This window comes from Nuphar pumila, chromosome 7, assembly GCF_984573655.1.
Source record: "Nuphar pumila chromosome 7, dmNupPumi1.hap1.1, whole genome shotgun sequence".
Classification (NCBI taxonomy): domain Eukaryota; kingdom Viridiplantae; phylum Streptophyta; class Magnoliopsida; order Nymphaeales; family Nymphaeaceae; genus Nuphar; species Nuphar pumila.
Genome location: NC_143255.1, coordinates 22787961 through 22932139, shown reverse-complemented (window position 1 = coordinate 22932139; position 144179 = coordinate 22787961). Strand labels below are relative to the sequence as shown.

Genomic DNA, 144179 nt, shown 5'->3' with positions numbered 1-144179 from the left:
AAAGTCTCGGTTTATCCCGCTTTTTTTCTGGATAAGCCGCTCTATCCGAACCCCTCCATTGAGCTGGCAATCTGGAACCGGGTCAGGTTTGTTAGATTTCAGAATCACAGGAGTGCGCACGGACAGCCTGACTGCCTCTTATTTTGGATCCAGGCAACAGTCCAGACCCGAGACACTGGTCTGAACTCCAACTTTAGCCGAATTAAATCCAGTGTAGTCGAATTGAATCTGGATTAAAATTCAGATCCAGCATATTGTGGTAAGCCGAATCATAAGGGATGGGAAACAAGCCGAGCCCCTCATGGCTAGGCTCATGTTTGTCTCGTAAAGAGCTCGATCAAACACGTAAGAGAGTAGGGGTGGCAATTTCTGACATGACCCGCCAACCCGCCTCTTAGGCGGGTTCGGGTTGGGCTTAAGCCAACCCGTTTAATAAACGGGTCGACCCGTGTAACCCGTTTATTAAACATGTCGGGTTCGGGTTGGGGGTATGCCAACCCGGCTGACCCGTTTAATAAACGGGTTAGGCGGGTGGGTCAACCCGTCTGCCCGACCCGGCAACCCGCCAACCCGACCCGTCAACCCGTCTGCCCGACCCGGCAACCCGCCAACCCGACCCGTCAACCTGCCAACCCGATCCGTCAACCCGCCAACCTGACCCGCAAACCTGAAAACCCATTTACCCGACCCAACCCATTTATTAAATGGGTTGGCGGGTCGTGTCGGGTTACCCGTTTATTAAACGGGTCGGGTTCGTGTTTGCCACAGCTGACCCGTTTAATAAACGGGTCGGTTCGGGTTGAGGTATGCTGACCCGCCAACCCGACCCGATTGCCACCCCTAAAGAGAGGCTGGTCAAGCTGAATATAAACAATAGATACTTGGGTCGGCTCAGCTAGGCGGAAGCCTCCATGCCTTTTGGGACATAAAGTTTAAAAATATTATAAAATTTGTAAAATTCTAAGCACTTTTACTATGAAACAGAAATAAATTTTAAAAATTACTAAAACAATGCTAAACTCCCATTTCTTATTGTTTCTAAAACAGAATATTGAATTCCAAATTTGGAGAAGACCACATGGCACATTGACCCATTATTAGTAAGTTGTTATAAGTTGCAATCAATCATGCGAGTGTGAGGTGTATAGTCTAATAGCTCGGAGGAAACTTTTTTAGTTATTAATTTACTTTTGCCGTTTTCATTTTTTAATTTATTTTTAAGTTTTTAATTTAAAAAGTCATACATACAGCTAGATGGTACAAAATTCTATAATCATGTGGAATGTTAAGAAAATGAAATCAATATTTATTGAGATTACCTTTTAGTTATTGCTCTTTCACTCAGTGTAGTCTACCCGTGTAGACTGGTTTCTTATTGAATGAAAGTTATTGAAGATTTGACGGGTTATCTACTTTAATAAAGTGTGTATCTATTTTTTTTAAATTTAATCTGCATAAATTTTTTATCATCACAAAGTTACACTTAAAACTTGATTTATTTATTTTTATTTTTTGTACGACTTCATTTTAAGTGGAAAGAAATCTTTGAGGGTAACTAGAATGAGAAAACCATTTTTATAAGTCGCAAGGCTCTTTAAGAGACTTCTACAGCAGGTAATTAAAGGCTCAAGTTTTTTTTTTTTCGATAGAAAAAGATAATCGGATCCTATAAAATGCTGGGTGAGATTAGAAATTTCATCTAGCTATTACAACCACAAAACCCACCCGGACTGTGGGTCCGACTTGTACTGAGCTAAACGTTGAGCATTTTACAGGATCGGCTCTCCAGAGAAAGCTGGGGTTAGGCAGACCCCTAGCAGTTATATGATAGCACCATCATACGGATTCGAACTTGCAACATCCCAAACACAAGGTGACGTGCACTAATTGCTCCTGCCAGACAAGTGAATCCCTCATTAGTATTAAAGGCGTAAGCTTGTAAAGCCCAACTATAGTTGGATCTCTCTCTCTCTCTCTCAAGATGTGCCCCACCCCCACCTCTCAGACTCTCTCTCTCTCTCACCCATCTCCTTCCTCCCTTGACGTTCTGCCTCCTCCCGGCCACCTGAGTGAAAACCACCAGCACCATCTCCCTCCTTCGCACAACCTTCCTCCACAGCTGTGTTGCCACTGCTTTGCCCGGAAGATGCATTCTCACTAACAAGCTTCCGGAAGATTACCCTTTTCTTCTGTCTCTCTCTCTCTCTCCATCTTGCCAACTACCCTTTCTCCCCTGCTCTCTCTTCCTTCATCATCTACCAGAAGCCATCGTGTATTTTCATATGAGGGCTGCCGTAAACCACTGATCTAAGTGAAACCCTCACCCGACACCACTTCCCCCCCTCCCCCTCTCATCTGGTTCCTCCTCCGGCCACCGGTGCGTTCCGGCCGGTGACACCCCACTTCCCCATCATCCTCCACCAAGCCAGCAGCTCCCTAAATCTCTCGGTGTTGATTCCCCTCTGTTTCCCGTGTCACCCCACCCCCCCTCTTTCGATTGGGTCGCCGTGCAATCCATCCGACCACCCCCAGTCCACACCAACATTCCGATGACTTCTCCAACCGGTGCATTTCTCCGTACCGCACTCTTTCTCTATGAAAAACCCTAGCAGTCACGCCTAGTTTCCCCTTTTGAATTAGAGCACCTCACGCCCTTACACCGCGTCATCCTCAGCCAGGAGAGCGTTCAGCCTCGACTGCACCTCCAACCCCACCGTCTCGACGCTGCGTCCCTCGGTGCCCAAAGAGCTCTGGTGGATTCCCTGTTCCTGTTCGAGAGAAAAAGTTTCTCGTCTACCGCCTTCATATCCTTCTGCGCCTTCATCACGAAGGCATCCTTGTCGAAGCAGCAGGGTAACTCTCTCTCTCTCTCTTTGCTGATGATGAGAGGCAAGTTGCGGGGGTCGGATCGATTTTGGAGTCTCTCGTGTAGTCGGTCAATTTTACACAACAAAAAAGCTCTCTTGGAGTTAGCGAAGGGTATTAATGCTTGGGCCTTCGCGGTGTCGCTCCAGAAGTGGGGAGTTTCGGTTAGGGTCTCGTTTAGGCTATCTCAGGGATTCTTCGCATCATTATCTGGGTTCTTGGTCCGCGGTTTGTGTCGACGAGCGCTTGATATAAGGGATGTTTGGTGGTTTGTCAAGTCTCTTCACAGGGAAGCTTTGGAAGAAAATGAGATTCAAGGGTCGCTCAATGCTCCTTTCTTTCGGCCCTACTCTAACAAGGATATACTAGAGGGGTGGAATCTGGTTTGGCCGACGTGGCAACCTTCTTTCTGCAGCCTTAGGCGATGGGCGGATACGTGTCGGGCGAAGCCGGGAGACTGGTGGTGTACTGTTTGTTTCAATCACAACTTCCGTTCAAGAGTTTTCTGTCACAGGTGTGGCTCAGATCGTTCAAAAATTCGTCATATTATTTGCCTCTCCGGCAAGTCTCGTATGTCGGAACCTTCATCACACGCCAGGCACCGGGTCCATGACCCTCGTCGACCTGTTGTATCTTTCAGTGATGTGGCGCAGGTGTGTACCATGGAGGCAGGTACCTCTTCATTTTTGGCGGTTAAGATAGGTTCGCTTTGGGTACCGTTGATGGCATCCAGTGTCGTCTGTCCATCCCATGATGTCGGTCGTTCGTCAGAGTTATACCGCTCGTATCCTAAAGCGTCCTTCCAAGCCGACAATCTGTCTCATCCGCCCTGATGAATTAATGAGTAAAACTGCTTTCGAGATGGAGTGTGGGTCCACTTGCGTTGAGAATTCTTCGGGCTATATATGTTCATCCGGTTTGCCTCTTCAACTATTGGGCCGCCAGCACGATCTTGCTTCTGGGAGTTGTGCTGCATCTGTCGCCCATGATGGATCCTGGGCCCGTTCATTTTTCGATCATCATGGGAGCTTGTGTTCAGTCGATTCGATAATTCGTATTCTGACGATATTTCTACCATGCAAAGGTGTCCTGGTGTGCATGGGGTCTGCCCCAACGTGTGTTTTGGGATTTACCTACGTGGTCTTGTTGTCACCTTGCATGCTGCACCCAACTCACTTTTTGAGTTCGGCGGACTGCTTGCCCGATCAAGACGGGGGTTGTCCCATGAAGGGTATCAGAGCATCGGTTCAAGGGAACTCGGGGGCCTCCTGCTTGCAACCAGTGCATCCACAATCTTGCCCAGATTCGTCAAGTTCGGGGGGTGAGTCGCAGGGGGTCGATGACTTGTTTGACATATGGGGTATGTCATTCGGCGAGGTTGTGCAGGCACTAGGAGTGCAGATTTCAATCAGGCAGCTTTCTTCGATCCAACAACAAATTGTTCCTCGAGCATGATCGGCGGTCAGGGTTACAAATAGTCTTCGTAGAGCTAAATCATTGGCCCGTTCGCAAGCCCAGATTCAGGCAGATGGCTCCAGCTCAGTTCGACGCTCAGCCAGGCAAAGGCGTACTAGGGTGTTGTTTGATTATTTATCATGAAGATGTGTATTTGGAATATTAGAGGCATGAATTACCCCCGTAAGCGGTTGTTTTTAGCTAATTGGATTAGGTATGAAAGTCCGGATGTCGTTGCAATTTGTGAAACCAAAATGGAGGATATTCCATTAACAATGGTATCTTTCTTATGGAGAGGTGCGGCATATGCTTTTAAGTCGTCCGTTGGGTTTGCTGGGGGAATCCTGGTTCTTTGGAAAGCTTCTCTTAAGGTGACGATAGTAGATATTGGTCTTTATTCAATCTCCCTTTCTGCAAACTTGTTGTCGTCGCTGCAAGATGTTGTTCTCACCTTTGTGTATGGTCCTGTCGTGTCTACTTCGCGATCAATGTTTTGGGCTGATTTGGATCGAGTTCTGGTTACATTTGGAGCTCTTCAGTGTTTAGGAGGGAATTTCAATTGCCTGTTGTCCACGCAGGATTCTAGTTTATCGGTTCTTCTCAACCCCTCCATTAGGGGGTTTCAGGAGTTTGTTCAGCGGAACCAACTTTACTCGGTACCTCATGTGGGGGAGCAATTCTCGTGGTCAAATATGAGGTCTCGCTCTTGCTTGCGGATACTTGATCGCGTTTTTCTTTCCCCAGAACTATTTCACGCAGTTCTGAATGTCACTGCTTGTCTGCTGCCACGAACCATGTCCGATCATGAACAAATGACTGTTTCGTGGGGCGCAGGCTTCAAGGCATGTCGTAGGTTCTTCTTTGAGGAATGGTGGCTTCGTGTGCCAGACTTTCAGCAGTTGGTAGGTCAATCGTGGGCTCAACCTGCTACGGGATCTTGGGTGGCCATCTGCATCCATGTTAAGCTTCTTCGTCTTCGGAAACGTATTAAGGAATGACTAAGTTTTAATAACCTGAACAAGTTTAGGTTCATCGGCCAGTGGGAAGCCGAGCTCTCCGATTTGGCCCAACGTCAGGTCGATCTTGTTTGTGTACCAGAGGGTCAAGTGCTTCAGTTGCAGGAGCGTATCGTCGTACTCTATGCTCTTGTTGCAGAATGGAGAGCACGAGATGAGCTTAGATGGAAGTTGAGGGCTAGAGTTGCATGGTTGGCTAATGGCGATGATAATACACGATTTTTTCATATGAACGCATCAAATAAATACAGTAAGAACCGGATACTCTCGATCGAGATCGATGGATGTCAGTTTGGTCCGCACAATTGCCTGCCAGCTATTACTTCTTATTTCTCCAGGTTGTATTCGGCCGACTTAGGCGTCGGGGGTGTCATCGGCGATATGGGTTATAAGCGGTTGGCGGCAAACCAATCTGTTTCTTTGCAGGTTAGATTCACTGAAGTGGAGATTTCGAATGCTATTAGCGAACTATCGGGATGGAAGGCACCAGGCCTTGATGGTTTTCACATCGACTTCTTTAAAGCATTTTGGTCAAGTGTTAAAACTGACCTGCTCCACTTGTTTGATGAATTCTATCGTAATGCGAGGTTGCCTAAACCATATCATGTGGCAGTCATCTCTTTGATTCCTAAGAGGCAAGGGGCGTCAGACATATCCAACTTCAGGCCGATTTCGGTGATGGGTGCTCTGTATTGCATTATATCTAAGGTGTTGGCTAATCGATTGTGCGCTGTCATTGATCAACTTGTTTCTCCGAACCAATGTGCTTTTATTCCAGGTCGAAGTTTGCAAGGATCTTTTATTTGTGCAACTGAGCTTCTTCACTCTTTACAGTCGACTGGCTCACCGCACTTCATGCTAAAATTGGATTTTCACAAGGCTTATGACAGTCTGACATGGGATTTTCTGATTGAATCTCTAACAAATATGGGGTTTGGCAGCCGGTTTATAGCATGGGTTAAGGAGTTGGTCAAAAAATTTGTATCATCATTTTGCATCAATGGAATGAGAGGGGAAGAATTCAAGTTGGCTAGAGGTGTACGACAGGGTTGTCCTCTAGCACCTATCCTTTTTAATATCGTGGTAGATGGTTTACCTATTCTCATGAAAAGGGCAGAAGAAACAGGCTTCTTGGAATCCTTGGGCATTCCTGGTTTTGTTGGTCACACAATTCAATATGTAGACGATACTTTAATATTTGGACATGCGAATGTTAATCAAATGTCTAGGTTGTGCTTCATTATTAAAGTCTTCGCTGCAATTTCAGGCCTTCGCCTGAACGAGAGTAAGTGCGCTCTGGTCTTACTCAATGCTGACCCTCTTCTCCAATCGGCTGCTGCAAGGATCTTCAACTGCCCAATATCCGACCTTCCTGTCAATTTCTTGGGTCTATCGTTGCACTCTCTGCAGCCAGCAGAAACTTCCACTTGGATGTCTACCATAGAGCGGGTGCAAGGGAGATTGCAGGCTTGGAAGGCTCGATATTTATCTTTTGCGGGACGAGTGACGCTCATTCACCATGTTTTAGCCAGATTACCAGAGTTTCGAATGAGCATGTCTATTATACCGACGATAGTAGAGCAGACGATTAACCGTTTGCTTTCGCACTTCCTTTGGTCTGGGAATGTGTCGCACAAAAAGTACCCGCTTGTTTCTTGGCAACAGATCGTTCTCCCGAGGCAGCGAGGCGGCTTGGAGATTCCAGCTCTGAGAAAGAGGAGCATCGTTTTAGTCTTGAAGTGGACTTGGGAAGCTTTCACATCTCAATCTTCTTGGGCTACGTTTGTTAGGCAAAAATATGGTAGTCTACATGAATCCCTTCTTTCCACACCCAGTTTAGTGTGTCACTCGTCCCTCTGGCTGGAGTGGCGGAAGACACTTCGATCCTTCAGTGGCAGAGATCTTAGGCCGGTCCATGGCCTGCCGTGGTTTCACTGGGCCATGGCGAGCGGAGATAGGTTCTCCATTAAGCAAGTTTACCATTCCTTGTTGTCGTCCGGGATGGACTGGTTTCCCAGTGATTGTATATGGGGTAAGGGGCCAGCTCCAAGAGCAAAAGCTTTGGCGTGGCTTGTGGCTCTGGATCGTGTTCAAACCCAAATTAATGTCAGGAAACGAGGAGATTCAATTTCCAAGCATGTGCGTTCTTTGCGAGAAGGTTGTAGAGGACACGACTCACCTATTTTGGCTCTGCCCGATCGTTCTAGACTTATTTTTTCAAACTTGGGGTGCGCCACCTGTTCAAACTCGTCAGTGCTCCGTTATTCGGGACCTCTTGCTTGGTCCCAGGATTGTACGACACAAAAAAAATGGAGATTATTGTGGCGGGTTTGGTTGCTTTCAGCATGGTGGGTCATATGGACCGAAAGAAACGACATCTTTTTCAGGGGCATCAAATTCGATTTCGGAAGGCTTCGGCAACGGGTCTTGTCTGATGTGTATCTGGCTCTTAAGTTACATAGTAGGGGGGAGGGGCTGATCGGCTTGTACTCTGATCTATGCACAATCACCATCTAGATTGTGGTTGTTTTGCTCTTATGTTTCTCTTTTGTCTCTCCCATCCAATATTCTGTTGGATGTATTTTGGTAATGTTGAATGGTGAATGTTCTCTCTCTCTTGCTTGAGTCTTGACTTGGATCAATAGAAGTGGGCTTAATAAGAGTGAAGTCCAATGTTGATGTACCTGAGAGCAAATGAGTTTTATGGCCTGGAAGTTGGAACTGATGTCCTAACAAGCAGCAGTTACAAAATCTAAAAAGAAAATCTTTTCTAAGAAATATCAAACACATTATAACTTATTTTTAAAATAAGCAACTAAATAACCAAAAGAAATAAGTACATATAGACATGGCCTAGATTATGTTATTTTTTTTATGATAAATAAGATGAATAAACACAGAAAAAATATATGCATTTCCAACACATTTTGTTGAGAACATTACACATGAGCCTGGTGCAAAGGCTTTTTTTTATAGTCAATGAGAAAGGAGAAAGAATTCATTTGTAAAAATATTTTAGGAGATAGAGAGGTTTTTTTTATAAGGAGTGAATCAATTATAAGAGAGCCATATATGGTGGGATAACATTTGATACTCTACTTAGTTGAAAGTCATAGGGTAAAGATCTTTTGACCAAATCTGACGTCATGGATGTATTCAACATGGTCAAAATAGTAGAAATTGACCCTTGGATCACAATTTTTTCAATAAAAATACTTTTTTTAAGGTTTAGAAAAAATGATCTAAAAGTCAGTTACATCTAAACTCAATATGTAGATCGCATCTTGAGGGTTAGATGTGCAAAAAAACTGAAAAACATAAAAACTTCAAATCATTTAAGGGTTAGATCACATTTTGAGGGTTAGGGGGATCCTTACTCGAGGTTTTGAAGGGTGAGCCGAGGGGGAACAATGTCAGTGAGCGAATGTGTGTAAACCCAGTCAAACATGACTGCTCTAGGATGTCAAGTTGTGCCTTCGAAACACCAACTCCATAGATTCAACACCCCCCTTCCAATGGTGTTGATCCCTAGGACCTACACGAGGCCATTTAGTAAGATTTTTCTTTTGGAAAACTGTATAAAGAAATGCAAACAAAATTTTAATGACATTGTCTGAAAACATGACAGGATGTCGATTTAGAAAACACCTATTACCCTTATTTCTGCTTTTATAATATTTAGAATTTAGAATAGGATTTAGGATTTTCATTAAGATTTAGGATTAGGATTTAGAATGGGATTAGGAAAAGGAAACTAAATTATACCAAACCAAAAAATTCTAAAAAATCAAAACCTGAAGAAATTTGTGCTTAAAATTTGTATCTATTTAAAAGAAGAAAGGAAATTTAATAGTTTGCAAGTTCTAAGTGATATTGTGATATAACATTCACTTTGCTAGAGAATTGAAAATATAAAATAACTAGGTGTGCTATTTCAATTTTTTCATGAAATCATCCAATAATTAAAAATTTTACCAAATGACATTAAATCACTTTCTTAGGAGGGATTGATCAGGTGTAATGTGATTGAACACTTTCAGTGTGCTGCTCACCCCATCACACTGAGTGTGCAATCACATTGCACCTGATCTCAAATCCTTTCTTATGTAGGATGATTGGTTTGCTCTCAACCAATTATTGTTTGTTATATATATGCTCTTCTTCTTCTTCTTCTTCTTCTTCTTCTTCTGAGGGCAAGTGATTGTGCCAACAAAAATGCATTGATGAAAACGAAGCAAACCATACTAATGGGGCTCCGCTTGTCTGGCAGAAGCAGTTAGTGCACGTCACCTTGTGTTGGGACGTTGCAAATTCGAATCCCAATGATATGGTTATATTACTTGTAGGGGTCTGCCTAACCCCAACTTTTTTTATCAAAGAAAGAAGGAAAACAAACAGATTAAGTAGAGTTGAGGTGAACTAAAGATGCTGAATCTAAACACCAATAGAAGAAGAAAAACCAACATCGACATCTGAACTATTTCCAGCCTTTCTTTACAAATATGGATAAAAATGCTATTGTCAATTATTAGGCCAATCATTTGCCTTTTTAACTTGAAGAAAATGGTGGCAAGCTAGCCGTACTTATTTCAAGATCATCATATTTCTCCAACCATCTACTAGCTAGAAATGAATAGATGAGTGCAAATTGGTGAACATGCATGGTGTCAGCTTTTCCTTTGATAAGTTAGCAAGGTTAGGTTTTATTTTGGAAATCAAGCCAGGTGGTTACGTCTATTACCTTGGTGTGTTAGCCCATGTCTTAATGCTTAGGTAGATGGATGATGCAAACTAAGAAGTAATAACAAGGTTGATAATAATGGAAACTCATCTTTGAAGGAAGTTGGGTTTATATTTTACCATTAAACATAAATAATTATAAACCTTCAAGTTAAATGGAACAACGCTTGATGGTGATGATGATAATTCTTACTGGTAACATGAAGTCATATAATGTCAGCTTTTTAGCATGTAATATCATGTTTGACAGCAGATTCAGATCATATTTTATATGACTAATCACCGGTCTTATTCAAACCCCTACTGCACATCTCACTTAGGAACTGTGAGAGTTGAGGTCACTCACATCTCCAAACAAAAACAAAGCCTGTCTAGGGATGGCAGTGGACAGGGGAAACGGGTATATGTCCGAACCTGCCCCATTTGAAGTAGGGATGAAGGGCATGAAACGGGGAATGGACCGGGGATGGAGGTGAAAGTCAAGACCCGTGCAGGAATGGAGGCAGGGATGGACTTACACTTTCCCCTGCCCCACCCCCGATCCCGTTAATAAAATGATTAAAATACTCATTTATTTTATAAAATAACATATAAATCTTATATATATATATGAGAACTGAACATATTAGGGCCCATTTTTCATTCTGCCCCACAGTTTTGAAGTGTTCTATGATAGATCTGAACCATTAGATGTGTTTAGCATGCTCGATTTAGTGGGAATGGATGATTGGATCATGTTTTTTTTTATGAGAAACATATTTTTATGAGCCAGAAAAAACTGGTAGCTTCATAGCCATTGATTTTGGATCACGAAAAAAACCTGTATACAGGTCAAATTTCGATGATCCAAAAGTCGGTTCCCACTAAACAAAACCTATAGATCACATCTATGGTGTTAAATGTGAGAAAAAAATGCCAAAAACAATGATTTTTGAGGGGGCAGAACGAGAAGGTAAGCAGAAGCACATTACTCCCTCTTTTTCTACATATATATATATATATATATATATATATATATATATATATATATAGAGAGAGAGAGAGAGAGAGAGAGAGATAACTGAACATATTAGGCCCCATTTCTTGTTTTGCCTCATAGGTTTTAAGTGTTTTATGTTAGATCTGAACCATTAGATGTGTTTAGCATACTCAATTTAGTGAGAATAGACTCTTGGATCATGTTTTTTTTATGAAAAAACATATTTTTATGAGCGAGAAAAAACTGGTACCATCATAGCCATTGATTTTGGATCACCGAGAAGACCTGTTTACAGGTATGATTCCGGTGATCTAAACGCCCGTTCCCACTAAACAAAACCTATAGATCGCATTTACATTGTTAGACGTAACAAAAAATACTTAAATCTATGATTTGTGAATGGGCCTAACGAGTCCTAAACTAAAAAGAGGGCCTAAGAAACACATTACTCATATATATATATATATATATATATATATATAGATAGAGAGAGAGAGAGAGAGAGAGAGAGAGAGAGATTCAAGGCAAGGGCGAGGACAAGACGGAGGTGGAGATCCAAAGTTCCTTCCACCACCGCCCTGGTCCACAGCCTTCCCTAAGCCTGGCCTGACAAGCGGTTATGGTGTCCTAGTGATGGTCGTTTTATGTTTGAACGTCTTGGAGAGATGTAGTACTGTCTCCCTTTAAGTTCATGTCTCGTGATAAAAGACTTTTCAGTGAAGCAGACATGAGATCTAAAAATGAGAAAAGGGGCTCAGCGCTTGGCTAGGGTTTTCTGTTTTCCTTTTTATGACGTGGAACCCTCACTGAAGTGAGGGAAAACTCCAGGTGGGGCCCGACAGCCACCCTGTCATATGTGGCCCCACCTCTGAAAGCTACAGACACACCCGTGCACTATAGTGCTCCCCTGGTATGGAGTTAAAACTGTGATAATCGGTTCCGTTATGGATTCGTCTACCTATTCTTTCCGCTGAATTGTGGACGTTAGATTTTTTTTTTCTTTTTGTAGTGGCCGAATATCTGAAGGGATAACTATCATCTCCTATGGATCATTGATAGGGATGGGAGTGGACCGGGGAAAGCGGGGCCCCGCCTCGCCCCGTTTGGACCGGGGATGAAGGGTATGAAACCGGGATGGAGGCGGGGATGGACGTGCACTTTTCCCCGCCCCGCCCCGATCCCCGCCTCATCTCCGCCCCGACCACTTTTCCCCGCAATATCCCTGCCCTGCCCCGCCTCATCCCCGTTTGAACCGGGGATGGAGGACATGAAGCGGGGATGGAGGATAAAATTCATTCCCCGCCAGGGATGGAGGCGGGGGTGGAGGATAAAATCTTGAGGCGGGGCAGGGGTGGAGACCTTGTCCCCCGCCCCGCCCCGCCCCACTGCCATCCCTAATCATTGATAGGGTAAAAACAATGCAATCTCATTAGAGGCTCTCTAGTTAATAGAGTTCTCAAGACCTCGAAAGACCACAGTATCCTTCCTAGTAGATATATTCTTCCAAATATCTCCTATGGGTCATGGACCCTTTCTTTTATTACAATTAGACCCAACTCTCATATAAAAGTAAACCCAATTCGAACCCATTTTTCAATCCCTTTCGAAGGACTCCCATGGACTGTCCCTCTAGAATACCTTCGAGGTGTGGGTATGCTATCAGTATCAATCCTGCCCCGAATTTGCCTTGTCCTCAAGGCAACGTATAGAGTTGGCTGAGGTTGTGCGGGCATTCATTATTCTCCACTGAGAGAAACCACGAAAGGTGCATGAATACAGTTCCTTCATGTTTTCGATTGGTTCCTTGGTTTCCGCAACTCTCAAGCTGACTAGTTATCCTTTGTTGGACCATTGATTTAACCTAAGCCTTTTGGCTCTACATTGGGGTTACTTTTTCCCATAAAAGGTTTAACCTAAGCCTTTGGGTTCATTGATTTGCTTAACATGATTAAAGAGCATTCACTTGTGAATTCACTTTTAAGAGTGTGCCTTCCTCTAAAAGGATTAGACTTAAATGGTTTGCATCCCTAACTACAGATTCCACTTATCCTTTCTCAATCATTTTCTAACCTTTCAAACTTCTTACCCAACCAACTCAATCTAGCCTCTCTCTCTCTCTCTCTCTCTCCAAGCTAACGACTCCCCTATTCTCTCTCTCTTCCTCCATTGAACCAACACCCATCTTCTTTCCTAATTTCCTTGAAGAACCTGCACCTTCATTATATTATTACGTGAATGTAATATTTGGTATTAAAGTAGCAAAATCCAGTGCTATCAGTGAAGCAATTTACACCAATAACCCAAGGAGCTGTATTTAGCTAGGGAGGAGCTCACCCGATTGAACTCTTGGAGGAATCCTATCATCAAGAAGCCAAGATCTTGTTCCAAGACACCAAGAACATGAAGAATTGATGAAGAGAGACCAGAAAATTGGTGAGTAGCAGATCCAACTCACCTTTGGTGGTGAATTTTGAAATGCCAATTTGATTCTTGTTGAGTTCAAGTGTGACTCTCTATCACACTATAGAGCTCCAAGACTTGGATCACTCGAACGTTTTTTTGTGGAAACTTGGGTTGTGATTTCAAATCACATCTTGGGCCTAAGAAATGTTAAAAAGCATCAGATAAGGAGTAGGAGCATGTTACATAACTATTGGGTGGGATTCTTGATTGAACAAGCATTGCGTGGCCACCTTAGTGATGTGATTTTCGGAGGGTGATTTTCTTGAAAAAATTTTAAGTACTTGTTTGAATGCAAGTTTGGGTCTGATATATATATATATATATATATATATATATATATATATATATATATATATATATATATATATTAAAGTATAATAGCTAAGGAGTTGAATGATGCCAAGAATTGCTATGTGTGAGTTTTCTTAAGAAATTGGGTGTGTGCATGCAATGCACTACTTGGAGCTCCCACTAGTTGCCGATTTTTTGAGGATTATTTTAGATATTGTTTGAGTTTTAATTTGGGTCAAATATACATTGAAATATGAAGTGTTAGAAATTGATTGATGCATGATTCATGAATCTTGGAGGTTTGATTGAAAATTGGATCGAATCTTGATTGAATTAATGTGGTATTCTCAAACTCACGTAGTTCTCAAGATCTTGATCTTGTTTGCTTAATATCTAGAGTTTTGGTGAATTTTCTGTTGTAGTTTGGAGTACGTGTTCGAGTGTTTGGAGGTCTAGAGACCAAGTTCTTAATCTTGGAGGGTGACAAATTCTGTTCAAGACAACCAATCCAGACCGAGAAAATGTGATCCTATTCCAAAAATCATAACTCCCAAAACCCCTAGAATTTGAGACCCAATTTTTTATTGTAGCTTTATACTTGCTACTGTCCAATTTTTAGACATTTGTGCTCTCAGATAAAATAATTCTGTTGTAAAACCTGTTTTACCACCTCTATAATACCTTGAACCTGTCCAACCCAGAAATTAGCCAAATTCAAAAAATTGCATCTCCCAAACGACTTGAAATCTAAGGCCAATTTTTTTACTGTAGCTACACGTGTTGACTCAATATCCACCAAATTCCGTGGTGCAAGTTATTTTACCACCCTTGAGAAATCTTAAAACTTATGAAACCAGACCTGTTTCCATTTTAAACCCACTTAACCTAACTTAAACCCAGCCAATTGACCTCAAATTTTGACTGTAGACCCTCAAGATACCTTACTTGAAGACCAAACTGAGCCTTGGCTTGAACCTATTAAAAACTGAACCCATTTCACCCTTACAGAACCAGAACCAGAATCTAGTTGACTGTTATTTCCTGAACCTGTGAGATCCTGCCTTGTTTCACTTTGTACCCAATTTCCTTGACCTGAGCAGAACCATTTGACCTAAAACCCAACACCCTACATTAAGATCATTCCCTTCCCAAGCATGAAGACCATACCTATACTAACCAATTTTCTTATACAAAACCCAGTATAGTTAAATGCTAAAAAAGTCAGTTCTAGAGTTGATTCCGGGCGATGAAAAATCCAAGGTAGTTGTACAAGTTACTTTGGAAATTAAATGTGCAATCATTTCTAGAAATATTGTCAAATAGAAATGAGGGTACCTCATTTAAGAACCTCCTGGAGTTAAGTGGATCAAAAGAATTTGCCAAATCATGGGCACTCGATTTACTATTGGAGTTAAAGAGCAAGTAGTGAGAGCAAGAGAGGGTGTTGCTTGTTCTCACCGGAACACGCACTGTAGTTCCGGGGTTCCGACTGAGCGTCGTGTGGTCCCGACTGGCATGACCGTACATCCGACTGTGCGCCACGCGGTGCTCAGTTGGAACCCCAAAACACGCATTGTAGCTATTGTGCCTGTTCCGGGGGGAACATATAACCTGCCCCTGCAAGAAGTGATAAGACTAAAAAAAAATGGCATGTAGCATTAAGACAACTTAGGATCTACGAATGAAGCATTAGACCAAGCGTTCTTATCGTTCCAGGATCAAAGCCTATATGAAATTGGAAAAGGAGATAATGATATATGATATGAATGTGGTTAGTGTTGGACTATGGATCAGATTCAATCTGATGTGACCTTTATAGACTAAGACACATCAAGGAAGACATAAGGTTTTTCAGTTTTGAAGGTTATAAAACAATTATCAGAATGTGAAAAGGTCACATAACTGTCCATGAATGTAATTATAACCTATAACCTACATGATCTTCCACTACATAAATCACCACATCAAAGAAGATAAGGTTTTTCAGTTTCAGGTTATATTTTTCACGGTTGCGGTCATCGACGGACGATCAAGACCGACGACAGCTGACTACCAAAGGTCAGCCATCATCGATGGCAGCAATGGCCGACCGCGAGTGGCAGCTGCTAGCGGTAGAGGTGGTAAAGGTAAGTGAGAGGGTGTAACCCTCTCTGTTATCCTGGTGGGGGTCGGGATTCAATGTAGCCAACAGATGATCGAGACCAATGGCAGCTGGCCGCCGAAGGGAAATCATCGCCGACGAGAGCAGTGGCCAGCCGCAGGTAGCGGTTGTTGGCGACAGAGGTGATAAAGTTAAGTGGAAGGCAAAAGTAACACCCTCCATTATCCCGGTGGGGTTTGGGATTCACTATAGCATTGTAGCTACAGTGAATCGCTTAATTGATGGGACTCGGTCTAGGACCCAAACCCAGTATAGGGGTTTTGGGTGGATCGGGTCTGACGGTGAACCGATCAATGAACTGAACCCAGTATGGGACTTTTGGGTGGACCGGGTCTAAGCCCGACCCAGTGGGACTCATACTTAGTACTTGGGTTTCAGGTGGATCAAGTCTGATCCTAACCCAGTGGGACCCGGATCCTGTATAGGGGTTTTGGGTAGACTGGGTCTGAGGCAGACTCGGAGGACCTGCTCCAAGACCCGGCCAGTACTTGGGTTCCAAGTGGACCGGGCCTGACCCGATGTGGAGGACCCGAACCTAATACTTGGGTTCTGGGTAGACCAGGTCTGACCTGACCCAGTGGACTTGGTCCAAGACCCAAACCCAGTATTGGGGTTTCAAGTGGACCGGGTATGAGCCTGACCTAGGGGAACCCGGTCTCAAACCCAGACCCAATACTGGAGTTTCAGGTGGACCAGGTCTGTGTTCGACATGCCCGAACACCATCCAGGACTTGGATCCCAGACCAAGTATCCAGTTGGCAGACCAAGACTCCGATATGAGTGCCTGGTTCCTAGGTGGATCAGGTCTGGATCTTTTGATCCAACCTAGGTTCAAGGTCCTTTTTGTCGAGTTGGGTCTAGATCCATGGGAGGGTCAGATCAGGTCTGGAACCGGGCCCTGTTAACTCTTTAAAAGTGCAAAATCGGTTTAGGATTTACCAGGACCGGTTCAGGGTGTTCCCAAATCAGTTCAAGGTTTCTTGGACTGGTTCAGGGTCTTTAAGGACCTGTTTAAGGTTTTTTTAAGACCTGTTCAAGGTTGTTTTTAGGTTAGTTTTAGATGTTATCCCTAATATCATGCTTGTATCATTTCTTTCATACTCTTATATGGTATTTTCATTATGGATGTGTGACTTTAGCACGATATTATGTGCACCATATATATACATATATATATATATATATATATATATATATATATATATATATATATATATATATATATATATATATATATATAAAGCATGAGATTATGACTGAATTCAAAGTATATGTATTGTGGCATGCTTTGCAATATAAATATACATACGGTAATAGATTTTTATCAACTCACTCTTACAATCACCAAAGTGATCTGAAGGTTCTTTGGACCATGTGGATATTGAAATTTGGTATTGTGATTATGTATCTTTATGTATCAATGAATATATCTAAAGGCCAATCATTGTGTTGCAAATTCATAGAGGGCATAATAGTAGGTGTGAACACTAGCCCATGAAGCATGTTCATACCTAAAGGTAAAGTGTTAAATTACCTTTGATTACATGATCTACTAGTTTTACCAATTGAGTGACAATTTTTTGAGAATTGAAAGAAAAAGCATCTCTGAGTATTATCATTTTTATAAAAGTGAAATCATAATGACCTTATTATGCTTACCTTAGAAAATGTGAATAATAAAAGGTTTCATGTTTACCTTTTTTATATGAATCTTGTATGAGCATTTAGTTAGTTTTTTGTTATTCTTGAAATATTAGGTTCCTTGATTATTAATGATTTTAGAAATATTCCTATTTTAGACAAATCAAATTTTTATGATTGAAAAGAAATTATGTGGTTCACTTTGGGATAAATAGACTTATATTTAGATTTAAGGATTGATGAACCTCTTATAGAGCAAAACACATTCGTTCAGAAGGTTGTCTATGAGAAGTAGGAGCACTCAAATAGGTTAAGCTTGTTCTTTTTGCAAACATGAGTGGCTAAAAATGTGTTGAAAGAAAAGAAATATAGAAGGGTGAGAAAGTGCAAAATGCATATATAGCTTCTCATCATGCAAAGTATAAGCCTAAGGCAAAAGAAAAAAAAATTAAAAGAAAAAGCAAGAAGAAAACCTCTGGAAAGAGTTTTAACTTTCTGGTACATATCGAATCCCTGACTAATGGTTCTTGTATAAAGTACTTCTTCTGTAAGAAGAAGGGATATAAGAAGGTATATTAGTGCAGATGCTCTCAGTCATAAGGCTAGATGTTCTTTGGCCAATCTCGTACAAAAAAAGTTGGAGGTTCGTGAAGATTTTGTCAACTAGAGACCATTCATTACAAAGCAAGGAAGGATTCAATTGACTAGATCAATAGTTCAATCAGAGATTCATACCAAGATAGTCGTCGAGCAGAGTAAAGACCCTCAATAAGTAAAGTTGAAAGTGAAGGCTCAACAAAGAGGCACACAAAAACAAATATAACATTCACCTTGGAGGCACAAAAATGTTCAAAGATTTGCAAAAGAATTATTGGTAGAACAATATGAAAGGGGACGTAGTAAGTTATGTCTCAAAGTGTTTGACTTGTCATCAAATAAAGATAAAGCATCAAAGACCTGTAGAAAACTGAAATACCATAGTGAAAATGGGAAGATATCACTATAGATTTCATGATAGGATTACCCATGATTCAGAAGCTGCACGGTATTATCTGGGTGATTATCAATCGTTTGACCACATCTGCTCATTTTCTGCCAATCTGAACTAAACAATCATTAGAGTCTGGTAGATCTGTATGTCTGAGAGATTGTTAGACTTCACAAGGTTTCGATCTCGATCATTTCTTATCATGACCCCAGATTTACGTCTCGATTTTAGGATAATTTTTAGAAAGCTTTGGGGACAAAATTGAATCTTAATATGACATTTCATCCCTAAATCGATGGTCAATCTGAATGCACTATATAAACTCTTGAAGATACGTTGAGGCCTTTTATTTTAGAATGAAAAGGAGATTGAGATGCACACTTAGGTATCGTCGGATTCACGTATAATAATAATTTTTATGTTAGTATTAGGATGGCTTCGTACGAAGCTCTGTACAAAAGGCCTTGTTGATCGCCGATTCAATGAGATGAAGTTAGAGAGCACACTACGAATTCACTGGCTCAACAGATTCAGATGATTTGAGATAGATTGTAGACTACCTAAAGCCAACAAAAGTGTTACGTAGATCAAAGGCATAGGGAGCTCATCTTCGCTATAGGAGATAAGGTTCTCGTTAAGGTATCTCTGACCAAGAGCGTGTTTTGTTTTGATAAGAAAGGAAAGCTTAATCTCAGGTTTGATGGCCCATTTTACATCCTTGAGTGAGCTGGTGAAACAACATATCATGTGGCACTACCTCCTTAATATGCACAAATTCATAAGGTTTTTTATATCTTAATGTTAAGAAAGTATGTGAACGATCAATCACACATTATCCAATACAAAAACATAAAAATCCGAGAAGATATGACCATAAAAAGAAAACCTATAGAGATCGATCATTGATTGAAAGGATCATATTTTAAGAACAAAATCATTCCTTTTGTCAAGGTGAAATGGTAATATCATGGAATAGAGGAATGCACATGAGAGCCTTAATCAAGTATATGAGGTACTCTCAACTGTTCATCTAGACCTAGTATGGTAAATTTTGAGGACAAATTTTTTTAGTAGAGAGGTAGGTTATAATAACTGAGAATTTTTTGGTATTTCTAATCAACTCTAATATCTATGTTGTAGATATTTTTGGTAACTTATTTTATGATTTTCAAATGCACGGTTGCATTCACATCGAATTTCTAAGAAAATGAAGTGATTTTGATGAAATCGGAGTTTGTACAACCACATAACAAGATCATCAATTTTGATGGGTAAAATAATAATTTCCATGGTTTGTAACGAACCTGGGGTCATGATCATCCATGCCCTTGTTGACCAAGCTTAGTCAACTGTATAATCTTTTTTGTTAAATTCCTTCTTTTATAATTAAATTTTGTATTTGTTGTTAATTAGAATTTAGAAAAAAACATTAGATCTAGTTAGTAAGAATTACAACATAACCAGACTCTAAATGAAAACCTAACCAAACTCAACCAAATTAGGTCTGGTTGGATCTAATGGACTAGATCTAGACTTTACCCAAGATCCAAACCTACACCCCCTTGCAGCCCATGGTTTGCATGGGGTTTGCCAAGTGTAAGCACTAAGCCACTGCTTTGCAAGCCCCTTGAGTCTCTCCTCCCCTATACATAGAGGACTTTCCCTCCCCCATAGACTCATTTTTAACCCCTTCTCTCTCCCTTCTCCCCTCCTCCACCACCACCTTGGTCATTCGGTTCCCTAGCCGGTTTGGTCCCCCCTTACCCTGGTCCAACCCCTAGTGACCCATCTCCCTTAGGCGATTCACCTAGAGGCATGGTTTCCTTGACCTGGTTCCCTAGGTGACCCATTTTCCTTCTCGTGCCAACTCGGTTCGCGTGAGTCAACTTAGCCTTTGTTCACCTCGATAATCAACTCCATGGATCAGTCTCACTCATTCACCACACTGCACTTCGTGTATTATTTTAGAGAAAATTTTCTCTGGGGATATCCTAAGAAACTTTGTCTCTTTGATTCAACATGCTTTTTGAGGTAAGGTTTGTATACCAAATGCTCATAATTTTTTATATTAAAATATCGCATGTACTAGTTTACGGTTGATCTATGTTTTGATAAAATTTTGCATACCATGTTTTACGTATAAAATAATATTCAATTCACATACATCATTTAAAAAAAACAATATTCAATTCACATGTATCGCTTTACAAGAAAAATATTCAAATCACATGCATCGCTTTATAAAGAAAATAAAATTCAAATTGCATACATTATTTTATGTTCAAACCCTAATTTTACATGTGTTTTGTTCTGTATAAAAATAATAACATATTCACACACATTGTTTTACATGCAAACCCTAAATTTGCATGTATTTTGCTTTGCATAAAACTAATATTATATTTATATACATCATGTTGCGGAAAAAATATATTTTAATATAACTTGTATTCATTGCACATAAAATGATATTGGTATGCCTCATTTTATGTATATGATGCACCGAATCATATCAAAACTTTGAAGTTAAGCATACTTGGATGAGAGTAGTGTTGGGATGGGTGACCTTCTGAGAAATCCTCATATTGTATTCTTTTTTATGCCTCATTTTACATACATGATGCACTGAATCTCATCAAAACTCCAAAGTTAAACGTGTTTAGGCGAGAGTAGTATTGGAATGGGTGACCTCCCGGAAAATCCTTCTATTGCACTATTTTTCATGTCTCATTTTATGTACATGATGTTGAATCTCATCAAAACTCCAAAGTTAAGTGTGGATGGGAGAGAGTAGGATTGGGATGGATGACCTCCAAGAAAGTCCTCATGTTGTACTCTTTTAACACTTGTGGCTCGAAAGAGGCCAAGGTTTATAGTAGTGTGTGGGGCATATATTTGTGATGGGTTAAGCTCGTGTGCGAGCTCAGAATAACTTGAAACCTTGAGGTGCGGAAAAAGGCACTAAATGATCAGTGAAATATGCCTATACACACACCTAAAATTAGGATTCGCCTTATCGATGAAGTGATCAAATATACAAAGCAGTCACTGAATTGGTTGGGTACACAGGACTATGGTTATTACCCTCTATAGGTACTTAGGTTACTTAACCCTGTTTTGGCCTACAAGAGTGAGACACACAAAATAATGATCCTTGTAATAAAAATAACCCTTCAGACTCATTTAAGAATGATATCTACCCTGAAAAAGCTAGATGGTACAACCTTGAGTGATTCAGTTTTATTTTGAGAGCAAGGCATCCTAGTGGTCTCCATTCACTCGTAGGTTTTGGAGACTGAGGCTATCCATATATCTTAGGTGATAGATCTCCAACTACTGCAGTTAGTCTATAATGCATCATATTTATGTTTTGCCTTAGCAGTGACTTCTCTGGTCACAGATCGCCCGCTTTGGGTTTGTTTCAGTCAAGCATCTGAGTTAAAATATCCGAGATTAATACACCCTCAGGATGTTTTGGTTATCTGCAATGGTCATCCCCCATGTACTAGGGCGAATGGTTAAATATCGAAACAAAACCCTTTAAATTATGAGGTTTGAGGTAAAAATATGCCCTGATAGTACAAAATAAACAAGTATGTTCATTTTTATGTTTTTGTTCATACTTTTTTATAGAATGACTCTAGTCATAGCTATGGATGAACTGTGACATCTGAGTTGCATCGATAGAACTAAATTGTGGTACTTGAATGTGTTTTAATATTCTGAATTACTTGGAATTGGTATAGACTTATCAGACTGTCAGAAGTCTGACCCTTTAATAAAGTTTTGTTTAGGTTCAGAATAATCAATGTAATAAGACAGGAGTGGCACCGAGGACTAGCACTCTCCGAATGATCCAGGGTCCAGCTTGGGATTTTGTTCATAATATTTTGTTTTCCTAAACTTTTTATTTTGAACAATATATTTTGACAATGACTGTAAATAATATTTTGGTTTTACTCTGATAATGCTTGATGTTGATACAACTATGTTACCCACCCAAAATTATGGAACCTAGTAGCAATAACAAAAACATCATTTTCTGCTATCTTGATTTAAAAAGAAATTTTTTATAAAATTTTGGGTTTTAAATTTAAAGTCATGGCAAATAATTTTTTTGGCTTGTGACCCATCCATCATCACTCTTTTAAGTATGTTTCAACTTAGTTGTTTGATATTGATGTATATGTCGTGTTGTTACTCTATGAAAACTTTTTTATAAATGACAACCTAGAGAAAAAAATGTGCTAGGGACATTACACAATAGGCTTAAGTATATTGAATATTTAAGATAGATTTATAGATGACTCATCATGCTAATGAGTAGGAGCAACAAAGAGGTTTCTTGGTGAATGCCCTTAATAACTTAGCCCAAGTCATGAACACACAAATACAAACCATAATGCCCAACCCGTAGGTGAAAACCATAACCCTGATGTGGTTACTTACAAGAAGTTTTTAAAGCTCGACCCTCCCATTTATTCGAGAAAAGCTGACCCTGAGGTTACTAAGAGCTGGATCAAGGAGATTGAGCAAGCATTTTATGTGTTGTCAGTGCCTGAGGAAAGATAGATGAATTTTGGCACATACCAGCTAAATGGTGATACCAGAAAATAGTGGAATATAGTTAAAGAGATTTGATTCATCGAGAAAGACTACATTCTTAGGGTGTTTTCCATGAGACATTCTTGTAGACCTGCTTTTCTTAGCATGCTCCTGATAGGAAACAACTGGAATTCTTAGAATTGACTAAGGAGAGTATGAGTTTGGTAGATTATACCACTAAATTTAAGAGTCTTGAGCATTATTGTCTAAACTTGTTCGCCAATTATAAGGCTAGGAAAACTAAGTACATTCAAGGATTGAAAAACGGATTGAAATATTAAGTAATGACAAATCGATTGATGACCTTTAATGATGTGATCAAGGCAACTTCTACTCTGAATAAAGAGAGAGAGATCCAAGGAAGATCAATCCAAGAAGTCAGTTGATAATAGTGGATTCTGCAAGCAATAGTTTTCACATGAAAATAAGCTCACACCTTCTTTTAAGTAGCAGAAGCAGTAGAAAGGAATGGAGCCACAACAAATGTCGAATCAACATTGCATGAAGTTCAATCGTTCCCATGATGGACAATTGTATCCATGTGACACATGCACCTAGAAAGACAAAAGGAGGCTGATGAGTAGAAGTGGGTAGTTGGGAAAGCTCAGCACGAGAAACAACAACCATAACAGATACCTCTTCAACAGTAGTCATAAAGGAAAACTGACAGGCAAGTATATGCTATCATGGTCGCAAAACTGAACAACCAAGGCATGTTGATTTTGGTGCTAAGCATTCCTTTATTTCTACTTTATTCACTAGATTGCTCAATGTATCATCGTCTAGTTTAGATATTGGACTAGAAGTCATGTCTTCTTGAGGAGTATCTTCTCCAGATTCAGTTATTGTGGATTTGGTTTCAACATTTTTCATCAGATTTGATTTGAACCTAGATTCAAACTTAGAGCTAATTTTTGCCTTTTGAATTCGGATTTGGATATGAGATGATTCAGCTCACATCTCATCAGTTTGCAACCCTTGTGTACAATTATGTTGGAAAAACTTAAAATGAATAGCGTTGAGTGAAAAAATATTGGCCATCCTCGTAGTTGGAACTCTTAGAGGTAGGTTATTTGACCAAATCCGACCCTATGAATGTGTTCATGGACATAGTAGTAGGAGCTCCTACTACTACAAAATTTTGGTCATTTTCCAAGAGGCTTTGGTAATATTCCTTTTGTTTTCTCGCTGCTCTTTCCAAGCTAGAGGGTGTGTTTTAGATATATCGTTCTTGTAACACATAAAATTATGAAAATCATATTGTTCAATGAAATGTTTATATTTACTAATAATTTCAAAATATATCATTGTCATAACAAGTTAAAAAAAATGGGAGGGGGATTGGTTTCTCATGATCAAGTGCATACTTGGGTCTAATGACACTTTTTCTTTTCAGTTCATACCCCAATCTCTCTCTCTCTCTCTCTCTCTCTCGGGCAGGAGCAAAACTGTCAAATTCTAGAAGGATAAATGTAGTCTATGATAAACTCAAGTACTCTGGTAATTATCGATTGTTAGTATACAATTTGAATTATATAAACAGTACATGTATGCTTTTGAGACACCCTGCAAAACGTGAAATTTATATCTATGTTAAGGATGGGCCTAGACCGTTTGACAGGCAGTACAGGTTCAAATCCCACGGGTGTCACCCCTTGCTTAAGCGAAGGGAGATAGAGACCATAAGTACGGTAGGCTGAGCCAACACAGTTAGGTCTCCACGCCGGGGGCAGTTTCCTTGAGTGAAAAAAAATGAGCCGAAAACCATGTGTTTTTTTTTTAGTTAGGTTAAGAAAAACCTTCAATCACTCACCTCACATTGACAAGCCTATTATTGTTGGAAGAACCCTTGAGGTCTCCTTTACCCACCAAAATTACACTCAGTTCAACGAGTTTTGAGCTCATGATGATCCATCAACTTGGTGACATTTATAAGTTACATTCTTTTTTTTAATGACAAGGAACACTTGTTGAGAACCGAGTTACTTAATGGGCTCGCGACTCCTAAATTGTGGCTCAATTTGTGAAAGAGGGTAATTTTTTATGCAGCGCCGCTGCCACTGTTGACAGCCACCCATCTCAACATTTCTCGAGATGGAGGCCAAGCTCATCTCGAGAAATGCCAAGATAGGTGGCTATCAGCGGCGCTGCATATAACGTGAAAATTTTTCGGAAATTAATACTGTACGGGCTCCTTGTAAACCTTTTTCTTTTTTTGACGGTTATTATGCCACCACGACCACCCAACCACCACCATTCGTACTCGAGTTTGAGCAAAGTAAAACCATACGCATCAAGATACGAAATCCACGTGGAAGGTGTTGATTTGCCTAAGCCACGACATAGAGAGATTCTGGATTACATTTGCCACCCGAAAATCTGAAATCTGTACCAAATAAATATCTGCCTTCTTTGTGGTTCAAAGATCTGCCAAGTGTATGGCTATGACGTGCCTTCTATTTTTGTGGTAGCCAATAAAGAGATTTAGATTTTGTAGGGATACTCTCCCCTCTATAAGAATAAACCAAACCATCTCCTCCTCTCACTCACTCCCTTGCCCACACAAGAGAAGATAAGAGACTAAGAGATCAAGTATGGCAACCATGGCTCTGTCTTCACCCACCTTGGCTGGGCAGGCGGTCAAGCTCGCACCCTCGGTCTCCGAGCTGCTCGGTGAGGGCCGTGTCACCATGAGGAAGACAGTTGCCAAGCCCAAGCCAGTCTCCTCCGGCAGCCCCTGGTACGGCCCTGACCGAGTCAAGTACCTCGGCCCATTCTCCGGTGAGCCCCCCTCCTACCTCACCGGTGAATTTCCCGGCGACTATGGCTGGGACACTGCCGGGCTGTCGGCTGACCCCGAGACCTTTGCCAAGAACAGGGAGCTTGAGGTGATCCACTCCCGGTGGGCTATGTTGGGTGCACTTGGCTGCGTCTTCCCCGAGCTGCTTGCCAGGAACGGAGTCAAGTTCGGCGAGGCGGTCTGGTTCAAGGCTGGAGCTCAGATCTTCAGCGAGGGTGGGCTCGACTACTTGGGCAATCCGAGCTTGATTCATGCTCAGAGCATCTTAGCCATCTGGGCCACCCAGGTCATACTCATGGGTGCGGTCGAGGGGTACCGCATTGCCGGCGGTCCGCTCGGTGAGGTGATCGACCCTCTCTACCCTGGTGGGAGCTTCGACCCATTGGGTCTGGCCGACGACCCGGAGGCGTTCTCGGAGCTGAAGGTGAAGGAGATCAAGAACGGCAGGCTTGCCATGTTCTCCATGTTCGGGTTCTTCGTGCAAGCCATCGTTACCGGCAAGGGTCCCCTTGAGAACCTGGCCGACCACCTTGCTGACCCTGTCAACAACAACGCTTGGGCCTACGCCACCAACTTCGTCCCCGGAAAGTGAATATTTTTAGGATGATGGGAGGAGTTGTGAGTTAGCAGCCACTTCTGTAGGGTTGTGAAGGTAGTGGTGGTGGTTCTGTACATGAGCGGGAACGATCAAGAGTGGTTTTCTTAATTAGTGTAAGAGACCCTTTTCCAATTTTAAGGAAATTCATTATGCAACTCTCTTATATATATATATATATATATATATATATATATATATATATATATATATATATATATATATATATATATATATATAGTGTAGGTGCCGGAACATTACGTGTTTGTGATAAGTGTTTGATGGGTTTTTTTGCTTATTTTGGTATTTTTTTAGTAGTTCTTATCTCATAAATGTATTGGGCATGGTCAATTTACGAGGAATCCACACTTGAATCATGTGTTTTTCATAAAAAAAAATAAATGATATTTGGAGCTCATAAAAAAATGATATTAGGAGCCTCAAAAATTTACAAAGATTTTGGACTGTTGATTTTTTGGTAACTTATAAAACCCCACCCATGCGTCAAAAAATCAAGTAGATCACATCTTTGCTGTCAGAATTTAAAAATAAAATAAAATAACCTAAAAACCCCATTGAGCACGTACACTCTATTATATATATATATATATATATATATATTATGTGTGTGTGAGAGAAAGAGCTTTTGGGGTACAAACAAATCAGACATAGGCCAGATCTGGGTCCAAATCTCAAAGGGTCCAAATCTCAAATACAAACAATAATTCTATTTCAAATCCAGAGCCAAAGAGGTAGGGTTGAATTCAGATCCTATATACAAGATCTGGTATGATCCAGATCATTACAGATCTGAATCCAAATTTCAAATGCAGCCAGTAGATTTGAATTCAGATCCAAAGATATAGTGTTGAATTTGGATCTGAAATATATGTGATATTATTGGATCCAGTAAAAACAGATTAAAAAACAAGTTCTTTACATGTAAAAAAAAAATACAACTGAATCTGTTTCTTTTATCAAAGTCCGAATCAGGTGCCACCTGATCTGAATCTGATGTATCAGATCCAAATCTGATTTGAATTTACATTTAGATCTTGTTTTAAAATTCCAAAACTGAAAATAACAGATATCAGATCCGATCTATTTGAACCTCTAGGCCAGCTCATTGGCTACAATGGAACACTAAAAAAAGAGTAACCATGAAAACACCTCATCGTTGCCTACTAAATATTGAAATTAAATAACGATAATGAAGACAAATGAGAGAAGAAATCCTTGGCAGTAGCAAATTTCAAAACAATTAGCTGGGCTCTGTTTGGGAGCAGTGATGAAATCTATGGAATTGGTAAGAATGTTTTTGATATTCACCCGCTTATAACACCATCTCTCCCCCCAACGCGGCTCCCATCTTCATCTCTCCTCCCAGAACGGCGATCGAATCAATGGAGATACTTGAGATTTGGTAAATCTCCTGTCAGTTTGAATCATTGGACAATCAAAAGGAGAGGAGATCATGGAGCACCTTTCAAGGTAGGGGTGTGGGCCGGGTTTACATGAACCAAACCCTATAGGGTTGGGGTATATATGGTGACAAATAAGATAACCGGATTAAGACCTGGGTTTAGACCCGAAGGTCCGATTAGTATATGAACCCGGGTATAGTTTGTAAAATTTTATATCAGACCCAGGCTTGACTAAAGTTCCCAATAAGACCCACAATTTTGATAAAAAATATTATTTTACTGGGTATGGTCCAGTCATGCAGTTCTTATCGGTTCGGGTATGGTTTCTCTTATAACATACTTGATTATACTAAGGTCCAGATCCGATACCATACCCAAAAATCTGATTCAAGTCGGGTGCCACCTGAGTCCGAACCAAACCAGACCCGTTGACACCCCTATTTCAAGGTACTCAGTGCGATCACCAATCAATAGAGGGCGAGAAGAAACAGGGATGCGTGGCAACCGGTCATTGGGCTCGCAAGGTACTCCGCTGATCTCCATCAGAAGAGAAAACTAAAAACAAACGATCACGTCAACAGAGAGCAAATCAAGTGATCTAAACCACTTTTAGAAAAGTGATTTGGCATCCTCACCAAACGAAGCAATGGACGGTGAAGATCTTAAAGTGATTTGACAGATCACCTGATCTGCTCTAGGACAAGGAGCAGATCAGGTCACATATCATGCAACCCGGCCCACTCTCCAGTTATATATTTCATCTCCATCTTAAAACCTTTCTACCTTTCGGACTGACCTGATGGTGCAGCTTATTGGAGCATTTCCCTAATTTAGGTCTGGTTGATAAACGATTAAATGACTTTCACTAATTACAATTGAAATACACGAGAAAACATTTTCAAATGTCTTAACAAAATTGAAGGGCATTTTTGTCAATAATAATTGCTCAAACACGAATTGAAATGGTTTCCCTTCATTAATAAACAGGTCAAAATGGATTTTTTATATAAATGAATTCAGATACTCCTTCATTAGTAAACAGGTCAAAATAGATTTTTTATATAAATGAATTCAGATACTAATCTGTCTCAGATTTGGATTCCTATGTAAAATTATCAAGTGAATCCAAATCTGGTTAACAATTAGATGCTGCCATTTTTAGTGTTTACAAAAGCCAACGGATCCAACCCAAATCTGGTTGCCAGACATTCTAGTGAGGTCTTCATTAATCCATCTTTCTTGTGCATAGATAACATGTACTTAACTCAATTACACCCTTCGTGTCCCTTAATGTAATTTTCAGATTGGCACCTAATATTCAAGCATAATTTCAAAATATACTTGTGCTTTTTAAATTTTGAAAATACACCTAATCTTTGCTATGGTTATTCCTAATTGTATAGTTAACCTTGATCTACAGAAAAAACATGAAAATGTCTTCTTTTGTAGTAAAAGGCTAAACCCCCACAACGAGATCCACACCTCATTGCCTCTTCTCACAGACATGTTTGGATGGTTTTGGCATCATAACTTAGGGCTGATAAATTAGCCGAAAGAACCAAACATAAGCTTAGTTTTGTGGTGTGTCGAGCCAAGCTCGATCTCTTGATGTTTTTATTTTGTGGTGAGTAGAGTCAAGCTCGAGCTCATGATGCCAAGTTCTACCTAGCTCATTTACAACAATTAGACTAATCTAGTTTTGGTATTATATATATATTATATATGGGTGGTTCCACGATGTTACCATAACGCCATACCTTATGGTGGTACACACTTGATTTACATAGATCTTGACTCCAAATACAAAATCTAATATTTGGATCACGTTTAAATATTTTCATGTGTTAAAATTGACTGAATTATGATATTTTATGCTATTTTTAGACCACCCTTATTTTTATGAATTGTGAACCATTGACAAAAATAGGATCGTATGATGTATTAGACATGATAAAACCTTCTAACATAATAAATAAATAAAGCATGTTAAAGACATTTGTACGATTATATATATCATCATTTTATAGCTAGACCCATATAAACAAGAGTGTATACCACACAAGGTATCATGATACAAAACCACCAACTCTCTCTCTCTCTCTCTATATATATATATATATCATCAATGACGATATTTAGATTATGAATTATATTCAATTCAATAGTCTGAATTGAATTTTAAAATTCAAATCCTGAAAATCTACTTCATGAAATAAATAAATATATAAATATATATAGAATATGTCAAACAAAAATAAAATAAATGTCATGCAAAACACACTCAAGTATGAAGCAAACCATAAGATGGAAAGAAGAAAAAAACAAGTGAAGATACGAGATTTACATGGCTCTACACACACAGGCCTACTTTTACAGGTGAAAGAAAAGCAAAATATCCAGTAGCAAGAAGTGAGGAAATATAAAGGCTGATACATACCTCTCAAAACCCTAATCCCCAATACACCCAAAATTTAGTATCCAACTCTCAAAAGTTGACGGTTATATATATATATATATGAGGAAGCATCATCGGAGGGGTTTGTAGCGAGCTCCGGTTTTGGGCCTATCAGCTTAGTCACTCTCTGCTACCACCATAAATGTCATTGAAAATTTTTATTATACGGTCAACAAAATATTTTTGGATCGGGTCATGAATGGAAGAGGTACAGAATTGGACATCCGTAACAGATAAAATTGATATAAGGCCAAAATTTAAGAGATGGGATGATGCTTCGAGGGCTGCACCCTTTTGGCTAAGCGTGACTCTGGTTTGTCATTTGAGATAGAATGCCACAGTGTGAAACTTATAGGATACATCATTTGACAGATGGTCCAAACTGGGTGCGTTGCCCCACAAGGGTTACCGAAGGTGGCTTGCCATTGTGTAAGCTTAAAGGGAAAAGTAAAAAAAAAAAAAAAACGTTTTGGGTATTGGGTTAATGTTTGCTATACTTGTGCATAAGGAACCCTCAAGTAAAAAAATAATAATACTTTTAATGTTTTCTGATGCGATTTACATGTTTGGATTAGTAGAAATATATGTGCTTGAATCATGTTATTCCAACGTGCAGATTTTGCCGGGTTGAAAAAATCAATGACCTACAATGTACCAAATTTTCAACCCAAATTTGTATTTTTATGTAAAAAAAAATTAGGAACCAAGAGCCGTTTCCTACAATTTTGACCGTGCTGAGTTCCAAATACTTTCCATAGGCCCAGGATATGTATTATGCAAATTACAACTAGTAAGAAAGAATAGTAATTAAAACATACGGCAAGAATCACGGCGATGGAGCTCAACTTTTTTAGGCAGGAGTCTGGATGCAATCACATGGCACAAAATTTGTGCATTAAGCACCTTATTGCTCTCCATCAAGCCTTGAGCCCCACAACTGACAGACCCTGTCCTCAAGATGGAGGGTGATCAACTGCTTAATGTAATGCACAAATATTTGTGCAATTATATTGCACGTGATTTTTCACGGTTAAGCAAAACCTACCAGTTATACAACTATACCATAGGAATTAGAACTTGCAACGTCAAAACACAAGGTGACGTGCACTAACTGCTCCTGCCTGCCACACAAGGGGACCCCCCATTGGTACGATGCAGCTCAACTTTGGTTAAACGCGAATGGATCAGGTGATAAGGCCAAATCACCGTCATGTTGGTGTTTCGGCATCACTACCGTCCGTCGTATCCACGGCACCGTTGATTTGGGAAAGTGGCGGGCCGCACTACAATGACAAGCTATCCAAACAAACGCCGAAGGGGATTTGATTTTAAACCTCTGATTTCCAAATAGAGAAGGCACAGGCCAGAGGAAGCGAGGAGGAGGAGGTCATGCACTGCGTAGCATGCAGCAGGCTCGTCGCTGCTGCGTCAGCGGAAGCGGCCACCGACAGAAGCAGAAGCCGTCCTCCTCCTCCTCCTCCTCCTGCTGCTGCTGCCCCAGCTCTCAATTGGCGGTGGCACCAGCCGCTCGCCCTCCGCTGCGTGGCCGGTGTGCTCTCCCTCAGCCTTTTCAACACGCACTCCCTTTCCCTTGCCTTCGCCCGGGAGTCCCCTGTCCAACAGCAACAGATAGGGCTGGAACGTGAGGCTGCGGAGAGCTGCGAGGACCAGCGCCCGGCGGAATCGGCCCCGGAGCTCGTGGCGGCCTCTAACGAAGAGATCGTGGACGAAGCTTGGAACATTGTTAACGGTAGCTTCATGGATTCGGGAAGGAGCAACTGGAACCCCGAGCGATGGAGGGTAATCTCTAATCTGGCTTTCTTTCTCGTTCTGGCTTTGGGTGTCATGGGGACAATTGGGATTGTTGGTTGCGTTTATCCACTGCTTACGGGCGCGTCGCTATCAAATTCGCTCCGATTTCGCTGAATCGTCGAAGACGCCATGAAAATGGCGTGTGTGGATCGGATTATTTGCATTGATTTAATCTTTCTTTGGCTTTCAGCAAAAGAGGGAAGAGGTTCTTGCGGGCTCCATCCGCACAAGGTCTAAAGCCCATGATAAAATCAAGAGAATGCTTGCAAGCTTGGGGGACCCTTACACTCGGTTTTTGACGCCATCTGAGGTACGTGCATCCTATTCGTGTGTGATGAATGAGTCTGTAATAAAAAAAGTTATGCAAATTTTATTAATTGGGATAATGAATATTTTTTTTTTGGACATGAAATTTAGCAGAACACTGTATGCATTACAGAACTGTGTGTAGAAGACCTAAATTCCCTTGAGGAACCAAAAAACTATCAGACTGTAAAACTGGGTACACCTGGCCCGATTCATTTTGACCAGTTTATGGTCCGATCAACATATGATCAATATACGGGATCAAAGGTGTCTAATATTAACTATATACTTGTTCTTTATAAATCGGTATTTAACTGTATATCTTTGCCGTGTTTTACACTTTTAGTTAATGACTGACAATGTATAACTTCATATGTTGAGGATTTTGCGAAACATAGCATATATATATATATATATATATATATATATATATATATATATATATAGAGAGAGAGAGAGAGAGAGAGAGAGAGAGAGAGAGAGAGAGAGAGAGAGAGAGAACTGAACATATTAGCCCCATTTCTTGTTCTCCCACATAGTTTTTAAGTGTTTTATGATATATCTGAACTGTTAGATGTGTTTATGATGCAGAGCACGTCCCATACCCAACAGCCCACAGACGTGTTTTGGGTCTGGGACCGGACCCGAGACCCGGATCCGATTGAAGCTTTTAAATAAACTTCTTAGGGTTGCGTGCAGGGGGATGGAAAAATTTCAGCGCAGCCTTTTGTTTCATCCTTTTGTTTTTTTTTTCTGCTTTAGTTTTCCCTGTTATGGTTTTCTTTTCAGCCGCACGTCCTTTGCAGTTTTACTTCTATTATTCCTCTGTCACGTTCAGCTTTTTGCAGCAGCTTTCACTGTTATTCCTCTTGTTTTCTTTTTCCTAATTGTTATTGCATTCAACTATTGATTGCGTGGTTAATGAAAATAAACAGTCAGCGTGTATTTTCACGGTGACCTTCATTCTTCTCCTTCATACTGTTCATCTGGTTGTTCTATTGAAGTCTCATTAGTTGTTCGATTGACGTTCACTGAAATACAGTTCTGCACCATTTTTCCCGGTGAATCTCTTTCTTCTCCCTGCATACTGCTCGGTCGTAAAGGTCGTGCCCTCATCTGTCGGGGCGAGCGTGAAGGTCGACCCTGCATCAAAGAGGTGACGTCGATCCTGTCGCTGTGTTAACAACCCTCAACTCCGACATCCACACGACAACGACCGAGCTATCACGTGCTGGTTTGTTTCCCTGTCGCTGCATTGAAGAACATCCTTTGGGTACCCGCTATCGTGAGAATATCGTGCCCTCACTACATCAAATGGTATCAGAGCCCAACCCCTCCTCCTTCGTCAACGACATGACGCAAGAAGCGAGGAACGATCCTATGAGTGGAAAGGCGCGAGAGGAGATCATGAAGCGGCTACTCAACAAGTTGACGGAGATGCAGGAAGATATGCTATGCGTAGAAAAGGAGGTAGTCGGTCTGTCGAAGCGCATGGATGGGGTCAAAGCACGAATGAATGCGCTTGAATCCAAGGTGGATGCGCACGCACTGCAATTGAATCAGTTAGGCGCGTGCATGATTAACCCTGTTGGTACTACCGTCATCGATCCAGCCCCCGATGACGCTCCAACACACGGCGCGATGAGAAGGCGTTGAGGAAACCTTGCACAGGGATGCAGGTTGCGGCAGTTCTCCCCATCTGGTACCTTCCTTCCATCTCGAATCAATGACCCCGGGTCGCCCATGTCCGGCTACTCTCCAACCGAACCGCCAAGGGACGCAACAGGTCCCGATGATTGCGTCGCAGGTCGGGCCTGAGTTGCAGGAACACAACGTTACGCTGGGTCCTATCCCAGGCCTGGGCTCGTGGCCTCGCACCATGGGGATCTCGCCATAGTGTGGGTTGGACCTGCGGGGCCCCGGCATCCCAATGGGCCTTGCTGGGGACTCGGGTACCTCTGTCCAACTCTGGAAGGCAGTAACCTTCCCCCTTGAACTTGTGCGTGGGAGCCATAAGTCGGCACACCCACGAGTGGTAGCAGGGGGACTCGGGTGGATGGGTCTGGATGCAATTATGGTTGTTAATGTTCATCTTGGCGGCATTCAAGAAATCTCTTTAGTATTGAATCAAGCTTCATTACAGCGTGGCATGTTCAGGGCTGTGTATATCAGAAGTTATAAATCTGAAGTTGATGTTGTGAAGGAGACAGGGGAGCGTTGCAAAATGAAAGGGGCGGTAGATTTTGAAAAAAATGCTCCGTGGGTATGGTAGGGTGGTCAGCTTTGATGATGATGGATTCCCATTTATTGGTGCCAACTTGCAAGCTGGAGATGTGGTCATTGGTAAGTTTGTAGAGTCAGGAGCAGATCACAATTTTAAATGGAAGTGCCTATCTTCGATGTGCCTGATCTATATGCTTACTGTGAAGAAGATCAGTCGTCGGAGTCGACGTCTTCCCAACCCGGGGAGAATGATGCAGAGCACGTTGCATACCCAACAACCCACAGACGTGTTTCGGGTCTGGGACTGGACCCGAGACCCGGATCCAGTTGAAGCCTTTAAATAAACTTCTTAGGGTTGCGTGCAGGGGGATGAAAAAATTTCAGCGCAGCCTTTTGTTTCAGCCTTTTATTTTTTTTCTGCTTTACTTTTCCCTGTTATGGTTTTCTTTTCAGCCGCACGTCCTTTGCAATTTTACTTCTATTAGTCCTCTGTCACGTTCAGCTTTTTGCAACAACTTTCACTGTTATTCCTCTTGTTTTTTTTTCCTAATTGTTATTGCATTCAACTATTGATTGCTTGGTTAATGAAAATAAACAGTCAGCGTGTATTTTCACGGTGACCTTCGTTCTTCTCCTTCGGACTGTTCATCTAGTTGTTTAATTAAAGTCTCATTAGTTGTTCGATTGACGTTCACTGAAATACAGTTCTGCACCGTTTTTCTCGGTGAATCTCTTTCTTCTCCCTGCATACTGCTCGGTCGTAAAGGTTGTGCTCTCATCTGTCGAGGCCAGCGTGAAGGTTGACCATGCATCAAAGAGGTGATGCCGGTCCTGTCGCTGTGTTAACAACCCTCAGCTCTGACATCCACACGACAACGTCCGAGCTATCACGTGCTGGTTTGTTTCCCTGTCGCTGCATCGAAGAGCATCCTTTGGGTACCCGTTATCGTGAGAATATCGTGAATATCGTGCCCTCACTGCATCAGTTTAGCATGCTAGATTTAGTGAAAATTGATTCTTAGATCATGTTTGTTCTTCGAAAAAACATGTTTTTATGAGCCAAAAAAACTGGTACCTTCGTACCATTGATTTTGGATTACTGAAAAAACCTGTATAAAGGTTAGACTCCGGTGATCCAAAAGACTGTTCCCACTAAACAAAACCTATAGGTCACATCTATGGTGTTAGATGTGAGAAAAAATACCAAGAAGCTGTGATTTTGAAAGGGCAGAACGAAAAAGTGGGCAGAACTAGTGCATTACTCACATATATATATAGTGATGCGTAGCTGTACAACCCTTAGGTGCACAACTACGAGTGAAATGTTGTGATGGACGCTCTGTGAAAGTATCTCCAACAAGATACTACGAACAATATTACAATATTCTTCGAAATAAATGCGTATACAAATGCCCAACAAGAACACTTGAAACACTTGTGCACACAATGCACAACATAAACTCATAAATGCACAAATACAAACCCAAAAGTCATAAGTTCCACTAACACAAGCTTGAGCTATAATCCCAAAGCCTTAAGGAATACACAAGGGGAGAGCCCTTTTAAATAGAGGAGGTGGAGTCCTTGGAGAGGCTCCACCTCTAGCCGTTGGAGCCCCTCCAAGGTGCTTTTCACCTTTTATAAAAATCAGCAAAAAAGAAAAAAGAAAAAGAATAAAAGGAAATTACAAAAACATATTCTAAAAAGAATATGTTGTAAAAAGACTAAACTACCCCTACGGCTAAACAGTTAGAAATATATATTTTATATATATAATAAGTAGATACATATACATATATATTAATATATGTATATGTATTACTTTATATATATATATAAAATATATATATATATATATATATATTACATTACATGATTAGATTACATAATTTAACACGCTAAACATCTTTTTCGCGCAAAAAACATTGTTCAATGTCAAAATCGTGCAAAAAGATCTTTAGCGGTGGTTTTTGACTGCCGCTAAAGGTCCATTTTTCCGCTGGGACCTTTAGTGGCGGTCGAAAACTACCTTTAAAGGTCCTTTTTTGCACGATTTTGATGTTGAACAACATTTTTTGCCCGGAAAAGACGTTGAGCGTCCATCACTTGCGCGATGAACTCAACAACATTCCTCTCATAGTTGCGCACCTAAGGGTTGTGCAACTACCACTCTCTCTCTCTCTCTCTCTCTCTCTATATATATATATATATATATATATATAACAAGTTTTTGGTGCAATATGGATCGTTGAATTTTGCTGACCTAAAAAAACATCTAAACATGAAAAATGTTTATAAACTAAATATATGTTTTCTACTAAGTAAATTATAGAGATCACATCTATGCAAATGTGTTTTTTAAAGGGGTCTAGGATGGTCTGGAAGCTACACATTTCTCATATATATATATATATATATATATAGAGAGAGAGAGAGAGAGAGAGAGAGAGACTAGAATATGAGAGCGGAAAATATGAGTACTGTGTGAACCACGATTTTCATGGATTTTTTTGTTATTTTCTCTTGAATCTAACCATACGGATGTGATCTACACACTTGGTTGTATAAGGACTGGCTCTTGAATAATCCAATTATGATGCATAAACAAGATTTTTTAAGGCTTTAAAATCAACGACTCATAATCTTCATGAATGAATAGCATCCAAAATTTGTATTTTTTTTTTGTAAAAATACACGATCCAACAGATGATTCATAGCAAATTCACCATGCCAAACACATCTACATGGTTGGATAACTTGGATTTGCAAAAGAAGTGATGGAAATGCCCAATTCACATGGTAGTTCTTATATTCTAGTAACTATATACATATAAGAACTGAAAATATTAGGCCTCTTTTTCCTTTTTGCCCTGTTAGGCCCCATAGTTTGAAGTGTTTTATGATAGATCTGAACCGTTAGATGTGTTTAGCATGCTCGATTTATGGGAATCGACTCTTGGATTATGTTTTTTCGACAAAAAAAATGTATTTTTATGAGCAAAAAAATTGGTGCCTTCATGACCATTGATTGGATTACGAACTTGTAATCTTTTAGGAGAAATTTAAATGCTTTGCAATCAATCATTTTTCAGGATTTAAAATGGTAGTTTAGCGAAAAATGGTGTTTAAAAATAACAAGTCAACAGACCTTAGGCACATTACAAGCAAACTTTCCTTTACACAATAGATTTGTATTTTCATATAAGCATTGAAATCTCATAGATTAAAAACAAAGTTTTTGATAATTAAAGTTTATATGAAAGAAGAATTTCAAAAAAAAACCTTATGCAAAATTACAAAAACGTGCTCAGGAGGGAAACATCAGAGAAAGAGTGAGATCTTGATATCATCAAATCATCGCGTCATCGCATCTACCCCTTGTTGCTCTGGCCAAAGCTTCTCGAACATCTACCCTCTTGATGTTGATCAGGAACTGTTACTCGACAAGATCATCTGGCTGACCAGCTGGTTCAGGCAATCCCATGATGTCACTGAATTCATCTCTCCCCATGGAAACCAAAATGTGTAGGTACGTGGATTCCACCGCTCTGCCATAGCCTGAATCAGACTTCCGTTGATGATTCGCTTGCCCACTGCCGATGCCATCTTCAATCCACAGTCATCCAAGTGGTCTGGGAACATACGCGAGAAGGTGGCGAACCAAGAATAATACCACCGAGGGAAAAATGAATGAGTCTGGATTTAAGTATGGTTTGGTAGGACCATATTGAGGAGAATTATTCATGCTCGCTTAGACTTAGGTCTGAAATACAACTCTCCTTAATTCTAGGGATTGAATGCAAAACAATATATGCAAGTGTATGCTTCTCTTCATTTAAATTCTATCTCTTTAGGACTTGCATTAGAACTATCTGGTTTATTGCATATTGAGCATGTTTTTGAAAACATCCCTACCTATGTTGTCCCGGTCTTCACGTTGTTGGGCTGTCTCACTCAACCATAGTTCGGGAGAGAGCCTCACAACTGGACCACTTATTCGGGTTAGCGCCCCCCTACCACGTACCTAAGGGCCATAGTCCGAGGTATATCGATAGGTGCTCAAGGATGTTGGGAAACCATTACCTTAGAACCGGAGAAATATTTTTACGCCACGTACTTCGAGCTTTGGCTTGAGTATATCGGCGTACCTTGATTGAAATAAGATGATCTGAGCCATAGAGTTAGGATTAAGGTCCTACAAGCCATTTCAAATATTCATTTAGAGTCAGCCTTTAGGGAGTGCTGTTTGCGTATCCTTGTTTGTGCAGTTGTGGTTATGCGATGTTTCTTGTATTCTCCTGTATATATCAAACCTTTTTCAAACCCTGGGTATATTATTCAAAATCTCTCTTTATTTTCAAAAGACCCAGGCATATTTTTCCTCTATTTACATTCCTTTTTATATCAAATTTCCTTCAAAACCCTGAAAAATTCTTTTAAAATTTTCTTAATCTTTTAAAAAATTTACAGGTTTGTATATATTCTTCAAAAGTCTATCTAATTCTCTTCATTCTTCTTTGCCCTAGTATCATTCCAAATGACGTCCAATTCCCTCGATGCTGCCTTTTCTCAGGATCATGTCTTCTATCAGATAAAGGATGGATCCCCAGATCATCGGACTATCCAGACTCATTCATTTTTCCCTAGGTGGTATTATTCTTGGTTCGCCACCTTCTCGCGTATGTTCCCAGACCACTTGGATGATTGTGGATTGGAGATGACATCGGCAGTGGGCAAGCGAACCATCAACGGAAGTCTGATTCAAGCTATGACAGAGCGGTGAAATCCACGTACCTATACATTTTGGTTTCCATGGAGAGAGATGACTCTACTGATGAATGAATTCAGTGACATCATGGGATTGCCCGAACCAGCTGGTCAGCCAGATGATCCTGTCGAGCAACAGTTCCTGATCAACATCAAGGGGGTAGATGTTCGAGAAGCTCTGGCCAGAGCAACAGGGAAACATAAAGTTATATATATGTATATAGAATATATATATAGTAAAGCATAAGCATGCACACATTGCAGCGCGACGACAAAGTAAATGACATAAAGCAAGGCTCGATGTGCGAAACCACACATCGAACTAAATAAATTATGTAAGCGATGCACGACGTACGAAACCGTACATCGGCTAAATAAATTGCGTAAGCAATGTACGAAACCGTATGTGGGCTAAATAAATTGCGTAAGCAGTAGCCTGTGCACATTATACCGGGCGGCATAGTAAATGACATAATTTAAATGGATAAGAATATGCAAAACTGCGTCCTTGAGTTAAAAGCATATATATATATATATATAAGTTAGAAGTATTTCGTCATTTGTCCTCGTATGCAACTTTTCTCTACCTTTGAGATGGTCTGACTCGTTGACGATTCCGAGTATAGGTTCTTAAAGGCTTGTGCCTTGGTAAGCGTGTCTCGTTCATTGTACCGAATGGTGCACTAAAAAAATGATTTTTATTGCGTTGCATAAAGAATTATATTAGAACCTTATCGAGACGATGATTGCGTTGCAGGGGTCAAACCTGAACCCGGTTCTAGCCGACCGGACCGAACCAGGCTCGGTGCTAGCCGAGCCCAGCCTGGCGACACCTAACCAGGCAGGACAGATCGGTGGCTCAACTGAGCCGAGCTGAGCCCATCCCAAGCCCCAGGGTGCACCCTGACTTGGGGCACCCTGGCGGAAACTGAACCCAGGCTAACACAACGGTATCCTTGATGCTGCTGCTGTTGTCGCAGTCTGAGGCAGCGATCAGAGGGGTGGGTGTCGGGTGAAGCTGGCTCGGTCCTTTCACCCGGCCAACCCAGCGAGAAAGAGAGAGGCAGACAAGGGGTGGGTTTGCCTGACCCCTGTTGTCTTTTCAGAAATAGGAGGCAGGTGCCTGGCCTTCATTTTGTCCGAGGGGCAGGAGGGAGAGGCATCAATTCCAACCTCCTGCTGCCCCTTCTCGGAGAAATGACAGCAGCCAGTGGCTGCTGCCGGTTTCGCCTGAGAGGAGGAAGGAGAGGGTGTGAGAGAGGGTGCTTGGCACCCTCTCTCCTAGTTGGATTGTTGACCAGAGAAGAACAACAGGGTGAGGGGTGGGCTGCGGCTTCAACTGACCCACTTGTCTTTAAGAAAAAAAAAACAGAAGAGGGGAGGGTGCTCGACGCCCTCCCTCCTACCGAGCGATCGCCACCAGCAGTGGTGGCTCTGGTCTGCCGACAATACAGGGAAGAAGAAAGGAAGAGAATAGGGTGCTCAGCACCCTCCCTCATGGCGAGCTAGCACCGCAGGTGGATCTGATCTGCCAGCAAAAACAATGAAGAGGGAGGGCGGCACCCGAGTGGTGTCATCACCTTTAAAAGAAAAAAAAAGAAGGGGAACAGCGGCACCTGAGTGGTGCCGCTACTTCCGATAGTGTGGCATCACTGAGCGGTGCCGCCACCACTGAGAAAAACAGGGAAACAAGGGGGCGGGGGGGGAGAGAGAGTTTGGCTGGCTCCTAGCAGGGGCGTAGCTAGGATTCATGTGAGGGGGGGGGGGCAAACAGGGGTGTAGCCAAAAAAATTTATTTGTGCGATAGTCGGGGGTTTGGGGGCAACGCCCCCGAATTTTTTTTTTTGAGATAAAATAAAAAATGGCTATAATTATTAATAAAAATCTATTTCATATGGACAAATCAAACTATTTGCTGCAGTCAGGGCTGGGATAGGATTGGGCTGGGCTACAAAAATGGATAAAAATCTATTTCATATGGAATCAGGGCTGGGCTTTTAAAAAAAAAAAAATTTAACTGTTTCGGGAGGCCGGACTGGGCTACAGCCCAGTCCTGCCCCCCCCCCCCCCCCCCCCCCCCAGCTACGCCTTTGGCTCCTAGAGGTGTCCAGGCAACCCAGCTGGTGGCTCGACTCAGCAAAGGGAAACCGAGAGGGAGAAGAACAAATATATATATATATATATATATATATATATATATATATATATATATATATATATATATATATATATATATATATATATATATATATATATATATATATATATATATATATATATATATATATAGAGAGAGAGAGAGAGAGAGAGAGAGAGAGAGAGAGAGAGAGAGAGAGACGAAGTCGGGGCTGGTTGCGCTGTCAAGAGGAAGAGGAAGACGAGGGTGGAGAGGTTCGGGGAACTCCGGTGAGCAGAGATCCTGGCGGAGGGTCGGGGAACTCTGGCGAGTGCCTCGGGGTGAGCAGGGAAGGCATTGGGGGTTTCAGCATTTTTTTAAAAAGAAAACCCCCCTGTGGGGGGTTTAAATAGAACACGGGGGGGGGGGGGTTGGTGGGGCTCTGCGACCCGGATCCAGGTTGGATCCAACCTTGATCCAAAACCTTTCTTTTTTGTAAAAGTATGGGTCTTACAGGTTCCCACTAAACAAAATCTATAGATCACATCTATGGTGTTAAATGTGAGAAAAAAAAAACCCAAAACAATGACTTTTGAAGGGGTCTAACTGGGCAAAACGAGAAAATGGGGCAGAAGGAGCACATTATATATATATATATGTGTGTGTGTGTGTGTGTGTGTGTTGGCCGTGGCCCTGTACCAATCTTTTTTGAAATTTTTATATTGTATCCTTTATACTCATCTCATACCCCATATCTGCACTCGTACCTATGTGATATAGCATGTAAAGGACTAAGAACAATGTGCACTTGTACCGACTAACACACTAATAATATACACTATAATAACATGTAATTCCTGGTCTATTGTTTCTTTCCAGGCATCTTGATGTACCAAATGTCATCCTTTACTAATTCAAAAGGACCACCTGTCCACTGTACAAACAGTGGATACTTGCATATGGGTGTGAACTATGTAGTCAAAAGCCTCGACTAGGCACCAACTAGTCCACTTAGTCGGTCTAGACATAAGTAAAACGCCTAGGCTTTGCAATTCCTAGGTGGGTACCTTAAAAGGTACCGATTTTGCCGACTAGGCACCGATTAAGGCACCTAGTCGGCAACTAAACTGCCTCTGCCTAGGTACGAGAGAAGTTTAGTCATTTATTATTCTTATATATTTTGTTTTTTTTGTATATATAATTATATATGTGTGTGTGTTTGTGTGATTTGTTTTGTGAAATCATGAAAACATGCTTAGTTATTATATTTATATATATGTGTGTGTGCTATTTTGCTTTTGGGATTTTTTTGTGAAACATTGAAATCATGCACAATTAATTTTAATTTATTATTATATTTATATATGTGTGTGTTACTTTGTTTCTAATAATTTTTTCTATAAAATCCTGAAAGCATGTTTAGTATTATGAATTATGTAATATGTTATTTATATATATGTGTGTTATTGTGCTTCTGTGAAAGGTTGATTGGATATTTTGTTGATTATACTAAATATGTTATGAATAATTGAATATATATATATATATGTGTGTGTGTGTGTGTGTGTCCGTTCGTACAATTATATATTTATGTATATTCTGGTTATTATATTAATATATTTTGTGAAAGCATGTACAATTTTGTACTTGTGTAATGAAAACATCTTATTAGTAAAAGAATTAAACACATTTTATGTATATTTTGCATACTTTTTTTATATTTTAATTGGGGTATCGACTAGGCCTCGACTTGTCTTTTTAGGGGTCTACCGACTAGGCACCGCCTAGCGCTTTGTGATTAAAAGGTTGAATAGTCCACTTAATCCTCTAGATTGTTGATGTTGTCATGAGTTAATATATGACCCATATGTATTTGATCTTCTTACCCACACAAATCTTCAAATATTATGATAAGAAAAGTTTTCTGAAGTTAATTGAAGATTTAGCAGCTTGGCTCTAGTTTTCAATTGCCTTTTTGTTCATCAAACTTGTATTACTTTTGTATCTTTGCTTTCAGAATGTCACACTTTGCCATCATTGGTTACTTGGTATTTTGAGAATAAGCTTTTGGAAAAAGCATACCATACTATTGGTTGCTTTTATTCAAGCATTCTAAGCAAAGGTCCTCTAATTGGTGACATATTTGTTTTTCATTCAATTTGGTTTAAAGATATTCATGTTGCTTATCTCACATCATCTTCCATTCTCGGCATGCACAGTTCTCAAGGATGGCTAAGTATGATTTAACTGGAATTGGAGTAAATCTTCGAGAAGTTAATGCTGAAAATGGTTCCACCAAGTTGAAGGTATTAGGAGTAGTTTTAGGAGGACCTGCCCATAGTGCCGGTGTAAGACAGGTACTGGCATCTCCAACCATGGATAATTCTTTATAGCAGATCTATCTTTTCTTTCTCATGAATATTTTGATGTTTCTGTGTATTTGGACCCTGCAAGCTATTTCTGTTAGTTTTCTATGTTGTCGAGTAGCCAGTCTTTCAAAATGTCCTGTGAGAGAAACCTATTTCTATTCCAACCACCTTGAGAAGTTCAGGGTGCTAAACAACAGTAAGAAACCATGTCTAAGTATATTATCATGATGTTTTTGCGATATTTTGAAAAAAAAAATCTTATTTATATATATTTTTAAGCTGAGTTTTTGTTTCTTTTGTATTTTAAAAACTTTTCAAACTTATTTCCTTATATTTTTGCAAGAAAATTTATACAAAAACTATTATTTTCTTATCTTATTATTTTTATTTTATTTTATTTTTAAACTCTCAAGTTTTTTCTGAGCAAAACCACTTATTGAAAATCTCTCAGAGAAAAACACTTGGCAAGAAATTGCCTTGAAAGATACGGGTGACTATGGTTTCAAGATAGATCCATTCGTAATCAAATGATTCCCATCCCTTTTTGAAAAAAATCTATGTCTATGAACATCTTGTTATCCAATCACTAAATTTGGCGTAAGCATTTTTGAATACCTTGTAGATATGATAGTGGTATTTTAGATAACAGTCCAAGTATATCAGTAGCAACATGAATTTTAATATCATTTTTATGCTAAATCCTGACAATTAAATGTTAGAATGTTTGGAACGGTCATACACATTGGGTTCAATTATCCTTATATCATAAGAACATCATATATATTGTCTTTATTTGCTGCCATATCATGATATCAGACCACAAAGGAAGCAAACCATAAAGAATGTGAAGAAAGTTTGCCTTTCAATGAGATACAAATCCATTGCGTAAAGGAAAGTTTGCCTGTAATGCGCTCAAGGTTTGTTGACTTGTTATTTCAAACCCCATTTTTCGCTAAACTACCATTTTAAACTCTGAAAAAGGATTGAGTGCAAAGCTTTTAAATTTTTCCTAAAAAGTTTACAAGTTCGGGATTTTTGGGGCGTTACACAAGTGTACTCCATCTCGACGATAGACAATAACTAGGTTATCATCCCACATAAACATCACAAAAGTTTAATAGTACTCCAAAACTGATCAAAGTGAAACCAAACCACTTCTAACAATTGGCATACTAAAAAACAATCAAAATGATGTCCAACCCAAACATCAATACCGACCAATATGCTCAGAATATGCACAAAAATCAAAACAAACCACTATTTACATCCATTTCAGGAAAAATCAAAGAAAATCCACAATAAATTGAATACTGCTCCGATGAACGAATTTTTTTATTCAGAAGCTCTCCAAAATCATTCTCTAGTAAACTCCCAACTCAGATTAATCTAACTCAAAAGTTCACATTGGCCATGCTGACATCATCAGCATGCAGCCTGAGGCACGGACTGGAACGGCAGCAAGGATGAAGCTCTGCACACCACCTTCTCATGAATAACAATCTCCTTCTTGAGTGGTTGTGGCTCTGATACCATATCAGACCACAAAGGAAGCAAACAACAAAGAAGAAGATGAAGAAGGCACTCTATGCAAAAGACTTCATTAACGGGCAAATGGGAACAAATACATCTTAAAGGGGACGTCCCCTCTTGGCTATACTACAAGACAAAATTAGTTGACTATCTAACTTCCTACTAAATTACAAATTTTTCCCTCATAAATAATCTTATGTACAAGCATGAGGGCAGCATAAGAACTAAAAATACATATGATACAACCATATATTACATGACTTACACTTCTCAACAATGACTATACTAATCCTGGTATAAGTAGTACCAACTGTCATGTGGTAGGTCCTTCTGCCATGAAGATGTATTCTTTGTGTAGGACTTGGCTTATTTTATGATACATCTTCAACATACTTTTCTGGTTATTCTTCATTGAATCATTTTTCAGGGGGATGAGCTATTGTCCGTGAATGGTGAAAGTGTTGAAGGTAAATCAGCATTTGTGGTATCTTCACTACTTCAAGGCCCTAAGGAAACGTTCGTGACTGTTGAGGTTGTAATTGTTCCTAATGCTTTCAGCTTGGTCTGTCAGATGCATGCATTCTTTGAGTCCTGCTTGCTTGTGTATTCAGATTGTTTGATTATTTGTTTACCTTTTTCTAGGTTAAGCATGGAGATTGTGGGCCAACAGAGATCATAAAAATTCAAAGGCAAGTTACTGCTCGTACTCCTGTATTCTATCGAGTGGAACCAATGGAAGATGGAAAAACAATAGTTGGCTACGTACGCCTAAAAGAGTTCAATGCATTAGCAAGAAAAGATCTTATTACAGGTGGCCATTATTTTTCGTGATTAGACTATTGCATTTAACCCTCTGTTATATTAGAAAATATTTTCAAGTAGCTACATTTTGTGAAATAATCCCAAATGCAGTATAATCTCAATTTGATTGATTATTATGCACTCATGTTGTTTCTCTCACTAAATCCCTTGTAAAAATTTTCATACTTCTGTTTGTAAAATCTTTTTCTTTAATTATTGCAAGTGAAATGTCCTTCAATTTCATCTTCTATCAGAGATTCTTTTATATGAATATATTGATACTACTATAATATGCTTATAATATGCATATGCAAAACTTTAGGATGTTGCAATGTGCAGTTGTGTTTTTCCTTCAATTTAGGGTTCCTTCTGGATGTCAATGTACCATATTCTCAAGTAATAAGATTATACCCTGGTTGATAACCATGTGAAGTGGGTACTATCTGAAATATTCAGAAAGGATTGATAGACTGTTGTGCACTAGGCTTTGCTAGCCAACTTAGATTCTTGGAATCTCGAGTGCGTGCAGGTTGGGATTTGTTATGTTTGTGTGCGTGTGTAAATTGAATTATTTCACCAAGGACGTTAATATCTTCTATCTTTTACTCTTGCAGTAAGTGTTGTATTGGAAGAATGAAAGGGTATTTTGTTCATCTCTCTCTCTGTCTCTATACCTTTGATTAGTTGAAACATGGTATCAAAGTAATCACAGTTTGGTTCAATTCATGACTCATTGATAAATGAAATTCACGAAATGGTGACATCATCTTCTTTTCATCAAGTGCAAATTACGAAGTTTTTCTCTATGATGTGTTTTACATTTTGTACGCATGCCGAAGCTGACCAGGCCACCTTGGGTTGGGACTTTAGGCCTTGACGTGCCAGGAATTTGGCCTAAAACCCGGCCCCATTTATTGACATGTAGGTACCAGGTAGGCCTGCAAGTTGACTAAGACAACTTTGTGACCTGATCTATGTCACATAGGTGCGGGTGCGGGGTGTAGGTGCGGCGATGCGGCACTTTAAAAAAACTTGGGTGTGGGGGTGCGGGAGTGTGTATATATATATATGTAATTTTTAATAGTTAACAGTAACACTAATGAAATAAAAAACAATTATCATAGGACCTGATGATTTTTTTCTCAATTAGGGTTTCCCATTCTCTCTCTCTCTCTCATTTGCTTGACATAAGATAACGTGAGCACATGGTGGTGACCAGTTGCCTTCATGCCCTTAGCAATGGCTGCAGCAATGCAGTGACAAACATTGGTGGCAATGAGACAGCCATCTTCCTTCCCCTTGCTCTTCATCTTCTCCTTCTCTCCTCTTCCTCCACCACCACAACCTTTCTTTTCCTTTCTCTAACGTCTGATTGGGAATTTGGGTTAAGCTAGGAGCCTAGAAGAGGCCCACATTACTTATGGGCCTAGACCTAGCCTGTTAATGACTAGATGATCATCCCAAATGGCTTGGTGGATGAAGGTCAACTCTGCAATAGTGGAATTGTCATAGAGGAGAAATTGCTATTCTAAAAGTGTTTTCCTGTAACATGCCTCTATTCATCAAATCTATAACTTATAAGTTCCCATTTTTAAAATTTTCATTCTGCCTTTTTTTTGCTGAGAATATTTCATTCTGGTCAGTTCCAACTTTACTTTTCTTTTGCATTGGATGCAGAAAGGTAGGAATATATTTCTAGCATGAATTAATTTATATGAAAAGGCATGCACTTTTTGTTTTCCTAGCTAAAGAAATGCATTCTATTGCTAGTTCCAATAGATCCATGTGAAATCAAATAATTAAGAAAAATAAAGTAATTTATTTGGAACTACAAAAAAGCTAGATGATCTGGATCTACTTAGTGATCAGTAAAGGGAAATGAAAGGTTGAAGGCACAACATTTTTGAGTTTCTGTTGTGTGCATGAGGTGTACTAAGGCCTTCTTTGCAATCATATAGATAACTTAGAGCATGCTGAGGAGTTTGTCAAGTTTCAAATCTAGGACATAATATCATCATCTATTATTTATTTGTAAATATTTTATCAAAATTTTAAGCTTGTAGTATAAGAAAATCTTTAGCTACACATTTTCTAGCATTACCAATCATTATGTCCTTTTGATTTGATCTTTTGAAAACTAAATGTATCTTCATCTTCTTCTCTTGGACATATGATCAGGAATGTCAAATGTCATGTATATCTTGGTTGAAATTTGGAAACAATTGTTCAATGAACAAGGTTTTTCTTTCTTTTTTTCTGTTTTGGAAAAAGCGATTAACTGTTGTTTTTCACTAATTTTTTTTTTATGTTTGAACACATGCAGCACTGAAGAATCTTCAAGATTCTGGGGCTTCCTATTTTGTTTTGGATTTGAGGGACAATCTTGGTGGACTAGTGCAGGTTTCTTGTGCATATCTCTGTCTCTAAAGTTTACACATTCTAATTAGCTCTTGTCATATTAAGTCAAGAATAAAAAATAATTACAGGAATAAGTCATGATAATCTTTCTCTAATTTTAGTATGATTTATTTTATTAATTTGATGCATTAAATGAATGGCACATTGTACAAGGTGCTTTTTCTTCTTAAAGAAATATGCATATGTTTCCTGGGAAAGTAGGATATGTAGAGCCCAACAGCGTCATCATGCTGTAGTGCCTGCTAGAGAATAAAATATGCTGTGACACTGGTAAATATTGTTTATGGGTTATGCAGCAATGTTTCATAAGTGATAGTGATTTCCTTGCAGGACATGGAGAAAAAAATTCTGGTTCGGATTTTTTCGATGATGCCCTGCCCATGTAAAATTTTGTGTCAATTTTGATCTTAAATTTGCCTGATATACTTCAGTTACATCATGAAGAGAAGGATGACATGAGGATATTTCTGTAGCTCATGTTACATGGGTATTCTTTTAGTTAGTATATATCCTTTTATATTGTAAATATAACACTTATGTATTGTCAGATGCATAATTCATTTGTAACCTTAATGTATAAATAATAATAAGAGAGGCTGACCCCTAGGAAATGTGAGGATTTCCCTTAGTGTCCCCTCTCTCCTTTTCCTATTATCAGAGTGAACATTCTTAAATGGCATCAGAGAGATTGTCATCTAGGTGCCTCTCAAACTGATCTAAATTCCGGATTCTTCTTCTTATTCTCTTTGCTGTCTTGTTTTGCCTTTGCTTTCTCCATTTTCCCTCTCTTGCTGACTTTCTTGTTTCACACTAACTTATTCTTTCTCTATTTCATCATTGCCCTATGTTGATTTCTTTCCACATCCTTTCTTTTGTCTTCTTTGAAAAATTGGCCCTCATAAATCTGCAACTTTTCAGATTTAAAATCTCAATGAGATCTTTGGATCCAATCTACGGTTTTCACCACAAAGCAATATATTAGCAGTTTCAGATCTGAATATTGCAAATCAGCTTACAAATCTGCATTAAAGGGGTATTCTGTGTGGTCATCAACATCATCTATTGCTAACTTTCGGCCCCCTTATTGCTGATTTTATCCTACTCTGGTTCAATCCCTCCAAAGGCTGTTCAAAAAAAAATCGAAGAGCAGATTTGATGGGGCATTTGTGTGGCACTAATCTTTCTCCACTCTGGTACATTGAGTAGACCGGCTTTGAGGGAGGATATCAGTCAGTAATCTCTTCCTGTAGTTTTCTTCCCAATGCTACATACCGTGTCTGGTATCACCACAGTGTTCTTTTAATTTGTTACAAGAAACAATTGCCAGTATAGAGGATGTTTGGACTGCTCGGGACCTTTATATTAAGTTGTATGAGAGTACTCACAAGTATTTGAATCTTGAGCCATGCATATTAAGGCTAAGTTTTAGAACGCAGTGATAATGGAGTACTTGACGTCTTGAAAAAATTAAAGGGTATTTCTGATCAGTTGGCCAGCATTGGCCAACCTGTGTTTGAGAAGGATCATGTGCTATAAGTGTTGGCAGGTTTTGTCAGGATATCAGTAGTAGTGTCTCATTAGTGTTAACCACAATGCCCAATTTGGAGGCCAACAAAGTACCCATGATGTGCTTAACTTATTAACTTGTCATTTGCAAATAATCATGATGAGGTAGATTTAATAATGTGTGTGGAGGATGATGTTGTGGGGGGAACGATTAATACAAATAATTGTGGTTTGCTGTCCTTGCCTCAAAATACCCAGACACAATTTAATAATGTTGTATGAAATCCAGTTGTCATATGTCAGCTATGTAAAAAATGTTGCCATATAGCCAAGAATTGCTCAATATTTCAACATATAGAGCAGCATCCATGGCAAGAAATTCCAATATGTGTTGTCTGGTGCAGGTGCAGGTGCAGTTAATTAGCTCAATCTTTTGGTTGTTGGCTCCTGGAAACGAGAAAATTTGGCTGCAGCCCTAAATAGCATGAAGTTGGACCTATTTCACTCAAATGAAAATTCTTGGTATTTGAATTTAGGGGTGAGCAATCAGGTGATGGTAATGTGGTTAAGATTTTTAGCTCAAAAACTTATAAAAGAATGACACTGAAGCTACTGGGGATGGTACAAATCTCTCCATCACTCATATTGGTGATGTTCATATTACTACTAGTCCTAGGTCTCCTTGTTGCCCAATATTAAAAGAACTTTATTTTTGTGTCGCAATTTGTTCAAATAATGTTTATGTTATTTTCAGTCCTTTCTTTGTAAAGGATCTTCTTACAAAGAAAACATTTAATGAAGAAGTCAGACTCTGGAATCTCCATGCTATCAAAGAAGCATGGGAGATGTTGGAGTCAGGCAGTTTGGGATCAATTCGAGTCTGTCAAGTTCTAGTCATCCTTTGCCGGTGACATTTTCTGGAGTAGAGTTAAATAAAGAATGAGTGGATCTATGGCATCATAGACTTGCAAAACTGTGGGCTGTTGTTATGTTCTTAAGTCTTCTGTCATATTTATGTAACAAAAAAGTTCATCGGTGGTTACTTGTGTCTAACACCAAATATGTAAGAGTCGTGAACTCCAATTTCCAATTCAGAATGAAAGGACTTCTTTCCCTTTTGACATAGTATATTTTGAGGTTTTACTTATTGATATAAACAGAGAAGACCTATTTACATATCTACTAGTTCTCAGTTGATCCACATCAGATTCATTGGAAATTAATGCAGCCATTAACAGTGCTTTGGCTTGAATGGCTTTGAATCATAGCATCCGTCAACATAACTATGTGAGGAGTGCTAATGTTATACGTAAGGAAAATATGTAGGCACACTGATTAATTCTAAAAGCATGCATGTCTTTGTCTGTGCACTTCTTGCGCATCTCTTTGCATATGCTAACATGACTATTGGATAGAATTCTCTCCTATAGGATCCCATGTTTTCTGTACCTTTTGAATATCATTCTCTATGAGATTCCATGGCCTGGACATGAATTTCTACAATTAAATATGCAAATTAACAGTGAATGGTGAAGACTGATTGCTCAATCTTCTTTTTCCATTCAAAGTTTTACAAGAGTTTCATATAATGTTCAGAAAATGGTTTTTTTATTCAGATATTTCAAATGATTTTTGTTTTCTAACTGCTTGGTGCATTTATGCTTCGGTTCTTTTCTAATGTTATTACGTAATAAATGGTCCAAGAGGTTCCTCTTTTTTTCTTAAACTAGTTTTATCTTTTATTTTTCTAATGCTGACCTGTTTTAATTTTAGGCTGGGATCGAGGTTGCAAAGTTATTTTTAGATGAAGGGAACACGGTAAGTAACTTTTTCATGATTCACAGTTTCCTGGATGGTTTATATATTCTACATGTAACCTTTAAGTTATTTTTCTTTTTTTGTCCCTTGGTGGACATTAACAAGTTTGCCACAGATTGATATTCTTAATAAACTTTAAAATAAAACTCGGGGTTGACAAGTAGGCTCTCTGAGCATTTGAAGGCTGGTCTAATGTCATGATCTAGCTTTTGAAAGGGTTAACTTGAATTTTCTGTTCTATGTTTCAAACTGGGGTGTCTACGCAATCGTAAATCTATGATTCTGAGAAAAAGGTAGATCTACAACTGAGCGTTCATAGTGAGAGAAACTCTGGAAGGTTTTTGTCTTTTCCTTTCCTCTGAGGAGACCAATATGCAGACACGTTTTTCTTTGGGATTCTTTGTTTTCATCTTTTTTAATGGTTGAAAAACAAAGTACACAAATATGCTGCTGCTTGGATCTTAATTTCTTTATTAGATGTGAAGCTTATTTTGTTTTTATTTGGCTGTCTCTTACATACATGTGGTGGTATGCTTGATTTCACCTTTAATATTGTTCACGGCTGTGACCGGTAAAGTGCAGTTCGTGTCTTTGATGTCTTCTAGATTGTGTAAGCCCCAAATTCTTGTTTGGGGTCAACCCAGTTATTGCATTCCATTTTTTTCCAAGGCCAATAACCTGATTGGTTTGCTACATCGTAGCACTTTTCAACAATATTTCATTATTTTCATGGACAGTTTAAGTGTATAACTATTATTGCTGAAATATCTTTTCTTGAGGATGCATGCAGGTCATTTACACTGCTGGAAGGGATCCTCAGGTCCAACAAAGTATTGTTGTTGACACTGCACCCCTTGTTACTGTGCCGGTCATGGTTAGAGCTCGAGTTGACTATTATTTTGGCTGTTTTATCAATTAGATATCTTGTTTCATATATTTACTGTTTCCCATCTTGTGATTATGGTGTCTGAATGCTGCACCTATTTTATCTGGTATCTTTAACTTGATAAAATCATGAGAGTTCTTTTTAATTGTAATTTGTACTGCAAAATTATGTAAAGTGCCTCCTTTGATCCAATTTTGTGAGAAATAACAAGAGAGAAGAATGACAAGCACAGTCATCACAGTCAATACCCCAATTTGATACAAGTTTTGCGTCTGTCCATAATGATTAAAATGAACCTAACATTAGAATAATCCAAATCATGGGCGACAAAACACTAGAAATAGTTTGCTTTTCTTGCCCACTGCTTTGGAAATTAATGATTTTCTGAAAATGAAAAACTTTTGTAATCAATGTAAAATGATAAGCTAGTTGAAGATCTGGAGAAGTACAATAATTTTGCTGTGTTCCTGTTCGCCGAAAGTGCATGCTTATTAAGTTATTAAGGTAGGTGCATTTGCTAAGGTCATTTCTGATCTATAAGTGTACATGACCATGAAGATGTCAAAAACTCCAACTGTGAATCTCGGGGTTCACAGATTTTCCAACCAAGAATGTGAGTTCAGTTGAGCAACACTACTGGGACTGTAAACTGAAGAAAATGAATATCTAGAATATGAATTAGGTTGATTAACACCAATGAAATTGTAAATTGATGAAACAACAACAACAACAACAACAACTACGCCTTCATCCCAAAACAATTGGGGTCAGCGATATGAACCAAAAAAGAAATTCATTTTGGGTCTTCCACATGAATCCTTTTCCTCCAATCATTTCTATCCAACGCCATGTCCTCGGTGAGGTTCAAAGCATTCATATCCTTTCCTATCATCTCCATCCAAGTCTTCCTAGGCCTACCCCGACCTCTTTTAACTAATATATTTTCCCATTTCTCCAACCTTCTAACTGGAGCATCATTAGGCCTTCGCCGAATATGTCCAAACCACCGTAAACGATTCTCTCGCATCTTATTTTCAATGGGTGCAACACCTACCTTCTTACGTATCTCTTCGTTCCGAATCTTATCTTTTATTGTATTTCCACACATCCATCTAAGCATCCGCATCTCAGCTACACTCATTTTTTGAATATGATGTCTCTTGGCAGCCCAACATTCCGTACCATATAGTAAAGCGGGTCTAATAGTCGTCCTATAAAACTTTCCCTTCAAACGCAATGGCATTCTACGATCGCACAACACTCCAGTAGCACTTTTCCATTTCATCCACCCAACCTTTATCCTATGATTTACATCTCCATCAATTTCTCCATACATTTGAATGATGGATCCCAAATATTTGAAATAATCATTCACCGGTATATCTTGCTCACCAAGCTTCACTACACTCCCATCACTACTTCGTTGCTTACTAAACCGACATTCCATATATTCAGTCTTACTCTTACTCAACTTAAAACCTCTAGCTTCCAATGTCTGTCTCCATAATTCTAACTTAGCATTAACCCCAGCTCTAGACTCATCAATCAAAACAATATCATCAGCAAACAACATACACCACGGTACATTTTCTTGAATTGATCTCGTAAGCTCATCCATCACTATTGCAAATAGGAAAGGGCTTAAAGCAGATCCTTGATGTAACCCAACCGTTATCGGGAAATTGGTTGTCACCCCTCCACAAGTGCGGACATTGGTTACTACTCCTTCATACATATCTTTAATTATACTAATGTACTTGAGAGAAACACCTTTCTTCATCATTGTCCACCAGAGAACGTCCCTAGGTACTCTATCGTATGCCTTCTCTAAATCAATAAAAACCATATGCAAATCTTTGTTCCTCTCTCTATATCTTTCAATAAGTTGTCTAAGAAGATGTATAGCTTCCATAGTTGATCTTCCAGGCATAAAACCAAATTGATTCTCCGATATCATGACAACCTTCCTCAACCTAGACTCAATCACCCTCTCCCAAAGTTTCATAGTATGACTCATGAGTTTTATACCACGATAGTTTGTGCAATCTTGTATATCACCCTTATTCTTATATAAAGGCACCAAAGTACTCTTCCTCCACTCATTAGGCATCTTATTTGTTCGCCAAATCAAGTTAAAAAGATTTGTCAACCATTCTAAACCTTTCTCTCCCAAGCATTTCCAAGCCTCGATAGGTATACCATCTGGGCCAACTGCCCTTCTTGATTTCATTTTCTTCAAAGCCTCTGCAATTTCTTTCTTTTGAATCTTACGCATGAAGTCACGATTTATCTCATGAAAAGGAATGGAGAAGTCTCCAAGATCTTGAGCATGACTATCATTAAATAGCTTATCAAAATAATCTTTCCATCTCTCCTTAATCTCCTCATCTTTGACTAAAACCCTTTGCGTTTCATCTTTGATACATCTAACCATACCCAAATCCTTCGATTTCCTATCTCTCATCTTTGCAAGCCTATAAATATCCTTCTCGCCTTCTTTGGTATCCAACTTGTCATAAACCTCCTTATATACCTTAGCCCTCGCGTTTCGAACAACTTTTTTAGCTTCCTTCTTTGCTATCATATACTTCTCCAAATTCTCATTATCACGACTCTTACTTAGATTTCTATAACACTCTCTTTTAACCTTAATAGCTAATTTGACATCCTCGTTCCACCATGATGTATCCTTACCTAGTGGTGCACCGCCTTTAGACTCACCCAATACCTCCTTAGCTACTTTTCTCATACCACCCGCTATCTTATTTCACATTGATTCTGAATCCTCCTCGAGACACCAATCAACTTCCTTAACTACCTGCTCTACAAACATTCCTTGTTTAGCTCCTTTCAGTGCCCACCACTTAATTCTAGGATCTATCCTATGTCTATCCCTTTTGCGGCATTGTCTAATTCTAAGATCTAAAATTAAGACTCTATGTTGTGTAGCTACACTTTCTCCTGGTATAACCTTACAATCGATGCAACAACCCCTATCTCTCTTTCTAAGTAGGAAAAAATCTATCTGACTCGTATTAACCCCACTTTTAAATGTTACTAGGTGAGACTCCCTCTTCCTAAACCAAGTGTTTGCTAAGATCATATCATAGGACAAACAAAAATCTAAAATCCTTTCTCCACTTTCATTTCTTTCTCCTATACCATAGCCTCCATGGATATTCTCAAATCCATCCCTACTAATGCCTACATGTCCATTAAGGTCACCGCCGATGAAAAGCTTTTCTCCATAAGATGTCTCTTGTACTACTCCATCTAAATCTTCCCAAAATTGATGCTTAATGGAATCATCTAAACCTACTTGAGGTGCATAAACACTAATAATATTAATAATATCCGTACCTAATACTAATTTAATAAGTAAAATTCTATCACCCTTCCTACGGACCTCAACTACATTATCTATAAACTGACGACTCATAGCAATCCCTACTCCATTCCTATTCCTATTTATTCCTGTATACCAAATCTTATATCCCCAAGGTTCTATCACTTTAGCTTTCTCACCTACCCATTTGGTTTCTTGAAGACATAAAATATCAATCTTTCTCCTACACATAACATCTACTAACTCTACCAACTTACCAGTTAAAGACCCTATGTTCCAAGTGGCTAACCTAATTTTATGGTCTTGGACTAACTTCTTTACCCCCACCCGTCCAATAAAGTGAGGGAACCCTTGCCTATTTGACACCACACCCGGGCGCCGGTGTGACGCGTCGCTTCTGGGCGACGACCTAGCAACCCTTGCACATTTATCACTGCCTCCGGGCCTAGAGAGTACAGCGCGTCGCTCAGTAGGGAACGCCCCAACGAAATTCTCATATTGGTTCATTTTCATAGGATATGACAAAGTTTTTATGCTGGCTGTCACAGGCCTACCGCAACCCTCCTCCTTTATCCGGGCTTGGGACCGGCAGTGTATAACTACACAGGCGGAGTTAAATTGTAAATTGATGAAAAATGGATAATTTTCATGTGACTAGTTTTACCTTATGCATAAGCCTACTTCTATTGACTTGGAAGATTTTTTCATAAATATGTGATCAGATTGTGTTAATTCATGGAAGAAAAAGAAAACATTTTGATGAGCAACAGAGGCTAAGTGGAATGATATTAAGATTAAAGAAAATGAAAGGGATTGACTGAATTATGGATAAAAGATAATTGTTGTTTGAAGGCAAGAGGAGATAGAACTGGAAAACTGATACAAGAATTGACACCGTAGAATGTGTGGCTCACCTTACAGCAGGCTAGATGCCATGTTTGTATACTTGAGTTCACAAATTTACAGCAGTTCCTTGACATAGTTTTCTATGCTAAATAAGCCAAAATTGAACATGTACTAAAAGTTTACCTTTGTAACAGTTGTAGGGCATGTATAACAGTACCCCGATATCATCAAATCTGACATCATCAGGTTCTTCCATTTGTTGCTTCCTTAAAGGGTGTTCTTGATCTTCAATCATATGCTATATTATACAAAGGGTCTTTAGGATCTTCAATATCATCAATACTTGAGAACCTGTAAATAGAGCTATAAAAACATCCCAACTATACACACACACACACACACACACATATATATATATATATATTGAAAATATCCAAAAAGCCGAGTGTTAAAAAGTTTTTTATAATAATTTTAAGCACAAAATTTTAAACATAATAAAAAAGTTTAATACAAATTTGAAAAATAAAAACCATATATATTTAACTTGTAGTCATATTTAACACAAATATGAACCTTTAAATATCATAAACAAGATCAAAAGAGAACAATTAAACAAGACAACTCATCAAGGAGTTAAATCCACACAAAGAGAATAAAATATTCATAAAAAAGGGTTTTTAAAAAAGGCAGCCATTTTCATACAAATGCATAGCAGAAACAATGAGGAAATTCAAAATCCCACATACAACAAATCAAGAGAAACGATACTTTGCAACAATGGCAAACATGGATCAACAACTATATCAAATTAGCATAGATGCAAGGACGATACTTTAATGTCTCAAAGAGATGCAAAGGCTCAAACTAATCATAACAATTTAAATTTCAATGATAGTAACACTATCTATAAATACATTCAAAATATATCAACTTATGCAACCAAGGTATATTATGATGTATAAGCATGCTAATAGACCATGTAATGATTTAAGTAGAAGAACAATGAAAATGCCTAAAGGGCAATAAGAGAGTAATATGTAAAGGCCACTTATGGGCCATGCACTCGTACACAAGAAACAAACTTACAAGAGATAATATATATATATATATATATATATATATATATATATATTACCTCACAATAATCAACTTAGAAAAAGGATGTAGAGATTTTAAAAAATCCCACATATAACAAAGTTTAATATTATAAAAGGAGAAATGATATTTGTAAATCCCAACAACAGTTTGGTCATCTCATTAGGCCTCCAACTCAAAACCTCAAAATTCAAGTGTATCAGCGTATAGAACAAATGATCAAACATAAATGTCAGAAATAACCATACCAGTGACCATGCACCAACAATACTAGCTGTAATAACTCGTAAAAAAAAAAGTTAGGATTCGGGTCGGATCCGGACCCGGACCCGACCCAGACCCAATTGAGGCACGCCTCCCTCGTGCCTTCTTTAGAAAATGAGGCAGGGGGTTTCAAATACGAACCCCCCCCCCCTCGCTGTCTCTCTCCCTCACCGCCTCCCGACTCTCCCTCGCTCGTCTGCTGCCGCCACTTGCGACCTCTCTCCGACGCCGACGCCGACCACCAGGTATGTTCTTCCTCCTCTTCTTCTCCCTCTTTCCGTCTCTCTCTCTCTCTCCCATCCTTCCCCCTCGTTTCTTCGTTACACAGGGAGGGGAGGGCTGAGCCTCCTCCCTGCTTTCGTACGGCAGGCGAGGGGCGGAGCCCCCTCCCTACTTCCGTACGGCAGGGGAGGGGCCGGGCCCCTCTTCCCTGCTCTCTGCTACGGCAGGGGAGGGGTCGAGCCCCTCCTCCCTGCCCCTTTTTGTTGCGCCAGCAGGGGCCATCGGCCCCTGCCTTTCGTTTGCCAGCAGGGGCCTATGGCCCCTGCCTTTCTTTTGCGCCAGCAGGGGCCACCCCTGCCTTTCGTTTGCCAGCAGGGGCCTATGGCCCCTGCCTTTCTTTTGTCAGCAGGGGCATAGGCCCCTGCCTTTCGTTTACCAGCAGGGGCCTATGGCCCCTGCCTTTCTTTTGTCAGCAGGGGCATAGGCCCCTGCCTTTCGTTTGCCAGCAGGGGCCTATGGCCCCTGCCTTTCTTTTGTCAGCAGGGGCATAGGCCCCTGCCTTTCGGTTGCCAGCAGGGGCCATCGGCCCCTGCCTTTCTGTGTGCCAGCAGGGGCCATTGGCTGCCTTTCTGTTTGCTAACAGGGGCCATCGGCCCCTGCCTTTTTGTTTGCCAGCAGGGGCCGATCCCCCCTGCCCCTTTGTGCGCGAGCCTATACCCTTGGTCGACAGACCCGGGGAATCTTTGCAAGCTACATCGTAATGGGGACAAATCATTACAAATGTTGATCTTCAGCGAGGAATTCCTAGTGAACGTGAGTCATCTGCTCACATTGACTACATCCCTCTTTGGGCGGCAAGGCTCATTTGGCCCTGCCCCATCCTTTTTTTTCGAGTCATTTAGGACTGTTGGCCCCAGCTCTATGTATTGGAGAAGTTGAGTCTTTGCCTTGCTTTTGCTTTTGTCTGGGCTTGCATGTTAATATCGCATATTTGCAGCTACGACGGATCTCACTCGCGCTCCGCGACCCGAGCCGTCAATTGTGTACGTCCGCAGACGTCAGCAAGCTCGTAACCCTCCAAGGTAGGGGAAGATTGTACGGAAGACTTGGATAATTGAATTAAGTTCAATTAAACTAAAAACGATCAATAAATGAATATATATATATATATATATACAAATATATATATATATACAAAAATATATATATATATATATTTATATATATATTTATACGAGTATGCACTTAACTCAAGGACGCGGTTTCGCGATCCTTGCCCTTTACCTTATGTCAGTCTATACTTGCCATCGTGTATCACGTCGAGATCTCGTGTTGCATTCTTGCTTATGGTTTGTATGTGCCGTCACGCATCGTGGCGAGGTTCAGCGTTGCATTTCTGCTTACCGCCTTTACCTTGTCGTTGCGCTTTGCGCCTAGACTCTTGTTTTTGTATGTATTATTACTGCTTTGCTATTGCAGATGCCGCACAGGTTTTTGCTTTTTGCATATGCCTTAAAGGCATCCTCAGGCATTCACCTCTCTCTCTCGTGACGAGAGTTGAGATAGGAGCTAGCGTAACATCCCCGTCTAAGGAGGGGGATACCTTGCAAGGATCCTGACTCCTTGAGTATGCAGTCCTGCAGACGAGTTGGAGTTTCTGTTGAGAAACATGTTTCCCGTCTATCGAGGCCGGTGTCGAGTCATGCGAGGCATGTAGATACCCCGATAGCGGATGAGGTTCTAGAAAATCGCAGGCATAATGTTGGCACAAGGTACTGTTGTTTCAAAGGATATAGTAAAGTTGATAAACTTTACATCTTTGTGAAACACTCCTGTTGAGGCTTCTTTTGAGGAGCTATACCCCCTTCATCCTAGAGTACTTGTAGTCGTGCACGACACGTCTAGTACTGCGATGATCGGATGAGACGGTCGTGCGACCTCGAACAGTGCGAAATGCACAATGCTGGAATCACATAAATGGCCTCGCATTCGCCTTTACAGGCAAGATGCTCGAGTGGTTTAAAGACCACAACATAGAGTGGGTCGTTAGTTAAGCAACCCCTAACACACCTATTCGTTTCTAGTGGTCTGTCAAGGGAGAGGACAGAGCGGTACAAACTCCAATGGACAGGTTGTTAACAACCCCCCTACGGGCAATGATCCGGCCTCCCCAGTCATTGGAGTTAGGGGAAAGGGGCTACAATAGTTAGCTCAGCACTTCTGCAGAAGTTGGATGCATCTGTGGCACTGCCTCCTTTGGGGAATCCTCTCTCGGCTAAAGCCGGCCCTCTGGAGAGGACTCAATTAGCTATTCGGGTTATTCAAAATACATAGAATAACAAACGCCCGAACTAGTCCCAGTTGTTTCTACGTTTTGCCTGCGCGTACCCGCAGGCCAGTAATATTGAAACATAAAGTCTGTTCACACTGGTTGTTGAGTAGTGAGACTCACTTGCACTCGCTTGCACCACTGACTCGCTTGCACCACTGACTCGCTTGTACTCGCTTGCACCATTGACTCGCTTGCACTACCTATTCGTTTGCACTACTGATTCGCTTGCACTACTTACGCGTTTGCACTATGTACCTGCTTGCATTGCTTACCTGTTTAACTGCATATCTGCTTTAAACTGCGTAACCTACTGAATTAAATGTACATAATTCAGTTTCTTTGTAGTCTCTCTTGTGCACTTACTAGTTTTTTTGCGAAACTAACCCATTCTATGGGTACAGGTGATGAATAGGTACTTCACGGGCGATGGCGCGATGGCAAGATGGCTTCAAGACTTTCTTCTTCCTGCTCTTAGCTCGCGTCCTGATGTTTTTGGGTCTTGTAACGGATTTTCCTTGGGACATCCGAATTTTGTACTTTTGGAACCTTCTTTTAATGAAAGTGCCTTTTTTAAGTAGCATGGGTTGTATGTTTTGGTTCTTCAGCTAACGTGCCCAAAGTGGTCAACTTACTTTTCTAAAATTAACAAAAGGATGGTCTTCCGCTTATTTCTTAAACCAACTCTGTAATAAAGAGATTCTTTTAGTCTCTTGCCTGTTTTATGAAAGGTTCGAAAGTTGAAATTTTGGGGCGTTATACTAGCTATCTGATAATACAAACCAACTACAACCATAAGAGGTGCACATCCCTCACCTTACAAATGTTTGTAAAACTACAAATAATATCAACTACAATGGGTGCTCATAACTCACCACAACTCTGGTTGTAAAACTAATAAACAAAAATCTCTTATCCAACAAAAAATGTCAATCAAACGAGAGGTATGGGTGAAGAAACACGAGAGGTAAAGAGAACTTATAATGAAAACAAACATATGTCATAAAAAAGATAAGAAAGATTTAAAAATAACATACAAGTCAAGACAAAAACAAATTTTACAAACTTTCGAACCACCATGGTTTTAAGGAGATAACCATCACAGATAAACATAATTACAAGCATCCAACATAATAACAATGGCCAAATAAACAAATGAGTGATACAACACACTCATAGAACCAGAAATCAAACAACCGTTAGTTAGAGACGAATTATAAGCCAACAATCTAAACTGACAAAACTGAGGTGGATATAACTCACCCCAACAAACATCTCTGGTTCCATAAAAGCAATAAAGTGAACCAACTCATGGATCCAAAAGGCCAATCAACTACCAATCAGACTCAAGACAAGTGTCAACATGACACTCATTAACTTGATAGTCTAGAGTCTAAACTAATAAGATGACTTGAGGTGCACACATAACTCACCTCAATAGCTTACCCAATAACAACAAGGACAATATGATGCATCAGATAAAATTTTGTGATGGACAAAAACTAATGCCATAAGGAGGCGATAAAAGCTTACAGAAATCAATTTTCAAATAACTGAGTTCATATATAAGAACAAATTTGAAAAACAAAGTTTCAAATCAAAACCAATAAAGGTTATAGTGTAATCATATGCAAACAAGATGTCAAATGATCATTTTTCATAAACCTTGTGTAAGTAAAGACAATCAAGATTACATCAATAACAATGAAGAATGAGCATGACCAATATAAGCTAGCTATATAGCTCAATCTAGATTATAAGTCTATTCATAAGAACAATGGCATATAACATTAAGGGGACCAAAACATATATAGAGATTCTCAAAAGACCATATAGAAAACCAAGAGCATACACAAGTACAACTAATCATGGATACTCACAAAGAGATCAAAATTAATATATAGACAATAATCTAATGACTTTAAAGCCACATATCCTATACAAAAGCTATAAAGGATCACATAAGATATGCATAGGAATTCATTTAAGCATATATGCAAGTGATAGATTAATCCAATGCAAGATATATATAAGAGGGTAATATATGATACAAGGCATAACTATCTACCAAGGGATGACCACAAAGGCTACTAAGAGTACATAAAATCCACTAAGGGCATACACCAAAGATGAAAAAAATTAATATTTTATAAATGACAAGTATGCAAAGAGCATGAAAAAATATAATAATAGTATTTTGAATCCTTAAGAAACCACATACTCACTTAGAACATAATTTTTAATATATTATAGGAACATTCACAAGTAATCATAAAGATACTAACATACCCAAAATATACTTTGAATTATCATGCTTACGCAAGAGCCAATAAAACAATAACTCACTTAAAAAGAGATTTTAAGAAAAAAAACTAATTTCAATTAATTTGAAAGCACGTCCAAATTTCCAACACAAAATACCAAAAACAAATTTTGAAATGGCACATAATTATTAATGACACATAAAAACATGCATAGACATATGTGCACGACACAAATATATAGTTGATATGCCGATAGAGCAATCTCATGAGAGCATACAAAACATCCATGGCATAACTAATGAACTTAAAATCATGATGACTCAATATATAAAACATACAAGAATTTAAAAATTCTTATGGAGCACATCTCAATGAAAGCACCACATAGAATTCAAAGAACATGCTTTGACACATGCATAAAGTCACCAATAATCATAATGGTGTTAAAATCCCAAAATAAATATATATACTTTGAATGAACACATACACGAGAGCATAAAAATATATATTTGTGTATTAAAAATAATAATAAAATGGAGAACTTACCATAAAGAGCTCTAGAATAGACTACTTGTGAGTTAATGTCAAAATACAAACACAAGAGCCATTAAAACAATATTTTATTAAAATAAATTTCACAAAATTCTAATTTCAATTGATTTAAAAAACACATTTTACATACCCAAGAAATAACCATAATGTTTCAAACAAATTTTAAAAAATATGTCATAAATACCTTTTAAAGATTAAACAAGAGATACATGCCGAAATATGAGAGCCTCGAGTCCAAGCCATATATCAATCCAAATTTTTCTTTCGAAGCACAAACTCGAACAAGATACCAAGATCAAGAATCCCTCGCTCTGATACCATGTCACGAAATGGTGCGTAAACCAAGATACTCCAAATCGAAATCCAAATGACAAACCAAAAAACATTTGGATACAAACAAGTCATTAAAACAAATACAATACAAATATTGTGAATGAATGATTTCATTAATAATGAACATTAAAAATACAAAAAAAAATACATAAAGTGTTAAAATGTAAAACTGTACATATATATATAAATATATATATTTTTCATTTCTTTCTTTTCTGTAATTTTTTTTCCTTTACTTTTATTTTTTTTCTTTATGTCATCTAGTTCAGTTTGAACTAGAATGACTCTTGCTAGTCAAGTCCTGTCCAGACTTGACTAGCAATAGAGCTGTTGGACTCCAACAACTCTAAATAGAGCTGTTGGACTGTGTCCAACAGCTCTATTGAGTCCTCTTTCAGCTGTGTATATAAAGGGGTGCAGCCCCTCTTGTATTTTATCCCCAATGCTTCTTAAGCAATTGGTTTTTCATATCAATAAATAATACATTTTATTTTTATTTTGTTTCCAGTTATACCCTTTTTAAGGGTTATGCTTTAGTGTCATTCTTGACACTTGCCCTTGTGAATCTAAGCTCGTGTTTCGAAGATCCCCATTTCATTTCATAAAGACATCACTACAAAATACACTCGAACACTTAAAAACTACCCATCACTCTCTCACCCACTATAATCACTCTCTCACCCACTATAAGCATACACACCCCATATATATAAGGAGAAAAGAGAGGAAGAGATAGAGTAAAAAGAGGAGAGTGGAAGTCCTCTCTAGCCATTGGACTAGGTCCAATTGCTAGATTGACTAGCTGTTGGACTTAGTCCAACAGCTAGAAAGACTAGCCATTGGGCTTAGTTTCCAACAACTAGTGTAAAGTCAACTTTAGTTGACTTTATGATAAATATATATTATATATAAATTTATATACAAACAACAACAACTACGCCTTCATCCCAAAACAATTGGGGTCAGCGATATGAACCAAAAAAGAAATTCATTTTGGGTCTTCCACATGAATCCTTTTCCTCCAATCATTTCTATCCAACGCCATGTCCTCGGTGAGGTTCAAAGCATTCATATCCTTTCCTATCATCTCCATCCAAGTCTTCCTAGGCCTACCCCGACCTCTTTTAACTAATATATTTTCCCATTTCTCCAACCTTCTAACTGAAGCATCATTAGGCCTTCGCCGAATATGTCCAAACCACCGTAAACGATTCTCTCGCATCTTATTTTCAATGGGTGCAACACCTACCTTCTTACGTATCTCTTCGTTCCGAATCTTATCTTTTATTGTATTTCCACACATCCATCTAAGCATCCGCATCTCAGCTACACTCATTTTTTGAATATGATGTCTCTTGGCAGCCCAACATTCCGTACCATATAGTAAAGCGGGTCTAATAGTCGTCCTATAAAACTTTCCCTTCAAACGCAATGGCATTCTACGATCGCACAACACTCCAGTAGCACTTTTCCATTTCATCCACCCAACCTTTATCCTATGATTTACATCTCCATCAATTTCTCCATACTTTTGAATGATGGATCCCAAATATTTGAAATAATCATTCACCGGTATATCTTGCTCACCAAGCTTCACTACACTCCCATCACTACTTCGTTGCTTACTAAACCGACATTCCATATATTCAGTCTTACTCTTACTCAACTTAAAACCTCTAGCTTCCAATGTCTGTCTCCATAATTCTAACTTAGCATTAACCCCAGCTCTAGACTCATCAATCAAAACAATATCATCAGCAAACAACATACACCACGGTACATTTTCTTGAATTGATCTCGTAAGCTCATCCATCACTATTGCAAATAGGAAAGGGCTTAAAGCAGATCCTTGATGTAACCCAACCGTTATCGGGAAATTGGTTGTCACCCCTCCACAAGTGCGGACATTGGTTACTACTCCTTCATACATATCTTTAATTATACTAATGTACTTGAGAGAAACACCTTTCTTCATCATTGTCCACCAGAGAACGTCCCTAGGTACTCTATCGTATGCCTTCTCTAAATCAATAAAAACCATATGCAAATCTTTGTTCCTCTCTCTATATCTTTCAATAAGTTGTCTAAGAAGATGTATAGCTTCCATAGTTGATCTTCCAGGCATAAAACCAAATTAATTCTCCGATATCATGACAACCTTCCTCAACCTAGACTCAATCACCCTCTCCCAAAGTTTCATAGTATGACTCATGAGTTTTATACCACGATAGTTTGTGCAATCTTGTATATCACCCTTATTCTTATATAAAGGCACCAAAGTACTCTTCCTCCACTCATTAGGCATCTTATTTGTTCGCCAAATCAAGTTAAAAAGATTTGTCAACCATTCTAAACCTTTCTCTCCCAAGCATTTCCAAGCCTCGATAGGTATACCATCTGGGCCAACTGCCCTTCTTGATTTCATTTTCTTCAAAGCCTCTGCAATTTCTTTCTTTTGAATCTTACGCATGAAGTCACGATTTATCTCATGAAAAGGAATGGAGAAGTCTCCAAGATCTTGAGCATGACTATCATTAAATAGCTTATCAAAATAATCTTTCCATCTCTCCTTAATCTCCTCATCTTTGACTAAAACCCTTTGCGTTTCATCTTTGATACATCTAACCATACCCAAATCCTTCGATTTCCTATCTCTCATCTTTGCAAGCCTATAAATATCCTTCTCGCCTTCTTTGGTATCCAACTTGTCATAAACCTCCTTATATACCTTAGCCCTCGCGTTTCGAACAACTTTTTTAGCTTCCTTCTTTGCTATCATATACTTCTCCAAATTCTCATTATCACGACTCTTACTTAGATTTCTATAACACTCTCTTTTAACCTTAATAGCTAATTTGACATCCTCGTTCCACCATGATGTATCCTTACCTAGTGGTGCACCGCCTTTAGACTCACCCAATACCTCCTTAGCTACTTTTCTCATACCACCCGCTATCTTATTTCACATTGATTCTGAATCCTCCTCGAGACACCAATCAACTTCCTTAACTACCTGCTCTACAAACATTCCTTGTTTAGCTCCTTTCAGTGCCCACCACTTAATTCTAGGATCTATCCTATGTCTATCCCTTTTGCGGCATTGTCTAATTCTAAGATCTAAAATTAAGACTCTATGTTGTGTAGCTACACTTTCTCCTGGTATAACCTTACAATCGATGCAACAACCCCTATCTCTCTTTCTAAGTAGGAAAAAATCTATCTGACTCGTATTAACCCCACTTTTAAATGTTACTAGGTGAGACTCCCTCTTCCTAAACCAAGTGTTTGCTAAGATCATATCATAGGACAAACAAAAATCTAAAATCCTTTCTCCACTTTCATTTCTTTCTCCTATACCATAGCCTCCATGGATATTCTCAAATCCATCCCTACTAATGCCTACATGTCCATTAAGGTCACCGCCGATGAAAAGCTTTTCTCCATAAGATGTCTCTTGTACTACTCCATCTAAATCTTCCCAAAATTGATGCTTAATGGAATCATCTAAACCTACTTGAGGTGCATAAACACTAATAATATTAATAATATCCGTACCTAATACTAATTTAATAAGTAAAATTCTATCACCCTTCCTACGGACCTCAACTACATTATCTATAAACTGACGACTCATAGCAATCCCTACTCCATTCCTATTCCTATTTATTCCTGTATACCAAATCTTATATCCCCAAGGTTCTATCACTTTAGCTTTCTCACCTACCCATTTGGTCTCTTGAAGACATAAAATATCAATCTTTCTCCTACACATAACATCTACTAACTCTACCAACTTACCAGTTAAAGACCCTATGTTCCAAGTGGCTAACCTAATTTTATGGTCTTGGACTAACTTCTTTACCCCCACCCGTCCAACAAAGTGAGGGAACCCTTGCCTATTTGACACCACACCCGGGCGCCGGTGTGACGCGTCGCTTCTGGGCGACGACCTAGCAACCCTTGCACATTTATCACTGCCTCCGGGCCTAGAGAGTACAGCGCGTCGCTCAGTAGGGAACGCCCCAACGAAATTCTCATATTGGTTCATTTTCATAGGATATGACAAAGTTTTTATGCTGGCTGTCACAGGCCTACCGCAACCCTCCTCCTTTATCCGGGCTTGGGACCGGCAGTGTATAACTACACAGGCGGAGTTTATATATAAATTTATATACATATGTAATATATTATATATGCACAAAATATGTACAAAAGGATAGAGTAATCTTAACATCCCAATGGCCTCTTGTATTCTCTATTGCCTATATAAAGAGGTTGAACCCCTTCTTGTATTTATGCTTTCTCATGCATTTTGGTTCCCAATAAATTCTATATTTTTTACTTGTGTTCTTGGCCCCTAAGTGGCTTATGTGCATGTGTTCTTGTATTAACCCATAAGTGGCCTTTGTGTTTTTGCTCTTGTGTTCATGTATGCCCATAAGAGGCACTCTCTTCTATTATTTTTTCCTCTTTCATTACATGGTATCAAAGTCTTGGTGTTCTTTGATTGTAAATTGTATTTGAAGAATGGACCATGAAGATCGGAGTGTCGGTTCGTTGTTGGGACCAACTACAACATGTGGGCCACTGTGGTGAAGAAAATCTTAGTTGGAAAAAGAATTGTGTCCCTTAGTTGATGGTTCTACTCTGGAACCTCAACCTATTCTTACCAAGGTTGTTGTGGGAGAAGATAGTACTGATAAGTTGTACATGTGTGTGTGTATATATATATATATATATATTGTTTCATATTGTACATATATTCATATATATATATATATGTATATATATTTTATTTATGATGATGTAATAGGTAATACCCTCTAGGGGCATTTTTGTCATTTCACAACATTGTAATAGGTTGTGCCCATTAAGGGTACTTTAGTTCTTTTACTTTATTTTGTTCTTTTTGTCCTTTTCTGTTTTTATAGGAACTATTTGCTCAAAGACCAAATAGAGTTGTTGGGTTCTTTTTGGACTAGTCAACATAGAGTTGATTAGTCAATAGAGTTGTTGGAACAGTCCAACAACTCTATTTGAGTCTACCTCTTGTGTATAAATAAGGGTGGACCTCCCTTTTGTTCTCCAATGCTCTTTTAAAGCATTCTACCTCACTTTGTGGGTATATTATTGATAAAATGTTATTTATTTTATTCTTTCTTTTGCAGTTTAATGCATGGTATTGTCCTTAGTGGTTGTTTGTATTGCCTATGTTAGCACCTTGTATTATCCCATGGTTGACTTGTGCATTTGTACGTTGTGTTTGTGTTATCGTACGCTTAGTTGTCAAAAGTTGCAACTAGGCTCTGCCTAGGTTGGCTAGGCATAGGGCCACTACTTAGGCTTATGGGTCTAAGTGGTAGGGCTTTGTTTTTTTACCTAGGCTGCCTAGGTTGTCAATTCTTAAGCCGCAGGGACATAGTTGTCATGTTTTTTTTCTCTTTTTTTTTTCTTTTTCTTCTTCCTCTCGCCCCAAAAGCTTTCTTTTTTTATTCTCGCATTTTCTTCTTTTGTTTTTCTTCCTCCTCCTTTCACCCCTCTGCTTATTTGTCAAAGGCGCCGCCTAGCCGAGGTAGTCTCTCGGTGTAATACTCGTGCATTTTACCAATGTAAATAAACTTGAAATTCATGTCTTTAGGCTAGTATAAGGATAATTCTATTGTTTTACTCATTAAATCATATTTGGAACTCAGATATCTTGTTTGGATCTTCAATGTCGGATCCTTATTGTCTGGTTCGATTCTTCAATGTTGAATCTTGAACATCTTAATTTAATATAGATGTCAGTCAATGAATTAGATCTTTGGGATTTGATCATCAATATCATGGTCAAATTTGATATTGGATCCAGGACGAATGGAGTGAACCCGTGAAGTTTAAATCAAATTTTTAATGAGAAATTTCTATATCAGACCTATAACACTTTAGAGGGATCTGAAATAGCACAGGCGATGGTTGGATCCACATTTGGATCCTGAACATCGGAGAGGTAAATAAGGTAGGATCCAATTAAAATTTTATGTGTGGATCCATACTAGCTTTGTCTGGAATCCATGTATCTTAATTCGGATCCATAGTGTGAAGAAAACTTCGGATCCTTAGATCTGAATTTCTTAAAGGGTTTCATGAGCAAAATGGATCTTGGATCCATAGTAAATTATGGGGGATCCATAACAAGGTCATCGGACCCAAATAAATTTTTATTGGGGTTACATTCGAAAAAATTAATACTTTAAAATCTAACAAGAGATCCGGATCCGGATAGGCCCAAGTGTGGACCCATTGAGGATTTGGGTCGCGGGTCACGAGTGTGGCCAAACCAAACCCGTACCCAATGGAGCGTTAAAAGGTAAGAACAAAAAGAAAATCCAAAAGAAGATCCGGATCTGCGGATGGATCCGGATGGGCCCAAAACGCTGACCCAATTACAAGTGGGTCGTGGGTCGCAATCGAACCGAAACCGCACCCATTGTTACGTTAAGTGAAAAAAAATTTGAAGGAACCGCACACCCTAAGTAGGATTTGCGTTGGTTTTTAAGAAAAGGGGAGGCTGTTGCGTGAAGCCCTCCTTCAAGCAGCAGCCGATCACGACCTCCCCTCTTCTCGCACGGTTTCGTAACCGTCTCCTCATTTCCCTCCCCCTCTCTATGTAAACTCACTCCTCCCCCTGCCTCCTTTACCCGTGCTCTCTCTTCCTCCTCTCTCGCCTCCGCCCTCCCTGTGTGTGATTGAGTCGACGCCGCCGGCCGCCCATCGACACCGGCTCCCTCGCAGCACGTCAAGAGCTGAAGGTGCGCACGGCTGCACCAAATTCATTGTAGCAAGGGGTGGAAATTGGGGAAAAAGCTTCTAAAAGGTAGGAGTTTACTTTGTTTTGCGATTGTATTGTTTTCAAGCATGTAATGTATACCCTAAATCGAAAACAATGGGGAATTAGGTCTGCCGTAAGTCCCAAATCAAAACACATTTGGGGATTTAGGGCTGTAGTAATCCCAAATAAAAAATAAAAGTGGGGATTTAGGTAGAAACAAAAACAGAGGAGTTTGGGTTAATAATCGGTCAATACTAGAACTGTTTTGTTTTAGTATGGCTAATTAGTAAAAGAAACAGAAAAAAATAAAAAAATGTGATGCAACTCGTGACTGACAGTTTGAAATATGAGTTCCAGCAAACTCAGACTTGGTGTTAATGTTTATTTTCATTCAGGGAAGTAGTTTAATAAAATAATAATAATAATACATCTAGGTGTTTTATGAATTACCTAGGGATGTCTAAAATGCTTTCTCAGTATAAAGTTTAATTAGATATGCTGTGATTTCTAGTTATGTCTTAAGGAGTCAATAGGTTTATTCCTTTTAGTTATTTGAGCAATTAAATATGACCATGGGCGTGAACTTAAGTTATTCAAACCTCTGATCTGTGTATGTGCGTTGGGGATATTCTGAAGTACTTTTGATTCCAGATTTTTATAATTTGAATATAATCTGAATGTATGTTCTCTGATCTGCTTGCTTGGTTTTAAGGTTTATCCCACTCTGCTTGCATTTTAGTCTTTAGAAAATACGATCAGCTCTCCAGTCGTGGTGTGTGCGTGGGATGTACCCTAGAGCCCATTCAAAATCTGATATGCTTAGTTCAACCTAGCAAATACACTGACAATCTCAAACCTGTGCACTAAGTTCTGCACTTCAGGTTAGCATGTTACCTATTATGAAGTTGCAGTGAGTATTTGATGAAATTGGGGCTGGAAAATGCTAAATAGAGTTGTAATCTAATTTATGAACTCTGCAAGGTATGTTGGTTAGGAAATTATATTAATTCCTTTTTCAGATTCCAACATACATTTGATTTAATAGTTTTACAGGGGTGTTTTCTTTTAACTGATGGGTCTGAACTGGCAAGGCACCCCTGTATATACAAATCCTCATTTGAGTCATTATGATAGAGGGTCTAAACTCTGTGTATTAATATCCTAGTCCTTCAAAAGTTCTTGAATGTTAATTCCTGTAAGTAGGAACACTTCTGTTTTACTTGAAAAAGGCCATGTGAGGTGTCCATTATGTGAAAGCAAGATTCATTTGTTTAAGTGTTGGCGGGGCGGGGGGGGGGGCTTGGAATGCATTTTATTCTGTGTCCAATCGTTATTTGTATCCATGTATTGTTGCAGTACACACACTCAGTTTGTGATATATTTTGCTGCACACATTACTGTGCACCCACAGAAGTATGTATATGTTTTCTGTTGTGACCCTAGCGGTGAATGAACTCAGTGTTTGATGGGTTCTGCTGCACAGAGATAATTAGATATGTGCTTCCCATTGCTGTTATGACTATACACACACCCACATACTACGCATGGGAGCCGGCCCCTTCCTCAAGGAGCTGATCCCTAGTGCATTATGGCATGTTGGGAAGACCAGATAGTCGACTCTGGTACAACATGAGTCAGTCCTTTGTTGTCTGTGTATGAGCATTATGCTTATAGCTGAAAATGGGTGATATTACACATTTGTGAAAAACTGTGTTTTAATCTTTATTGTCATTAAGAATTGTGATTCACTATGAAATTGCATATGGGTATTCTACTTGTAGTTGGAAATATGGGATGCTACATAATTGTGAAACACTGCGTTTGAATTTTTATTGATAGTATGAATTGTAACCTGATAAGTAAATGGGGGTCCTAATTGATGTTGGTACATGAATGACCTAGCCTGGTGTATGAGGGTTCCACAGGGGCCCCTCGAGTTTATAGAGTGATTACACATGTAAATAGAAATACTATAATTCTTTTCGCTTGACTGGTTTAAAGGTACCGAGGCATTCGTGTTTGTCGGTTTAAAGGTACCAGAGCACTGTGAGTGAGTCTACACAACTAAATGGATAAAGTTTGGTTAATATACCTTTTTAAGGTATGAACGATTGGAAATCTACTCCTACTGTGGTATGATTCAAAATTTTGGGGAACTTCAGTGTCTTTGAGTACTGGGTTCAAATCAGGGGAAACCCTGACAAATCAGAAAATATAAATTAATAAGATAGCAACCCACTCAGACTCAGGCTTACCTTGGAAAGGGTAGGTGGTACACAACTCCGGGGACATGTGCTTTTTGCTTCGAGCGGCAATGGCTCGTTGGTCCCCAGTTTTTGGAGTTAGGGAACCCAGACTACCAATTTTATCCTAGACGGTAGATCTACGTTCTTCTGCAAAAGTTAAGAATGCATCCTGTTTGTTTTGGGCCTTTGGGAGGTTCTCTCGGTTATTCAACCGCTCTCTTAGGATTTCAGTTTCAGTTAGAATGTTCGGGTTAATAAAACACCAATGCATAATAAACCCTCGAATGTTCTCTTCTGTTACGGTTGCCTTGGCCCACGTGTATCCGCGGGATAATTCAAGAAAAACATTGAATTGAGTATCTTGTGTATATCAGTTTGACAAAGGATTGTAAGTCTTGCACTTTCACATGTTATTAGTTATTTACAACATGTGATTAGTTAAAAGAGCATGAGTTGAATTATTTAAACCTGTTATTAGTTATTTACAACATGTGATTAGTTAATAGAGCATGAATTGAATTTGTTAAATTTGTAATTAGATAATTGAGCATGTAATTAAGTATTTATACCAGTGTTTACTTATTTCATTAGATGTTAATTCATGTTATGTTTTTTGTGAGTTAGAATAGTGATATGCAATAAATTATTTCCATGTTACTTATTTCTCTATGCCATGCTTACCCGCGTCGACGCGATGCGGGTGCGCGTGCGGGTGCGGCACCCGGTGCAGTCAACAGGACTTTGGGTGCGGTCAACGCACCTAGGGTCATTTGTGTACATTTTTTGAACAAAAAAAATGAGGAGGGTCGAGGGAGGGGAGGTGTTCAGCACTGCCCTCCCTAGCAGACCCAGAGCCACCACGATGGTGGCTCTGGTCCACCGACCTGAGAATAGGACGGTCGAGGGAGAAGGAGAAGAGAGAAGACTCGGGGAAAGGGGGGCTTACCTAATAAGGCCGCGGAGGGCGCTGAAGTCGCCGGCGAACAGGGTGCCAGTGGGAGGGGAGTCGACTGTCGAAAAAACGTCGTGAGAAAGAGGGAGAAACGAGCGGTGGGGCTCATCGGGGTTCCGGTGACTGAGGGAGCTCGAGAGGGAGGGAAACCGAGGGGAGGAGAGGGTAACAGAGAAAGGGAGAGGGACGAGCACAAGGGGGGAGGCTATCGGTCGGCGCTCCGGCGAGCCGTCGGCTGGAGGTCGGATGAGAGGAGAGACCAGGGTAGGCGGCAGAGGTGGGGAGGGTTTTCTCGAATGAGAAAACCCTAACCCCTCTCTTGCTTTATAAAAGCATGGGGTGGGATATCCAATTTGGGTCTGGGTCGGGTCCCGACCCGGGTCCGAACCATTTTTTTTAAATCCTGGTTTTTTTAAATCCTATATATATAATTTTTTTATATTTTTGCAGCACCCCCGCACCCAAGTTTTTTGAAAGTACCGCACTCCCGCACCCGCACCCATGTGACATAGAATCAAACACATTGCATACTTGTTACGTAGTACATCTGCAAAATCATAGTATTCCCTACGCAGACTGGTTGTAGTCTGACACAAATTATTTTATTATTTTTCAGGAGAAGAGTAAAAGATTAAGAGCGGTTGTGGGATGGTGTGCAGACCAAGATAGATGATCTATTGTGTTCTCGGGATGTCAAAAGATAATTTGGCTATTATTAATTATGTCTATCAGTCATTCAGAAACTCTGACCTTATGTTTAAACTTTTTATTAGAAATGAAATGAATGGTAATTGCTTTGAGGATTCCTCTGACGTACCTGAAATACTTAGCTTATTTAAATTTGAATATTTTTGCTGCCTTGAAAAAAAGAAAAAAAATTGTTTAAAAATTTCGGGTTAAATTTCGGGGTGTTACACTTGGTCTGATGCACAGTTGCACACACATATATATGTTTTCTGTGTAATTATATATAATTACATATATTAACATATTATAAATTTATAATATTATATGTTTATATTGTATATATAATTATATATATACATATTTGTGTACTTAATTCATATATAATCTATAAGTGTATGAGTTATCTATTTGACTGTTTTTATGTAATATAATTGCTTTACAGTGTTCGACAACATATTATTTGTTTATTGCTTATTGTTGATTGATTTTATGTTGTATACATGTTTGTTATCAATTTTAGTAGTTTGTTTACATATTTTGTATATTTTTAAAAAAAATTTATTTGAGATAGCTCCTAGTCCATTTAGGCCTCACCTACTCTTTTTAGGGGCTCACCACCTAGGCTCCCCCTAGCACCTTTGACAACTAAATATCGTAAGCCCTTTGTGGTTTTTCCTTTTGTTTTTCCGCATATTTCTTGACAAGTACAACTAAAGAAGAGACCCTCAATGGAAATGAGAGATAAAACTCTTTTGGATTATAAAAATACCTATAAGGCATGGAAAGTATTGTTAAAATATATATATGTGTGTGTGTATATATATATATAGTCTTGTATTAGTTAATTCTTTATAGGGGCATTTTGGTCTTTTCACATGTAATAGTAACTGTTTATTAGAAATAGTATTTTTATTATTGTTATTTTTTTGTCATTCTTTTGGCCATTTAGGGGCTCTATGGTCTTTTGACCATAGAGTCGTTGAGACTCCCCAACAATCATAAATATGATTGTTGGGAGCTCCCAACGACTAACGACTATTTGGGAGCTCCCAATGGCCTCCCTCTCTATTGTAAAGTGTATAAATAGGGGTGGTGTTCCCCCCTATTCTTCAATGCTTTTAGCTAAAGCATATGCTCAATAAAGATATATTTTTTTATCTTTTATGTTGCCTTTTATTGACTATTGTATTGTCCCACGGTGGACTTGTGCTTGTGTACTTTTTGTTTGTAATCTTGTAAGCCCTTAGAGGCATTTGTTTTATATTTTTCGCATATTTCATTACATGGTATCAACGCTATAGTTCTCTTGGTCTTGTGAAAAGTGGTCATAAGTGTTCGTGATTGTGGAAAAGCATCCAAAAGTGTTCGTGCTTGCAGTGACTCTAGTGGACATACTCTTTGTTAAATTATATACTTAAATATATATATTTAAGTATATAATTCTGCTGTATAACCAAAATACCTGATAGGGGTATTTTGGTAATATCACTATGTATTTAACTTTTACATATTTTTCTTTTCTTCTTTTTTCCTTTTTCTTTTTTTCTTTTATTTATTAGTTTTGGACCACATAAAGCGGCCCCACCTACTAGTCGTTGGGGCCCCAAACGATCATACTTATGACCGTTTCGGGCTCCCAATGGCTAGAAGGGAGCCCCTCTATGTGGTCCCTTGGGTCCTCCCTTCTCTATAAATTGAGGGCTCCTTCCTCATTCATGTATGGCTTTTAGCCTCTTCTTTTCTCTCTTTCAATAAAGTTATTTTTGTCTTTTAAGGCTTTTCACCCCTTAGTGGGTTATTTGCACTTGTATTGGGCTTGTGTTCTCTTTTGCACATTGTGTGCTTGTGTTGTTGGCTTCCTTGCTTCTCCTCTATTCACATGTTGGTGCTTCTGTGTCTTTCATTACATGGTATCAAAGTAAGGTTGGTGATCTTGCATTCTTGTTGAAGCTTTTGAGAAGCGTACCTCTTAACTTATTTGAAGAACAGAATCCTCTTTGGTATCTATGGAGTCTGAATCAAAGGTAGAGCTCTCTTTTAAGCTCAATGGATTCAATTATCTCATGTGGGCTTCCGCTATGGAGAATCACTTAAGAGGTAAGAAACTTTGGGGTTTTGTTATGGGGACCTCTCCCGAACCTTCTCTTAAACTCACTAAAATGGAAGGGGATGTTGAAAAAGCTTTAGATGGCGATGAGCGCATCAAGGCAATCAATGATCACCAATCCAAATTAGAGGATTGAAAAAGTAACCATGCCAAAATTTTGGCATGGTTCATGAACAATGTTGATTTAAAGAATTGTGCCAATATTGCGAAATTTAGAAGAGCCAATGAGGCATGGTTCTTTCTTAAGGGTATGTATACCCAAAAGGACCTTGCTAGGCAATTCTTTTGTCAAGAAAAAATTAGATCTACCAAACAAGGAGACACGAGTGTCCGAGATTATTTTAGTGCTCTTACTCTCCTTTGGGATGAGCTTGCCCTCCTTAAACCTAAATGGGTGGCTCCAAAAGATATTGAATTAAGAAGGGAACAAGTTAAAAAACAACATTTTTTCCATTTCCTCCATGGCCTTAGACCGGAGTTTGAGCAAGTTCGGGCATCTCTTCTTCACCGTAGCAAAGCTCTACCTATTGAAGATGCTTTTGCCAAAATATGCCAAGCCGAAACCCATCTTGGCATTTCCCTAAAGAATGATGATGTATTGGTCGTTACTAGACCCAAAAATAATGTTAAAACCTATAGACTTCCTCATTTTGGAAAGAACAATAGAAGAGGTATCATGTCACTTTTGTAATGAACTGGGGCACATTAAGCATATTCGTCCTAAGCTTAAAGCTAAGGTTGCCGCCGTTGAAGAAAATGCTTCAAAAAGGAAAGAAGATGGAGGTGATATTAAAGTAGCTCTCAATCAAATCTCCGAAGTTTTCCAACACCTCAAAAATTCATCTTCCTCTACCTCGGGTGCTGCGTTTGCCTGCTCTTTATCACCCCCAGGTATGTGGATTCTTGACTCTGGCGCATCCTTTCATATGACATCTCATAAAAATATTTTATCAAATGTGTTTACCGACCCCATATCTTCATATGTTTCAACGGCTGATGGGACATCTTTAAAAATTGATTGTATTGGGACACTTGATTTTAATCAAAATTTTATTCCAAAAGAGTTGTTCCAAAAATCAATCTAAATCTTCTCTCAGTTTCTCAAATTACCGATTACAGTTGCCAAGTCTCTTTCTCACCCAAAGGTTGCACCGTGCAGGATCTCCAGTCAGAGAAGCTGATTGGGCGTGATCATAGAAGGGGTGATCTTTACTACATGGATTTTTTGTCTTTTCCAACCAAGTCATTTTGTAATTTTGTAAATGCCAAAAGTATCGATATTTGGCATAAGAGACTTGGCCTCCCTAATTTTCTAAAGATGTCTCTCTTTCTTTTTTTGAACAATTCTTGTAAAAACAATCACATGTCTTGTAAAGATTGTATCTTTGAAAAATCTAAAGTTATTCCCTTTCCTCAAAGAAATTTTGTCTCCACTAGGCCATTTGAATTAATTCATTCTGATGTATGGGGTCACTCTCCGGTTGTATCCAAAGGAGGTTTTTCATATTATGTTCTGTTTATTGATGGTTTTTCTAGATTCACATGGATCTATTTTTTAAGTAAGAAATCTGAAGTTTTCTCATTTTTTAGAGAATTTCATGCAATGATAAAAAATCAATTCTTAGGTAACTTGTCCATCCTTAGATCCGACTCAGGAGGCGAATTTATGTCAAATGAATTTCAAAATTACTTAAAAGAAAATGGGATTTGTCATCAACGTTCTTGTCCAAACACCCCGCAACAAAACGGTCTTGCGGAAAGAAAACATAGGCACATAATTGGAACGACTAGAACCTTGTTGATTTCAAAAAACATCCCAAAATCTTTTTGGGCTGAGGCGGTTCTAACTTCCGTGTATTTAATTAATCGAACTCCCTCATCTTCTCTAAAGAATCTTTCTCCATTTGAAAAGATTTACAACATGACTCCTGATTACCAAAGGCTAAGGATTTTTGCGTGTAAATGTTTTGTCTTAACTCGCAAAAATGATAAAACTTTCTCCAAAGGCGATTGAATGTATATTTTTAGGGTATGGTGAAAAACAAAAAGGTTATAGGTGCTTTGATGTAACAAATAACAAATTGTATATCTCAAAGGATGTTACCTTCTTAGAAGATGAAAATGGATTTTCACACAAATCAAATGAAAAGGTTGATCACTCTTTCCTGTTTGATTTATTATCGCGTGATAATAGTTCTGAAGAAACTTTTAATGAACAACTGGAAATATATATAGATGATTTGGGTTCTAAACAACAAGATAATGTAAATGAACCTATATCTAGGCAAATTCAAGTTTATTCCAGAAGAGAAGAGGCAAATCCTCCTTGTGCTCTTGAGAGATACTCTCAAAATAACACAATGGAAGAATCATCTCAAAGAAGGTCAAGTCGTGTAATTAAAGCACCAAATAGAATTGTATCCTATGAATCTTTTTCACCAAATTTTAGGGCATGCTTATTAGCTTTTCATTCCTTTCATGAATTGACTCATTATCATGAAGCTAAAAAATATGATAATTGGGTTAAGGCTATGAAACTTGAACTAGATGCTCTTAAAAGGGCGCAAACATGGAAAATTGTTGATTTTCATAACGGGAAGAAACCCATCGGGTGTAGATGGGTTTTTAAAGTTAAAACCAAAAGTGATGGGTTTTTGAAAAGATATAAGGCACGATTGGTTGCAAAAGGATTTGCTCAAGAATACGGGGTAGATTATGATGAAACATTTGCCTCTATTGCTAGAATGACTAGTGTTCGAGCTCTTATTGTTGTTGCTTCTATTAAGAAATGAAACATTTTTCAACTTGATATGAAAAATGCATTCTTAAATGGTGACCTTAACGAGGAGGTTTATATGGAACCTCCTCCAGGTATGAATCTAAATGGAAAAGTCTTAAAATTAAAAAAGGCATTATATGGTCTAAAACAAGCTCCTAAAGCTTGGTATGACAAATTTAGCAATGTCTTGATTAATTTGGGTTTTATATCTTGTTATACTGACACTTCTCTCTTTGTCAAGAAAATAGGTGATCTTATAATCATTCTTTTTTTGTATGTTGATGACATGATCATCAAAGGGAATGATAAAAAGGCAGTAGATGAGGTTAAATTCGTTCTAAAGGAAACTTTTGATATGTCTGACTTGGGTTATCTGAGATATTTTTTAGGTATTGAAGTGGTGTATTCTCCTCATCGATATATCTTGTCTCAAATGAAATTGGCAGTTGATATTTGCATCAAGTCAAGGATTTCAGATGCCAAAACTGTCGAGACCCCGAAAGTTATAAATGCAAAACTCAGACTTGAAGATGGTGTTCTCCTTGAAGATCCTACGCCTTATCGCCAACTGATTAGCTCTCTCACCTACCTATCCATCACCCGTCCGGATATAGCTCATGTGGTTCATGTTGCAAGCCAGTTTCAGCATGCTCCTACTTCTGTACATATGGCGGTTGTGATGAGGATTATGCGCTACATCAAGAACACCATCTCTAAAAGGATTTTCTTATCCTCTTCTTCATCTCTTGACTTAATTGCTTATACTGATGCTGATTAGGGAGGAAATCTCAATGATCGAATCTCAGTCACTAATTTTTGTGTTTTCTTAGGGGAATCACTTATCTCTTGGTGGTGTAAGAAGCAACAAAAAGTTTCTCTCTCTTCCACTGAGGCCGAATATCGAGCGATGGCAATGACAACTATGAAAATAGTATGGATTAGAAGTCTCCTCAGTGTCATGGGCATCTTCATTTCTACTCCTACCTAGATATGTTGTGACAACAAGAATGCCATTTATATTGCTAGCAACCACACTTTTCACGAGCGTACAAAGCATATTGAGATAGATTGTCACTATGTTCGAGACGAATACCTCAAAGGGACAATTTCATTGTCATATGTTACTTCAGAGTTTCAATTAGCAGACTTCTTCACCAAAGCTCTACCAACTCCAAGATTTATGTTCCTTCTTGACAAACTTTCCGCCTTCTCCCCGTAAAGTTTGAGGGGGGTGTTAAATTATATACTTAAATATATATATTTAAGTGTATAATTCTGTTGTATAACCAAAATACTCGATAGGGGTATTTTGGTAATATCACTATGTATTTTACTTTTAAATATTTTCCTTTTCTTCTTTTTTCCTTTTATTTAATAGTTTTGGACCACATAAAGGGGCCCCACCTTCTAGTGGTTGGGGCCCCAAACGGTCATAAATATGACCGTTTTGGGCTCCCAACGGCTAGAAGGGAGCCCCTCTATGTGGTCCCTTGTGTCCTCCCTTCTCTATAAATTGAGGGCTCCTCCCTCATTCATGTATGGCTTTTATCCTCTTCTTTTCTCTCTTTCAATAAAGTTATTTTTGCCTTTGGAGGCTTTTCACCCCTTAGTAGGTTATTTGCACTTGTATTGTGCTTGTGTTCTCTTTTGCACATTGTGTGCTTATGTTGTTGGCTTCCTCGCTTCTCCTCTATTCGCATGTTGGTGCTTCCGCGCCTTTCATTACACTCTTTCACATTCTTCTCCTTCTTTCTCTCTTCTATCAAGTTGAAATAGAGCATGAACATAAAAATGATATCTCCTTCAAGCTAAATGGTTCCAACTACATGGTGTGGTTATCCGCTATAGAAAATAACCTTAAAGGAAAGAAGCTTTGAGGATATCTGATGGGCACTATCCTAGAGCCTCAACTCAAGCTCACCAACTTGGTCAAAATTTTATTTTAGTCCAATATAACCTATGTCACATGGGTGCGGGTGCGGGTACGGGTGCGGCTCAATTTCAAAAATTTTGGACACGGGTATATATATATATATATATATATATATATATATATATATATATATATATATATATATATATAAAGACTGTGTTGTTGCATAGTCTTGCTAAAGACTGCTCTGCACAAGACTGTGCAGCACAGTCTGGGTAAAGACTGTGCTCTGCACAGTCTGCTAAAGACAGTCTGCACAGTCTTTCTCTGCTAAAGACAGAAGTATATATATTTTTTTAAATATATATAAAAGATTTTTTTTTTAGTTTTTATACATTTTTTGTCTTAAAAATGGACAAAAATAGACTCGGTCAACATTGACGGAGTCCAAAACATGGACGGACTCGGCCTAGGTGCGTTGACCGAGTCCGGCCCGTGTCCGAAGCCCCACTCGTGTCCACACCCGTTTCGGGGCGTGTTGACGCGGGTGCGTCGCCTCCCAAGCTGAGTCTGTGTGACATAAAATATAACTATTTTTCGCTCTGATTCAGGGGACAGTTTATGTCAAATGATTTCAAATTTTTTTAAAACTAAATGAAATTCTATACCAAAGATCTTGTGCTTATACCCCTCAACAAAATGTTTTGACATAAAGTAAACATAGGCATATCTTATAAACTACTACAACCGTTCTCATTTCAAAAAATGTCTCAAAGGAATTTTGGGCCAAAGTCACCCTTACCATTGTTTATTTCATAAATAGAATTCTTTTTGTCAAGATTCAAAACATTACACATCTTGAAAAACTTTATAAAACTTCTCATGCTTATTCTAAATTGAGAACTTTTGGATGTAAATGCTTTGTTCTTACCAAAAAAAAATGAAAAATTGTCCCCTCGAGCAATTTCTTGTATTTTCTTCGGATACGGAGAAACCTAAAAAGGATTTAAATGTTATGATCTTCATAATGATAGACTTTATTTCTCTAGGAATGTGACTTTTTTGGAAATAGAAAGTTTTTTTTATTGCCTAAGAAAGCTACTAACTAATCCTTGTTTGAATTGCTTCTTAAAGATAAGAAAGATTCTTTAAGTATTGATATTTTGAATGAAGAACCTCAACTAAATACTCTTGGTGATGTGAACCATTATGTAGATAGAAGTAACCATCTCATTCTTCAATATAGCAGAAGGAGCAATGATAGTTAGCTCAATGCCTTCGACAAATATTTTAGCCTTGAGTCACAGGAATCTAGTACTCTTAGGAGATCCACTAGAGAATCTAGACTCCCAGATAGATTTGTACCCTACGAATCTTTTTCTCCTCAATATAAAGCATGCCTAGCCAAAAGTTTTTCTTATTTCGAACAAAATTCTTATAAACAAGCCAAAACCCATCCAAAATGAATAGAAGCCATGAATATAGAAGTTTATGCTTTAGAAAAATCTAACACATGGCAAATAGCAGATTTACCTAAAGGGGAAAAGTCCATAGGTTAAAAATGGGTATACAAGATTAAAACCAAGAGTGATGACTCTCTTGAACGATATAAAACTAAGTTAGTTGTCAAGGGTTATTCCGAAGAATATGGTATAGACTACGATAAAACCTTTGCACCAGCAGCTAAGATGACCTATGTTAGAACCCTTATAGTTATAGCTACTATTAGGAATTGACACATCTATCATATGTATGTCAAAAATGCATTTTTAAATGGTGAATTAAAAGAAATATACATGGATCCTCCACCAAGATATGAAATTTCGGTAGGAAAGGTTCTTCATTTACGTAACACCTTGTATGGTTTTAAACAGAATCCTAAAAACTAGTATGATAGATTCAATTTTGTTATGTTTAAACTTAGCTTTAAATTTTGCTATACTGACAATGTTAAGTTTGTTAAAAAATCTAATGCAGATGTTATTTTTATTCTCTATGTTGATGACATAGATCATCACTGGAAGGGACAAACATGGAGTTAGTTATATTAAAAATGCTTTGAAACAAGGTTTTGAAATAACCAATCTAGTTATTTTTAGATACTTTTTAGGGATTGAGGTTGCGTACTCTGCTCGTAGTTATTTACTAACTCAATCACAGTTTTATGGCACACCCTTAGATGACCCCACTCCTTACCGCCAAATGATTGAGGCCCTTATTTAACAATTACCTAACCTGACATTTCTCATGCAGTGCATACAATTAATCAATTCTAACATTCTCCTATATTTGTGCACATGAGTGTTGTTATGTGGGTTATTAAATATTTACAAAATTTTATTTCCAAAGGAATTTTATTATCTTCTTCCTCCTCACTTGACTTAATTGCTTATACTGACTATGATTGGGGAGGGGATCCTAATGATAAACGTTCAACTATAGGTTTTTGTGTTTATATGTCACTCACTGTTGTCTTGAAAATGCAAGAAGTAGCAAAAAGTATTTATGTCATCAACTAAAGTTGAGTGTCGCGTTATGGCCATCACGTATGAAATTGTGTGGTTGAGAAGATTGTTAGAAGACATAGGGGTGTATATGCAGTCACTCTCAAGGTTATGTTGTGATAATAAAAGCGTCATCTAAATCGTTGACAATCACACATTCCATCAGCGAACCAAACATATCGAGATAGATTGCCACTATGTTCGTGAAGTGTATCTTAAGAAGACTATCATCCTGCCATATGTAGCATCAGAATTTCAGCTCGTTGGCTTCTTCACAAAGGCGCTTCCTTCTCCCTGGTTTCATTTCTTACTTGACAAACTTTTAGTGATTACACTGTAAGTTTGAGGGGGAGTGTTTAAATGTATATATAGGTGTATATATTATAGCTATATATATGTATACATATATTTCTTGTACTTGTAATAGGTAATACCCATTAGGTTTATTTTTGTTATTTCACATTATGTAATAGGTAGTTCTCATTAGGGACACTTGTCTTTTATTATTTCTTTTCTTTTTTGTCTTTTTCTTTTTGGCTAAGGGCATTATAGTCTTTATAATGCCTTAGCCATTAGAGACATTGGGGTTGCTCCTAATGGCCTCGTGTTCTCTATTGCCTATATAAAGGGGTTGAAACCCTTCTTGTATTTATGCTTTGTTCAAGCATTTTGGTTTCCAATAAATCCTATATTTTTTACTTGTGTTCTTGGCCTTAAGTGGCTTATGTGCATGTGTTCTTCTATTGACCCATAAGTGATCTTTGTATTTTTGCTCTTGTGTTCTTGTAAGCCCATAAGAGTCACTCTCTTCTATTGTTTTTCCCTCTTTCATTGCACCTGTGTGGGCTTACCACACACTCAATATATCAAAACTTTAGTTTTGTCAATTGCTATTTTATGTCATTGTTTCTGATCTTGTTCATGTGTGACTTTAAACTATAAAAGTAACCACATCCCATGCCAGCTGGTGCAGATGCTTCAAGCCTTTAAATCTTTGAAGCTATTGATTTAGTGACATTAATCTTCTAGAATATAAATTCATAGTTTAATATCATGGTTCAAATCTTAAGGGATTTAAGAGTTTTCCCGTGGAATATTGATCATCGATCTATTTGTGCAGGTTCTTGTTAACAACCACACTGCTAGTGCAAGTGAAATTGTGAGTATTTGGTTTCACATTTTGCTTGAAATATTACAATTATTTGACCAATAGGTTTTTTTGTATATGGCTTGCTTTTGGTCAGGTGGCTACAGCTCTTCATGATAATTGCAAAGCTGTTCTTGTTGGTGAAAAGACATTTGGGAAGGTTAGATGGTCTAATTTTGTGAAGCATGTGCCTGTATGTCAAATGCAGCATGACATTCTCATTCATTTCAACGTTTCAGCAGGGCTTGATCCAATCAGTATTTGAACTCCATGATGGATCCGGTGTTGTTGTGACTATCGGAAAATATGTGACTCCAAATCACATGGACATCAATGGCAATGGGGTAGAGCCTGATTTTCTACAGAAACCAGGCATGCTTCTGTTTCTTAATTTTCCCTGGTGTCATCAAAATAATAAAAAGGTACCTTTTAGTTCTTAAATGTCTTGTTTTGCAGATTGGAGTGAAGTTATGAAACACCTGGCCTTGTGTCGTCTTCCTAGTACCTAATGTCAGGTTTGCACTTGTCTTTCACCTGATTTCTGCAGATCATACAGTGGATGTTGTTTCCTTTTGTAGTATATGAGCTCTAACTATTTCGCATTCTATGTTTATGTATTACATGTACTATAGTTCTTTTCTTAGCATTAAGAAAATCAAATATTTTTCATGTGATTATAAATGTTTATAGAAAATAACCAAGTTGATTGGTGGAGTCACAACTGTAGCCAATTCATGAGTCATTAAGTTTTCAAACCTTAGGTAGCCCATATGTCAGCACCGAACGGGATTTACTTCCATTGGAAAATACAGATGAGCAATCTCTCTGTAACGACCCCAATCCAGACCCTTTTAAAAATATGGAATTTTTTTTTTTTTCTAAAGAGTTGCGGAAACCTTCCAAGAGATCTGGGGTCCTCACAGTTCCACTTTCCATTGGATAGCCCATCCACCACAAACGAAGTTGCAATCATCATCCATATCAACCAACTAAAACTCTTTTATTAATGAGTAAGAAAATTTCAAAGACAAGGTTTTCTTCAACTGAAAGTAAAGTAACACTTGCAGAAATTAAAAGAACTGAAAGACAAAAGAAAGAGTCATTATGTCCTCTACTGAAGCTGACAAGCCCAAGTATAACTCATCCATCCCCAGATGCATGTCCAACTTCACTGTTCATCATTTCCTGTGAAAAACCAACAAAGTAGGGCGTCAGAACCGAAATTCTGAGCACAACTACTTCTAAAGAAACCAGGTGAGAGAAAGAACATGGATAAGATTTCATGCAGTGATTTGAGTGAGTGCAGATATAAAATTTGCAACATTTAAATATCCATGACTACCAATAATTGCATTTACTCACCAGTCAAGAACAGTAAACAGTGTTATATATCAATAACTAAATGATCAAACCTTTCAGCATGATTTCACAAAGTAAGTCATATGCTACCAACAAATGATGTCATGATATCAAGAATGAGTCAGACATGCATGATCTAATGCATAACAGAAAAATGCATGATTATGTGCAATGCATGATTTCTTCTGTTATCTTTCATTTAAGTTCCATCTTTCCATATGCATGCCCTATTAAATGCACACAACTTTAAGTTCCTCTTTTTAATTACCGTGGCCCGCGGATACACCAAACGGGTACAAACCCCGAGGTCAAGTACGTTCCCAGGGTAGCTTAACACACAATTTGTATTTTATTACTGGGTTCCAACTTAGCCCTCGACCGATATCAGGAAACAGCACCATCCATCGGAACATTAGACCTCCACATCTAATGTCGGGGACACAAGGGACACCCCACGCCCACAAGTGCCACTTCCTTGGTACCATAACTCACAGCTGTGACTAACACACCACTCCCGGGTAAAGTGGCAGGTTCTCCCTAAAACCGTGGCCAGGAGAAGAACCTCAATATCGGGTTCAGGGGCAACAACGCACACGGAGTTTTTGTATCCTCACAGTCTCCCCAAGACCGAATATCCAAGATTCTCATACTCCAGATGAGATATCCCAGAATGTATATTACACTGTTCTTATTCATTATTTTTATTTAAAGTTCATTCTTTAAGTTTGCCACACATATGCAAAAGTAAAGTGAAAACCTCGCATCCTCCCTTGCAGGGACCCATTCGGGACTCCAGCCCGTATAAACCACTAGAACAGTATAGTAATGTGCCAAACCATCTTATGTGGTTTAAGTGATGCATCTAGAAACATATATAAAAGAAAACCCAACCCACGGCTCTCCAGGCCGGTGATGGTCCCAATAGGCCATCAGTGCATCACATAATAAAACCAAGTAGTGTCTCATCTACAACACTTGGCCAAAATGCCAAAAGCATATGTATATTCGTGCAAATATAAACCCAAACATATGCATGTCATAATTCATTCATATGCATTTTCAATATGTGTGTGTTACCTACATCACATATTTAACCAAATTCATGGTTTCTTTAAGTGTGTGAGTGTACATGTACCAATGCATACAATAATCAAGCATACAGGTTCAAGAAGAGTTATTAATAACTGAATCATGCTCACACCCATGAGTACCATAATCATAACAGTCAAATGAAAACATAAATCTCCACGACAAGTGTTTCCATGCAATCCAATACCCAAGCTTTGAAATAACACATGGACTCTAGACAGAAATATAATGTCCAGCTAGAGACCTACAAGCAAGATACATTCCATATGTATAATTTCAATTTCATGTATCCATCCTCCCTAAACAGTGCAGCTTGAGCACTATTATACACAACTGAAAATTTTCAGGTTATGTTGCAATGATACCACGCTACATCTTACCAACTTTGAGCTTATCCCCACTCAAGAACCAACATGAGCTACTTTAGAACAACTCAATTTACTTTAATTCATCAAATTGCACCTTCTCAAACCAAAACTCAATTCAACATAAACTTTCAGAACACAGACTGATGAAACTCAATCATATTCATAGAACATAACATGACTAAACCAAAATTTAACATAAACCAGGATATTCAACTGACCCATTAATGATTACTAACAAGTATAACTAGCTAGTCATGCTTCATTTTATTCATTTTATGCCAATAGATTGCCTACCAGAAAAATACTAATGAACCCATTCACGATTTCGTTAATGAATAACTTGAATTATCAATGTGAATAATCAATACTTCTGTAAATGGATAACTTAGAACACATTACTGAAACCGTCGAACTTTCAATAAGAACTTGCAACAACAACAATTCAGTGAACTAATGATACAAATATGTATTGTTTACATGATATGCCGAGTATGGATGGGGACTGTACAAAAGAGTGGAGGTCGGCTATGTGTATCTACTAATTCTGTTCTTCAATTTGGCGCATCACAGTATGATATGGCAAGACAAAAATTGAAATAGATTTCTGAGGCTTGATGCCACAAATGGAAGCAGCAAGAGCAGAAGCCAAACAAATGTACAGACTTCAATATGAGCAAAACTAGGGTGGCTCATTAACTTGCACAGAAAATTTCTTTCTTTCTAAAGGAATGGATCGGGCCAGAGAGTTTTCATTTAAATTCCCAATTAGCAAACAATCAGTTTTTTTTTTTTTCATACGAGTCACAGGCCAGCACCCAGCCGACTGGGTCGGCTGGGCCTGCTATGGCCCGGCCCACCAGATGTAGAGCATCCAGCCGACTGGGTCGGCTGGGGCCCTGCTAACACAGCACCCAGCCGACTGGGTCGGCTGGGCCTGTCGCCTCCTACCAACGCACTAGTGGCCTGCAACATGAAACAACACAAATTTTTTTTTCCACAGTCTTATATATACCTAGGCTTCCATAATAACCCCCAAAGTTTCTTCAGAACAAAAGGACCAGCCTAGACGGTCCTCAATATTGTTGCCCCTGATCATAATCACTTGGAATTGTATCCTTTTGCACAAAGAGGAGATATTATTATATTTTTTTTTTTTTTAAAAGGAAAAAAACCAAACACAATCCACAGATCATCAATTCCTGCAACCTGAATTTATAATACATCGAAATTAAGTGCATTGATCAAAACTTCTAAACATAAAATCCATAAGCACATCCTGGAGAACTCAAGAACTCAAAAGTCTGAAATCATTAATTGAAAAACTGAAAACCCCCAAATCCACTGATTTGGGGTTTCGGATAACCCGCAACCCTCATTAGGAAAGATCCCCAACCCCCAAATCACAGATTTGGGGTTTTAGGTTTAGGGTTAATATAAACCCCAAGTCCTACCCTCAAATCCCCACGTGGAATCGAACCCATGTTCGATTCCTCACCCGATTCCAAGGAGCACCGTACCTGATTGGAGCTTTTCCGACGATTCTTCCGACGATCGGAGGCTGCCGTGGCCTTCGGAGGTGGCTGGTGGCCAAGGTTCCACTCACGGCTGCTGTCGTGGTTGTTGGTGGCCGAATCTCGCCGGCGACCTCCTCTCCTCCGGTGCGCGCACGCAGACAGAGACGAGGGAGAGAGTGATGAGGCTGAGTGAAGAGGGCGAGAGCCCCTCTCCACTCCCCTCCTTTATCGGCCCCAGGCCCCTCCTTTTTCGTCGAGATGGGGGAGGTCGGTTACGGCCTGCGTAACCCCCCTGCCCCCCTTCCATATCCTGCAAGGGTTCTATCGGGCAACCCTTATCGGGTTGCCCTCATCACTTAACAGGGTATTAATATGGGGTGGGGCTCGGGTCCGAACCCGAGACCCGCAACCCGGCCCCAAGTCGAAATGGGTCCACAAGTGGATCCAAATGGATCCACTGTGGATCCTCAGATAAATTAAAAAAAAACTTAAAAATGTTATTCATTTTAAATCTCGCATTTTATATAAAACCTTAACCCCCCACCAAAATGGATCCGCAAGTTGGATCCAAGTGGATCCAACTGTGGATCCTCGAATCCGCTTAATATATATATTATATTTCTATAGTATTACCAATATTAATATTATTTATTTATGATTATACACATATATATATATATTTAGATATATATAAATATATATATGTATGTACATGGATCTGGTATATGGTTCCCATACCCATCTACGCACCCCTATTGAATGATTATTCTCCGAATTATTTAGTTAATTACAAATTATTGTACTTATACGTACATATCAAATTTACGAGGTAAATGTATGCGAAAAACCCCTTTATGGGTCCTGGATCTGTAATTTGGATCCAGGCCCAATTTGCAAAATTTTATAAAATTTTCGGGTTTTACACTCTATATATGTAAAATTGGTAAGCTAGGGGATAACTCCCATGGAATTCTAGCATGAGACCTCTGGGTTATGACAATGTATCCTTGCCATCCAGATATCGCATTCTATCGAGCAGTCTAGATAAAACTAGAATTTTAAGCCATTATATGATTCTATGTATGGTCGTAGCAAACAGGCAGTAGAGACATGCATGAGGTATTCATATTATTCTTTGTTTGACATTGCTGTAATCCTTTTTTAGATATTAAGATGGCCATAATCTCATATAATATGGCTTTTAATGTTGTAACTTTTTCTTGTTTGTGCTCTAATAGGCCACTGTATTATTCCAGGTCTAGCTAATTTTAACTCTCGTTACCGTAGGGCCTTGAACATTCATATGCTCAAGTCAGATTGGAAGTTGCGGGCGAAGACATGTTCAGCTCTACCAGATGAAATGCCTTTGGGATGATTGTGGTACCATGGTGATGCAAGTACATCTCTCTTGTCATCATGGACTATTAATTGGTGTACCATACGACCTAGAGTTTGGTGAGCCAAGATTGCTACAAAGTAGCATCCTGAAGCCAAGGTCAGGAGAGGAAAAGAATAGAGGAAGAAAGAAAGCAAAAATTTAACCATTTTTTGTGTTAAAATGTTACTTTATTATCAAATGGCAAGCATTCTTTAGAACGTGTATTTTACTTTGGCGTCTGATCCCCCTCTTGGTAACTGTAGTGTTTCTTCTTCGTTAGTAGTTTAGGATTTTTTATTTTCCAACTTTGGGGGAAGCCATTTTGTCTCTACAAACATGCTAATGGGGACTACCGGTTGGAACCAAACCATAGTTATACCTGTCTGTTATTTTCTAGAGGCTTTCAACCAAATTGGCATTTCTAAACTAGTGAGTCTTGTAACCATGAGTCTGTTTGTTTCACAAAATTGGCGAGAAAATGGTTGTTTTTATACAAGGACGGACCTTTTGCCACATGGTCAAGTAAAGCATTGAATACCCATCATGGTGGGTGCGTGGGCCCCACCGTCTTTGTAGAAAAAATGCGTTTTTACTAATAAAATGCCTACTTTGCCGCCCCTCCCCTCCCCCCATGGAAAGTGCTTTCCCACCTGACTCTGGTAGCTTTTTAAAAGAAAGACACTTCTCTTGAAGTGAACGTACCACAACTTTCAAAACATTTCTTACATGTGCTCTCTTCTACGCATTTCCATTCATATTGTATTTTTTTTAAAGGAAATAACAACTTTATTGATATATCATTTTGGAGCATTGGTTCAATCATATTGTGTTAAGAAAATGCATAATTGGGAACTTCACAAAACGCCATATGAAGTCAATTACCTAAGTTGGATTTAGCCAAGCTCAAATTCCGTCAGAAATTTCAAGTTTCATATTGACCACATCAGGTGCTACTTTTGGGGCCTCTCTCTCTCTCTCTCTCTCTCTCTCTCTCACACACACACACACACACACTGGTGGCAACAATTTGACATCCAAACTAGCCCCAAGTTGATATCATATCCCTATGGTTTTGATTTTTGTAATGTACTAAAATTTTCTTCTGTCGATTTGTAATATCTGGAAATTCACTGAAAGAAAAAGAACTAGAGAAACAAACCCCCCAAACCACAAAGAGAGGACGTGGAAAAGAAAAGAATCCTATATGGATGGAGCAGTTCCAATTTGATAAAATGAAACCAGGAGGGTTGTGAAAAACGAAACAAAAGAAAATGGGAAAGAAATGCAGGAAAGTAAACTTGAGTGTATCATGCAATCCGTCCTCTCACTAGTGAGATTTCCTTTAATTAGCTCTTGGAGAATAGTCTGCAGAACCATTGTGAGGTTCAGGTAGCAAAGCTTCCTCCTTTTTTGAGCAAGATTGGTGGCATATAAAAGCTTGCTAACTCATGATTACGACCATGGGTATTGCTCTGTTTGTTCATGCCAATCTCTCCATCTTTATCGTCATCACGATCATTGCCCAGTGGGAGGCGATCAAATGTGGCATTCAGGAAAGTTGCTGCCATGATCATCACTGACCCTGAAGCAATAAGAGCACCAACAACAACGCCCCAACAACCTGGCCTTGCACACCAGCAACATAGATTGTGAGTCCTGTCAGCCCAGGAAGTGCTGGTTGTGGTGTAAATGAGCCCAATAGCGATAATATCTCAAATCGCCCATGCAGAGTAACAATGGCACTCGGAGATGCGGGTTGCCGGAGAGTTACATTTACTACAAACCCACTCCCATTTAATATACAAACTCCACACTGTTTCTTACGTGCAAAGCTAGCAATGCTTTCTCCCACATCACAGCCAGAGCTAATTTCCATTGCATGAGCTTTAAGAACGTTTGCACTGTCATGAGTGATGATTATGGGAGGCTTTGGCTTGTTTTTGGAACCAGCAGGTCTACCCCGTGACCCTCTAAATGTGTCATTGGTTGCAACTGTCGTGCCAGCCACTGATACAAGAAGAGCTCGGGCATCACTAATGGCCTTGTTCTCCTTATCATCTTGGGGAATCATGGATGACATGGAAGGTATTTTTACATCAGCACCAGCCATGCAGATGTATATTTCCTTGTAATTTGTTCCCTTAACTGTGATTCTTTTCACAGAGGAAACTGTACCAAGTTTGGTGAAACGATCTGAAGGGAATGATCTTAAGTAGATAGGTGTGTAAATAAAATAAACACTTATATTAATTCAGAATTAGGGGAAGGTCGAGTATAATCAACCAACTCTCATATTGGCAAACTTTTATTAGATTAAGCTTTAGGATACAGTTAAGTAACACCAACCACCTGTAAACTATATCACACGAAATTTTGCTCACTGCCTAACTTCCAACCTCCTCATCTTAATGAATGCAAGTGCATGCATGCGTGCATGTGTGCATACATACACAATATAGAACCAACTTTATACGTGTGTGCGTGTGCGTGTGCAGATATACACATATAGAACAAATTGAAAAGCAAGCAATGTTTGATTTCAAGAAAATGCAACAGAGTAAAATGTTGCTGTTAGAAAACACTGTTACAGATGAGGTAATCATAAAGCATAACACTGAAAAAAAAAGATTAAATTAGTTAGTCTATCGAACCATACCTAAGTTGAACTAGAATACAACCTCAAGCACAGGGCAACCAGTACACCAGTTCCATGGAACAAAGTTCTCTTTTTGGGTTCTCACTTAATATGTACAGTTAAAAGCAACCTGAAACTGAGTCTTCAATATATGCCAAAGGATAGCAACAAGCCGTGAAGCAGCCACAATAGACCCATTAAATTACTCAAATATCTGGACATTTGAGCAAGAATCAGTAGGTATGTGCCCAGATTTGGTGTGACTGCTGAGAAGTGGGGCCTTGGGAGGAAGTCTCATCACTCTGTGGTTGCTGATGTTCCAGACCTGCCTGTGGAACCCCTGACTGAGAATTGTAGAAGTTTGGGTAGCCTGGAGCAGTAGTGTACTGTGAAATCTGCTGCATCTGTCGGAACCCAGCCTGCTGGTTCTGCCCTTGAAATGGGTAATATGTGCTTGTAGGAAGAGCAGATACAGACCTTGAACCAGGAGCATGCAGCCACATACCAGAGCTTTCATTCTGTCACAGTGCAATACATGTATTAGGAAACCCAACGGATCTCACCAGTCAAGGATAGAAAGGAAATACATGAATTGCATGAAGCCAAGCCCATAAAAAAGGCGACAGGCATATTCAGCTTGAACCTACCTGTGGAATAGAGACAAAATGGCTGTTATCCTTGTATTGGGTACCCAGAATATCATCATAACCAGTAGCTGTACCCCCAGAACTTGTAGAGGGATTCAATACAAAATTTGCAGGGATGTTTGCTGAACTCCCAATGCCACCATAACCAGCAGTCATCGCAGCAGCAGAAGGGTTCAAATTGCTCATGGAGATGCTACTCTTATATTGTGGCAAAGAATATTTCATTCCAGCACCATGTGTAGCTGCAGGAGATGGATGATAACTGCTGTTTCCAGCATATGCTTGAAATGCGGAAGGCAAGTATGCAAAACTTTGAGGTAGGTAAGGATAGCTCAACATGCTGCTGAAATGTCCGAGAGGAAGAGCAGCTGGCTGAGAATACGTGTGCAAAGGCACATGCTGAAGAGTTGGAGTCGTCTGCAAGCTGCCACCTGGAAGTGTTTGTGCAGTTGACTGAGTAGAGAAAACACTTGGTTTTCCTACCTGCACGGGATAATTTCACATTAGTACTTGCTTTACAATTTAACATCTTAGGTCAAGGTGAAGAATAGCAGCTGTGGTGATACCTCAGGTATTGAAATGCTTGGGCCATTGATGGATGACACTGTACTGCTATATTTTGTTGGTATTGATTGTGTTGCAAGGAATTGTGAGTAAGGATGCTCAGATTCTCTAACAGGCTGCGCCGTAGAAGTTAAGAAATTGCTCTGTGACGAACTACCATATCCTTGCTGAAGACAATGCACCATAAAAAAATATCAAAATTAAATCATACCCTCTGGACATCACCAGTAACTAGCACAGCCAAACCAAGTCATATGCAGATGACAGAAATATCAACAAACATTCAAGTAACTTGTCACCAAGCAACAAAAACATTGTCCTCCAATTAGCTAGATCAATATCTGCCTTAAACATGAGCTTCAAAGAGATTTTCATAATTCACTAGCCATAATTATTCCCTTTAACTAGAGTTACCGGAAGCGCCATAGGGAGTGGAGAAGTGCGCTTCCCCAAAGCACATTTTGGAAGCGAGAAAAGTCGCGCTTCCGAAATGTGCTGGAAAGCGCGCTTTCCCCTTTTTTCATTTTTTTTCTTTTCTTTTCTTTTCTTTTTTCGTTTCCTAGGTCGCTTCCGAGACGATTCCTGTTTCGCTTCTAAGTCATCACATGCTTCTCGCTTCCTAAAATTTTGAAAGTTCCTCGCTTTCCGCTTCCTCGACTGGCAACTCTGCCTTTAACCAATTGTAAAGTTGGTTGTATCATCAAACTATAAACCGACAAAGCAAAATACAAGTGGCAGAGGTGGAGGAACACAGGAAACAAGCTGAAACAAAATAAAAGAGTGGAACAAAAGCATGCTCAATGTATCATGGCATTACTACCCTCTAGTCACCACTAAGATAGGAATATCCTTATATCAATTCATCCATCTCATCAGCTCATTACAAAGAAAAAATAGGATAAACAGAAATTGAGAAAGATCAAAATTGGTACCCTTTCCCAGCACAAGCCTACTCACATGGCCAGGGTGATACATGCTCTGCCCGCCCCAACGTCCATACAAAGCATTACGTATGGGGAATATTGAAACTGTGCTTTCCAGTAGTATCGCTGCTGTGCTTTTTGCAGCGTTTGTTGTTGCTGGAACTATGTGATATGGTTCCGTGACTACTCTGATCGAATTATTTGGTCCTACTCGCTATCAGTGAAATACGAAAGCAGATCCTGGACCAACTGCGGATACTGGGATAACGTCGAATCCATAACACGGTAGAATCCAAGACATTGATTAATCACCATAGACGAATCGCCAAACACTTTGAGCACAGAAATGCCCAGATCGCGGGCTAACTCAAGACCAATCACCAGAGCTTCCTACTCAGCAACATTGTTGGTCGCAACTGGACATCCTATGTTCGATTTTCTCGTGGGCGCACCCATGCAGTAAAGCCACAAAGGAGCACCTTTCTAGCGGGCAAGGGGGCTACTACTGAGGATTTTGCAGCAGAAAAAGAGGTCACTCCAGTTGCGTTTGGTTTCCCCATCATCAGAAAAAAAGAGTTTTCTTTTCTCCCTATTGGAATATTTGATGTTATTGTTACTTTTTTTCTTGCTAAGGTCTTCACTGAGATAAGTCTGCCGGAAAATTATCTTTCCAAATTGTTATTCAAAAAGTTTAGTTTATCAGAAACAGATTTTCCTATAACGGTTGGGTTACATCAAGGATTTGTTTTAAGCCCTTTCCTATTTGCTATAGTGATGGATGAGCTTACGAGATCAATTCAAGAAAATGTGCCGTGGTGTATGTTGTTTGCTGATGGATGAGCTTACGAGATCAATTCAAGAAAATGTGTCGTGGTGTATGTTGTTTGCTGATGATATTGTTTTGATTGATGAGTCTAGAGCTGGGGTTAATGCTAAGTTAGAATTATGGAGGCAGACATTGGAAGCAAGAGATTTTAAGTTGAGTAAGAGTAAGACAGAATATATGGAATGTCGGTTTAGTAAGCAACGAAGTAGTGATGGGAGTGTAGTGAAGCTTGGTGAGCAAGAAATACCGGTAGATGATTGTTTCAAATATTTGGGATCTATCATTCAAAAGTACAGAGAAATTGATGGAGATGTAAATAATAGGATAAAGGTTGGGTGGATGAAATGGAAAAGTGCAATTGGAGTGTTGTGTGGTCGTAGAATGCCATTGCGGTTGCAGGGAAAGTTTTATAGGACGACTATTAGGCTCGCTTTACTATATGGTACGGAATGTTGGGCTGCCAAGAGACATCATCTTCAAAAAATGAGTGTAGCTGAGATGTGTATGCTTAGATAGATGTGTGGAAATACAATAAAAGATAAGATTCAGAACGAGGAGATACGTAAGAAGGTAGGCGTTGCACCCATTGAAAATACGATGAGAGAGAATCGTTTACGGTGGTTTGGACATATTCGACGAAGGCCTAATGATGCTCCAGTTAGAAGGATGGAGAAATGGGAAAATATATTAGTTAAAAGAGGTCGGGGTAGGCCTAGGAAGACATGAATGGAGATGATAGGAAAGGATATGAATGCTTTGAACCTCACTGAGGACATGGCATTGGATAGAAATGATTGGAGGAGAAGGATTCATGTGGAAGACCCAGGATGATTCTCTTTTGGTTCATATCGCCGACCCCAATTGTATTGGGATGAAGGCGTAGTTGTTGTAGTTTATCAGAAACAGGGCTCGTCATGAAGGCCATCACAACGCATATAGAAAACATACAAAACAACGTAAGTCAATGGTAACATTACAGGTCTCTAAAGTATCTCAGTACTGCAATTTCTTAGAAACTTGTCAACAGTTTGAAAAATCAGATTGTCACAAGATCATGACTCACTGTGGGTTTTCAAAAATCACAAAGATGTTCACCGGCAAATTACATGTGACGCCAAGAAGAAATATTTAAAATCATTTCCATGAAAAATCTAATGAAACCTTTACTTTCACATGTTATCAATTGTACTTCTAGAAAGATATCTAGAAATGCAAATAAGAGATTGAGAACATTTACAAGGTAAATGGAGCATTATTGAGATCTTGCCATTCGATTAATAATGTACTTGACTAGATACAATCTACGTCATGGGGCATAGACCTTGAAAATATGTGTCCAGGGTGACATAAAACAACATTGACATGTCTTGGACATGATCGACATGCATTTGGCCATTGTCTTCTACACTGTCATTTTCATGTCTCCTGTGTTCTTTTATTAATGAATACGACTCAGCTTCAAGATATTACCTGTGCTAGACAAATTTGGAACCACATATATATGTATATATATATATATATATGGAAATGAAAACCTACCTACAATAAAACCTAACAAACCTACCCACTAGGAAACATTTTATTGGATTTTCGGTGTTTTTTCGAAATTCTGATCTTCCAGATGTGATCTATGTTCTTGTTTTTATAGGAATCAGTTCTTGGAGCATTTGATTCCGATGCATGGAATCATGGATAGGTTTTTATAAGGTTTCAAAAATCAATGGCCTACAATTTTCATAAATTTTTGAGGCTCCAAATACCATTTTTTCCATCCAAAATGCATGATCCAAGTGTCAATTTCTAGTAAATCAAACATGCTTAACACATCTGTGAGGTCAGAATTTCGAAAAAAAAATACTGAAAATCTGATAAAATGTTTCTTAGTGCGTAGGTTTAGTAGGTTTTTTAGTGGGTAGGTTTTCATTTCCCTATATATATATATATATATATATATATATATATATATATATATATATATATATATATATATATATATATATATATATATATATATATATATATATGCACATGTTTGTGCAGAAAAAACTGAGCCTCTCACAATAAGCTCTGGCCTGACACTAAATCAGAAAAGTTTGGCCTGTGCTCATTCATTCAATGAGTGAAACAACCTTAGCGTGTTAGGAGCTTGATAAGCCCATTTGTAGTTTGTTAAGAGCTAGATACATGATATATTGTGCCTTTTAGGGCAACTTGGAAATTATCTAAATAGACATTGTAGAGATAAGCGCCATTTAAATAGATTAATGATATTACCCCCTGGTAATCGAGATAGTTTGCAGAGAAATTTCAGGGTATGCAAAAAGAGCTTGATGGCTGACAACTGATTCTCTATTTGATCTTAATTCCAAGCAAGTCCATGCATATTCAATAGATCCCTTCCGCAAAATCAGTCAAGAGTATTTCAAAGTTCTACAGCTAAAGTAGCATGACAAAAGAAAGGTATCATATCTAGGGGTGGACATCCGCAGGATCGATTGGAGGCCCGTAAGAGCCCGACAGGCTCAACCGACACTTATGCTTGCAGAAAGCCCAATCAGACTCTTGTCGGACTCAGTCCGGATCTTTTCGGATTTGGGTATTAAAATTTTGCTGATACCCAACCGATAAGCCTACATACGAGTGAAGGTGGAAATGCATAGAGAGAGACTTTCATGCCAGCATATGAGAGAGCGAGAAAGAGACAAACATGCCGAAAAGGGGCCAATGACCTCTTTCAGACGAGAGAGAGGAGGGGGGTCTGCTGGAAAGGCCCTTTTCCAGCCAGTGCGAGAAGAAGAGGGAAAAGGAGAAGGGGCTTTGACAACCCCTTTTGCAGGCTCCTTGTGTAGCTACAAATTTTTGGCTGTTGCAACCACCCTCTTCTTGTTTCCACCACCATTTTTTTTTTCCTTATGGCTGTCTGCTTCTAAGCTTTTCTCATGGAGAGAGAGAGAGAGGGGGTTTAGCCCATTGAGAAGGAAAGAGAGGGGGACGGGGAGGAAGGTGGTTCAACTCCCAAGAAAGGAGAGAGGGAGAGAGAGACGTGTCTCTCTCCTCTTACATCATATCAGGTGCCAGTTTTGACATTTGACCACTTTTTTTTATCTGGACTGTAGCAGGAGGGTAAGGCGCGATTTTTAAAACTTAAAAATTTAAATTCTTTTAAGTTTTAAAGAACCCATAAGGACCCGACTTGGGCCAGAACCAATGCCCAAGCCCGACCTGATATCTTATCAGGTCAGGCTCAGCTTGAGTTTTCTCAGGCTAGGTCATGAAGTTCCAACTCGAGCCTGACCTGAAACGAGATGAGTACCCAAAAACCCGATGGGTACCCGGCCCGTTGTCCACCCCTATTATAAACCTGCAACACCAGTGAAACAATTTGGAACTTGGGGAGAAATAATACTTGTGTGCTAAGTCACAGGGACTCGGCAAAGCAGGTGTCACACCCGCATCTACTCAACTCAATGCGACGCGGGTGTGACACCGGGTGCGGTCAACACGACCCTGGGTGCGGTCAACGCACTCAGGATCATTTTCGTCGACATTTCGGACGTTTAAAAAAAAACACCCCGATGAAAAGGAGTGATTAGGGCAATTTTTTTTTTTGCCCAAATCACTCCTCTCCTCTCCTCTCCTCTCCCCTCCCGCACAGCTCAGCTCGAGCCCTCTCCTCCCGATGCCACCTCCTAAGCTCCTCCTCTCCCTCGTCGCAGGTACGTCCCTCTCGCTTTCTGCTTGTGTCGGTACGGGAGGGGCCAAGCCCCCCCTGCGCCCTCTCTTTCTCTTGTTGGGTCGGCAGGGGAGGGGCTGAGCCCCCCCCCCCCCCCCCCTGCTCCCTTTGTTTTCGGCAGGAGAGGGGCTGAGCCTCCCCTCTCGCTCTCTTGTTGGGTCGACAGGGGAGGGGCCGAGCCCCCCCCCCCCCCCCTCTCGCTCTCTTATTGGATCTGCAGGGGAGGGGCTGAGCCCCCCCCCCCCCCTGCTCCCTTTGTTTTCGGCAGGAGAGGGGCTGAGCCTCTCCCTGTTTTCGGCGGGGAAGTGGTCGAGCCCCCCACCTTGCTCCTTTTGATTTCAAGGGAGGGGCCATGCACCCCCCCCCCCCTCTCTCGCTCTCGCTCTCTTGTTGGGTCGGCAGGGGAGGGGCTGAGCCCCCCTGCCCCCTCTGTTTTTGGCAGGGGAGGGGCTGAGTTCTAGGGGAGGGGCAGATCACCCCTCCTTGTTAATTTTATATCAAGATAATGTCAGTCTGTATAATTGATTTAAAATTTTGAATGTATTTTTTTTATGTTTTTAGGTTAAAAATGACAGATAAAGGGAAAGGACTTGCGTCATCCTCATCCCAATATGTGAGTTCTGTTGTTAGTTTTGCTGATAGTTGCAGTGAGATTGATGATGTGGGGCCACTATGGTTACATGTAGATAAACTTGCAAAAACTGGAAAAGGAGGTGGTAGAAACAAGAGATTTCGATGCAAGCTCTGTGAAAGAGATTTTGTTGGGTCTTACACAAGAGTAAAGACTCATTTGTTGAAGATACCAGGACATGGCATTTAAGCTTGCAGAAAAGTTGATGAGGCAATGCGAAGATAATACAAGAAAATACAAGAGGAATATGAGAAGAGAAAGGCAATGGCCGATTCTTGTGCAGTTAGTGTGCCATTTGCAAGCCACCAAAAAGATGCTGAAAAAAAAAAGTCAATGTAGGAGGTAGAGGAACGATACAAGCATCATTCAATACATATGGAAGAGAAGAATTGGATAAAAAAGTTGGGAGGTATTTTTATTTTGGTTCACTCCCATTTAACGCGGCTAGAAATCCTTATTGGAAGGATTTCATAACATCCTTGGCAAATTGTAATTTGAGTGGTTATGTGCCTCAAGTTCAGAAAAAATATGAACCACACCCTCTTGCAGAAGAGAGGGCAAATGTGGAGAGGTTGCTGGAGATTAAAAAATATTCATGGGAGCAAAATGGAGTTTCTATTGTGTCTGATGGATGGACAGATATTCAAAGGCGTCCTTTAATCAATTTCATTGTTTGTTCGCTTAGTGACCCAATATTCTTAAAAGCAGTTGATGCATCTTGGGAATATAAAAATGTGGAGTATTTGAAGGGATTGTTTATAGAAGTGATAAAAGAAGTGGGTGATCAGAAAGTGATACAAATCATTACAGACAACACTCCAGTTTGTAAAAGTGCAGCGTTGAGTTTGGAGAGTGAGTACCCTCATATTTTTTGGACTTCATGTGTAGTACACAGCTTAAATCTAACCCTAAAGAGCATTTGTAACCCCAAAGAAGAAGAAAATTCACAAGCATATGCTTTATGTTCATGGATTGAAGATTTAGAAAGAAATGTCAAAAGCATTAGGAATTTTGTTGTTAACCACCATCATGCTAATGCTATATTTAATAAGCATTCTGACTTGAAATTATTGAAGGTCGTTGAAACACGTTTTGCGTCCATCATTGTGATGGTGAAGAGGATTAAAAGAGTGAAGAATGTTTTGATTAACATGGTGACTGATGAAAATTGCACATTCTATCGTGCTGATGATGATATCAAGGCTCAAGAAATTAAAAAATTCAATCTTGATGATGAGTTTTGGGACAGAGTGGTATACTTCCTTCAATTTACGCAACCAATTTCGGAAATGTTAAGAGAAGTTGATAAGGATGAGCCCATGGTTCACAGAGTTTATGAAATGTGGGATAATATGATTGAAAAAATACAAGCTATAGTTTTTAAGCATGAAGAAAAAAATCATGCATTGGATGATTCAGATTTTTTTAATCATATTCATTGAATTTTAGTCAGAAGATGAGATAAGAGCAACACTTCTTTGCATTGCATGACACATTCTCTTAATCCAAAATATTATGCAAATAAGTGGCGGGCTGGTGGTATTGGTCGTGTCCTTCCAAATTTAAACCTAGAGTTATCAAGACATAGAAATATGTGTATGACAAGACTTTTTCCAGAAGCATATCTTCTACGTCAAGTCACACAAGAGTTTGGAAAATTTTCATCTTCGAGATGATATGGACCGGCATTATTCGCGAGAGAAGATAATATAAATCCTATCACATGGTGGTCAACATTTGGATCAGAAACACCTTTTCTCTACCGTCTTGCATTAAGATTGCTATCGCAGCCTGCTAGTTCATCTTGTTGTGAAAGAAATTGGAGCACATATTCTCAAATCCACAACATGAAGAGAAACAAACTCACCAGCAAGCGTGCAAAGGATTTAATTCATTCAAATCTTCGATTACTTTCGCGAACCAATGATGAATACAGGTACTAATTTGCTCTCTTAGTTATTTGATTATTTCTTAGTTTTTCATTTAAATATACTTGTATTGTATTTAACATTTTCAAATTGGGTTTGTAACGCAGACAAGGAACATCCAAATTTTGCGATGTAAACCCAGAAAAGTGTGACTTCGAGGGAGAGCATGATTTCAATATAACAAACATGGATTTAGCTGAGCTCAGTATTCCTTCTAATGATGCATTTGATGATGAAGAAGAAAATTATTAGCATCCATTACTTCATCAGGATATACTTTGGTATGTAATTTAGTTCTTTTATGCTTTGCTTATTTGGTTGATATTTAGGCTGATTTATGTAAGTGCTTTACTTATTTGATTGATAATTTGATATTTAGGTTGATATACTGCATGCATGATGAATGATATTATGACAATGTTAATTGTTAAATGTTAAACTGTTAAAACTTTAAAATTATATATATATATATATATATAATTTTACATTTTTGCCCCTGCCGCACCCCCGCACCCGCACCCATGTGACATAGCTTGTGTGTCATCAACATCACTCCTCATGCCGAAGTCATGAGATCTGTTTTACAAGTTATGCTTCTCCGCACCTTCCTATCTAGAGTAACAACTTCTGGTCACCTTATTATCTTTTGTATCACCTCTTACTGTCTCTAAGATTTCAATAGTGCCCCTCTTTCCTAACCCTCAACAACTTTGGTCACCTTATTATCTTTAGTATCACCTCTTACTGTCTCTAGGATTTCAATAGTGCCCCTCTTTCCTAACCCTACTTGCGTTGTGTCAACCTTTCTCAGATTTTTTTTTGTGTTGGGGACAAAACTCTTCAGTATCATAGTTCTTGTTGGAAAACATACCAAGGACATACATCAGACCATAGATTCAAATAATATTTTTCCTTTTGCAACTTCATTCATGTCTTGGTCCCAATCCAGTACTCACCATCACTGTTTATAACTGCACATGACAAATGCTTCCCAATTTATGCCCAAAACAAAATCATTCCAACATTCTCCTGGGAATGATGAGTATTGTGGTCAAAATAGACATACTAGAAGGTAAAGCAATCTTTAGTACAACAAAGTTACAAAACTAGTCACACTGCTCCAATAAAATTAGGGGCATCAAATTTGTTATCTTCTAAGATACTCCAATTATCATGCTTGGTATGCTGGTTCAAGGCCCATGAATGATGCATGTGGCATGGCTTTATTCTCAAGATTTTAGACCAGTTTTTGGGTAGAAATTGAAAGGAAACAAGGTCCGTTCACTAAATCAACAAATTGGACACGAAAGAGTTTCACCAAAGCACCAAAAGAACATACACAAGCTACAAAATGGGCTCACACACAAACACCCACTAAAGGGACAAGCATAAGAAATAAAAATTAATATTTTTATTAAGTACAATACATGCAAAAAGCATACATGGTAGTGGGGTTTTACCCCATATTTATACACATGAGAAAAGAGGCTCAAGAGAGATTCGGTGGGGGTCCAATGGCTCTAGATAGAGCCGTTGGGGGTCCAACAGCCCTCTAAGTTGACTAGTCAACTGATGTTGACTAGTCCTCTCTTAACCAAAAGAAAAGAAACAGAAAAGTAACCTTAACCCTATGCGATCAACCTGACCCTGGGTGCAGTCAACGCACCCAGGGTCATTTATGTCCAACTTTTGGACTTTATATATATATATATATATATATATATATATATATATAATTTTTTAGATTTTTGCCGCACCCCCGCACCCAAGTTTTTTGAAAGTGCCGCACCCGCACTCATGTGACATAGCCTTAACCTAAATCTACTTACTATCTTGTTACACATTAATATATATATACACACACACATATATATATATATATATATACATTTTTTTAACACTCCACCTCAAACTTACGGTTAGATAACCAAAAGTTTGTCCAAGAGAAAGTAAAATATAAGAGAAGTGAAAGGTTTGGTGAAGAAATCTGTCAATTAATATTCTGAAGTAACATAGGGAAGATCGATAGTGTCATATAGATATTCCTTTCGTACATAGTGACAATCCATCTCAATATGTTTGGTTCGTTCGTGAAAGGTCTGGTTGTTGGCAATGTAGATGAAACTTTTGTTGTCACAGCACAATCGTAATGCTCCTTTACTCTGAGCACTCATGTCGTCCAGCAATCTCATCAGTTAGATTGCCTCCATAGGGGTTGTAGCCATGGCACAATATTCGGCTTCAGTTAAAGCGAAAAAAACTTTATGTTGCTTCTTACACCTCCATTAAATCAATGAGTCACACAAAAACACACAAAAACCAGGGGTTGAGTGTTAGTTATTTAGATCATCTCCTCGGCCAACATCACTCCAAATCAATCATTTTAAAATGTGTTTTGAGAAGTATTTTAATGTGTCAAACTCCTTGTTTGTCACCTCCTATAATGATCATGTCATTCACATAAAGGAGAAGGAATATAATACCTACATCAAAAATCTTAACAAACAAAGTTTTGTCAATTAGACAAGATTGAAACCCAACATTAAGTATAACTTGACTAAACTTTTCATACCAAGCCTTTGACGCTTGTTTAAGGCCATACAAGGCCTTATCTAAATAAAGGGACTTTCCTTTAGGAATAATTATACCAGGCAGTGCTTCCATATAGACTTCTTCAATCAATTTTCCATTAAGAAACACATTATTAACATCCATGCGATATATAAGTCATTTCTTTTTAGAAGCAAGGGCTACTACATTTCTAACTAACTACGATTCTAACTGTGGTCATCCTAGCAACTGGGGCAAAGGTTTTCTCATAATCTACTACATAATCTTGCGAGTATCTCTTGGCAACTAACCTAGCTTTAGGCATTTCAATAGTTTCATCACTCTTGATTTTTATCTTAGACATTCTAGGTATTCGTCTTTTATAAAGCATTTGATTCTACCCTCATGACTTCTACATATTTATGATGTTTCTTTGTTTCAGCATATTTTGAGGGTTCTATATAGGAATGTATCAACGCAATGTAAGTTTGATACTTAGGTGAAAAGGACTTACAAGACACAAATTTCTCAGGGGGAGGGGGTTTTAATACTCTGGATGACCTTCTAGCTTGTATTTCTGCATGATTATTAGTATATTTTTCAAGGGCACATGGATGTTCAAAATTACTACGCCTGGAATATTGGATACAATTTTGATCTCGAGATTATTCTTTACTTATCTCATTATCATGAGATTTTTTCACTCACTATATCATTTCTGATTTTCTGATCCTCATCAAGATCAGCATCATAATCATCAAACTTTGGAATTAGATCCAACAGAAAAGATGCTTAGTTATTTTCTTAGGATTTTCAAAATAAAAAAAAATCTTTTTCTAAGAAAGACACATTTCTTGAAACATACAATTTTTTATTTTTAAAGTCAATGCATCTATAGCTTTTTTGGTTATTTGCATATCCCAAAAAAACACAAGAAATAGCACAAGGAGAAAGTTTATCATTTTTATCAATGAAAACAAAACATTTGCACCCAAAACTCTTAATCTAGAATAATCAGGATGAGTTTAAAAAGTTTTTCAACTTGTGATATATTTTTCAAGAAAACAGATGACATTCTGTTAATAAGATAAAAAAACGCAATCAATGTGGCTTCAGCCTAAAATTCTTTAGGTACTTGATTTGATTGAAATAAGCAAGGTTCTTGTGGTTTCTATGATATGTTTATGTTTTCTTTCGGTCAAGTCATTTTGTTGTGGAGTGTAGGGACAAGATTTTTTTATGTGTAATACCATTTAAATATATGTAATCTTTAAATTCTTTTGATAAAAATTATCTCCCTGAATCGGTGCGAAAGATCAAGACATTTATTTGAAATTTATTTTTGACCAAATTGTGAAATATTTAAAAGTACGAAAAAACTTTAAAATGTGTTTAAGGAAATAAATTTGTGTGTTTAGTAAAATCATCAACAAGGATTACATAATATGTAAATCCACCCTTTGATATAATAGGTGTTGGGCTCCAAACATCGGAATGCACTAACTCAAGCGGTTGTGTAGAGACAAAAGTTCTTTCTTAAAATGGCAAACTTTTCATTTTGCCAAGAATACAATCTTCACATGTAAAATTTTCAAGATTACAAAATTTTTTCAAAAGTGTTGGATTTTGGATACATTAGGATGACCAAGTCCTTTACACCATAAATCCAAAACAAGTTTTTGAACATTATAACAAAAAGTATTCTTGGGTTTTCCAAAAAATTCATGTAGTATATATAAGCTTCCTTCTCTATGGCCTTCCCCAATCAACTTCCCTGACTGGCGATCCTACACTTGATAACCAATAGAAAAGAAGAAAATATTATACTAATGGTCAGATAATTGAGAGGCATAAACGATTTAGGTTTAACTTGACAATATATCTAATTTTTGAAATAGAGAACCTTTTTGAAATATTTTTCAAAAAATTTTATTACCTTTATCTCAAGAGATGTTCCATCAACTGTAAAAACATTTGACCCGCTTGAGTTACGATATTCAGATAAAATATCACCATTTGGTGTCATATGAAATGAGGCACCTGAGTCAAGAAGCCAAAAAGATTTACTGGGGTCAGAGATGCCAACAGAAGAGACCACAACTCTGATTGATTAAGCTCCTTTGAATAGAGGTTGAAGAGCTTCTACGAGTTGAGTAAAGGGTGTGTACCCAATGGTTGATTCTTGTGTAGCTTTGAACTCACTTGACTCTTGAGTAACGGAGGCTACCTTCTTCTCATAAGATCTCTTTAGTTTAGGAAAATATGTCTTGACATGTCAAGACAATAATAGCAAATAATTTTTTTCTCAAATTCATTGCCTTGCTTTCCATAGTTATCATTGTTTGGTTTTCCATAATGTGGTGGTTTGTAAGCATGGACATGGTTTCCCGACCTATAGGGATGCACATTGAACCGAGCTGGCTCGGGCTCGGCTAGATTAAAGCTCAACTCGGGCTCGTCCGCTTCGTAAATGAGTCAAGCTTGAATCGATGTATAAAGCTTGAACGACCTGTTGGGGGCTCGACAGGCTCAATAAGGCTTGGTTCATTGCAAACCCCATATATATAATATCTTTGCGAAAAAAATTAAAATTGCATTGTTACTATAATGGGTAGGGTGTTAGTCTTTATTAAGAACGTGTTGGATTTGAATCCCACCTTTTGTATCTTTTTTCGCTGAGAATTTTTAGTAATGTATAGAATTTTTTCAGTAATAACAATCAAAAGACATGTTTTGGCTTAATGGAAGAGTTATTGATTAGTATATGAAGGACCTCCATGATTTGAAAGAACATGGTTCCAAAGGATTTTGAATCGTTATTGGTTCTACTTCTTTCTATGCCTCATGGATGACATCTTTTTGTCCTTCTTTAACTTAGGACAACAGGGCTTGATGGGCCCCAGCTCTCCACAGTTATGACATGTTATTATATTTCTTCTCTCGTTGTCATCATATCTAGGTCTCCCATAGTAAGGTTTTGAAAAATGAGGTGGTTTGTAGACATTTATATTGGTACTCGATCTTGACACGACCAAAACATTATCCTTGAACTCCTTAAAATTGAACATGGATTTCAACCTTATCTCCTCCATGCATACTTGAGTCAAAGACCTCATGCAAGTGAAGAGGTTTTTCTCTATGAATGATATTAACCCGAACTTGTTCAAATTCGGATCTAACACGCCTAAAAAATTGGAACAATTGTTCCTCATGCTTGTATTTCTTTCATTCTTGAGCATCATTAAGTGTCTTCCATATAGGATCAAGCTTAGTTAATTGATCCCAAAGTCTTTTGAGGGTACTATAATATTCCCTCACCGTTTTATCACCTTATTTGCAATTATGTATTTTGTCTTGTAAACATCTTTTTAGGTATATATTTGTTTAACATATTCTCAAGCTCCATCCACTCTTTCAAATTCAAGAATTTCAGAACATGGCTCATCATGCATACTACCTATAAAGAGAGAAAGAACTTTAGCATGGCCCACTTTTCACTCTTTATAGTTTTTTTTATAATCAAGCATAGCTTTTCCCTTTCAACTCCCTTAAGACTCTCTTTCTTAGATTCATCATCGGCTCCAACAATCATTATTGTGAGAATCGGTTATGGTTCCAATGTCAAACCATCAACAAATTGCCACATATTTTTACCCATGAGGCTTCTTTTCACCACCACGGCCCACATATTGTAGTTTTTCCCATTAAATTTGATGGGAACAACCGTTACAATTTCTTTATCAACCATAGCGAAAAAGAAAAAGAGATAGAGAGACAAAGAGGAGAGGAAATAAGAGAAGATTACAAGTTGTTAAAGAACTTTGATGGCGCGCTTCCTGAGGCAATGAACCAATGCTCCACCAATCTCATGATCCTCTTCTTGATCTTAACGTACAAGTTACAACCCAATAGCACCAAAGCTTTGATACCATGTAATAAAATAAGACAAATACAAACAAATGCCTCTTATGGGCAAGTACAACGTACACAAATGGAGACCACTTATGGGTCAAGATACAATCACATACACAATGTCACTTATGAGCAAGAGAGACAACATAAAAAATATAAATAATTTATTGAGAGAGTGCTTGAGAACAAACATAAAAGAACAAGAGGGGGGTCAAACCTATTTATACACGAGAGGCAGTCTCAATAGAGTTGTTGGACACTTCCAACAATTCTATTGACTAGTCAAAAAAGAACCCAAGAACTCTATTTGGTATTTGACCAAATAGTTCCTATAAAAACATAAAAGGACAAAAAAAGAATAAAGTAAAAGTACTAATGTGCCCCTAATGGGCACAGCCTATTACAAGAACTGAAATAACCAAAATACCCCTAATGGTATTATATCATTATAAATACATACATATATATATATAGAAAAAGTGGTAGTTGCACAACAGTTAGGTGCACAGCTACCAGCGCAAAAAACGCTAAAATGCACTATTTGTGCATTTTAGAATTTTTAGCGGTTGTTTTTTACCGCCGCTAAAGGTCAGTTTTTGTTGGGACCTTTAGCAATGGTCAAAAACTGCTGCTAAAGGGGAAAATGCGCAAATAGCTCGTTTTGCCCCCTTTTCGCATTTTTTTGTGGTTGTCCATCACGCCCTGCGATGGACGGCCACAGGCATTCTGTCGGTAGCTGTGCACCTAAGGGTTGCACAACTAACACTCACTCTATATATACGCATGTATATATATGTGAATACATACAAAGCATATATATATATAAGGTGGACAGACAAGTGCAGTACACATGTTAATGTGGAAATATTGATTAACAAATAAAGAATGAGCATGAAACCTAGGAATATTGCCATCAAAATAGAAATCCAAGGAACAAGTTTTGAGATGATTTCCACATTATGGAGAGATATAAAACTGCACTAATGCAAAAAGATGCATGATACTGATTAAAAAAAAGATAAAAAGGAGCAAAATTGTAATGACTTGAAGTTGAATAGTGAGCAGGATCATGCAAGACTATGGTATCACGGAACTCAAGAGCTAGAAAGAAGTGGGGAAATGGAGTCCATAAAAACTCCATGTAAATGGGAGAAGACTTGATAATAATATGTATATGTGTGTGCAAGCCTATATCATGTAACCGCTCATCTGTGTTTCTGGCTTTGAAGAATAAATGTTTCAGCATATTGAAACAAGTCTCCTACTTGTATAGCAGCATTCTTTGCACTAGTTAGGAGAATACTCATAACAACAATCAGTTCCTTCTGAACCTCTCCACTATCCAAAGGGCATGATCCAAACGCTAAGGCTGATCTATTACTGTCATATGACACGGTGTCCTAACATCCAAATGCATGTGAAAGTGTCACAACCAAGCAACAGGATGCATATGCTGCCAGGATGCTTTCATAAGGCTGCATGTTTTCTACTAGTACATACAATATTAGACAAGGTAGAAAATGGGTCTTACACAGATTAAGAATCTCATGCTGTGAATCCTTTGAATGGGTTACCTCATTATCTAAACCTGGTATGCCCACATCAAATACAGTGTTGACAAGGTGTGGTCAAGATTCTATCACTATTCAGCAAGAGACCCTCATGTCAGAGAAATGATTTCCAGCAACACATGTCTGCCTAACATTAGCCCCTTCATATATCTTAGCCTTCAATGAGAGATACTTTTAGGTAGACAGTTTATGCAAGATGCCATGATACCAAACGCTTCACAGTACCAGACATAATAAACAAGATTCCATCAAAAGAATAAGAACAACTATTTATTAGTTTCGCTTAGAAATCAAAATTTCCAGTAATTCGAAATTCAAATTAAAGCTCAAAAGGTGAAACGCGTGCAACATGGAGAAATTACCATCATGCTAGATAAAGGGGAAAGGCTTGGGAGTGAATGTTCTGTTTGCCCATATGGATATGCCGAAACAGTAGCTTGGACAGTGTTTTCGAATGCATAACTAGGCACAGTTGACGGATATGGGTACAGATGTGCTTGTGCAGCTTCTACCTTATCATCTTTTACAACCTCCGGTTGAGAAGGTGCAGAATCGTAATTATCCAGAGAACTGCTTCTAGGAGAAAGATTCTCATGTGCAGCAGCTTGTAGATGATCATTCTCACAGTATTCAGAGTTTCTGCAGGAAGCTTGAGTTAATCATGTGGTATAAGTTCACAGATTAAATGGGTTTGGTAGCAGCATACCTGGTACCAGATTCCCCTATGGAAGACGAAACTAGTGTTACAGAAGTCTCCTCCAGATTACACTTTGAAGTGTTTGATGCAAAAGATGTAGAAAATGCAGGACTGATACCAGATCCAAAGCTACCAAAGCTCAAATGGGAGCAATCTATCGAAGGATCTTGAAGATGGTCAGGCATTATTACTGCCATATTATTCTCCAATCTTGATGATGCAATTTCCTCGTTCTGTAAACTCAGTTGCTGCAACTTTGCAACATTTGATGACAAGGCTGTGCTAACAGCCTCAACAGATGTAGGAACACGGTAATCTTTTAGAGAATGTGCTGAATCATCCCCAACCCCTGAAGCAAGAAACCAAAAGATCGTCAAGTTAGGCATGCAAATCTCATAAACCTATAATCTATCATATAACTAAATAAACTACATAATTGTCATCTAACCCCATCATTGCAAATTCAATTCTTTAAGTTGATTTCTTTTATAGCTTGCAGCCAGCAACTTTTCTTTTCTTTGCATTGAAATAATTCATGAGTTCCACCTCATATGGACCATGCATCAGGAGTTGCTTTAGCAACTCCTTTGTATTTAATAATCCAGGTGGGCATCATGTACAGAACAACTTAAATGGCAGGAAAGGAGGCAGCAATATTGGCACTCTACAATATGATCAAGGCAAAATCTTTGTAACTAATGGTAAGCCTCGTCTCATATGTGACTTCAAGTCTGATAAGTTTAATTTGTTGAGGAGGTGATCTTGAGCAGTTGCCAACATGTTACGAGCTTCAGGTAAATCCCAACACCATCCATCTTACCCTAAGGGAGCATTTGAGAGCCTCAGAACTATCCAAGGATCTCAAACTGAGATTTGATGATCTCAAACCCTCAGAGTTCTGGTCCTATCTCTACCCATCGGAGCAGAAATCTGAGGATCCCATATTGTCAGAACTCAGAACTGAGATCCCATGTATGGGAGGAGGTTGGAACTGGCTTGGGCTTCACGCTAGATCTGGCATCGATGGAAGTGCCCACCAATCACACCTAGAGAACCATGGTATTCAAACTCCCCTTAAATGTCTACAGATTCCACTTCATTCTCATGTGCATTATGCATAACCCAAACTGGCCAAATCTATATACAGCTACAGAGAGAAGCAGAGCAAGATGTGACCGCAAGGATAGTTTCTAGTGGTAGGAAAGAACAGCCCTATGCCTTCCATAAACATAACTCTTTTGGGGTCTCAAAAGATAACATCCATAATCCATCATAAACTTAGTGAATTCATGCATGCAATTTAAATTTCCACATTACAGTACAGACAGAGAAGCAGCACGAGATAAAAGTCACAGGACCAGCAGACCACTACATGCCTGGAAGGATAGTTTCTAGTGGTGGAAAAGAATAGCCTTTCTTACTGAAAAGAATACCACTATAAGCCTGGAACTAGAACAGTAAGACATGTTAAGATACCAACATTTTTACCTCATCAAAATCGAGGATGAAATCCTCTCATTCATTTTTGTTTTTTCTTCCTTTTTTTATCAATAATTTGGGATGTGGTACGTGAGAGCACCAATGTCTCTGTGCGTGGAAGCACAAGGCTGCTATCCCACATGGATACAGCTGTCGATTTGATGATACAGCCAGTTTTATGGACTTTTCTAGTAGAAACAATATATGAAGGGATAAGGTATGGGGTGAAAATAGGGTGTCCGTGTGACAGTGTGCAGCAATGTCCTGTCCCATGTGTCCTAGTCTTACAAAACTCTCCTGTCATGTGTAGAGATTGTGTCCAGTACCTGTATCTATGTCTGTGTGACATAGTCAGGAAGGCGGATGAAATGAAATGAGGGTCTTCTACAAAAGCACTTAGATCCACAAACAAGAGTGTCTAGACAGACACTTGAGCACAACCCTTAAGAAGGGTATAAAAGGAACAACAATAAAAATAATAAATCTTTATTGAATATTGAAAATGCTTAATAAGCATTCAAGTTACAAATGAGAGGGGTCTGACCCTTATTTAAAACAGAGTTACCAGTCGAGGAAGCGGAAGCGGGAAGCGATACGGGAAGCGGGAGCGGGAAGCGAGGCACTTTCAAAAATTTAGGAAGTGGGGGACTACTTAGAAGAAAATTCTGAACTGTCTCGGAAGCGACTTAGGAAGCGAACCGGAAGCGAGGGGGAAGCGAAAAAAATGAAAAAAATGGGGGAAGCGAGGGGGAAGCGCGGGGAAGCGTGGGGGAAGCGTGCTTCCCATAAAAGGGAAGCACGCTTCCCAAAAAAGAGGGACGCTTCCCCTCATGCTTCGGAAGCGCGACGTTTCGCGCTTCCGAAGCGCGCTTCCCCTTTTACCTAGGCGCTTCCGGTAACTCTGATTTATACACACATGAGATGAGGGAGTGAGATAGACTCAATAGAGTAACGACTCTATTTAGAGCCGTTGGACCTAGTCCAATGTCTCTTTGTTTAGTAAAGTCTTGACTAAGACTTGACTTACAAAGGTATTCTAGTTCTATGTGAACTAGATACCAAAAAACCAGAAAAAATACATAAGGAAAAGGAAAGATAAAAATAAAATAAATATATATAATAATAATATAGTATAATATTATTATTATTATATATATTACAATGTTTACATGTTTATATTACATTTTAACAGCGGACATCCTGCTTTCAATCAAGTCATGAGATAATAATTCAACCAAGTTTGCTTTCAAATAAAATAAAATGCAAGATCTAGGAAGGTGGATTTTTTCTAGGCTCTCAAAATATTTTAATGAAATTAGAATGAAGTATTTGGTGCCTACATATGTTTCCTTCATCATGCTGAGGATCTCAAGAGTAAACAATCCCAAACAAAATGACATGTCATCAAAGACTGAGATTCCTTCAAATTGTAAATTGTGATTAATATGGTTTGCACAAACCACAAAGCAGCTTAGTTTGCAAATCAAAAGTTTTTCTCATGCCACCTACAAGGGAATGTAACATTCTATGAGTGAAACAAATAGATATGGAAAGTCATGTAATGAGACTAAGCATAAGAGGCCGTAATGAACCATGCATACCCAAGCTAATACCCTTGGGTCATCTAAGCTTGGAGCAATGTCAAACCAGAACAAATAACCCTGACGCTTACAAATTCTTTAGACATTAAACTCCAATATTATGATGCAGAGAAAACCATCTTCCAAAAAATACATGCATGAATTGCATTCATGGATTTTCTCCAAAGCTATGTCAAAAAGACACGTGTACATGACTCGTAAATGTCACATGGATTTGGCATAATTTTGAAAAGTATGACCAGCAATATGTGTGTGTGTGTATATATATATATGTGCTTTATAATTCATTTAAAAAGTTTTTTGGTGTTTTGTATTAAGTATTTAATAAAATAGTTTCTTATTAATATATAGAATTAATATAAATGTTTTTTAGGGAAAATATAAAATATTTTATGTTCTCACTTAAAGGGGGCACTCTTATAATATTCGTTAAGCAGGATGAGATTGACAATCTCTTTCTCTGTCCAATCTACTCCAATGACCCTCTCTCTAATGACGTGTTGGATGATAAAACCATAAAAAGAGAGCCATGACAGTCTGATATGTCCTCTCTCTCTCTCTCTCTCTCTCTCTCTCTCTCTCTCTCTCTCTCTCTCTCTCTCTCTCTCTCTCTCTCTATATATATATATATATATATATATATATATATATATATTAGGGCGGACAGGTTGAAACTCAAACAAAAGATTTGAACTGAAATGAAAGTGAACTGACACGCATCCGACACGGTGTGTCGGAGTTTGTGTCAGTATGTATCATTCATGACACAATCCTATTTAGGCATGTCACTGTGACAGCTCCAAAGCAGAACCTTGTGTTGGTTTTCTAACAGAAAACACCATATATAGATATATGTAATGGTGATGAATTGCAATAAAAAATTGGTTCTTAGATTACCTCCTGAGTGTTCAAAAGAAAGTCCTTGAGATTGGTATGAAACATGGCCATTGAAGTGAGCATCATTGAAATGACTGGAGTCATGTTGGACTGCAGAATTCTCCATTACGATATGCACATCAGATGCTGATGCACTTCCACTTATGTCAGCAGATAAAGGTTGAACACCAAGATTTTGATCTGTAATGGGCAGTTCATCTAGCCGAGAGCTGGAATTCATGCTGAGTTTCTCGGTCTGCAGACTTGGTATATCATTCAGGTCAGCATAAACTACAGAGGCACTGGATGGCTCTGATATGGAAGATACATTCATGGACTGTTCTACCACTGACCAGCCATCACCAGTCACACACTGGGTCGCGGCTATATCTGGTTCACGGTTCAATGCATTTTGGACCTTGGATGAATGGTCTTGTGAAGTTAGTAACTCATGTGGAGATACAGGTGGAGTAGTTGTGCTAATAAAGGGTTGCTTGACACCATGGTGGGATAATTGTGCTGGATTTGCATTTTGCAGTGTCTGGGAAGCTGAAATGGCTGAAACCAGCAAGCTAGATGGCTTACTCTGTGGCCTTCCAGACTTGACAATGTCAGCCAAGCAAGGCTGACCCGGGATTCCAACCCATGCAGATTGATAACCTGATGTAGGCTGCAAAGACAAAGAGGTACCACCATCTGAATCTCCTGTATGCATGGTGCTCTCAACAGACACAAAATCACTGCAGAAGACAAAAATAAATAAATAAGAGGCGAAAAAAAGTTCCACCAGATGAAAAATAAGAGAACATTTTGAATCAGAAATCTTAACAGGAAAAACTGGTCAACCAATCTGCAAATAGATACATAGATTTTAATGCAAAACAATCTAAAAGAAGAAATAACCTAAAAAATCAAAAATTCAACAAGAAATCATATTATTATCAGCACTCTTTTTCCCCCCTCCAGAAGGCAAGCTCAGGGTAACCCCCAATGGGATTCAAACCCGAGACCCCATGGTTATGATAGGGAGGCCAAACCATCCAACTATATAATCTGACCCTTATTATCAGCTCTCTTACTAATGCAACAAATGAAGAAAAAGAAGACAACAAATTCAAGGAAAAATATATAATATAAAATCGGTGGCTGCAGAATTTCAAAAATGTCAGGTTCTCGAGACTGTTGAGAAATTGAAATTCATGGAGTTCAGTTTCGAGAATTATTAATCAACATTATATATTCTGATTTGGTTTTTCAAGGTAAGCACTGATAATTGCTATAAATTATCAGAGTCTCTTAGGTGCATTTTTCATGAAGGACACTGGAAAAGAATGGGATATCACCCATATGATTCATTTCCAAAAAATTGGAGCAAAACAAAAACATCATGAATTGCATTAGGGCAAAAGAAAACAAACTAATGGATAATTACCAAATATAGCAACCACATCCATAGTTATAGAAAGACACATCAAAGCATGATTTGTTTCACATTAAATTACCACTTTCCTGCAAAATTAGAAATGAAAAAAAAAAACAATAGTACTCAGCAATGCTGTAAGTATCGTACGATACGGTACGATACATATTGTTACCAAGGTTGTAAGTATTGTATTGTTATCTGTATCGATCGGGCCCAAAATAAGATACATATCGTATCATAGAGCAAAAAATCATAATTTTTAATAAAATAAAAAAATAAAAACATGAAAAATAAAAAACTAGCAAAAATTCTAAAAAAATCATAACACATGAAACAATGATGAATTGTACAAAATACAACCATAAAATTACATATGAAGCATCTATGTCTCTATGAGTTGCATAAGACATCATCAAACAACAACTATCTCACAAGAACAATGCAAAATATTAAATATTTTGCAATTAAGGACATGCTACAAGACTCATACTTTCATATTACATAAACAAAAATATTATGGCAATAGTTGCATTCAATTTTCAATCGGATTTCACTTAATATTTGAGTGTCCTATTGCCATGTCGGATCATTTGATGCCATCTTTGTTGGAGGAGTATGGAGCCTAATTTCTATCGTGATATAAATCTCTTAAGTTGGCGGGGGGTTAGAGGGGGAAGTGCCCCCCGAAGCAAAAAAAAATGGAGGGTAGCTTTATAATTTTACTCATAATAAATATTTTTTTACCTTAACCCACTACTTTGAGTGAAAAAATGGTGAAAATACACTTTTACTTTAGCACACTGCAAAAACCCTCTCCCTTGAGCACGGATCGACCCCCAAATCGCTCTCACGAGTACTAGGGTCTGTGGATGCCTCTCTAATGGCTTCTACACAAATGAGGGAGCCAATCCTCAAGAAGTCTTTAAAACCCAAAACTAGAAAATTATGATTCGACCATTTTTTAAGTGCATCGACCATGTATTGTACAATACACCTTGTATCGTATGATATGGACATATGGACATGTGTCGTACGAAACACCCAATACATATACGATACACACTCGGTATCCCGATGCAAGCGCATATCATATTAATATTCCTTATAGTAATGATATGTATCATACGATACGGTATGATACATACAACAATGATTGTTACTATGTATTCGAACTATATGATACGCACTCGTATCACGATACGAGTGTGCATCGTATCCGTATTGGGTGTATCGTACAGTACGTTCACTTTAAAATACCCAAAACTTTTTTTTATTTTGGGTTTTAAAGACCTTCTTAGGGTCAATTTCTTCATTTGTGTAGAGGCCATTAGAAGAAAAGTCAAGCACTCATAGGAGACTTGAGAGTGTTTTGGGGTTCGATTCTTGTGCAAGGAAGAGGCGTTTATGGTTTTCTTGTGTAAGAGTGCATTTTCACCCAATTTTCACTCAAGTGAGATAAGGTAAAAAACCATCGCTCTTTGCTTCATTTGTGTATAATTAAAGTTGAAGGAGGGTAAGCTCCTTTTTTTTTTATACTTTTATAATATATTACTTTACTTTTAGTTTTTTACCCTTAATCCCATTTTTTGTGCCCTTAGAACTCAAAATTTGTCCTTAAGTGTGTTATTAAGCATTGTTTTACATCTTTGTAATGAACAGATTTAGTAATTCGTGCTCTAGGAGGTCGATGGAGGGTGGAGGTCTTCGAGGATGTCTCTCAAAAGATTCTGCATTGAGATATTGTACACTAGTTGACTTGAAAATGTGATTGAAAGGAATAGTAAAGTGTAACTTTTGTGGTTTTGTAATGCATGAAGGATTGTATAGATTTAAACGTTATGTTGTAGGGCATAGAAACTCCATTGTGAAATTATGTACACATCACATTCATATTGATATTTATGTTGAGCTTCTTACTAGTCTTATAGAGGTTGATAAAAGAAAGTCACAAGTGTATGCAACATTTGTTGGAGAGAAATTGCCAGAAGTGGTCCTTGATTCAGAAAAAAATTTGTAGGAGGGAAATTGCCACAAGTGGTCCTTTATTCAAAAGATGAAGATGGCCCATCATCATCTCAAGCCACTGAAAGATACAATAAACGAAAGAAATCATTGAGTTGAAGCTTGATAGTGAAGATGACTTTTATATATAGACATGTTTCTGAACTCTAGCTTGTATGCCTTTCCCCTTAGCATGACATTATGTAACTAAAAAAATGTAACTTTAACTTTTGTAATGAGTTATGAAAGCATTTTGGCTTTTGAATATTATTTTGTCTTAACCGATTGTATTTGTGGTGATTAGATGTGGCTACACAACCAAATGTGTGGTTGTTAAATGTTTAATGACATATCTATGTTAAGTTAATCTTATTACATAAATATATTATGTTTTTGTATTCTATGATTTTTTCAGATTTTTAAAGACTTTTTTAGTGAAATTTACGATTTTTTACGATACGTGTCTTACTTTGGGCCTGATCGATACGGGTTATGATACACTACTTACAACCTTGGTACTCAGTACTACAGCATCTTAGTTTAAGAATTTGATAGCAATATTTTCAGGTTAGTGACACAAGTATTAACTCAGTGGAATGTATATCTAGTAAGACCTAAGCATATATATATATATATATATATATATATATATATACATATATATATAGAGAGAGAGAGAGATCCACACTTGTTTGAACTGGTTGTAAACAAGTGACTTGAACAACACATAGAAACATATATCAACTAGACCTAAGCACAGAGAGAGAACTGCACTCACCAGTAGAGGAGGATTATGTCAATGGTCCACCCTCAGTTCAAACTCATTTTAACTGGTTGTAAAAATTATTATAACATTTAGGACGTCCCATAACATATGTTGTTCATAAACAATGAAGGCACTATTAAAACTTAAAATCTAAAGATATCCAAACTATACATAAGAAAGAAAATTTATTATAATCTGGATGCTCTAAACATATTTGAATCTAGATATGCAGCAGGGCCACCTTTCTTTGGAATACCATAGAAGCTAATATATGGTTATTTATTAGTTGTTTACAGCAAGGTCCCCAAGGGTCACCGACATGGTCTCTGCTTGTGGATAGGGATGTCTCCCCCTATTCCAAGCACGGGCTACCCCGTCTGAAAGGTGAAGCAGGAGGCTCCCAGGGGGCACCCACAGACTTTTATGCCACTAGGATGTCAAGCTTAGGCACAGCAGGATAAATCCAGCACAGCCAGGTCTCCAATCCTGAGTGTGGTTTCTCCACGTACTAAAAGGGAGAGAGAGAGAGAGAGATCATATAAGTGCAACAGATAGCTTAAGGTATTATATTAGCATATGGAAGAAACAAAGACTTGATTAGGCAAGCACACTGCACACATTGATTTAGGTATAGAAAGCCTCTCGGCTGGTAGAAAGACCTCCCTTCAAGATCTATAGTTGCTCTTTAATTGTCGCTTTGTAAGACAATAACACATAGTAGATCAATCTCCTCAGCATTCATCTCATCACGTGAGTTGCAATTTCCTGACTAAATCTCAATTGTTATGGATTACAGCACACACACACATATATTGCGCATGCATGAATGCACACACACACAGATTAATAATTACCATTTTTCATATAAAATGGACCATAAATCTAACTCTTCTGTGAAAGCATCGGGAAAACCATAAAAATGATCACGGATTTCAAAATTTATGTCACATCAACTCCCTTAGGTCCACAACTTCAGAAAAATCTAGTCTGATGAACTAGATGATAATAAGAGTTGCAATATGGCCATTGAATTAAATCATTTCTTAGTTCCTACTTAGTTCCTACTTAGTTCCCTATTATGCAAATTTGTAATCCCAATGACAGGAATTAGATTATTAGAAAACCCAGAATATACATAGTTTTGGATGGGTAAGGTTGTCAATTCCACCAACCTGCAAACATATCCCTCATATTAAAGACAGTAGAAGTTGAATGATGATCACTGTTAGAAATTCATGTATTTTATTTTCTTGTATTTATTCTTTTCTTTCTTTTTCATTTTGTATTTTCTTTCTTTTTACTTTTTTGTTTTTTCTGTTTTTGACTGTAGACTAGCTGTTGGGCTACATCACAACCGCTCTATTTAGAACCGTTGGGAAGATGCCCATCGGCTAGCTCTCCTTTTCAGCCTGTATAAATAGAGGGCTAATGGCCCCATTGTACAGAGTGTTTTTTGAGAGATTTTCTCATAATAAAGATTTAACATTTTTTATGTGCTTTTAGTGCATTTTATGATATTTATGTGTCTTAGTGCACTTTTTGTGAGTGAATATTATTATCAAGTCCTTTGTAGACTTTATTAGCACCAATACTTGTACTTCTTCACATGGTATCAGACCCGGGTTGGCTACCTTGCCTATATTTACTCGTGGAGGCTGCCTCGTAAAGTGTGTTGGTAGTTGCATCGTAAAGTGTGCTGGTGATTCTCCTTTGATTGTGATTCCTCCCTCTTCAATATGGCTAAATTCTTGTCTCATAACTCAAGCAGCTCCAACTTCGTTCCACCATTCAAGCTTGACGGTAGCAACTACATCATTTGGGCGGGACATTTGGAGACATTCATAAAAGGTCAAAGATTATAGAGGTACGTTAGATGTACTATTTCCAAACCTACTCATAAACTTACTATATGTGAAAATAATGTTGAGACAAATCTCGAAGGAAAAAAATGAGAAAAAGCAATAGCATTGGAGGAATATTATAAAAAAAATTAGATGAATCGGACATGAAAAATGTAAAAATTTTATCTTGGATGCTAAGTGAGGTAGAAACCAAAATTGCCTCAAATCTTTTATGCTACAAAAAGGCAAGTGAGGCATGAGAATATCTTAAAGGTATGTTTACCAAAAAAGATATGGCTCATAAGTATTATCTCCAAGAAAAGGCTAGAAACATCAAACAAGGAGATAAGAATGTTAGAGACTATTTTATGGAATTATCTTCCATTTGGACTCAACTCGCTCAATTTGAACCAAAATGGGAAGAAAAATGTATTGAGTTGCGGAGGGCTCAAGTTGAAGAAGATAGATTTTTTGCCTTTCTTTATGGTTTGAGACCCGAGTTTGAATAAACTAGAGCCTCTTTGCTATCTTCCTCATCACCTCCTCCTGTTCATGAAATTCTCACTAAACTTAGTAGAGAAGAAACTAGACTTAATATGAGCAAAAGTGATAATGTTCTTGCTACACATAGTATCACTCAATAAGATGATTGTGCTTTTGCCATCTCCAAACCGGGAAATCATATCAAGCCTTATAGGCCTCCTCACTTCAATAAAAATCAAAATAGAGGATAATACAAAGTAATTTGTCATAATTGTTGTGAGTCTGGTGACATTAAACCACAATGTCCTAGATTCAAAAAGGACTATAGACCTCATGAAAAAAAGGTTGTGGCAGCTCCATCAAAACAAGAAGAAGACACTATAAGCCTCAAAAATCTCTCAAGTCATTGGCACAATTAACAGAGGCACTACAACCATTATTTAAAAGATCTACATCGGGGCGGCCATTGCATCTTCTTCAACTCCTGGTATGTGTTCTTGGCTTCTTGACTATGGAGCTCCATTTCATATGACCCCCACATAAGTCTATTCTATCATAATGTAAACTTAATTCAAATGCATCTTTTGTTTATACTGCCGATGGAACATCTTTGGAAATAAAAGGTATTGAAAATTTTGAAAATAATTTGACTAAAGATAACAAGTTTTACCTCCCAAAAGTTAAATTTATACCAAAATTACATCTTAACTTAATTTTTGTCTCTTAAATCTCAGATCACGGATGTGATATTGTATTCTCATCAAACAAATGTTGGGTGCATGATCATCAATCCGAGAAATTGATTGGGGAATGATCTAAGCAAGGAGATTTTATTACATGAACTCTCTTTTTATTCCAAAAGAATTTTTTTGTAATATTGCTCAAACAAAAGATATCCAAGTTTGGCATCATAGACTTGGCCATCCAAACGTAAAGAAATTAAATTTTGTACATGTTACTAAGGATCTTTGTAAAGACAATTTTGAATGCAAGGAATACATACTTGAAAAAATGATATATTTGCCCTTTGGACAAAGGACTTTTTACTCCTCCATGCCCTTTGAGTTAGTCCATTCGAATGTCTGGGGTCCAGCTCCTGTACTTTCTAAAGGAGGATTCTCCTACTATGCTGTGTTCATTGATGATTATACTAGATATTGTTGGATTTATTTTCGTAAATTTAAATTTGATGTGTTTGCATCCTTCAAAAACTTTCATAACATGATCAAAACTCAATCTGAAAGCAAGATTAAAACCTTAAGAACAGACGCTGGCGAAGAGTATTTATCAAATGATTTTAAACAATTTTTAGAAAATTAAAGCATTTTGCACCAAAGATCGTGTCCTAGAACACCTCAACAAAACAAAATTTCGGAAAGAAAACATAGACATATTATAGAAACTACAAGGACATTACTTATTTCTAGAAATGTTCCCAAAAACTTTTGGGTTGAAGTTGCTCTAACCTCAATATATCTTATCAATAGGATGCCCTCAAAATCTCTATCAAATGAAATTACCTTTGAAAAACTATTTAAGTATAAACCCAATTATCAAAGACTTAGAATCGTTGGTTGTAAGTGTTTTGTTTTAAGTGATAAAGGAGACATTGTCCTCCAAGGCTATTCCTTGTGCTTTCATTGGTTATTCTGAATCATAAAAAGGGTTTAAATGTTATGATATCAAAAATGATAAACTTTTTGTCTCAAGGAATGTTAATTTTGTTGAAAATGAAAGTGGATTTGAAGGATGTATGTCACAAAATATAAATGTTGATTACTCCTTGTTTAAACTACTCTAATTATGAGAATGATGACAGTCAACTCACTCCTATAGAGTCCCCTATTGAAAGAGAAACAATAGTTGAACCAATAGTATACACTAGAAGAAATAAGAACATATCCACTGAAAATCTAAATGCTCACAAATCATTAAAAGCTTCCTCTGAACAAATTATTCTTTGTAGATCTGAGAGAACTCCAAGAATTCCCAATAGATTCATTTTCTATGACTCATTCTCTCCTAAACATAGGGCATGCCTTTTAGCCATTCATTCATACTTTGAACCCTCCTGCTACAATGAAGCCAAAAATCTTCTTGAATAGAAAAAAGTCATGCATATCGAACTAGATGCATTGGAAGGTGCTAACACTTGGGAAATCCTAAATCTACCACTCGGAAAGAAAACTGTAGGTTGTAGATGGGTCTTCAAAGTCAAGACAAAGAGTGATGGATCCTTCGAAAGATATAAAGTTAGGTTAGTAGCTAAAGGATACTCTCAAGAGTATGGAGTAGACTATAAATAAACCTCTTCTCCTATTGCTAGAATGACAATCGTTAGAATTCTTGTGGCTATTGCTGCTGTTAAAAATTCAAATATATTTCAAATGGATGTTAAGAATGCATTTTTAAATGGCAACCTTAATGAGGAAGTATATATGGATGTTTCACCTGGGTTGATAGTTTCTAAAGGCAAAGTGTTTAGATTAAGAAAAGTCTTATATGGACTCAAACAAGCACCTAAAGCATGGTTTAACACATTTAACAATATAATTACAAAGTATGGTTTCAAACCTTGTTATACTGACAACTTTTTTTATCAAGAATTTTTTTGCATGTATTATAATTCTTCTTCCATATGTTGATTACAGGAAGCGACAAAGAAGGAATTGAAAAAGTAAAACAATTTTTGAAAAACATTTTTGAAATGACTGATCTTGGTTTTTTAACATACTTTCTTGGAATAGAAGTATCATATTCCAACAGAGGATATATATTGTCACAAACAAAGTTTGCTTTAGATATCATTGACAGGTCAGGACTATCAGATGATAAAGTTGTTGACACTCCAAAGATTGTTGGAACGAAGATGCGAATTGATGATGGGGTTCCTCTAGACAATCCAACTCCCTTCAGACAACTGGTTGGATCTCTCATGTATCTAAGTATTACAAGACCCGACATAGCTCATGCAGTTCATGTGGAGGGAATACAAATAACAGGCGTTCAACAACTGGTTTTTATGTATTTTAGGAGAGTCCTTGATTTCGTGAAAGTGCAAAAAATAACAAAAAGTGTCGATGTCATCCACAAAAACTGTGTATAGAGCAATGGCCACCACCATTATGGAGATTGTGTAGCTCAAACAACTAATTACAAATATAAGAGTTCAACTTCAGAATCCTACGAGATTATGCTTTGACAACAAGAGTTCCATATATATTGCTCGGAATCACACGTTTCATGAACGGACTAAACATATAGAAATGGACTGTCATTTTGTTCGTGCAGAATACTTAAAGAGAACAATTGACCTCCCGTGTATGACATCAAAATATCAACTTGTTGATTTCTTCACCAAGGCTCTGTGCTCACCAAGATTCAATTTTCTTCTTGACAAACTTTCGGTGATTGCACCATAAGTTTGAGGGGGACTATTAGAAATTCCTATATTTTATTTTCTTGTATTTTTTCTTTTCTTTCTTTTACTTTTTTGTTTTTTCTATTTTTGACTATAAACTAGCCATTGGGCTACATCCCAACGGCTCTATTTAGAGGGCTAATGGCCCCAACGGCTAGCTCTCCTTTTCAGCCTGTATAAATAGAGGGCTAATGGCCCCATTGTAGAGTGTTTTTTTAGAGATTTTCCCATAATAAAGATTCAACATTTTGTATGTGCTTTTAGTGCATTTTATGATATTTATGTGCCTTAGTGCACTTTTTGTGAGTGAATATTATTATCAAGTCCTTAGTAGACTTGATTAGCACCAATACTTGTGCTTCTTCACAATTAAAGACATAAAGATAAACAAGGTATACAGCTGATGAGCAAAAAAACATTGCTTGAAGGACACAAAGAGGGATTCTATTAGGGCGTGATTCATGGCACCGAAAATTTCTCCACCAAGGAGAAACTTTTGCTCTTTGCTGGGTCCCACTTGCACCATCAAACACACCCAAAATTTCCTATTTTTTTCCACCATTTTGAGGAGTAAATTGTAATGAAATATGCAGAAAAGAAATGTATGTCCTACAATGGACATTCACACATAGAAATCAAAGAACAAGTCCAAAAGAGGACATACACAAAAGCCAATAATGGCTAGAAAGCATAAAATCTTATAAATGCACTAAAGGGCTTGAAGAAGCCACACATTACAAAGGGGGAGACCCCACTTATTTATAGGCAAGAGAGGAGTGAGAGAGGGTTTAGAGAAAGGAGAGAAAAGGCACCATTGGGAGACCCAACAAGGTGTCGTTGGGCTCCCAACGGTCACAATTGTGACCGTTGGGGGCCCAACGACTCCTTGTTGGGGCCCCCAATGAAGGTGCATTTAATGCACAAAAAAGAAAAAGAAAAAATAAAGAAAAAGGAGAAAAAGGAAAAAGAAAAGAAAAAGGAAAAAAAGGAAAAAGACTATACTGCCCCTATTGGGCGATTTTACAGAAATACCCCTTATCGGGTATGGGTGAATATATTTATATATATATATATATATTTATATATATATATATAAATATATTGATTACATGTATATTTTAACACCCCCCCTCAAGCTTTACGGGGATACAACCGAAAGCTTGTTGAGAAGAAACATGAAACGAGGAGTAGCAAGAGCTTTAGTGAAGAAGTCCGCCAACTGGTACTCGGATGTGACGTAGGGCAGTGCTATGGTTCCTTTTAAGTATTCATCTCGAACATAGTGGCAGTCCATCTCTATGTGTTTAGTCCGCTCATGGAAGGTGTGATTGCTTGCAATGTAAATGGTACTTTTGTTATCACAACACATCTTCGAAGGAGTGGAGATGATTACGCCCATATCATTGAGGAGACTTCTAAGCCATACAAGCTTCATGGTTGTAGTGGCCATTGCACGATATTCCGCTTCAGTTGAGGATAATGACACCTTTTGCTGCTTCTTGCATCTCCAAGAGATCATAGTCACCTAGGAAAACACAAAAACCGGTAGTTGAGACTCTATCATTAGGGTTTTCTCCCCAATCAGCATCAGTATAAGCAATTAAATCAAGAGATGATGAAGAGGAAAGAAAAACTCCCTTAGTTATGGTGTTTTTAATGTATCTGACTATTCTTAAGACTGCACTCATGTGCACAGATGTAGGTGCATGTTGAAACTGACCGACTAAGTGAATTGCATGAGCTATGTCTGGCCGAGAGATGGATAAGTAGGTCAGGGCCCCAACAAGTTGTCGGTAGGGAGTAGGATTCTCGAGAAGTGTTCCATCTTCCAACCTTAACTTTGCATTGATGACCTCAGGGGTGTCTGCCTTCTTATCATCGGAAATGCCAGATTTGGAACAAATGTCAGCAGCAAGTTTCATCTGAGAGAGAATATACCCTCGGGGAGAGTAGGCAACTTCAATACCTAAAAAATATCTTAAGAAACCAAGGTCAGACATATCAAAATTTTCTTTTAAAACTTTCTTAATATCATGGATTCCTTGTTCATCACTTCCAGTAATGATCATATCATCAACATATAGTAGTAGAATCACTAGTGAAGATCCTGCACTTTTCACAAACAACGCAGTGTCAGTATAACATGAACGAAAATTCAAACTAGTCATTACACTGCTAAATTTGTCATGCCAAGCTTTCGGAGCTTGTTTTAACCCATATAGTGCCTTTTTTAGTTTAAGTATTTTGTTTTCACCAATAGATACTCCCGGTGGAGGATCCATATAGACCTCTTCACTTAATTCGCCATTAAGAAATGCGTTCTTAACATCCAATTGATAGATAGGCCATTTTTTAACGGATGCAACTGCAATAAGAGTCCTAACACTAGTCATTCTAGCTACGGGAGCGAAGGTTTCTTCATAATCTATTCCGTACTCTTGAGCATACCCTTTGGCTACCAACCTAGCTTTATAACGCTCTAATGACCCATCATTTTTAGTTTTAATTTTGAAGACCCATCTACATCCAATAGACTTCTTTCCAGTGGGTAATGAAGATATTTCCCAAGTTTTAGCCTTTTCAAGGGCACTAAGTTCTAGTTTCATGGCTTCAACCCATTGAGGAATGTTTTTGGCTTCATTATAGTGTGATGGTTCATGATAAGAGTGTAATGCAATTAGGCATGCCCTATATTTAGGTGTTAGGGACTCATAGGAAACAAACCTATTTGGTGGATTGGAGATCCGGCTAGATCTCCTTAAAGAGGTTTCTTCTATGTTGGAACTTTGAGAATATTTTTCTAACGCACTAATGGGAGTTTCTTGACCACGCCTAGCATAGGTTTGAATTAACCTATTTTCAACATCATTACTTCCATTTTCAACATTACTAAGAGGAGTATCCTCTAAATCATTAGAAACATCCTCAACGTGGGGAGTCACATCTTCTTGAGAGAGAAGATCAAATAAGAAAGCATATTCGCTTTCATCAATATCTTTATTTTTCTCAAAACCGTTCTCATTTTCTAAAAAGGTAACATCTTTGGATACATATAGTTTGTTGCTTTTGGGATCGAAGCACCTAAAACCCTTTTGATTTTCTCCGTATCCTAAGAACACACATTTGATAGCTTTGGGAGATAACTTATCTCTTTTATGTGTAAGGACAAAACACTTACACCCAAAAATTCTTAATCTATTAAAATCGGGTGTTCTTTCAAAAAGTTTTTCATATGGAGATATATTTTGTAGAGATGAGGATATCATCCTATTTATCAAATAAGTAGAGGTTAAGGCGGCTTCGGCCCAATAGCATTTTGGAATTTCTTTGGAAATGAGAAGAGTCCTAGAGGTTTCCAAGATATGTCTATGCTTTCTTTCGGCTAGACCGTTTTGTTGGGGAGTCCTAGGACATGACCTTTGATGACAAATTCCATTGGTTTCCAAATATTCTTGAAATTCATTTGATAGATATTCTCCACCGGAATCGGATCGAAGAATGGAGATATTAGTTAAAAATTGATTTTTGACAATCATATGAAACTTTTTAAAAAAGTTAAAGACTTCGGATTTTAGATTGAGAAAATATATCCACACATATCGAGTGAAATCATCAATGAAAGTAACATAATACGAGTATCCTCCTTTTGATATGACCGGAGAAGGACCCCAAACATCCGAATGAACTAGTTCAAAGGGTCTTTTTGACACAAATGTTCTCTTTGGAAAGGGGGTGGATTTCATTTTTCCAAAAATACAACTCTTACAAACAAAATGTTTCTCATTACAAAATTTCTTTCCAAAAGGAAAGGAGTACATTTTTGAGAAGCTTGGATGTCCAAGTCTTTGATGCCAAATTTCTATATTTTTATCTTGGACATGATTACAAAATGAGTTAGTAGGAAGTTTCAAATTGGTCATGTAGTAGAGATCTCCCCTCCTATGGCCTTGCCCAATCCGCTTCCCGGACTGGAGATCCTGTATAGAGCAATCTTGGGTTGAGAAGGAGATTTCACATCCATGATCACATATTTGAGAGACAGATAAAATATTTAAATTAAGTTGAGGTACTACTCTTACATTTGGCACAAAAAAATCTTTTGAAAAATCTAAGGTTCCAAAAGTTTTAACTTGTAAAGAGGTACCATCGGCGGTGGAAACATAGGAATTTTTGGAGTTGCTACATACATTGGATAGTCCATTTTCAATAGGGGTCATATGAAAAGATGCTCCAGAGTCAAGAATCCAAGAAGGCGTACCTGGAGGAGAAGAAGAGGCAATGGCGGCTCCCGAAGTTGATGGTGACTTGAGTAGGATTTGAAGTGCTTCGGATAGTTGAGCAAGGGAGAAAGACTCTTTCCCTTTCATTGGCTCCTCCTTCTTTTGCGGGATTTCTTCAATAATAGCAACTTTACCTTTTGGAGGTTCATTTATCTTTGGACAATTAGGTCTTATATGACCCGGTTATTGGCAATGATGGCAAATGGTTTTCCTATAATTGCCATTATAGTTATTTTGCCTCCCAAAGTGTGGAGGCTTGTAGGTTTTCATATGATTGTCGGGTTTAGTCACGGCAAGAACTTCATCTCCTCCTTTAATCATACCAAGACGTGTTTCCTCTTGGCATATTTCGGCTATTGCATCTTCCAAAGGAAGTGGTTTGGATCTATGAAGGAGGGAGGACCTCACTTGTTCATATTCGGGCCTAAGCCCATGTAAAAATTGGAAAAAGTGTTCTTTCTCCATTTGTTCTCTTCGCATTTCCACATCTTCACTTGATACCCATTTAGGTTCAAGAAGAGATAACTCATCCCACAAAGGGCCAAGAGTGCTATAGTAATCTCTTACACTCATTTCACCTTGCTTAATGGTACGAATTTTTTCTTGGATAAAGAATTGACGAGCAAGGTCTTTTTGGGTATACATACCTTTCATAAAGAACCATGCTTCATTTGCTAGGCGGAATTTAGCAATGTTGCGCAAATCTTTAGCTCCACGTTGTTCATGAACCATGCAAGAATTTTTGCATGCTTACTTTCCCAATCTTCAACCTTGGATTGGTGATCTTCAATAGCCTTCATGCGAGCATTTCCTTCTAGGGCTTTTTCTTGATCACCATCTATTTTCGTAAGTTGAAGTTGAGGTTCCGTAATGGTGCCCATAACGTATCCCCAAAGCTTTTTACCTTTGAGGTTGTTCTCCATGGCGGCGGCCCACATCATGTAGTTAGTACCATTGAGCTTGAAGGAGAGATCAATCTTTTGTTCTCCTTCCATTATATAATCAACAATGGAGGACAAGCAAAGAGAGATAGAACAAGACAACTAGCTATATGAATCAAGAGCACAACCAAGGCTCTGATACCATGTAATGAAATATGCGGAAAAGAAATGTATGTCCTACAATGGACATTCACACATAGAAATCAAAGAACAAATCCAAAAGAGGACATACACAAAAGCCAATAATGGCTAGAAAGCATAAAATCTTATAAATGCACTAAAGGGCTTGAAGAAGCCACACATTACAAAGGGGGAGACCCCACTTATTTATAGGCAAGAGAGGAGTGAGAGAGGGTTTAGAGAAAGGAGAGAAAAGGCACCATTGGGAGACCCAACAAGGTGTCGTTGGGCTCCCAACGGTCACAATTGTGACCGTTGGGGGCCCAACGACTCCTTGTTGGGGCCCCCAATGAAGGTGCATTTAATGCACAAAAAAGAAAAAGAAAAAATAAAGAAAAAGGAGAAAAAGGAAAAAGAAAAGAAAAAGTAAAAAAAGGAAAAAGACTATACTGCCCCTATTGGGCGATTTTACAGAAATACCCCTTATCGGGTATGGGTGAATATATTTATATATATATATATATAAATATATTGATTACATGTATATTTTAACATAAATCTCCTCAAAAATTGGAGATAAAAAGTCGCTGGCCTCCACCAGTGACTTTTCTCCATGATAAATTTCTCCTGACCAAAAAATTTACTGCGCCATCAAACATGTCTTTAGTGATGCACACATAGTAGACAATAAAAGCAAAGACTATGTCCGTCCAATGCACCAACACAATTGGGTTAGGTTTTCCCTAAAAGAATTAATTGCACTGGCAAAAAGCAAAACATAAAACTCTTATCATACAATTTTAGATGCCACAGATACCACAAAAATTCACCTTGCAGAACTGAATTTCCTGCTATCGTTGCTTCCTGCCATACCAGATGAAGACATTGGAGAACTTGAAACTATATTTATGCCATTTTCTTTCTTTTGTGCAACTTTACCACGGGTGCCTCCAGAGTCTGGTACAATGAGTTTTAACAAAATAAAAGTGTAAGTATAATCCACCCAAACTAAACACAACTACTACTATATACTCACTAAAAGGATGAACAAAAGCTAGCCTACCACTTGAGCCATATTGTGCAGTTCCAGTATGCACAAAAACACGATCGACTCCAACCCTGCCAGTACGGCTTGAAACTCCACGAGGCTTGTAATCTGAGGAGTCTTTTATCTAAAATTTGGAGGGGGGAAATTCAGAAAACATTATCTACAGCGATTCACTTGACCCAGTAAACAGGCATTTTAACATAATTATCTATTTTGATGCAAAATTCTTTTGATTCTCAAAATATGGGAAAAGAGAATTATCAATTATTTTCTGTAGATTCATTAAATCAGTTACTGAGCAAAAATCAGCAGAACTTACTAAATCAGAACCACACAAAGTCTACAATTGAACAATATAGGAATGAAACACGTAGCATGGTTATAAGCTTTTGTGCAATACAAAATAGTGTAATAGAATTACTTCATGAATAAATCTTATCCATTTTCACTGACCTCCTTTTTCTTTTCTCGTCTGCTCTTCACCTCATGAAAAGGATCTAGAATAACAATCAACATGTTAAAAAACATTTCCATGATTAAATATTATAAGTTACTGAAAATTGATGAATGTGAAAACATGCTAGAAGCAATTTTTGGAGTTCATAGCAGATAGGTCTTTCCAAGCATTGTAGAACAAGAAACGACTAAGAAACCAACCTTTACATAGTCACAAAAGAACATTATCAAGCAAGAATTACCACTGCAACACAGAAGCTGGAACTAATTAATTAGCCAACTAAACCCTTAAAGTCTTTAACAGTTAGACACCATGACATGAGTATAAATAGATTCAAAAATAGTTATCATGAGTACAAAGATATTCAAAACAGTGGTACTGTAATATAATAAAATGAAACATAACTGAAACAACAAAATAACATGAAAAATATAAACATTGATTGAAAATGTGTTACTTCATTTAGTTTTCAATATAACCACGTTTGAATCTTCTTTATGTGACAACTATAAATTCCATGATTACTGCATGCTCAAATCAAATATCACAAGTTACAAAATATTATGGTTACATCTGCAATTATGCAACATTGTATATAGAAGATAATGAAAAATGTTCTTCCTTCAGATTCCATATTATTAAGATAGCATTAAGCACAAACGAATTACTCACCACAGGAGAAATTCAGGTCTTAAAAACTACCAGTTTTAGGTTGTGAAATAACTAATAGAAATTGCTAGCCAGGTAAAAAAGAAAAAAGACAAACTACCTTATAAATCTAGAATATGGGCCCTCTTGCCACCAATAGTCTGGTTCTCTGTTCACCACTAAAGAGTGATAATCTACACTTGAAAGTACCGAAGTGCACATCATACTGATGATATCAACATCAGAGTCATAGATTGAAGAGTATCAGGTGCAGCTATACTCTGGTCCATGTCATGGAACTTTATCAATACTGTAGGCATGCGGACAGTGAAAAAAAACATTCAAGGGCACATAAACTCCAAGAAACCTCAACCAAAATTTACTAAGTGTGCCTAGAAAATGGATGAAGAGAAAGAATTGAGAAAAAATGATCGGATTTCACTAATTCAGCTTTAGATCTTCCATCAAGTGTCAAGAACTTAGAAAGCGAGCATTGCATAAGAATGATAAGGAATATTTCTGACAATACAGATCAGTGGCATTCAGTATGAAGGCATATATTTGATCCACGGCTTCCATTAAAGCTGAAAAACTGCAGCAATCCCAACACATGATACCATGACCCAAAGGCATCCCGAGAAACTGAATCGTTTTGGAATGTTAACCTTCTTCTCATGCATGCTAGAGGAGAATAACGTCCGAGGTTCAATAGTAAATCCACAAAATCGAATAAGGAGATACAGCAACAATACCAAGTAAAGCAATAAAAAAACCAGAATACAAGGGAACGCGAAAAAATCATTCACCTCACACGAAGTAAACATCACAGCAATCACATACTCTAATCATGAACTCGACAAGCATACCACATTGATAGTCAAGGAAAATCCCCAAGAACAAACGCATCCGCACAACAAAGATACCAGTAAAAGCAAGACTATAAAGGTCAAAAACCAAGAAAACCCCAAACGGTATGAGCACCAAACAGTAGACGCTAACAGAACGAACAAACTGAGATTGCCTAACGAAGAAAAACAAAAAAGAAAGAGGAAAAAAGGGATAAAGATTGCATCTTTGAAGCAGAAACGGCACCAGAAGAGAAGAAAACAGGCAAGAAACGCGTTTTCCCCCAATTTTTCGCCGATACCTTGGGAGAGAAGCCTGTGGATGGCGTCGTTGGGGTCCATGTTGCACTCCTTCAGGATGGAATAGATCTCGTGGTCAGGGCAGTTCACAATCTCCTTCAAGCTCTGCACCATCTTCCTCGACGTCGCGGGGATGGCGGGCACAGCATTGCTGCTGCCGCCTCCCTTGCCATTACTGCTGCTGTTATTGTTGTTACTGCTGCCCATCTCCTCCCCTTCCCCCTCCACCAAAAGGGAACAGTGGTCACACTCTGTTATGTTCCTCCCACAACCCCTTTGAAGAAACCAACAGCACCCACAATACCAACCACCACAAACACAACCTTCTCCAAAAGAGATAACCTCTTATCATCTATTAGGCCGTCTTTCTCATTCCCCTCCCTCTCTCGGCAACGATCGCTCTGTTTCTAGGATTGTTTAGGGGGAAAGCGGGGAGGGGAGGGGAGAAGGGTTTTTATTACGTGTAATTGTGCAAAGGGGAGAGAGAGGGCAAAAGCAAAACTAATCGAAATCCCTTCGATGTGCGTAAAAAGGAGCAATCTTGTTTGTGAGGCCTTGTTTAGTTGACACGCACATGAACAAGAAGAATATGGGCAAAGCAAAAGCCCGAGAAGGGAGGGTCTTGGCATTGCCCTTTGGCTGTACAATCTTTACCGTAAACACATGAGTTCTTGTCTCGGACACAAAGTACACAAACATATCTTTCTTGGGCCTTTGTCATCTTAGGTATAAGACTGTTAATGGGTTGGATCTAAATCCACGTACCCGTCTATGGGTTGAACTGAATCTATAAATATGAAAACATGAATGAAAATAACCCAACCAGACTTGGGTTTCGATGTGATGATAGTGAAAGGCAAGTTGAGGTGTGGGACTCGATCTTAGCCTTATCATTTGAAAGAGGTTAGAGATAACCACTAAACCAATATATGTTGTTCGAGAAAAAAAATAAAAACTCTCTTTATCTCTCGTGTGTGTGTGCATATATATATATATATATATATATATATATATATATATATATATATATATATATATATATATATATATATATATATATATATATATATATATATATAATCACTATAATATGAGAACTGAAATATGAGATCCGGAAATATGGGCATTTCCAACACTTTTTTTCCGCAAATCCAACCATGTGGATGTGCTTGGCATGATGAATATGCTAGGAATAAACCATTTGATCATTTTGATCATGTATTTTCGATGAAAAAATATGATTTTTGAATGCTTAAATATTTATGAAGAATGTGAGCCATTGATTTTAAATCCTTAAAAAATTCTCATTTATGCAGTAATGTGTTCTTATAAAACCAACCATGTAGATCACATCCAGAGAGTTGGATTCAAGAGAAAAGAATAAAAAAATCATAAAAATTGTGGTTCAAACATTAGTTTTCATGCTCTCTCTCTCTCTCTCTCTATATATATATATATATATATATATATATAAAATAAAAGTGAAATATGTAAACCAGCAAAATATATAAACTAGTATTAACCAAGATTTTCATAGGTTTTTTGCAAATCTAACCCTGCATATGCATTCGGCGTGGTTCATTTGCTTGAAATTGACTATTGGATCATCGTAATCGGATCAAAAAAATTGATTTTGTATGTTTGAATGTTTAAAAGAAAATTGAGTCATTAATGTTTAAGCCATAAAAGATCCTTCTTATACGATGATCTAAGAGTCTATTTCTATAAAACCAAACATGTAAATCGCATCCATATGGTGAAATTTTTAAAAAAAAGTTGAAAAAAAAACTATGAAAATGGTAGTGCATACCAGTTTACTTGTTGATATATATATATATAGTGTCTAGCTGCGGCCAACCACTCAAAGCCACCCATCGTTGGATGATGGGCCCGAACGCGTTGCATTTGCAAAAACACTTTTAGCAGCAGTTGTTAAAGTATTTTTTAATGCTCTCCTTGCGGGTTCATCATCCATCACGCGTGTGATGGACAACGTGCACACGTTGTCTGCCATAGGCGTACAGATGTTTAGGCAGCTGCTGCTCCTCTCTCTCTCTCTCTCTCTCTCTCTCTCTCTCTCTCTCTCTATATATATATATATATATATATATATATATATATATAGAGAGAGAGAGAGAGAGAGATATAGTGGTAATTGTTCTACTGCTAGTGTATTGCACAGATGCTCAACACGTACACTGTGTGAACGGGTCTTTAAGGCACCGCTAAAGGTCATTTGACTTTTACCGCACCTAATGGACAACACACTTTCACGGTTCATAGTAGGTTCAGGGTCAATCCTAAGGCGCCTACATCAGTAGTATGCAAGTTTTGTTTGTGTTTGGATATGTTGCCATGTTAGATATGAAAGGCCCATACTTGACAAAATACATTTTGCAAACACCCAAAGCTGGTATCCTTGATAAACAGGTTCGGTTAGTACTAGGTCAGCTCGGACTTATTGAATCAATTGGTACATATTCTCTCTCTCTCTCTCTCTTTATATATATATATATAAAGCAGTAGCTACCAAACCAATTTATGGCTAGAGAGTATGCTGACTACGCTCACTTGATTAGTTGTGAATGTGAACTTGATGGTTTGCTTAAGTTAGAACCTGCTTCAATCAAAATACAGGAAGAGACCATTCACCAAGAACCACAAGAGTTCATACACAATACCCAAGAAAGGGTATGCCACAACATAAGAAAAAAAAATAATTTATTGGCTGGGAAAAACACCCACTAAAAGAATACTTTTACAAGGGGTCAAAGCCCCGTATTTGTAATGCAAATGAGAGACCGGAAGAGGCTCTCTTACCCATGCTTTTTGACTTTGGTCAAAAAGTGCAAAATAACAAAAAAAAGGTTAAACTAAATAAAATAAAATTTATCCTAACTAAACTCTAATTAAACCATGTAACTAAACTAAAAAGGAAAAAATTACATATGATGTTACATTATTTAACAATAAGTAGATTATCCTTGTACTAAGTGTTGGGTTTCCCTCCTTATAGGACCCATCTATCTTGAAAATGGATCGTCTGATAATTGATCATTTATGGTATAATCATTGGATCGATGCACATTCATTATCGCAGCAAAATTTCCAAGCACGACGCTTGATCTTCTCAATGACGATTTTTATATTCGCTGGATAGCGATTTGTAGAAGTCTTCTCAGTTGAATGACGATTTAGTTGTTCAGAGTTTTGAGGATTAGTGATTTGTCGTTGGCGATTTGTGGTTAGTGCTTCACTGGATTGCGATTTGTGGCTTCGCTGGATAGCGATTTGTGCTTAGCGATTTGTGATAAGGCGTTTAGGCACACTGTAACTTATGGATGACGTTTAGTCTTCTGCATTAAATATGGGTCTCGTCCTCTATTTATAGGGGATATAAGAGAGAGAAGAGGAGAGCGAGAATATAGCAGGAGAGAGTGTGAGATACAATTTTAGGGCACCGAAAGGGTGTGTTGTGAATAAAGGCAAGAAGTGCTTTTACACTTCTTTCAGGACAGCTTCGTGAGGCTAGTTTTTCAGAGCATTTGTTTTTTATTCTTTAGTGAGGTATATCCTCTTTGTTTATTTCGTTACACCTTCGTGTGTTTGTAAGGGCTTATGTTCTTTTGCTACTTTGTAAACTCTGCTTGAAAATAGTGGAAGGTGCTGACCTATTTGTCGGTGTGGACGTACCTTAGTTTGAAAGGAAACCACGTAAATCTTTGTGTGTTTCTTTTGTTTCCGTTATTGATATATTTTTTCCCATTGTCATCGATATATTGTTTCCATCAGTTTACACTTGTGGGAAAGCCAAGGTTTTTTTTTTCAACACTAAGGACCTGATGGTCACTAGTTTGTACTTTATCACGCCATCATCCATTGCCCTTTTAGTACAAGAACCTATATGAATAGCCATGTGGAATGGTTGATATAGTGCTGGACACCAAAGTCCTTTTCTTAGGATCAAGAAGACTAAGTGGTTGTCATAACTATTGAGATTATTTTACTTGGTGAGCATTTTGAATCCTGAGCTTGCACTCTATACGATCAAGAATGCATTGTTCATGTGGTGAGTCGTGTTAATTTCTATAGGCTGAGATAAAATGTTGCGTTGAATTTTCAGTTTTCCACTATGAAATGCTTTGGGATTTTCGTAATCGAGAAATAATCTCTTTAGCAGTCATGAATAATGTAACAAAATTTGTCTTGCAAATCTTATATATAGGATGCTGTCAATATTTGATTTACAGGTAAAAGGGTGCCAATTTGTGTCCATAGACATGAGACTCTTGAACTTTCTGATTTATTGTTTCCATTGCTCCATATCCTTTCTACTGGTGTTTGTGCAATCATTTTCTTGATGTACATAGTGAAACCAAGAGTATTATTAAATGTTGCATGTTATTGACAGAATTTGTAATTTGTATTTTTTATACCTAGTTAGAATTATGGAGACAGACATTGAAAGCAAGAGGTTTTAAGTTGAGTAAGAATGAGACAAAATATATGGAATGATGGTTTAGTAAGCAACGAAGTAGTGATGGGAGTGTAGTGAAGCTTGATGAGCAAGAAATACTGGTGGATGATTGTTTCAAATATTTGGGATCTATCATTCAAAAGTATGGAGAAATTGATGGAGATATAAATCATAGGATAAAGGTTGGGTGGATGAAATGGAAAAGTGCAACTGGAATGTTGTGTGATTGTAGAATGCCATTGCGGTTGAAGGAAAAGTTTTATAGGACGACTATTAGGCTCACTTTACTATATGGTACGGAATGTTGGGTTGCCAAGAGACATCATATTCAAAAACCGAGGACATGGCATTGGATAGAAATGATTGGAGGAGAAGGATTCATGTGGAAGACCCAGAATGATTTTCTTTTTTGGTTCATACCGCCGACCCCAATTGTTTTGGAATGAAGGCGTAGTAGTTGTTGTTGTTGTTGTTATTGCTATGGTATCTTCTCTACTATATCATGTTTCTCTGAGGGCCGTGTAACCAAGATTTTGTTTTCTGCCGCTATTATGATCATTGATGTTGAGAAATTATATAGTATGAAATGTTAGGCAAATGTTCCTACCATTAGGAGGCTTCAAACTTCACTTTTTCTTGAAAAGTCAAGCATTCCTTCGTGTCTTGAAAAACTTTAAGAGTTAATTGGGATGAAAAAGAAATTATACGTGATGTCCCTTAAGCATGTGAATTAAAGTAACATTTTGCATTGTGTTCCAAATTTGGAGTCATTTGGCAGATAATGTTGCTCCGAACTTCTTCGTGAGGCCAAAATGTGATCTCTGTCAATTTATCCAACTGGTGCATATTAGGAAATCATGACAACAAAATAATTTATGGCTCATACATGTTCTGTTGAGGGGCATCTTCTCCTCGTTTGGTTAATGGCTGATTTCTTCTTCATCCAAGACAGCAGTCTAGGATTTTACATCCTTCTTTGCGATGGACATTCTTATTACGACACATCTATTTATGCTTAATGGGAACTCATTGTGCTTGAGCAGAACTTGTATCATTAATTGTCATTTTTCCTGATGGGTTTTGTTCTTGCACGTGTAGGTACTCTGGTCAGAGATCTAGAGTGGATAAACTTCAGTACATTGCAGAACTTGAGAGGAAAGTAGACATGCTACAGGTAACTGTTACCCTTAAGCATGTGTATAAATAGGCAATTACCCTGCTTTTCTTAGTAAACTTTGTATTCAAAATTTACTCACTAGGCTGACTTTATCTTGCAATTTGCAAATCATGTTGAAATTTAATTATATATATGTGTGTGTGTGTCACACCTCACAATGGATAATTGAAAACATAGTTAAGCATTCCTTGTTTTTCTTAGCTCTTGTTTGGTTTGTATTGCATATTGTCATATGAATAACTGTGAATTAGTCGTAGAACTTTCAGCTGTGCACGTAAAAAAAAAACATTAACTACGACCACGGGCCGTAGTTAATAGTCATCGGTGGCTACTGTCATTGACTACGGCCCCTGACCAAACTTAATAGTCATCAGTGACTATGGCCTTTGACCGTAGTTTATAGTTTACCATTACCGGTCAATATCCTCATTTGCTATAACTATAGGATGTAGTTAATGTTATGTTCATTTAATATGGCTATATTAGCTACGACTTGACCGTAGTTAATGGTTATTAAACACAGTACTATCTACTATGGTCGTTGGCCATAGTTAAATCTTATTTACTATGGCTTTTTTAGCATTAACTATGGCCAACGTGAATCAATAAGTATGATAATCCAAGAACTCATCTTCTTTCATGATATCGAGGCAAGGTTGTGATCAAACTAATGCATAAGGAAGCATACCATTTGAAGTTTGAAAAAAAGGTGATGTTTTTTTTTCAAATATATGTGAAATTGTGATCGTGTAAAAGATTGGAAGCTTGGAGGAGCACTCGTACTCATTATCCGTGGTGAAGTACTCATTCTTCTCTCTCTTCTCCTTCTTCTCTACTCTTCTTGTCTCTGTTACTTCATTATTCAAACCTTGTAAAATGGATGACAATAATAATGTCACCATTAAACTCAATGATTCAAAATATGTTACATGGGCTTCAATTATGAAGCACCTTATATGGGAAAAGCGGTTGTGAGGATTAGTGGATGAGACCGATTTGGAACCCAAACTAATCCTTACAAAAAATTAGGGTAAAAAAGAAATACCTCTTACGGAGGTTGATAAAACCAAAGCCGTTACCACTTACAAGAAAAAGTGGAAGGAATGAAAAATGAGACATGCCAAGATTATGTCTTGGCTCATAAGTAGTGTGGATATCAAGAAATATTCAAGTCTTGCAAAATTTAAACATGCCAATGATGTTTGAGACTATCTTAAGAGAATGTATTCTCTTAAAGACATTGCACATATATGCAATTTACAAAACAAAGTTCAAAAATACGGTTCAAGGGGACAAGAGCATTAGAGAATACTATAATTGCTTGTCCGAATTATGGGAGAAGTTGGCTCTTCTTGAACCGGAGTGGCATTATCTATAAGACATAGAACTCCGCCAAAATCAAATAAATGCGAAAAAACTTTTTTATTTTATCAGTGGATTAAGATCGAAATTTGAATCAACCAAATTTGTTCTTCTTCATCGAGGAAAGGTTCCATTAATAGAAGATACAATAGAAGAATTAAGCATGGAAGAAAATAGGCTAAAAAATAGAATCACCAAGAGTGATGATGACTTTGTTCTAGCCATATCTAGGCCAAAAAACCATGTTCATACATACAAACCTCTAAATTATAGGACAAATGATGATAGCCATGAAAATGAATTTGAAAAAAGGAAAGTCATTTGTTACTACTGCCGAGAACTGGGGCATGTGAAAACCTATTGTCCAAAATTGAAGAAACCATATGAAAAGAAGGTTGCCTTTGTCGGACCTCCTCAAGAATCAAATAGACCATCCATTGGAAGCATGTCCTTAACACAATTAGTGGAGGCATTTCAACCACTACTCAAAGAAGCATCTTCATCCACTGGAGTCGTTGTTTCTTACATCAACATCTCCGATCTTGGTAAATCTCTTTAGCTCCTTGACTCAGGTGTTTCTTTTCATATGACACCAAACATTGATATGTTATCTGAATGTCATAACTCAAATGGGTTAAATATTTTTATCGTTGATGGGACATCTCTTGAAATAAAAAAAACAGAAAATTTTGAAAATATGTTTTAAAACTTCAAAAGGTTTTGTATTCCACAAGTTAGATATATTTTTAAACTCAACCTAAATCTTTTATTTGTCTCTCAATTATCTGACCATGGATGTAATGTTTTTTTCTCTTCTTGTGGTTGTCGAGTGCAGGATCACCAGTCAGGGAAGTTGATTGGGGAAGGTCATAGGGAAGGTGTAAAACCCGCAAAATTTTGACAATTATCAAACTAAATAAAGGATAAAATCCTTTGAAATAAATACGATAAAATGATATAGATTCAATTCAAATGGATCTTGAATCCTAACTGGATCAAATGGATTCAGTATTTGGATTCGGGTACGACAAACAGATTCGAATCCTGGATGGATCCGAAACCCAATTAGAATCCAATTGGATTTTAATGGATCCAAATATGGTCGAATTTCGATCAAGAGACAAAAATCTAGTTAGAAGATTCAGAAGATCTAAAATACAATTCGTAATTGAAACTCGTCGAAAAATCAATTCGTATATAAAAAAATTAAACATGGCCAATAGTGCAACAAGATGAGAAGCAGTGTTGTGGTGAGGTGTATCACCTAGGGATGAGGCAACCTGAGTTCAAATCCCACGAACTACACTCCCACATATTTTAGGAAAAAAAGATGTGTCTGTCAAAAATGTTATTTTTGGAATTTCCACCAAAACCTTACTAAAGGTTAAATAAATTAACGTTGCAAGAAATTGCAATGAAATATACAATAGTGCATTGGTGGGGCTTGCTACCTTTAGGGAGGAGGTCTACGATTCAAATCCCCATGGGTGCTAATCTTTTTGAAAACCGTTTTAAATATATATATAACTCCTCATTAAAGTGGCTTTAATAGAAAAACGCACTTTTTTAAAGAAAGGTGAGGGCTGGGCGATTTTCCCAAAGGGGAAACCCAACCATCTAGCATGGGGAAGCCTCCCTTCCAATTTTTTTGAAATGGGAGTTTCAATAATAGGTATTAATGTGGACATCCGTTTTGAGGAAGGCCATAATGAAGAAACCTTTTTTTTCTTTTGAAGATGCTTCAGGATCGAGGTGCCTTGAAGGCTCCTCTCCTTTCCTCTCTCAACTCTCTCTCTCCAGCCATTCCTCTCCCACGCCTACCCTCTATATCCCCATTCCAGCCATTTTCGTCCATAGTAGTGTTGGAGCCACCTGATTTCTTGGCTATTTTCGAGAAGAACATGTATAAAGAGGCGTGTGGAGCAAGGGCTATCTCCCTCAGCCGATCTCTTCGGGTGACCTTCAAGATAAGAGGTAAGAGCATTTTCTCCGTTTGTATATGCTCAACGTCATGAGGTACCAAGCAAATCACGGTTGTCCAAACCATAAGCCTTTTCATGTGATATATGTTAAATCTGTACAAAAAAAAAATAAAAAGAATCTATATTATCGAATCCATAGTGACCATCATATACTTATGTAATTGGTTTGAGATATGTATAATATATATATATATTTTTTTTTTAGTTAACGTCTATGGGTTACCTATATATGTTCGAATATTTGGAATTGTTGAGGCAATAAATTAGTCCAAATGCAAGTGGGGTCTGAACCAGTTTACATGAGAGGTGTTCAAATACGCACAAACAGAAATTAAATATATATTTTTGATCATATAGTGACTATCACGTTTTCACGTGACTGGATTTAAATCTGTAAGCAATCATCTGTTTTGTATGAGATTTGTTTAAATTTGTAGACAGGAAAAACTGAAATCTGCAGTACTGAAGCATATAGCAATTGTAGGGATCTCGCACAACGTGTTAAATATGGATGAACAGTAAATAGCTTTGCAGTATTAACTTAATACAATGACTATCAAGTGCCCATGTGATATGTTGTTTTAGACATGTACAAAGGAAAATTTATAAGTATCCATTTAACACTATAGCATGATTAACGTTTCAATGGAGGATTAAATTTGAACCTGTACAAACAGAGAATGAATTTATAATTTCAGCAACTCAGACTTAGTGGTAAGGTGCATTATTATGCAAACGACCGCAAGTTGAAAATCTGCTAATACACCATTTTGTTTTACTACGGGATATGAACTCAATTATATGAAATCGTGATACTCAGATGCTATCAGGAACCGATTAGTTTCCCTGTTGGAGTATCATATATCTTTGTTAATGTCATTTTTAGATAATTACACAATCAAGAGTTTGTCTTAGCATCGCTATTGCGATAGGTGAGAG

At 38.3% G+C, this 144179-nt stretch overlaps 3 protein-coding genes and 1 pseudogene across 3 annotated transcripts; 2 read left to right on the top strand and 2 right to left on the bottom strand.

Moving 5' to 3' along the window:
• Positions 1 to 25637: 25637 nt before the first annotated feature.
• On the top strand, positions 25638 to 26757 carry LOC149831513 (chlorophyll a-b binding protein, chloroplastic). The gene has a single exon (XM_090013927.1). The coding sequence runs from the start codon at positions 25799 to 25801 to the stop codon at positions 26594 to 26596; it is 798 nt and encodes a 265-aa protein (XP_089870053.1). The 5' UTR covers positions 25638 to 25798; the 3' UTR covers positions 26597 to 26757.
• A 5077-nt stretch (positions 26758 to 31834) lies between these two features.
• Positions 31835 to 91310, top strand: LOC149831512 (Peptidase S41 family protein). Its single transcript, XM_090013926.1, has 13 exons — positions 31835 to 32278; positions 32481 to 32600; positions 43922 to 44059; positions 46029 to 46133; positions 46244 to 46412; positions 48726 to 48802; positions 52100 to 52144; positions 52935 to 53018; positions 85361 to 85399; positions 85485 to 85547; positions 85630 to 85759; positions 85844 to 85902; positions 91005 to 91310. The coding sequence occupies exons 1-12, from the start codon at positions 31868 to 31870 to the stop codon at positions 85894 to 85896; spliced, it is 1434 nt and encodes a 477-aa protein (XP_089870052.1). The 5' UTR covers positions 31835 to 31867; the 3' UTR covers positions 85897 to 85902; positions 91005 to 91310.
• An 886-nt stretch (positions 91311 to 92196) lies between these two features.
• Positions 92197 to 93205, bottom strand: LOC149831511 (AT-hook motif nuclear-localized protein 16 pseudogene; annotated as a pseudogene).
• Positions 93206 to 93713: 508 nt separating this feature from the next.
• LOC149831510 (uncharacterized) lies at positions 93714 to 134743 on the bottom strand. The gene is made up of 10 exons (XM_090013924.1): positions 134245 to 134743; positions 132446 to 132489; positions 132008 to 132116; positions 131775 to 131901; positions 115690 to 116408; positions 111722 to 112061; positions 111378 to 111654; positions 94944 to 95108; positions 94378 to 94860; positions 93714 to 94248 (listed from the first exon to the last, which is right to left on the bottom strand). The coding sequence occupies exons 1-10, from the start codon at positions 134447 to 134449 to the stop codon at positions 93964 to 93966; spliced, it is 2754 nt and encodes a 917-aa protein (XP_089870050.1). The 5' UTR covers positions 134450 to 134743; the 3' UTR covers positions 93714 to 93963.
• Between the last annotated feature and the right edge of the window lie 9436 nt (positions 134744 to 144179).

What these genes read in the sequence shown, in the direction of transcription:
- LOC149831513 (XM_090013927.1), top strand. Translation starts at nt 25,799, where the DNA reads ATGGCAACCATGGCTCTGTCTTCACCCACCTTGGCTGGGCAGGCGGTC.
- LOC149831512 (XM_090013926.1), top strand. Translation starts at nt 31,868, where the DNA reads ATGCACTGCGTAGCATGCAGCAGGCTCGTCGCTGCTGCGTCAGCGGAA. An exon ending in GGTTTTTGACGCCATCTGAG is followed by an intron (nt 32,601 to 43,921) that starts GTACGTGCATCC and finishes CGGCATGCACAG; the next exon opens with TTCTCAAGGATGGCTAAGTA. An exon ending in GTGAAAAGACATTTGGGAAG is followed by an intron (nt 85,548 to 85,629) that starts GTTAGATGGTCT and finishes ACGTTTCAGCAG; the next exon opens with GGCTTGATCCAATCAGTATT.
- LOC149831510 (XM_090013924.1), bottom strand. Translation starts at nt 134,449, where the DNA reads ATGGGCAGCAGTAACAACAATAACAGCAGCAGTAATGGCAAGGGAGGC. An exon ending in GACGAGAAAAGAAAAAGGAG is followed by an intron (nt 132,117 to 132,445) that starts GTCAGTGAAAAT and finishes TCCAAATTTTAG; the next exon opens with ATAAAAGACTCCTCAGATTA. An exon ending in ATTTTGTCTCTATTCCACAG is followed by an intron (nt 94,249 to 94,377) that starts GTAGGTTCAAGC and finishes GCACTGTGACAG; the next exon opens with AATGAAAGCTCTGGTATGTG.